We start from the raw sequence: 121,896 nt of genomic DNA on the forward strand, positions 1-121,896 counted from the left end.
GACGACGTGACCAAAATTGAAACACTTAAATATCTACATCCTTGTTCAACAAAGGCCCTTGAGACCTCATTATAACACGTATATACGCGTAAACGCTGTTTTCACTTTGTGAAGGATATTAAACGGTAAGCGTCTTTGAATAGCACATAAATATCTCGTCTTACACATGCAGACGTGATAAAAACAATAAAAGGATGATTTAGAGCCAAGTTATTCCTCTTGAACTACCTTTAAGGTGATTCCCTAGTATTGCATTGCGCATCCTTACTGCGCAGAATATTGCGCGTAATTAGCGCGCGCACATAAACAAAATGGCGGCTTTTTTCTATGCGGCTTGGCTCGTGGGAGAAATAAATCATCGTTTTCTCGTAAACGAGTTCGGTAACCTATCATTTTTTTCTCTTAGTTCGAAAGTAGCGATCAAATTCTTTCTATAAAATGAATACAGATCAATTTCTATGGCAGAATAATACATTATCAACGAAAACGTGTACTTTGCCAGTACTCGTAAAGGAAATATAAGGAATTATATGGTAAATACAAGGTCTTCCTACTCCTGAACGAATAAGGTGACCCCCCTTTTTTATTTCAAAATTTAACTTCCCATAAGGTAAACAACCAACTGGCAAAGTTTGGTTGGAAATCTATGAGCAGTTCTATATCTAGGGAATTACCTTAAAGATAGGAAGTTGTTATCAGAACAACACAAAACAGACAGGCTTTCGAACCTTAAGGGTGTACACATAGTTGAATCGTTGAACGTGCTGTTAAATGCCAATGCAAATAATAAAATGAAGTTAAGAAAGGCACAAGGCCAGCGGAGGAAATGTTGATAAAAATTTAAATAACACAGTACCGCTTTCTTATATCATTTAACACGAGGAAGAGATAGAATCGGTTCCGTGAGTATCGAAGCTAGAACAACAGTAGTCCTGAACTAATTTTGCGAGTACTTTGAAATTAAACATAAAGGCTTTACATTGCCTTTGTCACATTCTTAGGCGCCAAAGGCAGCGTCACCACAAACGATAGACGGGGGGGGGGGGGGGGATATTTTGATCCACATACGCGAGGCGCGGTGGCCCTACGTTTAACCCGCTCGACTCCGAGTCGAAAGGCCCGGGTTCGAGCCCTGGCTGGGGCGTTGCGTTATGTTCTTGAGCAAGACACTTTACTCTCACACCGGCGAATTTACCGCTGGGTGGTAACCCTGCGATGGACTAGCACCCCATCCAGGGGGGAGTAGAAATACTCCTAGTCGCTTAATGCTACGGAAACTGGGATAAGCTCTGGCTGTATAGGCCAGTTAGCTCGGACACAGACTTTACCTACAAAATAAAACAGTCAACACAATACTAGCATTCAACTGAGGCCATCCCAATAAAATGTTTCGTTTCCCATCGCCCCGTCCCTTGTGATGTTGGTCGGTCGGTCGGGCAAAAAAAAAAATGAACACTTGAAGGGTTTTGGGTTCCAGAAAAGGCCGGGCTGCTACGTAAGAAAGCCTGATTACAAAAGTCAACTCGAAAATGTGCTCTTTTCGTTCGTTATTCCTTAACCGGCAGTCTTAAAATAACGTAGTATCGATGTTTATTAAAGACAAAGACATCACATCATACCAATTGTGATAATAAAACAAGATCGTGTGCTTTTAAATTGAAGTACTTGCTTCTTCGAATAGTGAACCTGGATTTTTTTTTTTTTTTTTTTTTCACTTTTCGAAAAAAATGGGTCGGTCGGGCGATGGGAAACGAAACATTTTATTGGGATGGCCTGATGGTTCTCTGTTAGCAATTGTTACTTAGACTGACTCACCTGTTGGGACATGGGCAGCCGTCGACAATCAGCCTGCCAGCCTCTTCAGATAAAGTCAGCTGACAACAAGAAATGAAAAAAAAACATTGAAAGAAGGAAAAGAAATAAATAGACAAAACACCAACATCAATGGGCTGGTTAATGCTTCCCGTAATTAGTGACAAGGACAACCGAGAAAGCTAGGGGAACAAGAGCTAACAAGGTTGTAACTACGTCGTTAAAAAAAAAAAACATTCTCAAGAAAGGAAAACTGGCATTAAAAGACTTTTCTGCGTCTAAATGTACGCTTACGCCACGGGTTTGCGCGGGTAACAGCGGTGCAATTCGGGGGGTTTAACTTGATGTTGGGGACACTATTGTTGGTTAGCTATTGATCTGCGGTCTGGGTATTGTTTATTGTCTTTTGAATCCTTTGTTTTATGTCATTTGGTGATTGCACTAACCGCACCACCAACAAACTACCCCCCTCAGTTGCAAAGCAAAACCTCTCTAACTAATAAGAGCAAAGAGAATGTGTTGACGACCAGCCTGGTGCAAAGGTAAAACTCATTTTCCATGGAACATTTTTTGCTTCAAGGTCTTATTGATTCATTGCGATCATTGCACTAGTCATGTCTCTGATAAGTTTTTTTTGATGAAAAACGTGGTATTTTAAATCGTAGCAAATTGAATCAAGTTTACTTTACCTGGTCCTGTGCTATCCAGTGAGTAAGGAGATCTTTTCTTCCTGCAAATATGCAAAAACCAATATGACAAACAAGTATTAAGATCTAAACAATAAGAGGTTTTCTTATCAGGGAATTTATCTGTTAGTCACTCATGACAAGAGGTACCATTTTCAAAGAAAATGGCCTTTACAACATAAATTTATAGTTTACTCTCAATAGCATCTCTCTATGATGGGTTGTCGTAGGCAGGTTTATTAAATGTCGCCTGGTCCACACACGTCAGTAATTCAGAATACCACAAATACACTTTACGACTTCCCAACGCTATCAAATTTAACATAGATGGTATGATAAAAAACGTATTGACTATTTTAGGTTGAGTCATGCGAGAAAATTTTTAGTTCTCATTTCATAGAGGACATAAATCGCTGCGCAAACAGTTCCCGTCCAACCATTAAAATTAGCCCTGATAAGTACAAGTGTGAAGTTATCAGGCGAGTTGGAAAATGGCTTCGTAAAAAAGATTGCTATCCAAAGTATTTACTGGGAAAAAACGAAAATGAGAAAACACTTTTACACACCTTTGTCCAAGACACACTTGACGCACTCTATAGTTTCCCATTCTGCAGGTTTCTTGCAGCCAGTAGCAACAGTCGGAAGAAGAGCTTCCCAATACGCCACCAGAACAGAACTGAAAAATCAACGATATGCTTTGACAATCGGAACAAACCTTGCCATGAGAATAAAAGAAAGATAATATAGAAAAAGATACCCTTCCTTGCTCCGTTGTACGTTCGTATACATGCAACTGACTCACGTCCGCGTTCAGTACCCTTTGAATTTAGTAGCAATCGCTAGATATTTGAAAGGGACTGACCACATTTTTAGAGAACGAGCTTGATTAAACGAGAACTATTAAGCCCAAGGTCGCGTAATCAGCCAAGGCCAAAGCTGAAGCTAAACCGAACAAGGAACAGAGCGTCACTCTATAGCTTGCTAACAATGTTTTAGGTCGCCGTCGTTTTTGTCTTGTCTTGTTGTTGTTGTTTTGCAAACATTATATGGCCTGGTTATGCTTACAGTGACGTCATCTTTTATGAGGTGTATATTACGATCACTACAAATGAAACAAAATTTACGACATAACTAATACATGTACCTGCCGCGGTGTGTTGCATCGTATTCTTTAAACTTATCAAGAGTTTCCATTGTCCTTAAAACTCCCTTAAAATTAGATAAAAAATAATGAAGGTGAGTTGAGTGGGTAGATGAGTCGGGAAGACGGTAAGTCAGTTAGTGTAAAATAAAGACAATTTTATAAGGGAAAAGCGTATTTTTTTTATTTAACAACAACAACTTTATTACCAAAAAGTACCTACATACAATGCTTTGAAAAAGAAAAATAATATATATATAATTAAAACAGAATATGGTAACAACACAGAAAAACTAAAGCGAGGAGCGAAGTATCATAAACTAAGGAGGTGGGGCAATAAAGCAAAGGGAAAAAAAGCGGAATGAAAAACGTAAAGCAAAAACAGCAAAAAAAGAATCTCTAAAGTTAGTAGAATAACAGAATAACTAACTTTATAGTTTTGCCTAAGGCAGGGGGGGGGGGGGGGAGGGGCAGGGGTTTTGAACCTCCCGCTTCCTGTACCTTTTTCTCCCACTTCTCGCCCCTTTTCGTAGTGGTTCCCTCCTCTTTGTCCCATTTCTGTTACAAAATATAACGAAATGTTGAGAACTTTTCTCAATTTCTCCCGGTTCCCGCCACCTGGGAAATCCCGCTTCCCGCCCCTTTTCTCCCGGGCTAAAGCTGGTTAGACTTTTTCTTGAAGAAAATCTTGCCAAACCGTCTATGCGTACGCCGCACACAGGAAGAAAATAAATTTTTGTCGTGGACATGTCATGTACCAGCTTAAGACTTTACTTTAGTCAGTGTTTATTAGAGCAGTTTTCAGTTGAGTGTCGTAAAACTAAAACCAAAGTATTTACTCTGACCAATCACAGGGGACAATTACAATTCAAGTATAACTTTTTAAAAAATGAACGATGCAATTGCCGCCTCTGTGACTATTAATACTCAGGAATACTAGCCATGAATATAGTCTTTTTTATCACATAAATGGATTTACTTTTTTACCCGTTTTTATTATGTAAATAGCTCTTTTTTAACTTATTTTAACTTTCAATTATTAATTGTAATAGTTGTATTATGATAGGTTTAAGTTGTTTTTACGTTTTTTCTTAGTCAGGTGTCCACAATTAGTAGAGGGGACTTTTCCCCTCAGCTAAACATTTTTAGACACGGAAATAAAGTTTTTTATTATTATTATTATTATTATTATTATTATTATTATTATTATTATTATTATTATTATTATTATTACACCATTAATCTTCAGCAGTACAGGCGGAATGGGAACTGAATGTAAGATGTATCACAAACGCTTAGTTGAGTTGCTATCTACTAAGAAAGGAGAAAGCTATGCGAATACCATGCAATGGGTGAGAGCAAGAGTCTCCTTTGCTCTAATACGCTCGGCCTTACTGTGCCTTAGAGGATCAAGATCCATAAGAAGAACACAGGACACTAACAATGTAGACATTGCAATAGATAACGCAACCGCCCGCCTAACTTAGTTTTATCGAATTTTCATATTTTTATTTATTTTTTCTTTTTTGTTTTTCTTTTCGATTATTTTTTAGATTCATAAAAAAAAAATTATTATTATAGCTTTTCTTTTTTATATATTAGTAGAGAAACTTTTTTAGAGGAACATTTTCGTGGACTATATTTCAAGAAAAATTGAGACTTTCTTTCTAATAGTTATAAAGGTATGAATTTCGTTTTTTTAAAATTCTTTTTAACGAAGTATGGTACATAGGTCATTTTTACGAGTGTTGAATAAAGCATTATTATTATTATTATTATTATTATTATTATTATTATTATTATTATTATTATTATTATTATTATTATTATTATTATTATTATTAAACCAATCAAAATTTGAAGTAACTCACATGTAGTCGTTATTAAGCGCGCTGAAAAATGCGCCAGGAAACTCGCAATTGGTTTTGGTTTTTCTTCTAATTGGCTTAGAAAGTGGCGGGAGTTTTTTAAGCAGAACACTAAGCGTAGTAATCCAAAACCAAAGGAAACGCAAATTACTCTAAACTGCCGCTCTTTACCTTTGGTGAATGCGCAGCCATCAACACAGCGTCTTCAACTTTTCCCGCCTCAAACAACTAAAACGAAAACAGCGTTCTACTTATATTGATGACACAATATAGTAAATAAAGTGATGACTACAATAAACATCTAAAAACTCTGAAAAAGCTAGCATGACGTGCCAGTGTCACAAACTTCAATTCACACTAACCTTTCTTCGAGAACAATATTTAACTTCAAGTAAATTCACAAATTCAAGTACCAACCTCAAAGAAGTTCTCAATGTATTCAAGAATAAATTCAGCCTCTCTGTCTTTGGTTGGATCCTTAAAATAAAGGGAAAAAAAGAAATGTTGATCAAAAATTTCAAAAGTAGCTTAGCAAAATCAGCCAGTTGGCTCTCGGGGTTTCGCCCCTCGCCAACTATCAGCCGATAGAAACCTCGAGCTCGCCGTCTAATTACTTAATGATTAGAGCAGTTTTAAATTAAGTGTCGTAAAACCAAAACCAAAGTAATCACTCTAGCCAATCACAAAGAACACAGACAATCTAGTAAACCAATCAAAACTCTAAGCAAATACATGTAGCTGGCACGAAGCGCGGGAAAACGTCCGCGAGCGAGTCATGATTGGTTTTCGTTTTACTTCTGATTGGCTGAGAAAGTGGCGCGAGAGTTTTAAACCAATCACTAAACGTAGTAATGCAACACCAATGCAAACACAAATTTCTTTCGACGTTCAAGTGAAAACCGCTCTAAATACAACCAATTTACACCAAAGATGAAATCGTTTTACTTACGTCATCTTCGCCGATGATGCGGGAAGATGATTTACCGTCTCCTTCTTCAATGTAAACGTATTCTTTCTCTTGTTTTTCCTCCGGTTCCTCACTCGTCTCTTCGGACATCTCATCTGAGAAAAAAGGCAAGGCAATCATAACTTTCAGTGAAGCCCTGTGTGTAATATACTGTAGTTAATCAAGAGTGGAAGAACAAAGTAAAATGTTGCTTGCAGTTGGTGTTAGCGTGAATCCATTGGAAAAAAATGAGCAGTTTTAGAGCAGTTCTCACTAAGTGTCGAAAGTAACTTACGTTTGCTATGGTTTTGCGATCACTACGCTTACTGATTGGTTTAAAACACTCACGCCTCTTTCTTAGCCAATCAGAAATAAAACTAAAACCAATCACGATTCACAAGCGCACGTTTTCCCGCGCTTCGCGCCGGCTACAATTATTTGCTTCGAGTTTTGATTGGTTCACTGGATTGTCAGTGTCCTTTGTGATTGGCCAAAGTAATTACCTTTGGTTTGGTTTTACGACACTCAATTGAAAACTGCTCTTAGCATTTAATCAAATTTAGCCAAATTAACGATCAAGTGTAGGCTGAAAAACGGAAGTCATCGTTGCAAAACCATTATTCGCAAACGATTTATCTGTTGTAGTTGAGCGCTCTGAAAAACCAGGGAATCTGTTTCGCTGCGAGGTTACTGACTGTCAGGACTCGTTAACGATCGCACTAGACGAAAATGAAACTGACGATATTAAACAATTCATAATAGATGATGATGATGATGATGATGATGATGATGATGACGATAAGTATTTCTATAGATTTGAAATATAAAAATTTACAACATAACAAATTAAAAGCGTTTAAAATTAAGTATAAACTATCGTCAAAAAAAACTTTCTAAGACATATACATATGATGATGATGATGATGATGATAATAATAATTTTTTATGATTAATTTTTTACAACTCTCTCCTTCGCAGAGGCCCCTTTTCGTCCTTCGCACTCCCCTATTTTCCACGTTTCGTGTTTTTCGTCTTTCCCTCCCTCCACTGCCGAAGGGGCCGGCCTCTGCGAAGGACAAAGTATTTACAACTGAAAAGACAAATTAAAACTGAGAAAGTCGATTTATGCAACAACCTGCTTTCTCCATAGTCTGGTTGGTCTCCCTCATGGCAATAGCAAGCTTCCCGAAAGCGAAACCTTTCCGTTTTTTGCCCTGATAGGTAAAAAAAAAACAAAAAAAAAACGAATAAATGGTGAAATGGTGACAGAAACTACCCAAAACAGAAAACGACCAACCGACCGACCGACCGAGAACTGACTCTGAGGTAATTCAAAGTGCTGTAAGGTAACCCTGGATTTTCCTTCTGCAAGCATTATGCTCGATTTCCGCTGACGCGTAATTTTCTACGTGCGTTTACGTACGTGAAAAATAATTAGAGACAATGTATGAACGACTTGCGTAAACGTGTACGCAAGTCGCTCACACAATGTCTCTTAATTTTTTCACGCACGTAAACGTACGTAAAAAAATTACGCGTCAGTGGAAATCCAACTTTAGACCTAAAAGGAAAACGGGGAGCACACGAGGCAAAGACGAATTCTTCGACCTCGCTGGGATTCTAACCCACGACTTCCCGAGTAGATCACGGTTGCTCTTCCGATTGAGCTACGAGGCCAGACGGGAGCAGGTCACGGGTAAGTTCTTTTCCTGTTTCTAATATCAGCGCTGCATGGCAAAACATTGCATTGACAAGGAATAACCCGCACTCACCTCATTAGCGATGGACACTTTTGTGGCTATTATTTTCATTTTCAGCTCCTCGCGTTTATCCAAAAGGGCTTCTTTGATTACCTGCACTCGACAAGAACAAGACGATTAAAGAAGGCTGGACTTGGAATGATAAATAGGGACGCCTCGTCGAGAGAGTTCAGAACATTTCATTTTACAATACAATATCAATACATGATCAAATGAAGAAAATCGTCATTGTCTTCAATTGACTACCGTCCAGTACTCGTTAAAACTAACATTTAAAGGGACTGTGTCACTGTGTCACGGCTGAGTTGAGTTTATTTTATTAAGTTTTGCCAAATATTCGCTATGAATCTTGATGTTTGCAAAGAATTTACTTCTATGGATCTAAATGACAAAACCATAGCTTCATTGCAACAAAATGTATACGAGATTAATTTAAACTGTTCAGCCCAACAATATTTCAAACCCCAACTCGCAATCCGTTTCAATCCTCGTCGGTTTTGGCCATCCGTACCTTCTTTTGTATTTGCTGTGTTTTTGAAATATTCCTTCACTGTTTTGAGAGGTTATTTTTATGTTTCACCGAATTTGATGGTCATTTCCATGCCTAAATTTGGCTACAATCCGTACACAGTCCCTTTAAGAGTAGAATGTGTCAATCAGTAAGGTATCTTCTACTAGCCGGTACTAGGGACTTTAAGATACCTGGACGGCTGACCTCAAGGACGGTGCGAGGACGGTAGAATTTCGCGAGGAGGACTGAGCCGATGTCGACGTTCGTGGCGGGAACTTCCATTGTTAAGAGCCGGCGTGTGTGAACGGAGGACGGCTTCTTTAGTGGATCAATAATTCCTTAGCCCAAAACATGCGAAGAAAAACATTTGGCGCTTCTAGCCCAAAGTCGGGGACCAGAAAGCACTATTTTCATTCACAGGGTACAAATTTCAAGTGGAAGTTTTGTAGAAACACACACAAGAAAGTTCATAATTTTACGCACGTGGCTTCGCCATCAGCGTTTATGCAAAGCACATCAAGCACAGCAAATATATTCGCAACCGCAAATAAAACTTGACTTCTTAAATTTTTATCAGTACCAAACCAAGAATACCATAAAGGACCACCTAACAAAGTAACAGAATTAAAAAATAATGGCATTTTTAAACGAAATCATACAAAAAGCACTCCCGTTCACTGGTGGACGGCAAAACTCTACTTCTCACGTCCTCGACAACAGCTGGACGGAGCTGGACGGCAATGTGCGTGGAGCGGGCATGCGCAATATACGCTACACGCGAAAAATTACTTCCGGTCAGCCGTCCTCGAGGTCAGCCGTCCAGGTATCTTAAAGTCCCTACTGTCAGCTGAACAGGTACTGTACGGTGATTCCGCGTTAGCACCTACAAAGGTTTTCCTTATCGCCACACACGTTCAAATCGAGTCGCAAAAATAGCTAGAGGACATAATGAATCATGGAATAAACTGTAAAAAAAAGTTCGCTGATCAACCAAAATCGCACTACGGTTTAAGGGGGAGTCTCTTTTAAAACTACAGATCCAGAGCGGTTGCTAAGGGATCCTCAAGATTGTGGAAAAATGGTGAATTTTATTTGGGTGGCCAAGTGGTTTGAAAATATATTGCGTGTGCATAACTCGAATTTAAGCGATTACCGTTTACACAAAAGAAAGAAACGCTGCTGAAGAAAGTCTGGAAATACGATATTTATAACATTATAACTTTTATAAAAATGCGAATTTTACAAAAACGACAATTCACATTTTGCATGTGGACGTTATTTATCTATTGGCACTTAAATTTTTAAATTTTAAATTCTAATTATTTACGTAATAGAAATTTTAAATTTTTAAATTTTAGATTGTAATTTAGGTAGGGGACCTAAATAGGGATGACCTCATGGTCCTCCTTTTCAGATACAATTTGTGTGTGTTTGAATAAAGTATTATTAATTAATAGTAGTTTTTAAATCTATTCACCGTCTGAGTTTTAGGGTTTTTTTTTGTTCTGGTCACGTGACTTGTATCCGTATTAGGTCTCTGGTTTCCAAAATATGACAGTTAGAAATTCTCCTTTATAACAAATTGGTAGTTAAGAGTCACCCCGCCCCCCCCCCTCCCCCCTTAAAGCTCACCTCTTTTTCTTGAAGACGATTGAAAAGTTGGCCTTTCATTGCCTTTGGAACAAACCTGCAATCCGCAAGGGCGCATTAAAAACCGGGTATTTTATATAATTTAATCCGAGACAGTGCGTTAAAAGGACTGAAATCGGCAACGGCGCATTAAAAACCAGATATTTTATAAAATGTAATCCGAGACAGCGCGTTTATAGGACTTTATCGTTACGAGCAAGCAGGAAGAAAAGATGCCATCAGAGAGAGGTGAACGATAAAAGACTGGAGCCATAAAACAAGCCACAAACGTCACAAACCTGGTTTCATTTTCAAGTTTGACCTGAGCCACTCTGGTCTGCAGATCAGATAACTAAAAGAAAAATAAATTAAAAGTACGGTAAATAAAAAGATAACCAACATTAATTGAAAATAAATTCTGATACTTTAACGCAGACGCAGCATTTAAAAGGCCTCTTGATGCTTGTCGTTTGTTTCAAGCTGTAAAGCCGGGGCTAAACATCGCGCGAAAACTTCGCGCGATGTTATGTCACAATTCAGAAAAACCGTTTTGCTAAAATGCCCGCGCGTATTGACGCTGGGGCCCTTTTAATAAACGAGTTGTCGCGCTCCCCTTGCAGTTCTTGCACCAGCATCACAGGTAACGAAGTTTCCTTCCAAGCAAAGTTTGGTACCTTTTTTGTCAGGAACGCCGTGTCTGTCAGTTGCTCCAAAGTCAAACTCGGAAAGAAGGTTGAGCGTGAAGGATGGCTTGACTGATCCGGCACTAGAAAAGAACCTGGTAACCAGTGGGAACAGGATTACTACCATTTGCGAACCTAGACGGTTTTGTCTGTTTACGTGTCACTTTTGACCAACGAAACGTTTGCGGTCAAGTCGAGAAATTGACAACGTTTCGGTGCCATGCGATCATGTTTTCTTCACGAGCTATCAATATTTTCAAGTTTTGCCCGCTCAGTTCGATGAAAGTCTGCTCGGAAAATATGATTGCAATGGAGAGGAGAAAAGTTGACAAGTCTGGAAAGAGTTATCGCCCAGGAGTCGCTTTAGTGCAAGATTTTAAATGCTTGTTTCATTGGTCCGAAGTAACGTAACCAGATAAAACCATCACAAGCTAAACTACGCGCTAAATTCTTCACGCTTCCGACACGGATGGACGCAAATGGTAGTAAGAGGAATGTAGTCGAACTTGACGAGACGCGACGTAGAGGAAGGGCGGGGTCTGTCACTGTATTCCGTTTACTTTTGTTTAGTCAGTATAGAAAGTTTATCTTAGCCTATAAATAAAATTATGGAGCTTGGATTTTTCCACAAGGAATCCGAGCAATAATAGTTGCAATGATTAAGTGAGTGAAGTGATTAGACGACTAAGGTTTCTAAATTTCAACACGAAAGAACCCTTTTGTTGTTGAAGCTTAGGAAGTTTAGTTGTCCAACGGGGGAGTAGGCAAGGCAGCTCAGTTAGCAGGGGCTCTAACGTAGATCATATTAGAAATTTAGAAACTTTGTTTTTGTCCGGATAGACCGGATAGAGGAAAACCTGAAAACTCAAAAAAGAACACTTGGAGTAAGTTTGAGTCCTAACAATAATCCAACCAACGATAAATCTGGTCTTTAAAGTCGAGAATGCGGAACAAACAAGCATCCTAGCAAAGATGTATGGCAGGCAGGCAGGCACCGATTAAGTTCAATTTACAAGAAATCCAATTAAATTTCTGATATTTTGTCCGCCGCTTTCCATTTGATTCAATTACTTGCAAACTGTATTTTAATATTAGCAGTAGAACAAGAAGAACAACCCGGCCTAGTTGCAAGGATCGAACACGAGATTCAATGATGCGCCCCGGGCGAACGTAACGAACATATCAATCAAGCTCTTAACTTGAGAAATGTGGTAAGGCAACAATTATATTCAAAAGCTATGTTATATTTGTGATTATACATAAAATGCAATTGTTTATCTCATCAGTAAATAATCGCTACCAGCTAACTGTGTTTATTATATAAACTGCGGTTTTTTATTGGGATTTTGACCACCGAGGAAAACAGTATCTCGACGTGTGTAAAATAACGATAATTTTTACGTGTTTGATATCACCAATAACGTGCTGATAAGTTTGCCTTGTTTTAAGGGTGAATGAGCCAAAGTTTATCGATATTAAGGCGAAACATCTTCGGAATTTTCTCGGAAATATTCGGTAATCTTCGGAAAATTTGGAAAATGTTCTGAAACATTCGTATGACCTTAAGACAACGTTTTGAAAATCTTCGGAAATCTTCGGAAAATGGTCGGAAATCTTCGGAAAATCATCAAAAACCTCGTGAGATATCGAGTTGAACACTCGAAGATAAATTTCATATCTCTGCACAACCATGTATTATTCTCTATATCACTTACTGTATCTGGTGTTGGATCGTGTTGCATTAGACGTACCTGCTGATACACAGTTTGTTGAGGTGAAATTGCTGGATCTGGTCTGTTTGGATGATACCCTAACAAAGTTAAGTTAAAAAATTATGACAAAGAATCAACTTCAAAAAGTTATGCATGCTGATGTTAACGTTTCCAAGGTGAGAGGAAAACTCAGATATATACAACAGCAAATTTTCTTTGCATGTACCTGCAAGATGATTTTAACGGTGACTTCAGCCTAAAACAAAAACCAAATGAACAAACATAAGATCGTTTTTTTTTTCTGATGACGTTTATTTTTACCAGAAATTTCTCGAAAACTTAATCTGTTCCTGAGTAAATCAATCCAGACTGCAAATATAAAAAAGCGCTGCTAGTTGTTAAAATGTTTTGCCTGACGACCGTTTAAGCGTCAATGAAAATACTATAAACGCTAACGAAAACTCAAATGTGTTGACAAGTTTGTGGCGAACGAGATTCACAGGTATTGCAAACTCCTTTATCTCTGAACAGTACTGTAAGAATTTCATGTACCCTGGTCTTCAATAAGACGGCAATGTATGAGAAGTCGTCAGATTGGTGGCTTGATAAAGAATGTGATGGTTTCAAGTTTTGAAGAGTAGGATCCGTGAAACACACTTATACCGCGCAGAGATAGACGGGTTTACAACGCCGCGCGTTTGGCCCGTTCGCAATAAACGCGTCAACGCGTTGAGTCAGTTCTTTCGCGCGCCTGAAATTGATGACACAAACCTTTGATTAATAATTTTGAGTAATCCAACTTTAAGCTCAAGTTCGTCTGCACGTTTTTGGACGATTCTGTTCAAAAGAAAACAACGAAGTTGTCGCAATCGTTAACTCCATTATGATGAAACAAGGAGGTCTGTTATTCAAATTGTGTTAAGTTAACATTATTGGAATATTTCATCACCTAATTGTTTCAGGTTCCAGGATGGTTGCCGCTAGCTTTCCTGACAGATACACGGCCTCTCTCTGACCTCTCTCTATTGCCTCAATACACTCTTCATATTCTGCCTACAAGGTGGATTAAGATTTAGTGATAATCTTTTGATTTCCTGACAATAAAATGGTATTTCTGCCAAGCCTCGTGCTAATTTCTGACGAACCTCTATTAAGCGCCCCCCCCCTCTAGCCCCGCCCCAAAATAAAACGGCCACTTACCATTTTCCCAAATGTACCACTTAATCAGGGTTCTATTTCAGACAACCTGCGTCATAGGACATGAGAAACAAAATCCTCCTTTTACCAGCTCAACACTACATAGCACTCCAAATGCACTTAGACCTTGACTGCCTAAGACTGATATTACTGAGGACCAGTAACCAAAGCAGACCTTGGCAATTACTAACTTGTTATCTTATAGTAACAAGCCACACTCTTTCTGAGAAGTTGAAGCAATAATTTGTAATGTAGTTTTGTCTTAAGAGTGAGGTGCGGTAGCCTAATGGTTAGTGTTGAACTCCGGATCAAGGGGTCCAGGTTTGAGCCCTGGCCGGAGTCAATGTGTTGCGTTCTTGGCCAAGACACTTTACTCTCACAGTGCCTCTCTCCACCCAGGTGTATAAATGGGTACCAGCCAATTTAATGCTGGGGGTACAGTAACTCTGCGATGGACTAGCATTCCATCCAACAGGGAGTCAAAATACTCTTAGTTACTCTGTGCTACTGAAACCAGAAGAAGCTCCTGGCTGCAGACTGCTATCTTAGCTTGGTCCCGGACATTACCTTTATTCTGGAAAGGAGATCCCTGTATGTAGAGTGCTGGTCAATCAGTCGTTCAAAGCAAACTTTGTGTGCACAGTAACTGCCCTGTAAGACAGAAAATAACTTTGAATTTTAGAAAAGTTAACTGATCAATCAATCAATCAATCAATCAATTTATTAATGTCATGGCGCGGGATGAAGTTGCCCTCTCTATCCAAGCCGGAGGCTCACGTTAACTATTTAATTGTTATCATCATCATCTGCATCATCATCATAATTATTAATATTATTATACTTACTGTGGATGTTTTGATAGTCCAGTGCAATACCTTCACCAACATGCTTTATATTCTCAATTACACCCGCTTTCAGTGCTATGTGCATAGCTTTCTTTCTGCATCCATCTTTGGACATTGTGAAATGAGCCAATCAAAACCAATGCATATTGGCGTTGGTTTCATGCAAATGAGCCCACAAGTTAAGAAGGTCATGCTAGTGGGCTGTAATTCGCGGATTTTGATCCGTCTTGTTTGTATAGCACCTCGAAAGATGGATGTCGATAGAAAGCCACTATGCACGTGACACTGAAAGTGGGTGTAAAGCTACCCCTTAAACATTACTTCTTCTCCCATGCTCTGCAGCCCCTGCCTCCCCCCCCCCCCAAAAAAAAAAAAAATCTGAAAGCTTATTTTATGTCTGCCACACCAGCCATTCCTCCAAGTCACCAAAACGACCAAAATCATGAATATTATTGACCCATAATATTTTCTAGTTATCTTTCTGCTTAGCCACCCTGAGGGTGAATTACCCTAACCCTAACTAAAATACCATGATCAAGAGCCATAATCGATTATGGCTCCTGATGATTAATGTTTATATTTACCTGTTTTGTAGCATTTGTATTTTTATCCAATTTCGACAATTCCTAATCAAAATAGATAAGATAAATAGCTGTTAGTGATATTCAAATGTGCTTTTATCTCAAGAAATTGACAGTTTTGAATACAAGGTGACACATTTTTATTAACCTTTTATTCCTCGCGAAGCGAGGCCGAAGGCCGAGCGTAGCGGGGTGTATAATTTTGTCCCTCAAAGGGCTCAGGCGGGATGAAATCTTGTGTGGAGTTTACGGTCATTCCTCGCGAAGCGAGGCCGAAGGCCGAGCGTAGCGGGGTGTATAATTTTGTCCCTCAAAGGGCTCAGGCGGGATGAAATCTCGTGTGGAGTTTACGGTCATGTATATATATATATTTATTATTCAACAGATGCGCGCGCTGCCCATATATGGTCAAAATGTTAACGATATCTGTCATCCGTACATAACAGATATCCTGCGATATTCGTAGGTTGCGAAAATTCGTCCGAAATCTTGTAAAGCGCGGCACAATTACAGTTTTTCCATGTGAGAAATGTGTTTCGTTGACAATTTGTTGAATAATAAAACAATTATCCTGCTCAATCTTGCGGAATATCGTCTGATTTTAGCCAACTCGGCCTACGGCCTCGTCGGCTAAGTATCAGGCGATATTCCGCGCGATTTCGCAGGATAATTGTTAAATATTTGTGAGCTTGGTGTCTGGCGGAAATGACGTCACACGGCCGCCGCGCGCTGGTGGCCTAATGGTAAGGCGTCGAACTTGAAATCAGATCTTCGGGACTGAGGGCGCGGGTTCGAATCCGGCTAGGGTTTTTTTTTTTTTTTTCCTTATTTTTTTTGTGGGTTCGAATCCTGAGCCTTTCATTTTTATCGTTTTTCTTTTCGGATTAAAATAACACTGATTTCCACATAATACTCCCTCAACGCCTATTCAGGCTATAAACCTTTCATCGCCATCAGGGGCGCGCGGGCGGAGGGTTCGAATCCTCCTGCCGTTCGTTCTTCTTTTTTTTTTAATGCCCTCAAATAAATGTCCAAACTGCGACTATCCAATAATTTGTCGATGATTTTGAAAATAGCCTGCGCTTCCCAACGCTTTATACCTCTTTACGAACCTGAAAGAGCCGCCATCTTCAAAGCGGAGTAGACCCTGGGAACGAGGGTGTCGCGGCCATGCCCGTTACTAATTTTTAACAAATATATCTTCCTGCCTACTGTGGAAAATTGAATATGTACAATGTTCAACTTCAAATAATCCACTCCTTATTTATAACACCACCCCCCCCCCCCCCCACCCCCCCGCCTTCCCAACCCAGAGCTTCGCGAGGCCCTGCGAGTCACGTATTACTAGTATATATATATTTGTGAGCTTGGTGTCTGGCGGAAATGACGTCACACAGCCGCGCGCTGGTGGCCTAATGGTGTGAGCGTCGGACTTCAAATCAGATCTTCCGGACTGAGGGCAGGGGTTCGAATCCGGCTAAAGTTTTTTTTTTCTTTTTTTTTTTACTTTTTTTTTGTGGGTTTGAATCCTGAGCCTTTCATTTTTATCGTTTTTCTTTTCGGATTAAACTATACCACTGATTTCCACATAATACTCCCTCAATGCAACGCCTATTCAAGCTATAAACCTTTCATGGCCATCAGAGGCGCGCGGGCGGAGGGTTCGAATCCTCCTGCCGTTCGTTCTTCTTTTTTTTTAATGCCCTGAAATAAATGTCCAAAATGCGAATATCCAATAATTTGTCGATGATTTTGAAAATAGCCTGCGCTTCCCAACGCTTTATACCTCTTTATGAACCAGAAAGAGCCGCCATTTTTAAAGCGGAGTAGACCCTGGGAACGAGGGTGTCGCGGCCATGTCCGTTACTAGGCAACAATAACAAATCACCCGTTAAAACCGGTTATCACTCCTTATTTATAAGACCCCCCCTCCCTCCCCAACCCAGAGCTTCGCGAGGCCCTGCGAGTCACGTATTACTAGTTAAATTAATATTCTTTAATCATTTACTTGTTATAACCATGGGCCGTATTTTAAACGCCCCTCCCACTCCAGAACTTCCAAGGGTCAAGTTAGTACAAAAGCAAAGAAAGTGACAGTGATTCAAAGTTACAAAATGTAAACAAAAGAAAAATGACAACTATGTGTAATGTACCGCGTAAGGAAAGAAAATGCTGAAAATTTTTGGCGCGATCGATCGTGATCTTTCATGATTTGGACAGGAAATATCAATTCCACTTTCCTAGGTTTGTATTTTATGTATTTAAGGTCCCCCACCTACCTTATAAACGAAATCTTGAGGTTGATTTGAATGTACCGCCATTTTTATGCTCATTTCATGCGCGTCGACGAATTCGCATGTACTGATCGATCAAGATTTCAGGACGCTTTTCCCGAAAATCATCCCAATTCCTTTCCAGTCGTGCTCCAGCAGATGAAAATATTGCCTCCGTTTCAACGACCCCGAAGGAATTAAAAGTTTACAGACTATTTACGGCAAATCCTCACAGATGAAAAAGTCAAACGCCCCGCGAACAGTCTTCACTGAAAAATTTTCATTTTTCCGCGCGTTCCCATCGTTACGATTGGTTGCGTCAAATTACGCGCGCGATTTGACGTCGCAATTCAAACCCAGGTCCTACTCGAATTTCCATCATTGACGTCGACCGATCCAACATGGCGGAGATTTGGGAGTATGGCTGAGATTGTTTTGCTCGGTGAAGCGCTGCAAAAGGGATAATTTTACAGCATAGAAGCCATGAGGGCTCGAAGTAACTCGATTGTTCGTCTGGACTGGTATCACCGTCTTGTTAACCGCACTATTTTAGATTTTCAGGTAAACATAACTTATGGATTCTAACGTTTCGCTCGAGGTTTGCTATAGACTGACAGTCTTGTCGTTGCTTCGGATAATCTGTTACCCAATTAGGTTGAGATCAGCTGCTCTTTTACATAAAGAGGCGAAACACAGCTGAAAATCGTGTTTAGTTCGTTGTTTGTTGTAGTTTACCGCGAATCAGACGTTGCAACGCGCCTTGTTTTGAGAAGAATACTGTCTTGCAAAGTTGACACGAGTAAGCTTGTATATTTTACACAAACAAAGTCATGTAACATCATAACAGTCGCAATACGAACAATATCGATATTTCATCTATACTGTGTTATTATTGATGTGCTAACCAGGTAAAATATTGGTTGAAACAAAAGTTCTTTTGTATAAAAACAGTTGGAAACTTTGAATAACAAAAGGGATTGAATATGTTTGTAAATTCATGTAATCAAAAATACTCAATAAAAACTACCGGTAAAATCTTAGTTTAAGATATTTCGTCTTACCTCAGCACCAGAACAATAGCTGAGAAGTTACGTCAGCTATTGTTCTGGTGCTGAGGTAAGACGAAACATCTTAAATTAAGATTTCAATAAGCCTCTTTACAAGAAAGATTGCAAATGGTTAATCTCTAATTCAAAATTATTATTATTGTGTCTATGGTTTTCAATGTCCTTATTATTTTGAGGAGGATTATTATACAACAAAAATTCATATGCATAGCAATACATTACAAGAGGGACACAAGACTCAAAAACTCAGGCACACCACAGGTAACCAAAGCGTACTATGAGAGTTTGTATGGATGTACTAAGAAGGCTTGTATGGATTTGAAATAAAGATGAGAAAAAATATATCTTTTTACCGGTGAAAAGTTATAATGAAACTTTAAACCTTACCTGGTGTCACGTTTTTGTATTTCTAGTGCTTTAGAAAGTCATACGCGCGATTTTCGTCTTAACCGTCTGTTGCGTACTAAAAGAAAGAAAGGTAGGAAAGCAAATTCGAAAGGCGAATGCAGGCCTCTTCGAAAAACTCGCTAAAAGTACCTCAAAACCAGACCTAACTCGATCTTTTCCCTTCACGATCCAAGAGCGATAATTATTCCATCTTTCTATGTAATTGAATTGCATTCAAGTTGAAGTTTGGAGCCAAGAACTTCATTTGAATTCACAACTTCGGCACAAATCGGGCGCCATTACGGCCGTGAAATTCAAATGCGAGCACCTAGCTAACGGTCGAGCCTAGGGCGAGTACAAAATCCACCCCATCCGGGGGAGACAGAGGAGACCTCTTGTAAGCACCATCTCATGCTCACTACAACCACTATAAGTTAATTTTTGTAACGGCGGGTAAACCCAAACGTCAGCAACCCATTCAATCAACATTCAAATCTGTGCACCGTTCTGAACGTTACAAAAATTAACTTATAGTGGCTGTAGTGAGTATGAGATGGTGCTTACAAGAGATCTCCTCTGTCTCCCCCGGATGGGGTGGATTTTGTACTCGCCCTAGGCTCGACCGTTAGCTAGGTGCTCGCATTTGAATTTCACGGCCGTAATGGCGCCCATTGTGCCGAAGTTGTGAATTCAAATGAAGTTCTTGGCTCCAAACTTCAACTTGAATGCAATTCAATTACATAGAAAGATGAATAATTATCGCTCTTGGATGTGAAGGGAAAAGATCGAGTTAGGTCTGGTTTTGAGGTACTTTTAGCGAGTTTTTCGAAGAGGCCTGCATTCGCCTTTCGAATTTGCTTTCCTACCTTGTCTTTCTTTTAGTACGCAACAGACGGTTAAGACGAAAATCGCGCGTATGACTTTCTAAAGCACTAGAAATACAAAAACGTGACACCAGGTAGGTTTAAAGTTTCATTATAACTTTTCACCGTAAAAAGATATATTTTTTCTCATCTTTATTTCAAATCCATACAAGCCTTCTTAGTACATCCATACAAACTCTCATAGTACGCTTTGGTTACCTGTGGGCACACTTCACAATGATCTTCCAAAAGGCCGGGGGGGGGGGGGGGGTACTTGCAGTATACCTGACGGGGAGGTGCGACGTATTTTTTTGGGTTGAAAATTTACACCCTCGGTATTTTTTTGGGTCAAGAGATCTGTCATGTATTTTTTTAGGTCTTAAAGTCTGTTCCATTGAATAAATCAGTAACAAGGTGCTAGGTCTTGTACTTTTTGGGGTAAAAAAAATTTTGATGCCAGGTATTTTTTTGGGTGTAAAATTTCAGGCTCATGTATTTTTTTGGCTTCCCAATATGAAGCTCCGTCGGACCCCCCCCCCCCCGTTATGTATACTGCAAGTACCCCTCCCCCCTGGGCAAAAGGCTACACTGAACCAGTTTTTCATGATCATACAATGTACCCCAAACTTAGACTTGAGCAATGCCTCTTATGTGCTAATTTGCTTTTTCATTTTTTATATGGACTGAACCAGGACCCAGTAACAGGTCTGTTACCACCCAAAATAAACTGGAATACTTACAAGTCAGGATCCAGTGATTATAAAGATGGTTGGGTTCGTGACAATGTCTACAGCATACTGGCTGTGTGGGGTCTGTCGCTGGCATACAACAAGAATGCTGATATGGATGAAGACAGAGCCAGGGCACATGAACTCACACAGGCAAGACATACATAGAAAAATAACGATTAGATATAATCAAATATACTATAAAAATGTTTTTCTTAAAAAGGCTGAAATTTGTCCTTTTGTGAACCCTTTGCCATAACCCCCGGGGGGGGGTCCACCCAATCAGCACCTTTTTAAACAAAAACATTTTTATAGTACTTGAACAAAGTGCCACACAGCAACTTATTATTTTTATCTGTTTATAATTAAATATACTGTTAAATAATCGAAAAGCAATTTATTATTACATGTAGCTATTATTACCATGTAACAGAAAACCAGACAAGTGCAGCTACAACTGTACATTGTGTATTGTTAAATACATGTCTTAAAATTTCTATTTACAATAAAATGTTTAATTGTTGTTGTTGTGTCCAAGACATTCAGCAAAGTACTTATCAGGCATGTGTTCTATCTTTCAAAGAGCATACAAGTACAGTGTATGTACCGGTAGCTTAATCTAATACAATTTTTGTTACACTGAAAATCCCTAATGTGACATATTGTAATAGTACTCACTTTTTCATTGAACTCCTTTTCTGTAGGCTGTTGTGAAGTGCATGAGGGGATTGTTGTTGTGTATGATGAGACAGGTAAAAATAATTATTATAATTATTTTTTAAAAACATATTGATTTAAGCCAAATTTGTTAAATGTGATAATGTAAGACAGGTTGCAATATCCCTCTGATGGTGCTGTTGTATTAATTTTAGTATAAATTTGTCCAAAGGTTAATAAGGTTGAAAAGTTCAAGAAATCACAAGCCAAGGAGGATGCCCTACATGCCAAATACAATTTAAGTGAGTAAATCAACATTCAATACTACGAATTCATCTTTTGTTTGCAAACACGCTGAACAGTTGGGAACTATGTGACAGTGAGGTGTACAATGTCGTATTAAAGGCATCATTTACATGTCTGTATTACTTTGATATGTACCACAACTGAGGTAAAAATTTGATCTTCTTCTTCAAAGAAACCTGCAGTCCATGTGTTGGAGATCATGCCTGGGGACATCTTCAGATTGATGCTACATCTCTTTATCTGCTCATGCTGGCTGAAATGACTGCTTCAGGTACAACTTGTTTTGGGTTTGGGGGGGACAATTTGGATTGTACATTCACATCCCTAGCAGACTAATACATGTAGCAGCTATGATTACCAGTAATCCCTTTACAGTCAAAGAACGAATTCTGTTTTCCTATGTTTATCTTAGGAAACTGTTACTTAGATTATTATGCATGCAATGTTCCCTGTTTTTTTTTTCTTTCTCCTTTTTCCCCCACTGTGTTGGGCTTATTATTTATTGATTGATGTTTGTTTGTTTGTTTGATTGTTTGCTCATAAATCTGAAAATCACTTGCTTATTTCTTACTTCGACCTTCTTCAACATTTTCTCGTTTAAAAAAAAAATTATTCATTTATTTTCTCTTTATTAGGAATACAAATTATTTTTACTCTTGATGAAGTTGCCTTCATTCAAAATCTGGTGTTCTACATTGAAAAGGCATATTGCATTCCAGTAAGTTTGATTAGCTTTTGTATGTAATTTAAAAACTGTTCACGTGCCAATTATTTTGAAAAGAAGTTGTTAGTACATAATACATGCACCATGTACATGTGTACATGAAGATCTGTTTTTCCCATCTACATGAAATATAAATTAAAATAACTGTCAACTTACATGTTGTACATGTATGTGTAAGGTAAAGATTAGATGTTGTCTTTATTTAAGATCATGAACTGTGAAATTATTGAAAGATCTTCTCTTAGCCAATGCAATCAAACATTTGATACAAGTTTATGTTGCATCATTTTCAGGATTATGGTATCTGGGAAAGAGGTGACAAACTTAATCATGGTATGCCTGAGTTGAATGCAAGTTCCATCGGAATGGCAAAGGTTATAAATTTTGCAGTTTCATTCATTTAGTAATAAATATATTAACTAATGTAAACAAAACACGCAAGTGTGTTTTTTGCTTATTATTTGTCTGCTTGTGTCCTCAGGCGGCCTTAGAAGCCTTGGATGGTTTGGATTTGTTTGGTCCTGAAGGTGGACATTCCTCTGTGATCCATATACTTCCTGATGACATTCAGCAGTGCAAGGTTGGCGCAATATTATCTCCTTACTTATTAGATGACAAAACATTTTGGATGTTTACTCTTCCGGGAAAAGTACAGTCATGTCTTGTACAGTGTGTAACTAGTCTCTGTATTGTGTAGGTCTGCAGGGTCCAATTTTTTCAAATCATTGCTTGACATACACTTTACAGTATTTTGTTATTTGTTTTTATATTACATGTAGGCTATTTTACAATCAATGGTTCCCAGAGAATCTAATTCCAAGGTATGCATGTGTGTATCTCATTTTTATTAATTATAATTATTCTGAAAATATGTCAGTGAAATTGACTAATGACATGACATTTTTCTTCTAAAACATTGTCGAGTATTTCTCTTGCCCAAAAGTATTAAATTAGTATATAGCGAGATGACTTTCAAAAAGCTCTCACATACTATAGAGAGATTCTCAGATTTACAAATGGTTAAGCCTAGTACATGAAATTGTAGAGCATATAGATAGCTAGAATGTTGAAACAACTATTCTGAAACTTTTTCAGTTTCATTTAATGAACCTTTCTCCTTCTCGACAGGAAATTGCTGCTTCAGTTTTAAGTGTGATCAGTTTCCCAGCCTTTGCTGTTGAAGATGAAGATCTTGTAAAGGAATCTAGGGAAAAAATTATCACCAAACTTCAGGTATTAATTAAAACTGTTTACATCCAGCAAGGCTTGACAAATGCCCTATCTGGTTGCCTGGGACAAGAAGATTTTCCTGCAGATATTAAAACAAAAAAAGAAAACTTAGACAAGCTATGTAGTAACTTCCCCAGGCAAGCAAAATTAGAAATGCAAGGGTTTTCTTTTTGAAGCCCTGTCCAGGATATAATATCTTTTTGTTTTCCTGGTCTGTTGCAACCTAATGTCAGACATGTTGAAACACTCTTAACATAGCTTGTTGTCTTTCAGGGTCGATATGGCCTGGTTCGTTTCATCCGAGATGGTTACAAGACTCCTCTTGAGGTTTGTATAATGTTCTGTATTTAATGATAATGCCTGTTTTACCATGAGAAGATCCGGCTGATACTTTTTAACAGTCTCCCTCTTTTTCCTGGCTGTAACAGAAAAACTTGAGATACATCGTACAATCAAGGAGATTCTTTGAACTGGCGATATAGAGTTCCTCCCAGCATTTGTTCAGTACTCCTTTATAGAGATGGGCACTAAAAGTGTTATGTGCTAAAACACAACACAAAGACCCCAACCAGAACTTTGACCCAGACATCTGAAGCACAAACATTAAGGCCACGCCTCTATGTACAACTTTGTTTCCAGGAAGTACAGTACATGTTAGTAACATTAACACATCAAGCTACATTGTAAGTTTGATTGACATAATTTTATTTTACCGCAGGACCCATTCAGACTTCATTATGAACCAGCTGAACTTGAGATCTTTGAGAACATTGAGTGTGAATGGCCACTGTTTTACTGTTATCTTCTGCTGGATGCTTTGTTTAATAATGATGATGAGCAGGTATGAGTTAAATTACCTCAAACTCACTAATGAGTCATCATGTTTAAAACAAAGAAAATCATACATGTAGTATAGGTACTTGTACCTCAGTGGTCATAACATTTGAGTATACCAACTGGTAGATTTTTCCACATCATTTTAAATTGTTCTATTTTCTCTTTCGTTTATGACTTGTTTGGGAAGAGTTTTTGTAACACTTGAGGCAATGTCTCATCACCACATATACAGCTGTTTATATCTAACATCACCTTGGTTCTGTTTTAGATATCACAATAAAGAAATTCTATATACATGTAATTTTTGAACATATATTTTGATTTAATTATTATAAGAATCTCACATCTTGTATTCAACTGTAAGAATCTTAGACTCATAATATAAAATCAATGATGACACTCATGAGTTATAATGGATATCCTTCCTTGCTCATTGACATACTTGAACAAATGCAACAGAAGACGAAAATTTCGTACTTGCAGTGCACTCGCGAGAAACGAAACTCGTCTCGCAAGATGCGTCTCGTTTCTCGCGAGACGAGTCTCGTCTCTCGTGAGACGCGTCTCGTTTCTCGCGAGACGGTGGTAACTTACATTTGAGCGGTACTGTAATTATGATATTAGGATATAAAAATAGGATTTGGCTGGTAAATGATCCAAGCAATGTCAGAACTGGAAATGTACATGTATGTAAATACAGTGTATATTTATTGTAAGTAGTTCAATCAGTATTTAGTGTGGTACGTGCCATTTTGTCCAAACAGTATGTAGCTCCTACACTTGCTACTTCCTGCTGCATTAAGTGAAACACCTCTGCTTGCTCTGTAGCCATCCTCTCTATACTTCAGCTCAAAATATTATCCAAGGAACCTTCTTGTTATTACTTCTTTCGTTAAAAACAAGAGAATTGTTTTCTCCATAATATAGAATTCATTGATTGCTATGGCTTGTTAACTCCTGCATTGTTATTGGTTCTCTAATAAGGAGTCTTTTGCGGCAGCAATGGCTGCCATTACTCCCTGTATCCACTTCTCTCTTCTGGCTTGGAACCAGACCTGTTTCAAAAGAAAAAAAAAAACAGCTGTTCAATTGATTTAATTAAATAATAATAGTTTAGAATGACTGAGTTCTTTAGGAGTTAACCATGTTTGCATGAAGAGTACAACCAATATTGATCTCCTGTGCTAAACTCATTAAAATTCTGCCACTCATGTTAAGATATTGGTTAACAAGATGACATGCAAAATTAGGCAAAGCAGAGCCTACATGTCAAAAAACATGTCCTGAGTCTAAAATGTATTTACATGAATGTATAGACTGAACAAGCTCATACCTCCACATCTGTACTAAGCAAGTTGCTTTCCATCGCTATAATTATAACTGCTGTCTTATCTGGCCACTTCTGGTGTGAAAACCTGCTCTCGAGTTTGTTGATTTGTTCTGTGGAAAAGTGTTCAGGCGCTGTCGGGCTCACTGGTACACTTCTAGGAGTGGAAATTGTGCTTATATTATTCCATGGAAGAGAGACTTGTACCATTTTGTCCTCTTGCTCTCTCATGGCATGTTTTCCTTGATCAAATCAAAAGTGTTCTGTCCTTAGCTGCGATGTTATGTAGAAAACGTTGTTCCAGATGCAACACATACGAGATTCGTTGACTGTCTTGTGTTTTTAGGGAATTTCACACATCCAGGAAAGATATTAACAGGCTTTAGAACTGAAAATATTGAAATTTTTGTGGCATTTTGCATACTTCAGGTAAAAGGATTACTGATGATGCCAAATGTTTTGTAGGATGCGAGTTTAAGTAAACAGCAAAATGTATAAGTTGTAGTGTGGCTCCTTTGTTTCTTGCATTCATTTATCTTCATCCAATTAAACATTTATTTAATTGGCATTACGTTCACCACAATGATATTGCTTTTCTGTTGTTCAAATAAATGTGCTTTCACATTTTTGCTATCTCTGTAAACAATCTTACCCCCCAAAAAGTAATTATTCACAAATTCTCAAAGTTTGTATCTTTGGTTGATGCAGTTTGTGGATGCTGTTGTGAAATCAACAGAATAAGAAGTGTGATTTTTTTTTTATCACAACCTATTTGAGATCTTTTATGCAAAATGTGTTCCTAGTTATTGTTAATTAATGCCCTTGTTAATCCCTTAGGTCTGCTTAATTATGTAGCCTTTATTTAAAATTGTGTAGCCATTGTTTACACAGAAAGCCTGTTTAATGTACAGTGCATGGTTAAACCTGACTGGTGATTTAGTTTGTTCTTTACTTTGAGTACACTTCATTAATAATTGAACTGTACAATGCAATGACTGTGTATGACAGTGAATTATGTGGAATATTGAATTTTCCTTTGTTAAGTATGTGTGGAAATTTAAAGAAGCAAAATTTGTAAACAATTTTTGGGGCTGAGGCAATTTTCGCAGCTTTGTTCATATATAAGTTTATAAAGCACAAGCATAGTAAATGAGCTTTTAACAAGGTCCATGTAGACACATTTCCTAATAAATGAAATAATAAATGAAATAAAAGGTGGGCATTTTAGAAGCACAAGTAGTTATTAAAACATTCAAGTCACTTTTATGGCTGTTTCTAAATTCCTTGCTAGAAAATGAGTCTTAATATGGCCTTGTACAGTACATTTCCACTCACTCCTGGCAGTAATCTGCAGCCATAAATATTTAATTTAATCAAATGAAAGTTTAAACCTTAGAACTAATAATTCACAAATTACATTTAAACTACAATGGAGTTCAATTAGCCTTTTATTTGCCTCTTTGTTTAAAACATGATAATTACAGCAATCAGAACAACCATTGTTGGAAAAATGTTTCAACATGGAGTTTATTTCCTTTTTTCTTTGTTATTGGTTTTAAGACATTCATTTCTATTATGTTTACTATATTTTGAATTAAAACATCTTGAACTTAAGTTTTTTTGAAGCAATGGTAATATGGCTTTAAAAAGAAAGTTTTGCCTTTTTATTTTATTTTTTCATTTCACATAATTAATATAACTGAAGGTTATCTCATTAGGACATGTTAATGCCTACCTTATGTACCTTTGTGTACGTATGTGTTTAGCAATGCAATGTAAGGTCCCCATGAGAGGGGGGGGGGGGTGAGGAGGTGCTGTAGTTTCTGTTTAATCACATCTCCACAAAAAAATAACAGAGGAGAACTCCAAAACAATTTTTTATTAACTTTTTTTCCTTGGTAAAAAACTATTTTCTGTCAAGATAGTTTTTTTCTAGAAATAATCCTGTCCTTGATTCGGCTTTTAATATATTATAATAATAACAGCTACTACACTGTGAAGGTAATAAGAAGTGACGATTTAATTCAATAACGCCTGAATTCAATAACGCCTGATTTACATGATAGTAAAATGCAGTGGTTTAGCGAGTGGTAGCAAATCGAGAAAAATGGTATCACACATGTGTGGATAAAAATGATATCCACACATGTGTGATATCATTTTTGACCAATCAGCTCACAGAGTTTGCCATGTTTCAATGCTCAATGAGCCAAGGTAAACCGATATTAAGTCGAAACATCTTCGGCTCTTCCTCGGCAATCTTCGGAAATTTTCGGAAAACATATATTTTTCGGAAATATTCGGAAAATCCTCAAAAACATTGAAATTAGTAGGTTTATATAATAAACAGAATAATACATGGTTGCTTGGAGATATGAAATTTATATTCTTGTGTTCAAATCCGACATCTCACTCGTTTGCTGCGCTCACTCGTGAGCTATCGATTGAACACTCGAAGATAAATATCATATCTCCGCGCAACCATGTATTATCCTATATGTATTACTTCTGTTTATTACAGGTAAAGATCTACACAGAATTACTGGATCCTCTGTTAGTGAGGGATGAAGCAGGTCTCCCTTTGGTTCCAGAATTCTTTTATGTGCCCAGGGACAAGGTATGGTATTTTTAGTTACGTTATAATTAAATTTTTATTTATTTTTTTAATTTTTAATTTATTAATAATTTTTTTGCAGTCCCTGGTTAGAAATATTTAATGATGGGTAATTTTTGAGAGTGATAGGAACACAGTGACATTTTATTAAAAGCTTGAAACAAATTAACCAACTTAGAACTTCACCTTTTTTTCACTTGAAAGGACATATGTCCTTCTAAGACACCATCTTGGTCAGACAAAACAGATTTTTATAAATTCATCATTGCCATAAAATGATTAACAAAAACAAAAAATTGTCTGGACATCATGTCCAACCAAACTTGGGATTGTGTCAGACAGCAAAATTTGGTCAGCCAATTTCTGATGACCGACTGTTATTTGCAGCCCTGTTATAATATAACTATGTAAAGCGAACAGCACGCCATGGAAATATTGTGTTTCAATCTTCTAAGTAAATACATGTATAACATAACTCCATTGTATTTTAATGGTCAAGTACATGTAAATAAAACTGCTGGAGCGATCTGTAGTCATAGCTTAAAATATAAAAATGTTTAATTTAACAGATCTAAAAATATAAAACGATACTCTAAATTTTTGATCATCTTCTGCGGTCTTCTTCAGAGAATGATGGATTTTTGCAAGGTTCGCAGAATTCTAATAAGCTACATCGAGGTTATTGTTCGTTGTCCCCCTGGGGAGCAACTAGTGATGCGTAAACCGCGTGATGCAAAAAGAAAAACAACATTGAACTGTCTTTTAACAGGTTGATATTGAGAAAGCCAATCCACACAGTGTGGAGAGAAAATGTGGTGAATATGTGCTGCACTTGTGGTCCCACTCACTCTATGTCCTGGCATGTTTACTCAAGGAGGTACAGTATGAAGCAACTGAAATTAGTTGTGCTTAATCCTTTGTAAGTGCCAATTCAAGACTGTTGGTTGAATGCTTTACAGGTACATCATATCAAATTTCTGCCTACACCCAAGTTTTGATACCATCTGAAGTTTACAGCAACATTTTTGTGACCTTTTTGCTTGTTGTTTAATTTCATAGAAATATACTGACTAGCTGATTTATTAATATCTTTGAAACAGAACTTTATTGCTGTTGGAGAGATTGATCCTCTGAATCGGAGACACTCCACCGACAAGAGACCAGATGTAGTGGTGCAAGGTACATGCTGCATTTCCTGGGCAATTTTATAAATCTAGACACAAATGCATACAGTATAACCTAGCAAATTTACCTATTTCCTGACATGCCTTGTCACTAAATCAGATAAATTGTTAAGTAGTTACATGTAAATATATATTACTTCTTTATAGAATTAATTTAGAGAGGGAAATCGCAAACAAGCTAAGAAGCATAGCAAAACAGATTACATGTATTAGTCTAAGATTATTTTCTCCTGTTTTTCATAGTCTTGCTTAGTTACTATTATTATATAACTTACAATTCCCAATTAAAGCTTGCTTTCTCACTTTTTTTACACACCAGTCTCCCTTCTTGCGGAAGATGAGTTGGTAAGAACACAGCTTAGAAGCCTTGATGTTCCTGTCCAAGTGACACAGCATGTTAACCCAATCCAAGTTCTTCCAGCTCGCACCCTCAGCTCCATGTACCAACAGCTTGGTAAGAACAAGTGGCTTAATTTTTTGTTTGAGTAGTCTGCATCAGCAGCTACAGTGTATACTAAAGGCAAGAGGAGGAAAATGCCGAAAACAGTCTTCCAGATAAGACAAGGTCCATTTCCTGACTTGACAAAATATTGACATGGTGCAATTCCTCATTGACAATTTGCCTTTTCAAACTTATCTGAAACCCAGACCAACAATAATTGAAAACATTAATCCTTACTAGTACCTCACTCTAACACTTTGCCCCAAATGACAAATTTCAAGTCAAAATAAATGATAATATAATTTTGATTTTCTTTTTTCAGGAAAAAATGCCAAGCTAAAACTTACTGGCAGGTAATGTTTCGTAAAAAGAAAAACAGGCTTAAAAAAAAGTTCAAAATAATGTATAAAGTTTGTTTTTTAATTCTTTGATCACTTCACATGCATACCACATTTCAAGTGGTCAAAAGCGAGTACTTCTGACTTGCTTAATATGCTCTTTTCAGACCTAACTATCACATTGGGGTGTTAGGAACAAGCATGTTGTACAATGTGGGAAACTCCATTCTGGCCTTTACACCTCAGGTGAGCTCACAAAAATTATTATAATCACATCTAGCGATGTTAGTAATTTGATATCAAGTAAGTCTGTTGGAGTAATAACCATGAGATGTTTTCTTCTCAATCTCATCATGATTCATTGTGCTAAATAAAAAAAGAAGGTTGTAAAGAAAAATAATATGCTTAACAATTGCCTTAAAAATCTTATTAAAAAAACTGTCTTATGAAACCAGGCCCGTAGGGTGGATTATCTGGAGAAGGGTTCTTTTTTTTTGGGAGTTATTTTTTAGCACCAAAGGCGCTAACACGAGCGCCGAAGGCGCGTGCCTCTAGGGGGTCTACAGACATTTCCCCCCCCCCCCCCCCCACAGGAAATTTTGCAAATTTAGGTTCTCTCAAGTGTCATTTCCTGCATTTTGACATCATTTCTGAGGTGGGGTGCATTTTCCTTCAATATAAGCTCTTCGAAAAGTAATTTTCATTCTAAAAAAAATTCTGAAATGTTCAGAAATGAGTGTGTGCATTTAGACAGTATTCAAAACACGATTATTAAAATAACAAACTGGGTGAATGAATGGACAAGAAATTGAAAGAATGTTAATTATCTGACATGTTATACAATTATGTATTTTAGAAACAACAACTGAACATGTTCTATGTCTTGGCAAGTAGTTTCTTTCCGGGAGTAATTCTATAACTTTCAGAAATTTTGGTTAGGATTATTTTACAATGCTCGCACATTGTCTTAGACTAAGAGCTTTGTCCAGAAATCCACAAAACAACAAATGCGCATGCTTGACCAATCCAAAAGATTAAAACTTCTCATTATAGTGCCAAAATGTTGCGGCTTCCTCCGATAATCCTGGCAAAGAAGGTAGTCGTCCGTGTAAGGCGACCAGTCACAGTCTTTTGATTGTTTTGTGTACAATTTTTTATCTTTTTAAACCCCCAAAAATGCCGACTTCAAAAATTTTAGGGGGTTCGTTCGAACCCCTCGAATCCCCCCACCCTACGGGCCTGCTTATGAAACATTGTCTATGTAGTTTGCTACAAATAATCACCATACCATCTTACAGACCCTCTGATGCATTTCTATAGAAACCATTATACTTACTGATTTCAAGTGGGTTATAAACTTTTCCCATGCCAGTGCTCACATCATGTTTTTTTTTTTTCGGCAACCCAAAGTGTTTGTTTGTTCTTTATACATGTACTTTCTTGTACATCAACATGACACAAGCAGGGTGGTGGAACCATATGATTTTTTTCTCTTTGACATCGCTCAACAAATTTCTGTATTAAGAGTGTGTCCATAAGAGGACCAGGCAACAGGTGGTACACCTCATATCACCGATTTCGCCCAAACTTAGCATAAATGCTGGGTGTGGTGAGCTATTTACTGTGACAAAACATCAGCTTAAAATATTTTATTCCCTTCAAGTTATGGCACCTTTTGCAAAAATGGCCATTTTTCACTAATTTATGCATATTTAATTAGCTGACTTTGATTGACCAGTTCCACAAGAAAAAAAGACTAATGAAAATAAAATTCACTGCATTATATTCTGTGGTTATTAGGCTTTAAGTACAATAATTCACTTCAACCGTCTGATTTGATTTCTTCTCCTCAAACGGTCTTTTGGAAGGTACACATTTCGTACTGTTGGAAATAGCCTTTAACTAGTGCCCAATATCTCCCATGAGCAACAACTTATATACATTATTCTTACATGGGTAATGAAATCCATCTCTAAACTTCACAAAAATGCCACAAAATGTCTGGGGACTTCAATATTTTATTAGTATTGAGGAACTAAACACACGTGACTTAACGATTTCTTGCTATTTCATCAAAATTCACCGAAACACAGAAGCCATTTATTTGCCTCAATTTGGCATAAAATCGGTACGAAATAGCTAATCAAGCATAAATCTATAGATAACAATCAAAATATTGGCGAAGAAAAGGCAGTTAGGACATTTTTCGGAGCGTTTTCAGAGCCGATATAATTCGGCAATGTTGTGATAGCAAATGTAAAAATAGCAGCGAAAGATTTTCTTCAAAAGCTCGCTCAATTCAACATTAAGGCACATCAAAGTTAAGAAACAAGAAAGTAATACTACATACATGCAACTTATCGACACACAGATGCTTTCTTTTGAAGAATTTGTTCTTCCTTGCTGCACTTCGATCCTTCGATCGATCTCAATTGACATGTACTGTTGCTTTGAGGCGCGATGAACTTAGCCAATACATCGTGGTTCATTCTTCGTGAAAGGTGTAAACAGGTTGTCAATAAAGTCATTCAAAGAGATGTTCAAAGTTCACGGAAGGACACTTCTCTCAGCCAGTTTGCATGAAATAAATTTAACTGGAAAATAAACAGCCGCCATGTTGTATTTCTACCTTTGAGCCTGCGGTTTCAGTCAGCGGTACGGTCGTTCACTGGGGCAAGTACGTAGTGTAGTCATCGTATAGTTGTTTGACTAAATCCTATATAGGGATATTCATAGAAGGGATACATAGCCTAGCCCTACACAGCTATACACACCTATACATAGCTTAACACACGCGTGTTCATTTGCTTTTCCTCCATAAATGTTTGTTTTCGTTGGAATAAGTAGCGGATGGCGTTATCTACCCTCTGAACAACCGGGGCTTGATCTTAGCCTTATAAGTAGTGTGCGTTTCTTGTAAAAGTGAGAATTTTTTTCAACTTCTCCCTTGAATTTTTTTGATAAATAGTTGATGAGAAATACACTGGATGCAGTGTAATGTATGCGATGCAATCGGTTTTGATGCTCTGAAATTGAGCTCTGAAATGTCGGAAACCATTAAATGATCAGAGCAAGTTTTTTCCATCTTATATCAGGTTAAAACTAGTATGTTTATTGTTTTTTTTGTTGTTTCTGTCTTTTTGGGAGGTGGGGGAGGGGGTGAATATGGACATTCGAAGAAATGGCGGTCAGGTTGTCAGCCTGGCCTGTGTACATCTATTCCCTCTGTTCAAATCGTCTATATTATATTACACTTTGGCAGCTAGGAGACTGAATTTGTCCCCACTCTCTTTTTCGGGATCCCACAAAGTTCTCCATCTGTCCATTTACCGATAAACGTCATTACTGCAGTTTTGTTTTAGAAAAGGGCATTTATGGGGACAAATTTTTCCTCCTGAATGCCCACATTGCAAGTGACGAATTGTGGCTTCAAATGATAATTTTCTTCATCACCGACTCAATTTAAGTGGCTATGTGAGTTACAAAGACGCGAATGCAGACTTTTGTAAAGAGCTTAAACCCCGCATTAACACTAAACAAATTTATTGCAAGACTAGGACTACGTAAGACGGCAAAACTTATTAGCTAATGTTTCAACCGGCACAGGTAGTCTTCTGTCTTCTTCGAGGTCAACGCGAGGGAAACCCGTTTTATTTTTTGTTGTTTTCTCTCTCTACATTCACACCTTTATATTTGCTGCGCCATATAGACTGCGTCGCTAAAGGCATTTCGTTCGTGAATACTTTGTTCAGTTCAGCACAGACGCTCCCCCAACTAAAGCACTTGCGCAAGAAAGACCACCTGCTACGATTACAAAACCTACCTCGCTATCAACCGGATAGTGATTTATCCCGTGGTAAACGTTATTCTCCAATTTTGCTGAGTTATTCATTTTTTTCCCATTTATACCCCGGGGGTAGGGGGAATTTGGTCAAAAAATGTAATCGTTATGCGCGGTATTAATCACTATTTCCGCCAGGGGAGGGGAATTTGAGCAAGCCATAAAAAATACAAATGTCTGGAAAGTAACTGGGAGACGTTGACATTTTGATTTGTTTAACTCAGTTGTTCATCCAGTTATAAAACGATTAACTGAAGGTGGCAGAACTTTTACCGTGACTGCTTGTAAAGAATGGAACAGCCTACCCCTATTTATGCGAAAATTATCAACGATTAAAGCTTTTAGGAACTCTCTTTGGAAGAGAATTTTTAAAGAACAGCAGCTTTTAAATCATTTTATTCTGTAATTTAGTTACACTTTTACTCTTTTTACCTTTTTAATATTTTATCTCGTATTTCTTGTATTTTTATTCGTAATATTTCATAGTTTATCCATAGTTTTAATATTCGTATTGTTCCGTGTATTTTTATATTTTATTGTAAATAATTATTGAGGGCCACTGGTTTGTTAGTGTTTTTATGCTATTTTAGTGCTACCCTCGTTAAATAAAGACTTTACTTACTTACTTACTTACTAACTGTGTAGCGTCTTTTATGCTAAAAATAATTGTTTATGTTCCAAAATGACGCTAAATGGCGGTATAAAACTGCTCCGACGTTTCGGCAATACTGCCTTCTTCAGGGTGCCACCCCAAAAAAGGCAGTATTGCCGAGACGTCGGAGCAGTTTTATACCGCCATTTAGCGTCATTTTGGAACATTAACAATTATTTTGATTTGGTTGCCGTGTATGCCGACCGTTGAACATAAAAATCAAGAACTCTGTTTCGGTGAAAGTCAAATGGAACAGAATTTTTTCTGGAAAATCTCTTCGGAAATTGACGGAACGTCAGAAATTTTCTTACCATTTGTAAGGTTTCCCAGTTCTAGTCTCCCATCCTTAGGAAAGAAATAACAGGAAACTGAGCTACAAATGGTAAGCGACATCTATTTCGGTTAGTTTGCTAATTTTGGAAAGAAACCTTTCAATTCCAACCGGTTCTCTCCAACAAATGGTAAGCACCCTAGAGTTTGTTCAGCATCACATTGCGGTGAACACGTCAAGCTGTAGCGGAGGGAATAGTTTTCCCTACGATAATTTGAAAATATTCTCATTTTCATCACAAACGCATCCAACGAACACTCGCAGAGGAAAAGCAAATGATCGCGCATGTGGTCACGCGTGATGGACGCGTGATGCCCAGTGAACGACCGTACCGCTGACTGAAACCGCAGGCTCAAAGGTAGAAATTCAACATGGCGGCTGTTTATTTTCCAGTTAAATTTATTTCATGCAAACTGGCTGAGAAAAGTGTCCTTCCGTGAACTTTGAACAGCTCTTTGAATGACTTTATTGACAACCTGTTTACACCTTTCACGAAGAATGAACCACGATGTATTGGCTAAGTTCATCGCGCCTCAAAGCAACAGTACATGTCAATTGAGATCGATCGAAGGATCGAAGTGCAGCAAGGAAGAACAAATTCTTCAAAAGAAAGCATCTGTGTGTCGATAAGTTGCATGTATGTAGTATTACTTTCTTGTTTCTTAACTTTGATGTGCCTAAATGTTGAATTGAGCGAGCTTTTGAAGAAAATCTTTCGCTGCTATTTTTACATTTGCTATCACAACATTGCCAAATTATATCGGCTCTGAAAACGCTCCGAAAAATGTCCTAACTGCCTTTTCTTCGCCAATATTTTGATTGTTATCTATAGATTTATGCTTGATTAGCTATTTCGTACCGATTTTATGCCAAATTGAGGCAAATAAATGGCTTCTGTGTTTCGGTGAATTTTGATGAAATAGCAAGAAATCGTTAAGTCACGTGTGTTTAGTTCCTCAATACTAATAAAATATTGAAGTCCCCAGACATTTTGTGGCATTTTTGTGAAGTTTAGAGATGGATTTCATTACCCATGTAAGAATAATGTATATAAGTTGTTGCTCATGGGAGATATTGGGCACTAGTTAAAGGCTATTTCCAACAGTACGAAATGTGTACCTTCCAAAAGACCGTTTGAGGAGAAGAAATCAAATCAGACGGTTGAAGTGAATTATTGTACTTAAAGCCTAATAACCACAGAATGTAGTGCAGTGAATTTTATTTTCAGAAGTCTTTTTTTCTTGTGGAACTGGTCAATCAAAGTCATCTAATTAAATATGCATAAATTAGTGAAAAATGGCCATTTTTGCAAAAGGTGCCATAACTTGAAGGGAATGAAATATTTTAAGCTGATGTTTTGTCACAGTAAATAGCTCACCATACCCAACATTTATGCTAAGTTTGGGCGAAATCGGTGATATGAGCTGTATCACCTGTTACCTGGTTCTGCCCTGTTCTCTCACGGGCACACTCTTAATGACATTTTCATGTTGCAGATTCTGGACTATCATCAGTTTTACCTGGCACTTGATAACGAGTTCCTTGCTGACAGGATCAAGTCTCTTGTGGGCTTTCTGGGAGCTAACTGGAGACGCCTTGGAAGACCAATCCTTACAATGATAATCACTCACTCCATGCTTGGTAGGTTATCATGGCACTCTATACAGCCCAGACTACATCAGGGCCCAGTTGTTCAAAAGGTGGATAACGCTATCCACCGGATAAGTCGCTATTCAGTGGATAAGTGTTAACAAAGCATACTGCGCTATCCACCAAATAGTTTTTTATTCGGTGGATAGCGTTATCCACCTTTTGAACAACTGGGGCCAGAAGGAAATAGTTTGGTGCACTAATGTCTGTAGTGTCAAATTAATTAGCTTCTGTTAACCTGACATTATCTGAAAAATCTATCCACCAAGGCTGTGCAGGACTGTCCCTAATTTAGTACGGCCATTTTTCCACTCGTACTTGGGCTCTTCTTTTGCTTCATGTTCTGTCAACAGACTAAGAAAAAAGTGACTGCTTGTAGTTGTAACTTGTTTTAATTATGCATTTACCAGAAGACATGTTTTTTCAAGGTCACTTAGGAACATTGTTGTTTGTGCTGTACAGAGAGTGTTTAACTGTAAAACAATGTGTATGCAACTCTTTCTAGCCTTCTCACTAGGAAAATAGCACCCAGTCTGTGTCGATTAGCAGAACTTAAATTTTGCCAACTTTATCAGTCATTGATTGTGGTCCCTTTTCTGCCTCATATGAAAGATGTTGTGTCTAGAAATTAAAGATGAGCGTCAAAACAGTATTAGACTTTTGCTGTAACTGTTTGTTTTTTTCTTTCTGTAGAGGACTCCATTTCTTCATCTATTGCCAAGATGATTGTGCAGTTAAGAAGTGGTTACATATCTGGAGTAAGGTGCGGTTTAATCGGGTTCTGACAATGTTAGAACCTTGGAACCTTGACTTCATGATGATCAAACAAAATGAATATTAAATAAATGGGAAATAAAATGCAGCTACACTGTATGAAACTGAGAGTAAGAAATATTATACCTTTATTGGTTGACAGATCCCACTCAAAAGCAGTAGTAACAGTAATATCGAATAATAGTAACACGTGTAGACTGTATAATGTGGCATGTTAAATAGCATTTTTTTCTGTTTCAGAGTTCGGCTGGGGTACCTTTCTGACTTCTTAAGTACATCTTGCATAACCAGTCTGCACTTTATTCCAGACAGTGATGAAGGTTAGTCTTGAATAGCAAACAAAGATTAAAGATTCAAGGTCAATCTAAAAGAGAAATATATTTTGATGTTGTTTTAATATGCAGTGGATGCCTATAGGCACAGTAATACAGTATCATTTTCTTTCAACTTGTCTCGCAACATTGTTGCATTGCAAGTTGTAAAGTGTTGTTGCACATATTACCACCCGGATTGCAAGTTGCAGCAACATGTTGCACAAAGTTGAACTCATGTCTATTAACATGGGAGATAATACATGCAAACACTTTACAACTTGCAGTGCAGTGCAATGTTGCGAGACAAGTTGACAAAGAATGTTTCCCGTATTACTAGGCCTTATAGGGGTCATAAATGGTCCCTCAAAATGTCGCAGTGCTCGCAAAATTAAGCTTTTGCTCGGAATGCTCACAAAATTTTTGTGGGTGCTCGTTTGCTCGTGCTCGCACGTTCTTACAAGTGCTCGCATGCTTGGTTTTTAGTGGGGTAGCTTTTTGAAAAGTGCTTGTTGCTCGCAAAGCTAATTTTTGTCAATGCTCGTGCTCGCAAAGAAAAACGCTGTGCTCGCATGCTCGCAAATGCTCGCAAAGACCATTTGATACCCCTCCTTATATCAGGGTTATACTGTTAAAATTCCATATTTATTCTCCTTGTACACTGTAGAACTCAGGAGACATAGAAGAAATCCAGAATCAAGTGAGATACTTAGGCGTACTGATTCTGATGCTGGCAGGGTAAGTTCTTTAGTACTTATTTAGACAGATCCTTTTTGCTTGTCAATTATTCTGTTTGAGATAAGACAAATTTTAAAGGTCCACTTGGCATCTTGCATGTTTGCAGCCATGTGTTTCTTATTTGAATTAGGAAATTTCATGCTTTTATTGGCAAATTTATCAAAAAGGAAATTGACTGAATCTTTGTTTCAGAATCGATCTGGAAGCAATCCTGGCCACAGTCCAGTTAAAAGAAAGGCCAGTTACAAGGGAATGGTGAGAAGAAGCAGAAGCATCTCCGTGTATTGTGATACGTCAAGTGGCACATCACGTATGTACTCGTTATTTTTTAGATATTATAACAGTGTTAAGTTACCACAGCTCAGTTGATCCACAGAGCGCTGGGTTGCAAAGTAAGAGGTTGTGAATTCCAACTAGCTGATAACATTATGCTGGCTATGACTGTTATGCCCTTGGGCAGAAATGTCATTCCCATGTCTTTTCTTCCACACTGATTTTATACAAAACAGTAAAGGGAGGTTAAAGAACTAGGGCCTCTCTCATTCACTGAGGCATGGTGGGAGTCTGGGAAGAAGTAAATTCATTGAGAGGACGCAAAGCTGTTAGCCTCTGCTGGAGTGAGGGACGCAAAGCTGTTAGCCTCTGCTGGAGTGAGGGACGCAAAGCTGGGTGCTGCTGGAATGAGGGACACAAAGCTGTTAGCCTCTGCTGGAGTGAGGGACGCAAAGCTGTTAGCCTCTGCTGGAGTGCCGAGGGACGCAAAGCTGGGTGCTGGTGGAGTGAGGGACGCAAAGCTGGGTGCTGGTGGTGTACCGTCTGGCAGATCATACATAAAAAAGGGAAATCAGTGGTGTCTCATGACCTTTAGCCCAATCTTATGCACAGCGACAAATTATGTCACAGCATTGATTAACATGTGTTAGGACACATCATTCATTCATTCATATTGAGTTGAGAACTAGTCATCAACTAAGTAAAGGGAATACCGTTAAGTGTTATACTCTTGGAACGTAAAGCTAATTTTGCAGGTGTTAGTCAACTGTGTGCTGTTTCTATGTTAGTCTTCTTTGCTGTCCTTGTATGGATTGTCACACAGTCTCCTTTGTAGCTGCCGTTGAATCGTCACGTAATGCGTTTCCCCAATATAGATAGCAAGGAGGAGTGCTTTTTTGATATCCCACAAAACGGACTTTGAAGGACATGTTTTCTCTCTCCTCTGATTTAAATCACTGTATATAGACAAATATTCTTAGGGTGTTTTTCTTATGACTGTCAGAAAACAGAAAAAAAAAACATTACTTTGGTCGCAGACAGTTTAAAAGCTGATGTAAACTTAGAGCAAGCACTTATACATGTGACAGGCACTGGAAAACTTGCATGCATATAACTTTATTTTCACCTGTTTGGAAAAGAAATTTTATTTGTTCGTATTTATAATAGTTAGAGTATGTTGAACCTTGAAAACCTAGCAAACTGCAAAACCAAAAAAAACGCACAGCCAGTACCTTGAACAAGCAACATTTTAGGTTTTGGTAAAGTTCATCACTGATGTTAGACTCCAAAAGCCGCTTAGAACCTTTTTTTTGTAGTTATTTTGTCTGTTGACTGCTGACAACTTTGTCTTACATTCGGCTAAGGGCGTCCATATTCACGTAAAAAAAGGAACATCGATTGTTTTTGTTAGAGGGTTAAAAAAAAAAGTCAGCAGTGGTGTTTGTGAATAATTATAGATCTTGTCTATACTTTATACTGTATTTTGGTCCCTGTAGTTATTTTGTGGAGTACAACTGCATGTATTAACTGAAAAGATAACTTAACTGAGGAAAGTTAAAGTAACAATAAAGTAATAACTTTAAAAATGTAAACCTGGCAATGTAACCTTTAATGCATGTTATAACATTAAACTTTAACTCTTCTTGTAGCTGTGTGTTGAAACATACATGCTGTAAATAGGACATATATACTTGCTGTATGTGACTGCATCTGTGTTGTGTAGATCACCTGCAATATTAGTATGAGCACAACGTTGTTGTAACGTTGTGCTCTTTGTGTAGAGTGGTCACAGTAAGCACTTCGTAAAAAATTAAGTCATGTGCTGATAAAGGGAGTGAATGCACGCGGAGGAGCATGCATAACTTCAAGGCAAGGTTGTTCATATTGTAATCCATTTCCATCCTCGCCTTCGTTAGTCCTTCTCACTTCCTAATGGGTCCCTGTCATTTGTCGAGTACTGATCTACAAAATCAAACCATTATTGATGGGTTTCCTACATGTAAGCCTTGCGTTTTCAAGTGTATCTAAGTATATTGCAATCCATTTCTATCCTTAGTCGTTCTCACTTTGTAGTGACTTACTGTCATCATCTACAAAATCAAACTCTTATTGTTTGGTTTACAGCGATCTGGGTAGCATTTCTAACTGGGATTTTAACTTAGGATTTTTATTGACGGTTTCCCATACACTAATCACGTGGGTTTCAGCCACACGCAGGTTATTCCACTCTACATCATCCGACACTGATGAGACTGACTCAACAACACGCAGCCTTCCTTCACCAACCTGGAGTACCGGATCAGGTACTTTGGCACGGCTGGCTTGTTTTGTGTTTTGTGTGTTTTTTTCTGTTTGTTTTTATTTTTTGTGTGCACGTGTTTTATTGTGATTTCAGCCAACTTCGTAAACTGATTATTTAACTTTGTTTGATGCAAATTCAGAATCATATGTACTTTCATAAAAACTCCTTTAAACAGGACGTATATTTGTCAAAGGGAGATGAGTACCAAGAGAGCGTTACATTGAGTCGTTCAGCAGGTTACAATAAAAACCAATGGGATTTTCAGGAATTAAAACATAAAAAAAAAAATTTAAAAAAAAGCAAACATACAAAGGAGGAGAGAAAACAGTGCACCGATGCACTCAACACTGAATAGTGCAAGATGCCATGATGAATTGATTCCTACACTGTAACCAGTTCTCTTCTTATCTCGGATTGTTTGATGATCAACAGGGGAGTTAACATGCTAATTTGTACCAAGACAGTGACAGTAAACTGATCTTGCTTGAGAAGTGATGTGCATAAATTAAATCAAGCATGAGAATAAAACACGGGTTCCAGTGTGAATTTAACGAACGATCATCGCTGATGTGTTTTAATTTAAGTAGTTGGAAAGAAACCTGTAGATTATTGAATGCTTTAAAAGGATTGCGTTGAATACCTGCATAACACGAGTTTTTGTTTCGAGAAGAAGATCAAAACATTTCCAATTCCAACTCACAACCTCAATTTGCACCATTAGCCAGCCTAGACTAACTAGATTGGAAGAAGACATATTAAAATTTAAGTTACAATGCACAATATACTTTAAACAATTAAACACCTTTTAAGTAATTATCACTCAGCTCATTCTTAAACGTGGTTCTCATATAGGTTCAATAAACCTGCATTTTTAAAAACAAGAAGTTCTGATGTAAAAGGGTCTGGCGATTCTCACTCCAACCAATATTATTTTATAAGAATGAACATTCTGTTTAAAACAAGTTAGAAACTTGTGCCTGTTATTATTTTTTGTTCTTTCAAAACACTTTTCAATGCTGCGTTTAGGTTAACAGTTTTCAATTTAACAATTACTGATAATTTATGAAAGAAAACTGAAATTCGCGCTTGGACATCAGATGTTATGTTTTCGTTTTATGAGATTTGATGTATTTTACTTTTTTTGTATTTTTTTTAGAAATTACAATGACAATAATACATACAAGAACCTAATTACAATACTACAGACACAAACGAATTACAATATGAAACAAGCCTTGCACAACATGACTAAACTAAGTACAAATTGAAAGGAAAAAAAAAACAAATGAAGGAACTGACATCTCTTTTACATTGGAGCTTCTGTTATACTTCATATGATAACGACTAAAAATTATAAAATATTCCATAGTTTACTCAAAACTAAATTAATGATATCTTTGAAACACCTAAATGATAACAATGTAATGTAGGGTGATTAAATAATATTTTACGGATAGGTAAACATAAATTTAACTCTTTTAAAGCACATATAAAATAAAGAGTTAACCACGACTGAAGAAGTAATAATATTATAAATTAAAAATATAAAATTACATATACACACTTGGTTTTGGTGTTTGCGCCTGGGAGGTCGAAACAGCAACCGGTCTTCTATTTTTTCAATGCATGCATAACAAAAACTGAGCTCAGAAATCGCAATAAAGACAAATGAATACTAACATGAGTTGAGAGTCGTTGGAAAAGCACTCTAAGTAAAAATAAGTATAGAAATCAGTCCAGGATAAAAAACGATTCATTTCGGGATATGATAGTTTTATCATGCGGCGCTATCTTCTGCTCGTGTAACAAACTTGGAGATAACAGGTTTCGTCACTTAATAATCTCCAAGGTTTTCAATTCTTCTTGTTTGCTTTTGTGTTGATGTAATTTTGTCCATCTTTGCTATCCCTAGTTCCCGGATGTAACGATTTTGAAGATAGAGCAGCCAATGGCTGGACGCCAGCCAGGTCACGTGCAATGTCAGCTGACATGGAGACGAGAGAATATCTGAATCAGTTGGAAGAAGCAGGGACAATCGATGCACAAGCTGATATACTACACTTCTTGTACAATACAAAGTAAAGAAATATGGATTTATATTTTTACTTGTGCTAAATGGGAAAAAAGAATCTAGAATCTAGTAGGACTTATCACTGGCGGCATTTAAATCCGGTTGCCGTAGCATGAAGCGACTGGGACTGTGTAAATTGTAACACAATGACCCCGGCTAGGGCTTGAAGACAGACATTACGTTTCGAACCAGAGTCCAGCGCGCTAATTGTTAAGCCACTGTGCTAACCTAGTGTGCCTCTTACCGCGAATTGTGTTCGTAGATGTTATTGAATGAGTGTGAGGTCCGTATTGGGGAAATATTGGTCTTGTTTTTTTATTTTGTTATTTGTAAACTTTATAGACTGGACTGGAGGCGAGACCAATTTGCCTCAATACTAATCAAACAAGCTTCCGAAATGAAGTTGTTGTTGTTGTTGTTTTCGGGTGGGGTATGTACTTTAACAATTTCGCCCACACATAAATACATTCACACCCGACAAATGCAGGAGACAAATTTAACCCCAATACATTGTTTTTGTTTAAATGCCACCTTCACAGTATTGATGACGTTTTGTTTTTCGTTGTGATCCTTCAGAGGTCCCGACTTTGACACGCACCTGTTTGGTGAACGAGGAATTACAGTCGAGAAACTTCTAGAAGAACTTTATGAGAAGGTACCTTAATGTATTCTAATGTTTTAGTTTGACATGAAACTGTGTTAAATTTAGAACATCACGTTGTTGTCTAGCTTTTTAGTAGCTTATTTCCTTGTTTGTTAAATGAAATCGCTTTGTAACCGTTGCGACATGCAGGATTTTTTTTTAGTTATTTGTAGTGACTTCACAGCTTAAAATTGTAAACGTGACTTTGTGTTGTTTGGTTTGTAGGCTTGTCAAATTAAAATGTGGTCTTTAGTCAGACACACGGCTGGGCTTCTGAAGAAACGAGTAGAAGATCTGGCGGAGGTAAATTAAATATTTATTTTGCTCTGTTTGCTTTCTTCAAGTTATTTTGGGAGATTCAACTATCACAAGCCCAAGGGGGTCCAGAATAAAACATAGCCATTTTGTCCTGGAAGACAGCTTGCCGTTTTTAGCATGGCTTATGCTACTTCTACACAATCGCCTTCAGGAAACAGAATCTTGATACCTCTGATGGCTTTCCTCATTCTTGCCTGAATACTTTTCTTGTGAAAAAATAAAGAGATGGCATGGAAGATTGCAAGAGTTTAGTTCAGTAAAATCTGAACCTTTCCCGAATCTTTTAAACACACCTTCACTTTGTAAATATGTTGAATGTTTTTTTCCTAAAAGTACTTTTCTGACATATAGTTTTGCGATAATTTTACTTTGTTCATTCTTCACCAGGCTGCAACGGATCTGTTAGTTCACCAGAAGCAATTGACTGTGGGCATCCCGCAGGGGGGACATGAAGAGGTTATAACAAGGTGAGTCACGTTAGGTTGCATTTTTCTCAGTTCTCTTTTCCTGTTTGTTGTGACAGCTAGTCAGTTTTTGGTTCTTGTTGCAGACCTCTTCCACAAGAAGAGATGAAGAACATAATCTTCAATGTGTTTGGTGAGGATATGAGCACTGGTGTAGTGACACAGGTAATGTACAGAATAATATTTATTGGTGATTCTTCCAGTGAATTAGCTATTAGATTTTACTCTTATTTCAAATATCATATTTTAATCATTTTCTTTGTCGATCTCCAAGATTGACATTTTTTTCTGTATTGCTTCAGCATTGAGTAGCTAACATAAAGTGTGTTTTCATTACCAGGAGCTCCTTGTTTACCTTGGAATCTTTGTTCGAACCGAGCCGTCCTTGTTTAACGAGATGCTGAGGCTTCGTGTTGGTCTGATTATAGAAGTTATGGTGGCTGAACTGGCTAGGTCACTGGATTGTTCTGGTAAGACACATTCGGGTCCTTCAGGTTTTTAAACGTTTTTAAACAGGGTAAGAGTTGTACGGTTTGAAATGTTCTTGCATTGTAAGGCTTTAGCCAGCTCTCGGATTGTAGAAAAAACGCGGGGAAAGTGGGCGAGCGTTCTCTCTCCCATTTTGTCCAACGCTTTCCTTTCTCCGGTTTAACGTTAACAGGCCAACAGGAGGAACTCACGCTAAAAGACGTGTTCATTGGGAAAATAGAAAAAAGTGATTTGTTGAATTATTTTTTTAATTCTAGCAAAATTGCATATCTGGTTGAGTCGGAAACATTCAAAAATCCCAAACATTGATGTATTTAAAGAACTAGTTGATCTAAAATATAGAACTGAGAAGTATATAGCAGTAAAAAATAATATGCAGAGCAAATTTCAGACTAGATGGCATTTATATATAAGTAATAATAGCTAAATCATAAGTTCTTACGAGTAAGATAATGGTAAATAGATAAGATAGTACATAGGTATATTGTAACGGTGTCATTGGTATATATGCACCGCAAATTTGTATAAGTCTGTAAAATTGTAAAATTTCTGTTTGCAATTTAACAATGGCAATAAATATGTGGAAAAAAAAAAAAAAAAAAAAAGGTTTTTAAACGTTTTTAAACAGGGTAAGAGTTGTACGGTTTAAAATGTCCTTGCATTGTAAGGCTTTAGCCAGCTCTCGGATTGTAGAAAAAACGCGGGGAAAGTGGGCGAGCGTTCTCTCTCCCATTTTGTCCAACGCTTTCCTTTCTCCGGTTTTCTTTTTGCATTTTATCCATGAACTAAGAGAACGGAACAGGCTAGCAGGCTTATCGCATGGTTGCAATGGAAGTTCAAAAAAAAAATAAACAAGTTGAAAAAAATACTTCTCTTCACTGATGGCCATACAACTTCTATTTATAAATGTTCTAAGAATTTGCTGTTACATCAAGACAGCATCTCTAGTTGATGATTGTCTATATTCTCCTCACCTGTCTGCTTGACAATGTATTGATATTGTAAGGAGAAAGTAGATCTCAATCACAATTTAAGCGTAAGTGTTGTTATCTTCTAGGTGAGGATGCTGCTGAGTACTTCATGAACTTGAGTCCTTTTGAGATGAAAACTCTCCTGTATCACATCCTGAGTGGCAAAGAGTTGGTTGTTACAACTGGTGAGTTCGTGTCACACTGCAAAGTGTCGATTTTTTTAAACATTGCTGTAGTTATTTAACACATTATGATCCCCGGGTTGTGCTCTTCAGTTTGTGCATGTCTGAGAGAAGAGCTCTGGAGAAGATTTATGATTATGATTAACGTTTCAATCGCTGTCAATGGTTTTTATATTTAGTAAGATATAATTTATCTGATGAAGCTAAAAGCATTTCTGACATTTTACATACATACATTCTTTATTCAAGACGCAAAATTACAAGTAAGAACAAAAAGAAAAAAGGCATATAGAAAAGGAAATTACGGGGCTATCCCTATATAAGAACTCCCTAAAATAATACAAAAATACAGAAAATATATAAAAACTTAAGTCCTTAATAAAATTTTAACCTTTAAAAGACGTATTAGGGGTATTTCTTGAGATGTTGATTCTTTGTGCTCATTTCTTAAATTTTTAGATTTTACAGTCTTCAAATTTTTAGCTTTCGCTTTTTAGGCATTTTTATTACATTCTGTAGTTTATTTCATGCAGGGCCCCACTGAAATCCACATTAGTGACGTGGGCTCCCTGTTAAAACGAATTGGTTGTGTGGGTTTCCTGTGCTTACATTATTTCTTCTTGTCACTGTTCAGATTTGATGTCAGACAAGCCATCTCCAGAGCACCAGATCTCCTTAGTTAATATCGATCTTCCCAAGAGAGTTGGAATCAAAAAGCTATCAAGTGCTTTACGGGTCAGTTACCTTTTACCCTGTTAACAAAATCCCCTTGCCATCCAAACTTCCCTTTTTTCTTCAACCTTTTGAGTTCAACCCCGTGGGTTTTTGTTCTAGTGTGGATGCACCAATGTACTTTCTTTTAACCAAAATTGACAGTTCGTTCACTTTTGTAGTATTTCACAAAAAAATTGTTTGCACGATTTTACAGACTTACTGTTTAACATCACATCATTGTTTGTCAATAGAAAGTTAGCTGTTCTAAAGCACGTTGTTGCACGATTTTGACTCTTTATTTTTCAGTTTAATAGCACGCTTTCAGAAAGTTAGCTGTTCTAAAGCACGTAGTTGCACGATTTTGACTCTTTATTTTACAGTTTAATAGCCTTTTCAGAAAGGTAGCTGTTCTAAAGCACGTTGTTGCACGATTTTGACTCTTTATTTTTCAGTTTAATAGCACGCTTTCAGAAAGTTAGCTGTTCTAAAGCACGTAGTTGCACGATTTTGACTCTTTATTTTTCAGAAAGGTAGCTGTTCTAAAGCACGTTGTTGCACGATTTTGACTCTTTATTTCAGAAAGTTAGCTGTTCTAAAGCGCGTTGTTGTACGATTTTGACTCTTTATTTTTCAGTTTAATAGCACGCTTTCAGAAAGTTAGCTGTTCTGAAGCACTTAGTTGCACGATTTTAACTCTATTTTACAGTTTAATAGCACGCTTTCAGAAAGTTAGCTGTTCTAAAGCACGTAGTTGCACAATTTTGACTCTTTATTTTACAGTATAATAGCACGCTTTCAGAAAGTTAGTTGTTCAGTGCTAAAGCACGTAGTTGCACGATTTTGACTCTTTATTTGACGGTTTAACAGCACGCTTTCATATTTATTAACAGAAAATAAGTGCTGCTAAAGCCTTTACGGGGACGCACATGGTATGTTAAAAAGCAAAGCACTTTATTTTATAACGTAATCTGTTAAGCTTGTCTTATGGTGAAGGAAATAACTTCTAAGCACGTTAAACTGTGGGTTCTTTTTTTCTGCACTTGCTATTAGAAGCATTTTAGATGTTTGTTCGCTAATGAGTAAAGTTCTCGTGGTTTTGCACAAAGAAAATGTGATACGAGGCACCTCAACTTAATCTTAAAGAACTGGCAATAAGCAAAACCATCAAGCGATGGAAACGTAAACTGCCGTATTTAGATAAGCTACAGGAAGCGCTTTTCGACGTTTCTTTTTTTTCGACGCATATCAGTTAGTCTTTGTTTTGGGAGGATTCGTGGATGACATAGTGCTGTGTACTGCGACTTAATTGAATGTAAAGGGTGCAAATAAAGTTGTTGTTGTTGTTGTTGGTTTCGAGGACTGGCCAGGGTCATTCACTTCACAGTGCTTCTCCAGAAATATAATTGGGCAACAGCAAATTAATGTTATGACTTAACAAAAATTTTGCGGCTAACTTTCACTAGACAATCGTCCCCATCATGGATTGTAGAAATATTCTCAACCGCGTCATGCTGCAAAAACTGGAAATACATCGCCGAATGCATGAGGTATGAGGCTTCTCCTGCTTCCCAGGACTGGAGCGGACATGAACCGGTTTGCAATCAAACAGCTGTGACGATGTATTGTAGTCGCTTGAGTCAGCAAATGCCTCTCGTCGAACCGAGGCACACCATAGTATTAATGTGTCTTGTGTGATTGGTTCTAGCTCAGTCGATTAACTGCACGGATTTCTGTAGTATTACGTCATCAGTAACGCATTTTGCGCGAGGGGGGAAGGTGAAAATGATCGTGCAGCGCAAGACATTTGTTTAGTCATGCTAGACAGTTTACAACCTTCTTGTTTTTAAAAGTCATTTTTTGACAGATCTTGTGGGCGCAGCGTCACACTAAGAATTGTTATTTAATTTAGCATATGAGTGGGAGAGGATTGCTTCCGTTACACGACCGTAACAAACAGGAATATGAAAGCGCCAAACATGAGGAGGAAGAGGATCCTCATTCAGGAGATGACCGCCTTGGCCAGTGGATCAGGAGGAGGTGCCTTGATGGAGCCCTCAACCGAGCCCCTGAGGATTTTTACCCCAAATTCTGGAAAGTTCTCGAAAAGGTTCGTTGTGTGAAAGTGAAGGTTTGGGTCTTGTGTTGTTCGGGCCCCGGTCGTTGTAAGGACGGGTAATGCTATCCGCAGGATGTTTTTCTACCCCGCATTTAGTTTTGTCCAGCATTTCCTGTGGTGTTTTCGGTGTGTGTGTTCTACGACCCACTAGAGCTTCTAGGCCTGTAATGTTTTTCTTTTTTTTCTTTGATTAACTATTGTGTATTACGTGACTGAAGCGCATTTATCCTTTTAGTGCCGAGGCCTCAAAATTTACAACAGCGAATTACCAAATGCTAAGGTCCAAGAGGTATGTAATTAGTAAAATTTCATTTTCAACTTAATATTCACTGTGTCATTGTTCTTCAGTTCCTATGGTGATTTCCCGCCGAAACTATAAAAAACTGTGGCGGGAAAATGGAGACGACGCGCGCTCTTTTCACTCGTATTATGGAAACGAGGCTTAGCAGACACACGGGTCTGGCCGCGAATATTTATTTTTCTTAACAGACCTCCGATTCGCTGTTTTGCAGATGACCCCAGGAGAGCTGAAGTTCGCGCTGTGTGTTGAAGCTGCGCTGAATCGCATCCCTGAGCCTGAGTACCGCCAACTGGTTGTGGAGATGTTAATGGTGTTGTCTCTTGTAGTGGAGTATCATCCAGAACAATCCCTTGGAGACTGGATTGATGTTGATGAACTGGTGCGGGAAGGACATAAGTTGTACCTTCAAGATCAGGTGATTTCTGCTGGCAGTACTATGTACATTATTATCTGATTAGCATAATTCAAAATTCACCTGACTCTCAAACGGTATCGTTAGTGAAAAATCGTTAGTAAAAAATTTCCCGTTCCATTTAATATAGATAAAGCAATCTTAGATTGCAATCTGAGCGATCTCCAAAGGTGGATTGCTCAGATTTAAGTAAACAGAACCAAGGTTCCAATGGTTTGTTCCACTTAGCAAACTTTAGGACAAAATCCAAGTTGACTAAGTAAACAAGCCATACTAATGTTTCTAGTATGGGTAAACCTATTTTCAGATTTCTGTTTCAGCAGGCATCAAAATTCATGCATTTCTTTTCTGGGGCAACCGTACCTATATCTAGTTACCATGTCAGGTTCCAAACGTATTGAACAATGCATTCAAGGTTCCAATACGTACAGACGCTTGTGTTTGTGTGTGTGGCCGGCGTGTAACTTCAGCCATATGTACAGCTGTATAAATGCTTGCAAATTTAACGTTGTAAAAAAGAAATATCTCGTTTAGTATTCAACGTTTTCCTCTCAGACTTTCCGCAATGACTATTTTTCATGGTGGCCGTCACTTTATTGTATATGTACGCTTTGCAGGCTAAGTTTATTTTCCGACAAGTTATGTGTAGATTAAATATAATAAGATACTGCAATATCACAGAATTAAGGTAGCAAGAGTAAACATAGGGTAGGGTGTGAGTTGCTTGGTTTGGACGCGCGAGGGAAAGTTCCCATCCCACGCGCGCGCTCAAAATTCTCGCCGCCGACACGGACTGAGGAAGCAAAACTAGCTGTTTTATGGTTGCCGCTTCTAATTTTCAATTTTTAAGACGTTTTATTGTGTTTCATGGCGAGTTTTAAGGGCAGAAAAAGGAAAAGGTTATTGGTTTTAGTTGGTAATCGTATCGTCGTCTTGTTATTTCAGATGAGCATCAAAGGTGATTCCACGACATGTTGCGCTCGTCCTGCTCACGAGAAAATCAGTTGTGGTGGAGCGGCAGGAATCTGTCGGTATTTCTACGACACCGCACCAAGTGGACGATTTGGTACCATGACTTACTTCTCAAGAGTTGTTGCCAAGAGAGTCAGCTTCCTGCCTCACCAGAATGAATGCGTGGTGGCCTAGCAACGCACTTGTATCTGGAAAAAAGAAAAAGAACTGTTGCAGTTTAAATAGACGTTCTGGTAATGGAACCTAACTGAGTACCTTGAAGTTTCCTGAATTGCCAACATGGCTGCATATCAGATACGACGCGCTCAGTTCTCACCCCCCTGCCGCCCTTCCCCCTCCCCCTCCCCTCGAAGGACGTACTGAAGACGTAACATTACAGAGATCCCTGTACTGTCTCTGATTCGTTGTTGCCCGCTTTTAAATTTTCGCTCGTTATAAAACAACCAATTGGAGACACTAAACGAAACTCTGAAAAGCTACGTCATTAGTATGGAATTGTGGCTCTCAAACGTTTCTCTTGAGCGGGGGGGGGGGGCGCAATTAAGCTTGCTAAGGAACCGAAGTGTCCGCAAGGCGGGTTTTATTAGTTTTGCAAGCATTGCAGGACATTTATTAGAAGCTTAGTTTTACAAGCTAGCGAAAACAATTAGTCATCAGATATGTACAGCAGTAAGAATTTTATCTCAATATTTCTCGAGGTTGTTTCCTTGTTTTTGTTGTGCGTCCCTCGATTGAAGTCTTTTAACCCAAATATCAATAAAACACTAGATTTGTGCTCTTCTGCCTTCAATTAAACACTAGGGCTCAGTTGTTCAAAGGGTAGATAACGCTATCCACCGGATAAATAGCTATCCGGTGGATAAATCTCAACACAACTAACTACCTGCTACCCACTGGATACCCTTTCACCACCCATTGAACAACTGGAGCTGATCTTTCTTCTTCGAAATTGAGGAGTTTATGTAAAAATATCACAGAAGCTGTTAAGTTAGAAAAGTTTTTTTTATTATTTTTTTAGTTGTATAAAATTAAAATCAACTGATATATATATATATAATGTAAGGTATTTTCGCTATAAATATGGCATGGAAATTAACCACATGGTGTTCTGAAATGATAAACATTTAAAGTGTTAAATTATGCTTTTAAAGAGTTGCTATTAAATTATACCTGCGTGTGGAGGAAGTAGAATAAACACATATTGTACTTAAATCCGTTGTTTGCTCGTTGTCTCCACTGCTGCATACTGGGTGATACTTGCCTTTATCAAAACTGGTGGATGCCGAGGAGGCGACGGCCCACCCCCCAACCGCGCGGGAATAATTGTTAAATCCGTGCGTCATAGGTTTTCAAAAACGTGGGTGGTACTCGCGCCCACAACATTAAGGTATTTCGGTCACAAAACGTGCAACGTAGGACGAAAAACCAAAAAAATGAAAATACACTATCAATGCAAGGAAAAGAAAGTAAGAAAAATGTACATTGTTTATATATAAGCCATAGCAGAGATGCTTGACCACCTGCTTGAGAATTAAAACACTTATGATAACGATTATCAAATCTATTCCAACAGGGACATTGAAGGCACCACTGTCTTTTCACACTTAATTGTCTTTCAGTAAATAAGGTGGTTTTGTCTCGAACTTCCGAGAGGAAGTTGTGTGATTGTTTTGCAAGGGCGTTATGTCACATCGCTTTCACGCGAAACAAAGGCCAATCGTGACGTGGGGCACGAGACTTCCACAGACTGACTGTTTTCTGGATTCGACTTCAGTTTGGTTTACGCTCGATTTGCGGCAGATTTTGCTCCTTTGCTTGTCAAAACTTACGTAATTTATAATCCTATGTCTCTTGTACTTGTCACTAGGATTTTAATTTCAAGAAGGCTTTCGAGCAAATCAAAATATTAAAACCACCCTTGAAAATAGCAGAGGAGCTTCTGAAATGTCTGTTATAAATTGTGACAATCGCATTTATGAATCGGCAAACGCATTGTTTTTCAAAACATTAAAATGTTTAGCTTTGTGTCGGCTCTGAATAGTGAAGTTTTTGACGATACAGCTTGCGATCCTAGCTAGAACCAGACGCAATTTTTTTATAGTTTTAAATTAAAACAGCTCTACTCGTGAACTGATTTGGTTTTGCCCTGGAAAACCGTTTTGCCCGGTTTTGCCTTCGCATTAACCGTCAAAATCTAAATAAACTTTTTCAAGTTTAAGTGCAAAGCTGTTTTTTTTTGCATATTCTAAACTCGCTGAAAGTAATGTTATGCAAATTATCATTGCTTTGTCTTCAAGGATTAGAGGCGTTAAATCATTTCTCCGTGTGCATTCTCAATTAACACGAAAAGCAATATTTCTTTAATTTTCACATATAGTTCCGCAAAGCGAAAAAAAATCGATAGCAAAATGTCAAACGCTTAATGTTCCAAAGAGAGGTACTGTATTTCGGAGAAAAAATTTCTTTTACCAGAAGGTGTTGATGAACAAATCAACATGCTTCATAAGTTGATATACCACGTATTAGTGAATTGATTAAAAAACCAACAAATTGTAATATATGCAATAAATAACCAACTTTTAGCGACAAGTAACAACACCGTTCTAAACTTTGGACGTATATATGTTATGTTCTGGCAGCCATAAACTCAATATTTTTTTCTGTTTATGGAAGAAGACATATTGGACATAGCTTTATTTACCCACGAAGAGCTCAGGAACCGAAGCTCGTTAAAACGCTCTCTTGGTTCGTATTGATCCTCACGGCTAATATTTGGCGGAAATTTCAATCATTCGATCACGTGCTGGAATGATAAGGAAACAGCACGGAACACGGACACGATCACGATCACGAATTTTACCGGATATTTCACTGATTAATTAATGCGTGATGCAGGTGTAACTGGATGATGTTAATTCTGTTAACCGAGTGATAGTAGATGAGAATATCTATACAGCCAAAGACATGGACGGCTTCCAATACATCTAATTATTTCAGAAATCGGATTCCCGATTCCATAAAAAAAACATTCCGCGCCATGTTGATCGACGCGCCTATTACAAAGGAAATACAGCGCAAGTTATTTAGGGTTACGTAGGCACCAACTCCATTAAAATTCAGAAGCTATCTATTTAAGTCGATACTATTGTGATTCTGTGGTTATTTTATTATTATTATTATTAATGTTCCAGTTACAAGTCAGGGTTGAACCATTCCCAAATGTTTTCGTGACAGCTCATGAACTGATTATGTCTTTTGATAAAGTAGGTAAGCTTTATCACATTCGTAATCCTTATCAACAAATTTACTGGCGTCGGTGGAATTAGTTTAGCCGCGGGGTGATCCGAACTTCGTGGAAACCGTAACTGATAAATATAGCAGAAATAAAGAAGTGTGCATTTCAGACAAGGAATCGATTCGGTCAAGCGAATTCCCACCCTAGGGAATTCACCAACCCCAGCTCCCGCCCCATGTGAGTCATGTGACTTCCCTTGTTTGTATAAAGGCTTTTCAACTACTACTATTTTTTTACAGGAGCATGCACTCCGCCGCTCACCACCCCCACCCCCCCCCCCCACCCAAAAAGAAACCCTGCAGATTCACGCCTTTGCCAAGAGTCAATTGTATAACCCCTTCCTCCTCCACTCCTCCTCCACTTCCCTTCCCCCACTTTATCCATTTTATGAAATCCGGAATCCGCCCCTACACGGATCATTTAGCAGACAACAGATTTCTATTTAAAGAGTAGAGTAACTGGGTAAACATCAGCTAATTATAATGAAGGAGAAATGAGTAATGTTAAATATAACCACTGAATAATCTATTGCACAACCCAGTAAACTCGTGTTTATTTCAGCTATTATGTAAATTGCAACTGTATGACAATAACAAAATAAATATTGAAAAAACCAATGTAACAAATATCATTTGGCAGAAATGGACTGTAAATAATTATACCAGGGTATTTTTACGAATAATTTCCCTAAAGAAAAAAAGCAAAAGTTGACTTCTTAGAAAGGTCCACAAAAACCTTCTTGATGTTTATTATCCGTTGTGCACAAAAATTTCTTTGCTTTGAATAGCATGTTCCGTAGCAAGCTCTCGTAATTTGTACGCTGTAAAATGTTATTCATAACCCAGTATTTGAGCAGTTATCTTGTATCAATTGTTTTGGATGAATTGCTAAGTCCATCCAGTGTGAAAAGCTAAGAAAAGAATATACTCAACACAATTTTTACACTTCTAATAAGCTTCCATTCTCATGAAAAATTAAGCGACTTGTATAATTTTACATATTTAAGAGAATATGGGAAGTCTCGATTAGGCAAGGCGTCAAAATTCAAAAACACATAAAAAACCATCCCACATCCAAACATATCTAGTGTAGCGTTATTCTGCCAAAAATGGCTTTTTCATTTGGAGTTTACTTTTTTAAATTAACTAATTTTATTTTCGTAAGAGACTCCAATATATGGTTATTCTATGTCTAAAAATAATGAGATTCATGCAGCCCTAAAATAACGAATTAGCGTAAAAGTTGTTATTAATTTATGAGCCCAGGAGCTTATTTCTTATCAAGACCTGTTGGAGGAACGGCTATTAGAAGGAAAGTCTTATTAGAGATAGCGGGCTTTAATAAAAAATAAAAGCTTTTAAATAAGAGACAGGGAGCTTGATAGAGCTCTTTACGGCATACACCTGATTAGAATACCTAATTCCAACATACCTCTTCGGAAAATAACACAAAGGCGCGAAATAACCTCGCGCGTGTGACATGTTAAACCCGCGTAAAAATTACCATGGTAACCTTCAATCACCTTCCCATGGTGGGTGGCAAAGAAGCCGCAATTTTTATCAATCACAAGCTCTTGTATTACAGTTTCTTTCGCGTATTTTTAGCGTATATTAAATATTGTTAAAGCCTTTGTTAAAATGAGAAAGAGTTTTCATACAGTTCAAACCTCACAATAAACTGCGCTGCTTGAGTGCGCGTTGCCTTGCGTTGCCCACGTGCTTTGATCTTTACCCCCGCGAATCACGAACTTTCTTCTCATTGGTTTACGTGATGAAATGCGTTACGTCATCTAATCACACATTCAGTGTTTCGGGTGACGTTTTGATATCAACCGTACGTAGCGAGAATTCACTCAAAAGTGTACAACTGGCCAAAGAAGATCTAGTCAGTTTTGGCAGCCATCCTTGAAATTTATTCTGATTTTCAACTCGTTTTCTCTTCGTTCAGTAAATCTCCCTTCTGCACGATAACTGATCGAGTCGCTGTTGAAGAAAGATAACCGCTTTTGGGCAAACTTTGACTTGTCGATTCGATGCAACTTGGCGAGGTCCGAGCTGCCAAGGCAGACGATTTTGAGCATTTTCGTCGGCTGGCGGAGAGCGTCGATGGCTGGAATCTACAATACGATAAACAAGACACGAAAGTGTATTCTAAAACTAAAGAAGGCTCTACAGTTAGACTTATAAAGGTAAGAGGAATTGATCTGAAAAGTTCGACAGTAAAAGCTAATTTAAACACCGTAACCTCGGGAGTGTTAATTTGACTATTTACCGACGGATGAGTTGAGTTATTGAAAGCTATGGAGTTTACTGGAAATCGCCCCGTCTGTCGGCGAGACTTGGGAGAGAAGTTATCGTAGAAGCTGACCTGTGTTCCTTTTGTGGTTGCGATAACCGATAGCGGAAGTGTTCCCCTGGATAACACGAACGCGTAACGGAACACGGCAAGTAACTCGAGCTTACTTTCGCTCGACGAGTCTCGGCCGGCGAAATTAATTCTCTTTGCTTTGTTCAAGTTAATATCTTTGAAATGATCACTGTTAAATAAGCTTAAGCTTACCCTTTTATGATGACCGTTAGGTTTTCTTTAGAAAGACTTTCGTGTTTTTAACTTGTGTTATCATTGAGTGGTCGATTGAGTTTTGATGTGGCATACGGACTATGGCTTACATTTCTAAAGCTTCGAAAACAACCTATTGGTGGCGAAATAATGGCCGATAAAATTATTTATTTTCTTAAATAGTGGCAGGCATTTATCAACATATATTCGTCTTAAACGTTTTTGAAAAGAAAAAGGAATTTAAGTCATAAAATGTCGAAATTCAATTCCGTTATGCTCAGTCGTTTGTAATTCTTTTCTATTGAGAAATAGGCCAAAAGTCATGCCGCGCATATTACACAATAAAATTGCTGATATATCATTTTTTATGCAGTAAGTTAAACCGCTTTTTATAAAAACATTGCAAGGAATCAAGCCGTCTTCATTGTTAATCTCGACTCATTTTGCAAAAGGATATCGAAGTTTCTTTCCTTCGTATGACAAAAGCTCGAGGTTTGCATATGGAAGCAATGTACATGGATACCCTACATAATAAATTTCTGTTAATTTTCTGACATTCGATTTGAGCAGCTTTAGAGTTTTTTACTCTTAAAAATTGTATTATTTTCAAATGCATGGCTTTTTTTATCGATAGTTAAATGTAACTGAAAGAGTCCAAAAGCAACAGACTTTTATCGATCGTATTGGTCAATATTTATTTTGTCAATTACTAGGACGGGCATTACCATTCAGAAATCTTTTCATGTTTTATTGTCCACGATCAGACGTTTGTGGTATTTTCATGCAAGTTTGATTTTTATCAATACCATTTTTGGGAAGAATTTGTAGTTTTCTGATAATGGTTTTCGTTCAGACCACAACATATTTATTTTCAGCCAATTATTCAACAGAGTTAAAATTCCAATGCAACTGGGCAAGGATTATGAGTATAAATATGGCAATATTATTTTTACCAAGTTGGAGTTGGTTTGGACAGTTTAACTGTTTTTTGTTACATATTTAAGGAGATCTTTAGAACCATATAAAGAGTTTACTAAGTGAAAAGTTGTGCAATATAATGGGTATTTTTAATGCTGATCAGGTTTTATTTTTTAACCTCTTATTAGGCAACAAAATGAAAAAGAAAAACAACGACAATTAAGGGTGAAGCATGCACTTTTAACATGCATTATTATGTGTAACTTTATCACTGTCAATTATGCTCATGCTTGATTCTCCAAGAATTTTCTCTATTATGCTCACCAAAATCTAGGAGAGTGGCAATTTTGCCTAAAGATAACCCTATATTCCTAGCTAGTGGGGAATTCACCTGCCCAGAATCTATAGAGGTCTTTACAAGGACAAGAACAGTCTGTCTCCCAGTAGATGGCCAGAAATTCTGATTCACTAAGAATGCTAAATCCCTCAATTATTTTTTTTTAATGTTATGCTTACATAAAACTGTGATTTCCAGTTGAGTAAGACGCGAACAAAGTTTGGTGATGAGGTTTCAACGTTACAACGGCATTGTTGTCAAGGGCAACTTTCTCTGTTTCCATTGGTAAAAAATTTGCGTTTGTAACTGTCTTGCTCGACAATCTCGATGCTTAAATAAATACAAACACTACAAATATATCCCTAGCGTCAGACCTTAACCCTAACCCTTGGGGTTAGGTTTAAGCTTTTGCTAGGGTTAAGCTTTTGCGTTCGGGTTAAGCTTTTGTGTTAGGGCTAGGCCTGTAATCCCAAAACTTTAGCTGGTTTCATTGTTTTGAGGAACAAAAGGTTTCCTTTGTTTATCGTTTGTGGAGGACTCAGTGAGCTTCCACTAAGCTAAGGGCTGTTGAGCTGCAAAACAATACAGATACAAAGTTCCTGCCAAAGAAGTAGCAACAACAACAACAAAAAAATACTTGAGGAGCTCCTACAGGTCACAAAAGGCTGTTACCAAAACAATGCTAAGTGGGCATCACCAAAATTTTGAAAGGAATATTGGAATATTTTAATGAATATTTGGAATTTTTTAATGGTTTTTTTCTTCATAGTGGGAATATTTTCCTGGCAACTATCAAATTATATTCTCTTAGGCTCTCTCAGACCCACTTTCTTGTTGTCAGTAACTACAGGGCTAATCATTGTATTTTAATAACAGAATTATGTTATGTGTATTACAACTGCCATCATTTGTACATGTTCTTCTTATTATCTATTATTCATCTTGTCCTGCCTACTTAATATTACTTGTGTCACCTATACCACAATTTCATTTTATACCCTGCACTGTAGAATATTTTCTTATTGCCTGATGTTGCCGTGGGTCTGCGAAAGCTCAGAATAAAATATGCAAAATATGCTTAAGGCCTCACCTGACTCATTCAATCGTTTCTGTCCCGAGGCAAACAGGTGTTTTTCTGTTAAGCAGTGGAAATGTCAGAGCATAGGATAAATGGTTTAAAATTTCTTAAGATGTATTTCTTTGTTTAGGTGGTCACTAACTTTAAGGATGTGTCCCCCTCACTGATGTATGATGTGCTTCATGACGGCGACTACAGGAGAAGTTGGGATGACAATATGTTAGAATGCTTTGAGATATGTCAGCTAGACAGATGCAATGATATAGGATATTATTCAAGTAAGTTACATGTACATCTTTTTTTGTCCTGTTATCCATTATCATTAGTTAAAAATGCAATTGGTTAAAATTCTTTAATCTGTACAATAAGCCAGTGCATTTGTAAACTAATTCTTTTTTGAGCTCTGGCTGTGGGCAAGACACTTTAAATTCACAGTACATTTGTACCTCTCTCCACCCATGGGTAATTTAAATGGGTACTAGCTGGTAACTTGACAGTATACTGGATGTAAGCTTTCTTTTTTGGTACAAAGAAAATTGATATAATTGTCATCAACTGTTGTTGTTGTTGTTGTTGTCAGTAGTTGTTGTAAACCTGCAATTGACTATCATCTAAACCAGGGGCCCGGTGAAGCAATACTCAATAACTTTGTACACTTATGATTGACACTTCACTCTTTCCTGTTACATGTCGTGTTTGCAATAAGCAAGTTCAATGGTTGTTTTCTTTTTCAGTCAAGTGTCCATCACCAATGAAAAACAGAGATTTTGTGACCCAGAGATCATGGAATTGGGAGGAGGATAACTTTATTATCTTTAACCACACAGTGCATCACAAGGTACATAGCCTGCAAATACAGCCGCCTCTCATTTGCGTCCCGCGACGAAGAGCGAAACGTGAAGAGAGACGTCTGCGATTCGCGACCAGAAATTCCATACTGATGATGTTAACCACTAATTAGATTTTCCCACACCACACGCAGTTGGTCTTGCATAATTATATTTTTGTTTTCAGCCGCTCATTACTTGCTTGATCACAAACACTTTTAAGGCAGTCAAGGACACATTTACAGGTCATTTACACCAGACAACTTCATCACGAAAATTAGGAATCCCTATACGAGTTGCACATTAGTAAGATTTCGAAAAATAAGCTGTGAAATCACTACTAAGATGACATTGTTTTGGAACTTGAGCACAACTCTCGGAGGTGTTGGGCCATAAATACCGATACTGCAATGATCATAACAATTCTTCTGCTGTTCGTCAAATTAATATTCTGTTTTTCTGTAGCATTTATTCTTTGGTTGTGGTTGGTTCAGGTCGTTCATGATCAGGTTATCCGTATTTCACATTTTTGTTGCTTGTTTGTTCTGCTGGCTGCCTTTATGTCAACAATAAAAGTTAGGTGTCAAAATTGATCTATTTTTAAACTGGCAGTGGCGCGTCCTTTCTGTACATCTTTGAGGTCGTTCATCTGGTTATAAAGCAGTTTCTTTTTGTTTCCCAATTACATATGAATTATAGAAATTATAGAAATTCTAAGGTATAGCTTCAGTGTAGTTTCGCGGGACTTAATTCTCGCGATTTTCAAAAAAAAATCGCGAAATAAAAGACCCATGAAATAAGGTTCTCGCGAAAAATAACAACGCGAACTTAAATACCCTTCTATATAATTCGTTATAATTAATCAACGTTGCCGTTAGTTTACTATATAATTATCTTGGTACAGTCGTCAAACTAGCTCTACTTTGTTACAAAGGAACATGACAAACTGTTTTAAGTTTTGTTTTGTTATATGGTTTTGTTCAGTGTCATTGGAAGCTATTGCTGTGGAAAATTAAAATCAGTTGTGCCAATTTTGAGACTTACTGTTTGTTAATGAAGACCAGTATTTTGACAATTTTCACGAAATTTAGTTCCTTTAATCATATTTTTTCGGCCAAATCGCGAAATTTAAGTACCGCGAAATATGACCGTTCCATTTTCATGCCCGCGAAAATAAGTAACAATAAGGTACCGGTAGTAGGCATTTGGTCAAAATAACAGTCCTATAATATTGTTTTTTTTATTCTAGTTTATCCTTACATAGCACTTCCAATTTAGTTCTTTGATTCCTTTTAAATCACTTTTCCTGTTATTGTTTTAGGATGTTCCTTTAAAGAAAGGTTTAATCCGTGGTAATTCAGTTCTTAGTGGATATTATGTACAAAGAAAAGGAGATGGTTGTTCTCTTACATATGTTTCCCAAGTGGATCTAAAAGGTATTGTTACAGTATTTTGTTTGTTTAACAAATTTGTTTTGCGAGTTAGTACACAATATATTAAAAGTTGTAACAGTCAAACCTTTTCTCAAATTGACACCATGAAGGTGTCTGCAGGGCAAAGGTAGTGTTTATAAATATATGAAATTTGGTCTCTTTCAGACTAGCCTGTGTACAGCCGCCCCCTCCCCTCAATAAAAATCGGGAAGGAGCGTCTGTGATTTACCGTTGATAATCGTGTTCCGGAATAATTTTGCATAAATTATGAAAAACGATTTACGCTGACCAAAATTTCCGTGGCGCACATTGTTATGTCTCAAATTTTCAAAATGGCGGTCGATGCGAGTAATTTACAACGTGCTTTCGAGAGGGTCTGCGACACTTTTAAAATTCCTTCGCTTTACGACGAGCAAAAGGAATGCTTAGAAGCACTTTTCAATGGAAAGGATGTCTATGCAAGTCTTCCAACTGGATACGGGAAGTCCTTAATCTTTTATGCAGCCCCAATCGTTGCCGATGAGCTGTTTTGTCGACGCGGCAGCAAAATAATTATTATCTCACCTTTGAAAACGCTTATGGAAGACCAAGTGGCATTCTTACGATCTTTGGGCCTATCGGCAATTGCTCTTCACGATGAGCAATCAGAAGAACGACTCAAGCAAGTTGAAAAAGGAGCGTTCACGTACTTGTTCGCTTCTCCTGAAAAAATGTTAAGCGTGGAGCGATGGCGCAAGCTTCTTTCAAGCGAGCATTATCGCAAGTTTCTGGTCGCGATAACTGTGGACGAAGCCCACTGCATAAGCCAGTGGGGTCTCCCTGGAGTAACACAGGCTAGAAAGCAAGCAGCTGTCCCTTTTAGAATTTGGTACGGGAACCTTGGAGAACTCAAGTCGTTAACCGCAAGTGATGTCCCTTCGATAATTTTGACTGCCACTGTAAACCCCGCGAAAATTATAACCAATCGAAACGCGTTCTTTCGATGATGTAATGATCCACTGGTGATAGCCAATCAGATCATTTTCCAAACATTCCAGAAAAAGTCACGTGGTCCGGAACACGATTATCAACGGTAAATCACAGACGCTCCTTCCCGATTTTTATTGAGGGGAGGGGGCGGCTGTACACAGGCTATTTCAGACCAACTGTACTGTCTATATTAGGGAGGTGTCCATAGTATAGACTTTGTGGGTAAGGAGAGGTTGGGCAGTACATGACATTGGTTTGGGGTACTTCTTATGTATACATTTGTAAATGCATGTACAAGGGTGCAGTTGTGAAGAATAAACATTGCTGTGTCGGACAAAAAAAACTAGGTTCCCAACATACATGTAGTTTGTAAATCTACTAGCTCGCACCTCTCACTGTGGTGTACTTGGCAAAGTATCAAGAAGCAATCATTGTCAAGTGCCCTTTGCTTAAGTCTGTAATTAACTGTTCACAGACAATTATTCTGTTAGATAATATGTACAATAAGAACGTACATGTATAAATGTGAGCAATTGTTCACCAAGGAGTGTCATTCAGTGACAGTAACTGGACATTTTCACATATCTTTGTAGGAAACATCCCAAAGTGGTTAGTAAACAAGGCTTCAACAAAGATCGCTCCAAAGGTAAGCGTTTTTAAGTAATAACTGCATTGGAAAGAATGACTGCATGCCGGCAAACTGGGAACTCTAGAGACCAACATACCAATCAAAAGTTCATTGCACCCTCCCCCTTTGCCATTTTGATGATGTTTCAGGGGTAACAAATTTGTTAAAACACTCTATCTTTTGTACTTCTCACCTAGGTTATATTAAAAGTTCACAAGGCTGCTCTTGGGTACCAAGCATGGAAAGCTTTACACGCACCGAGCTATAAACCCTGGATCTGGCCTGAGCAGAGCATTCTTCCAAAACTTCGCGCTGATGATGTGGAGTCTTTAAGCAGTGAGTCGCCCAGTGGATCAGACCAAGAACAGGAAGTCATTGGCGACGAACCCAACGGTTACTCCAGTGATGACAATTTAGATGAAATAATGCTTTGACACTATGTGTCAAGAAATTTCTAGTGAGAGAAATCGCTGTGACTTTCATGCAGTGTTATTTTTGCTTAGTGGTGTAGATCTTAAAAGAAAATATTTGAAACAAAACTTCAAAGTTGTAAATGTGTAGCTAGAAAAAAAGGATGCTTATTGGTAAGAATTATAATTAATATGTAGTTTGTATTGTGGTGTTAGTCTCACATAAGCCCATTTCAATCTTGCAAGAATGCAAGCAGTGTACATTGTTTGGTATAAAATAATATATTGACTCCATTGCTTGGAGATTGAAGAGGTGTAGTTCTAAACTTGTGAGGGATTGTTCACTGTTTACTAGTTAGTGATAACCACTTATGGTTCTTAAGTTATTGCAATTAGTACGACATTTGCAGTCCTGCAGGCAGTACTGTGTGATATGCGTACTAAAAACTCAGTAATCAACTTAGAAGTTTCATTACAAGTAAGAAATGTAGTGTTCTAGAAGTAAAAAATTAAAATAATGCTTTTCAGACACTAGGATTTCATTCAGAGATGAAAAAAATTGCCTGGAACTTCCTTGTACAGCACAATAAACAGGACCAGATAAAAGGACTGTTCAGTAGTAACTTTTATTTTAATACCAGCCTGGGATTTTTTGGACCTATTGACACAGTGAGGTAACTGGAACAGTTAAATTCTCATGACTAAATTTGCATTGTTTGATATCTGTGGTAGGATAGTAGATTGTGACTGTTCTTTGGGCTGGAAGGGTTACAATGTTATCAGTTCAAGAATCTTGGTATATCATTTAGTCACCATGGCAACTGCCATTTCCTTAACTGGCAACTAGTGTTAATGTAATGAATAATTTTCAATTAAATGATGAACAATGTTAGTTGTGAAACTGACAGACAGTCAGAGAGTGTGATAAGTTCAAACATGATTTATTTATCGTTTTATCTTTGATCCTTGGATAATTAAGTTATTCTTTACTTCATGTATGTACATAGTAATCTGTGTATAAGTTTCTGATCAGGTTTCCAGACAAATCAGTTAGGTAATGTTCTCTATTCTCACAGAAGTATATTCTACAGGGTGCAAGAAATTAATTGTTTGAATTTGATTAGCATATTCCATGTTCTTTTCAGTTAACAGTAACAGACCTTTTTTTGTTTTAGTTTTACATCGAAATTAGATAAAGCGACTTGAATTGGAAAATTATTTATTGTGATTCTGCTTGTAAAACAGTAATATTTGTGGTGACCAAAATTTCCTTTAAGGACACTGTTTGGCAACTGTGGGTCACTGGTAGGTTACTGAGAATAGGTGTTTGAACCAAGACATATTGACTAGGACACATGACTTTCTTGTGTCGTGTAAAATGTATTTACAATAACCAGATTATTGGTGATTACTAATAAGTGCAACTATTTAATATTTTTAATATATTTGCTAAATTTCCAATTTGAGTAAGCTCCACTTTCTTTCCTACACTTTCTTTTGTGTTCTTTAATGATCTGTAATAAAAAAATGCTTTCAGCAGTTTGTGTCTTGTATTGCAAAGATTCAATTATCGAGTTAAATGTGGAAAATTTTCCCCACTTGGATGGTTATGAAACCCTCAAGCCATCTTTTATTGAGCCTTTGGGTTGTGGTTCACTTTTACCCTTAGTTCAATCTGGTATTTTCCTTTATTTTATATTTATTGTCATATATAACCATACAACAGAACAAGGGAAGTTCACCCAATTTGACCAAGGATAAAGAACCACAATAACATACTAACAAATCTTTCAGCCTGCTCTGGTATTCAAAAACTTCCACATCCCACCTCTCCCAGGCATACCCGCGGCATTTGACTTGTTAACATGCTCCCGACAGCAAATCATGGTGGATATTGAGAAGCTACAGTTGAAGTCTTTAGGTTCAATCATTTTCTACTGTGACCATGGCTGCAAAAGAAGGGCCTGCACAAGCTTTGTTCTGTGTTTAATTAAACATAAACATACTGTTTAGTTATAAAATAGATTTTTGCACATAAATCACACTCTGGAAAGAAATACACTACTGTTCTGTTGCTCATTTTTCCCAATTTATGAATTATATCCTGGGGATAGAAGAATTTGATTGCCAAATGTGACCATCTACATGGGGCATTTGAACACCATTTTTGGTCTGGGGAAAGGCAATTTGAACAACCAAAAGTTCAAAGGCATGATTAGTGTAGTCGAAAAACATCCTAACGAGACAAGTCACTGTTGATATTTGTAAATATTCTACCAGATGTAAGGTATCAGTACAGCAGTGTTCTGGCGGTACTTTTGGTATTCTGTTAGATGCCCCCATCTCTTTAAACCTTGCCTCTCCAGGATTGGAATGCCGCTTACTCGTGTCAGCAAATAAGCCACAAACATGGGAGAGATCACACTCCAGTACTGACCACCAGACATGACTGAAGAAGCTGGCAGGAACAAGCTGGACCACATCAGAATCTCACCAAGATAGTTTGGATGTCGACAAAGACTCCACAGCCCAGATGAAATCCACTTGCCCTTGTTACCAGGATCTGCACGGAACTGCGACTTCTGGTGATCGCCAAGTGACTCTAGTATAAACCCAGTAAGCCAAAGCGACCATCCCAGGTAATCCTTCAAAGTTAGCTTCTCATCTTTGGTAGATGTGTTCAATATTAGAGTAGGTAGCAGGGTCAACCACACCCAAACTCCTTGTAGAGTCCAGTAGATCCAGAATACACCAGGATTACCTCGGACCTTGTCGAAGCGACTATCCTTTCCATCATGTAGGACTCGCTTGAATAGGTGGAGTCCTAAACGAAGTCCCCACAGAGTAACACAGCCGGACTGAATGAGTTGACGAAGGTGGAATCTCCTTCCCCATCGCAGCGTCTGCCATGTCAGCAGGATGAATGTTGAGGATCCAGCGAGATCGTAGAACTTTTCTGTTTGCAAAAAGGAGGCTACTAACCACAAACCCCACTGAATACCAAAGTCTAACACTGCAGCAGTGAAAAGAGGGCTAGATAATATCTTATCCATGGCAAAAACTAAACCACAAATGTCCACAAATCGATTGAGCTCGAAAATTGTGATTACGTAACTGACCCTTTACTGGCAAGTAACGCTTGTTTAGAGGGATACGCTGTGTAAAACCAAATAAAGTGTCTCAAAATTTTGCGATTAGTGATTTTGGAAGAAAACGATCAGTGCTTTGTTCTGTCTCATTTTTGCTTAAAATATAAAGGTAACGGAGCAACCTCAAATCAGTCTGATAAAATAATGGGTTAAAAAGTGAAAATATATATTAGCGTTACATTTCAAACTGCACACTTGACGTAAAACTAATTATCGCGGGCTCAAGCAACTTCACACAACGTCACGCGATCTTACCCGGCCGAGCCGATAAGCGGAGCAAAAGGTTATTATTTTCCAAGCTTTACACAATGGGTAATGTTCTGTCTGGCGTCCCAAGAAAACCTTTGTTAGCTGCAGCAGCATTAGATTTTGGCATTCAGTGGGCTCTCTGGGCCGTTGCGTCCATTTTACAGACAGAAAAATTCTACGACTTGGCTGGGTCGTCCACGTTTATCTTTCTCACATTGCAATCACTTCGATGGCAGAGGAAAGTTAATCTGCGTCAACTTGTTCAGTCTGGCTGCGTTACAGTCTGGGCACTTCGCTTGGGGTTGTTTCTTTTCCACCGGGTCATCCATGAGGGGAAGGATAGCCGCTTCGACAAGGTCCGCGGGAATCCCCGTTTGTTCTGGATCTACTGGACAATGCAAGGCGTTTGGGTGTTGGTGACACTGCTACCTACTCTAATATTGAACACATCTACCAAAGATGAGAAGCTAACCTGGAAAGATTACCTGGGATGGTCGCTTTGGCTAATTGGGTTCATACTTGAGTCAGTTGCAGATCGACAGAAGTCGCAGTTCCGTGCGGATCCCACGAACAAGGGCAAGTGGATTTCATCTGGGCTGTGGAGTCTTTGTCGGTATCCAAACTACCTTGGTGAGATTCTGATGTGGTCCAGCTTGTTCCTACCAGCTTCTTCAGTCATGTCTGGTGGTCAATACTGGAGTGTGATCTCTCCCATGTTTGTGGCCTATTTGCTGACACGAGTGAGCGGCATTCCAATCCAGGAGAGGCAAGGTTTAAAGAGATGGGGGCATCTAACAGAATACCAAAAGTACCGTCAAAACACAGCCACGCTGATACCTTACATCTGGTAGAAAATTCACAGATACCAACAGTCAATTAACAATGCACTTTGTAACATGCCTTTCTATAAAGTTATTGAACCTGGACGATATTTTCCCAATCCCATGTTTGATCTGTCCAGTTATTTTTTTCACTTATAGTTATATAAATTAGACGGAAGTCGGGTTTTCGTTGTTGGGGGGGGGGCGGTTTTTTTTACCCTGAAAAAGGGTATGAAATTATGGCTATGTAATGTGTACTCTAATTGGTCAGCTAATATTTCATTGTTAAAATACGTCCAGAAACATTATACTACTAACAGTTTTACACTTTATTTTGAGTCCAACAAAAAATAGTCCATAAGCAGGCTGCTTAGTTGGGCACAATAAAAATGATGAGTGGAGCTAGCCATGAGTTCTCCCCTAGGAGATCTTCCTCCACAAACTGTCCTCAGCTTGCTCAGCGCACCTATTTTTCCCCTTTCTTTTGTGCTTTATTTCCCACTAGGAAGCCTGTTCACAGGATATACGATAAAAAGACTTAGTATTGTGCATGAGACTGAATTGTTATATGCAAACAATTCAGGGGATCACAAAAGAATAAAAGTCTGAAAAATTAACCTTTAATTTGTCTGTAAACAAAGTTCCCTGTCATCCCTTCCAGCTGCTAAAGCTCACTTACTTGCATCTTTTAGACGGGTAGTGGATTGAGGGGGTTAAGGGGTTTATATCTTCGTCTCCCCTACTTTCATCCCCTCCACATCCCTGAGTCAACCCATCCTACCAAGTGGAGCGAAGAAAGGAGGTATGGAGCTGAGGTAACTGCTGGCAGGTAGAGAAACGGGAAATAAACATTGGCAGGAGAGCGTAAGTTAGGGGGCTAATAATAGCTGTTATTACAGTTCTCTTTGGATTGACATACAAGCAAGGAGAAAGGACCGTCATTCTGCATTGTTTTAACTGATGTGTGGCCTCGTTCGCATACCTCTGCATACCGAATACATTATCACAGGCTCAACTGTACTGATAACAGCTAAGTTGTTTTGGATTACCAGTGCTAACCGTAGGAGGGGCCCAATATTAATTTGGGATTATTTAATAAATTCAGAAGGGTAAAGAAAGAAGAAGGAACAACAAGGCTTTCACTGTTAACATGTTTACTTAGTGTCTCCTCATCCTCGGAGACCCAGGGGCAGTGAGTGGGGCGAAACGAAGGAAAACCGAGCAGAAATCGTAGCGACGAAAGTTTTCAAGAATGGCACGAAGTGCACTTCGTGCCGTTCTTGAAAACTTTCGTCGGTACGATTTCTGCCTGGTTTTCCTTCGTTTCGCCCCACTAACTGCCCCTGGGTCTCCGAGGATGGTGTCTCCTGGGCAAGTATTCATAAAAAAAGCTGCAGTCTTTGGGTTTGTGACACTCAACAATAAATCCAGAATTCAACATTGGTTTACCACAAATTAAAGTGCCTATGAAGTAAAAAATAATTGCTGTTTTTTTAAAGGCTTTTCAAAGTCAAGAAGATGGCGTTTTCCTTTGCATTCTTCGTTTTAGAGATTTTACGTATGCAATGAGGGATGACGCATTAATTGTTCCACAAAAAGATGAAGGAATCAAGAATTCTCTTGGATTTGAGCTTTCCAACTGCACGATACACCACAAAAGACAAATGACACCTCTGCCGTGCCAGCCGTGCTCAATCCTTTATACTGATATCCCCAGTTGCTAATCAAAGATGCTCCACACCACAAGAAGAGAAGAGTTAGGGTAATAGGGATATGTGTGTTCCAAGCTGACCCTCTGTCCCACTTTAAAGGGGAGAATTTTGGTTTATGTAGAAGAGCCTGGAACCAAAGTGTTGCCAGACGTATGAGCCCACCGGAAGGCACCGATCCAAGTCACTTTTTTAGAGATTCGATTTTCACAGTAGAACAATATGACGTCATCACTTTCCCATGCATAACAAAAGTGAAATCTCCAAACGAAAGAAGATATTAAACGGTAACGCCATTCTTCTTATTTGTAAAAGTCTTTCAAATGAGCATTAATTAATTTTTACTTCATAGGCACTTTAAACTGTTAAAACCTTTAATTACAATTTTTACTATACATCCAAAATTCATTTCCAACAATCCAAACACCTACAGAGATAGGAGATAAGGTGGCAGTTTGCCAGTTGGTGTTATGAAGAGAAATTTAAACAGCATCAAAACACATTTCTTTCTGCCATATCTGATCGTCGCACACTCCTCTTTGGCAGAATAAATTCAAGGTGCTCCTGACGTTACAAGTTTCTCCATGGCCTGAAGGACTCCATCACCATTCATGTTGTTAAGTTGTACAGAACTTTCTTTTCCATGATCTGAAAGGAATGAAAAAAGTTGCCATAAGCAGCTGAAAGCAAATGCACACCAGTTTCAGTAAAACTGAATCACTCGCTTTCTGTGGAAAAATGGTACATGCAAGTTATACCGAAAATAGGGCTGCAGCGTGAGACTATCATTCCCAAACCCAAAATTTTTAATAAAATAGAATCATTTTATCTGGCGACACAGAAGACACAAGATATGTGAAAATTAAAAGATACATGTAAGTGAAAATATTTATTTTGTGTGATTTCTTCCATAATGATAAATCATTTAGAATTATATCATTCCCTAGCAAAACCCGTGAAGTACTAGATGAGGTACAAATCAGTCTGCAAGGAGATGTGTATGTTTGTTCCTTTATTATGGGCAGATTTTAACTCTTACCATATCGAGCATACATCTTTGGTTGAATTCCACTGCATTCTCGAACCAAGATAGGAATTTTAGGGTTCTCTTTCTTGATGCCAATGTAATATTTCTCCAAAAAGTCCCTGAGAAGAAAATCAACAAATATATAGTCACACCTTGCATTACAGCAGAAATGCTGTATGAAACCAAGGCAAGGCTGTGCTCTAAGAAAAATTACAAGGAGCCCAGAGGTTCCAAACTATGAGATCTAGGGTGCCCAGCATAGAGCTTATATGAAAGAAATAAGATTATCTAGTCGCCCAAAGACAAAAGTTAGTCGCCTGAGGCACCCGGGCACCCTTAGAGCACAGCCCTGCAAGGCAGACACTCTTTTTTCACCCTTCAATGGCACCTGCACTACCCGCAGCTTGCATCTTCACTGCTCTTTTATAGCACTCACATGCTTTTGAATTTCATCCCCACAGATTTGAGAGCAAAAGAGAGACTGTTTGACACAACTACTCTGAGGCTTTTGACACAAGTGAATGTAAACAAGAAGCAGCTGTTTCCTATTTCTTTTGTTAAATAAATCCAACAAAATGGCAATAAATTTTGATATGACACAACTGTGTTAAACAACTGCACAGCCAATCAAGGCATGCATTGTGTGATCAAAATTTTATAGGACAAATTACTCACCCTGCTTTTAGATGGTTTGATTTTGTAATCTAACATTAGTCGATGATTTTGACTTTTTTAGCACCATTTTACAGACTCGTTGCTGCTGTGGTGTCATTTTATGCTTGCCTTGACTGATAAGTTCAAGTGAAAAAATATATTTGATGTCAAGGCTCAGTTTAATACTGTTAGTCGCATTTCACATCACAAAAAACACGGTACGAAGTGATCCAAGCATAGAACACTAGCAACATAAATAACGTTTAATTGATTTTGTAATCAATTACCTTGCGCCTTGACTACTTTGAGACTTCTGACACAAGTGAATACGGATTTCTCTCACATATTTACCAAGGTTTGAACGCCACGCAGCCGCCATCTTGATTTTCCAACCTAGTACCCAGTTCTCCACGGTTTGCTGGGATGGACCTCGTTCCCGGCCAGGAAAAGGGCAGGGCTTGCTCCCAGAAAATAATACGCTATCTGCTTAAAATCACGGGTTAAACATAACCAAATACCTTTTTGCCAAGTAACTCAGTTGGAGAAAGCGAATAAAAGCAATAGGACGAGATGCAACCCCACTTTGACTGCCCACCTGCGGTGTTGTAACAATCATGGCGAAAAAGAGATCAAGTTATCGAATTATTCTTTCAGAACAGAGTCCTTTCCTTGAAAAGCTCCTAAACAGTGGCAAAAAGAGAAATCGCAAAGTTGCCTCCGATGGCAGGGAGACCCCTAGGGGGAGGGGGGAGGAGAGCCAACTTTTTTCTATGGGCGCGTAAGTAGGGACAACTTTCTTCATGCAAACGTTCGGTAAAAGATGGCTCGGTGGTAGAGTAACTCTCCCACCAGGGACAACGTTTCTTTATATAAAATACCCCAAGAATCAAACGTCTCCCCCCCCCTCCTTATTTTCATTTATCCTTAAAAATTTTTTCCTGGTTTCGCTGTTTTGTTTTCTATTAGTGAAGAAAAAAACGTCTGCATAACTGAAATGTTACGCGGTTTTTACGGATTATCAGTAGATTAAAAAAACACGTAGCACATGTCTTTAAAGTCCTAACATAACGTATCATCCTGACCCAGCCTGACCTTAACACCTTTCTGATTTTCGCCGTTTAAACGGACTGTTCTTACGACATCCGGTTGGTAGAAAAATAAGGGAAGTTCTGGATGGAAAAAATATCTTTAGTTGAAGCCACCAGATCAAAACAACGGAAATCACTTCTATGAAATTAAACTATCAGGCAGATTCTAGCAAAAAAATACTTCACTTTTGGAGTCCTACATTTCTCTGTAAGCCATTTTCCAACTTACGGCCTTAGCGGTTGTTATTGTTGTTGTTGAAACTCCTATACGTTAACTAGTTTTATCATAAAAACTCTAAAAGTAGAAACAATTAATAAGAAAAAAGCAACTGAAAACTGTAGAATATACTGAAACAAAGTAACATGTTTTTTGGTTCGATGCAACATAGTAAACAGTAGTAAACAAACTTTCAGAAAGAATTTGCTGGTGTGTACACGCCCTAAACCACAAGCGGGAAATTCTTGATTTGTCGATAAATGTAGTGAGGCAGGGTCGTGCGGTAAATTAAATTATCTGTACCAGAAGTATAAACTTCTGTCCGTTCTGATTGTCATCTAGCCTGGAAACTTGTGGGAATGTTAGCTATAGCCTGTTGCATCGACTTATTCATTAAAGTAACATTGCAAAGCTTCGCTGTTACTTCTGACGAGTTTCTGTTTGCCAAGGTCGGACTATTTGGATACTTATATTTTAGTTGTTATTTTCTATTTTACGTCTTGACTCAAACTGAACAGAGCTGAATCGAGCTCTGGCAGAAGTTTGGTGTGTATTCCACCAGCGGATATCGTTAAGAAGTATGATCTTCTGATACAGCTTATAAGATTTTATCTGCACTTAGCCGTTAATTCTGTTAATTTAGAGCAGCGAAAAGCCTGATTTTAAGGATCTTTAAGGTAAAAAACATTTGACGTTTGACTGGGTTGCCCCCTATAATAGTTGCATAAATCAATCGATAGCCAAACAGCAGCGGGCCATGCCCTTGTGCTCACATATTCGGACACGCATTTTAATAATTACAATTTTTAAGCCTGTTAGGTCATGAAATTTAGTGCTTGTTCGTGTCCCACAGAAATAAGCATTAGTTAAAAGAAATTGGTGATTGCTAGTCGTTTGAGTGGTAAAAAATAAGGGCGATTTCTTTGAAATTTAGATAACAAGGCTAAACGCAAACGGTTATCAAACAGTAATTACTGCCCCCACAACATAACTACGCCCACACCTTCGCCTTCGAAATTCCATGAAAAATATGATGATGCTCCAAATACCACAAATCGTATAGCGTTGAACCTTCTCTATAAACCACATACAAAAGAAACATGTACATTGGCTCTTCCCAGAGACGAACGATCCGAGCAAAAGCTCCATGTTGGTGCACAGTGCCATTCAAGTCAGTTTTTACTGACGAGAAAAATAGAGATTGAAAACACCAGGGCTTTGTGGGGTGTAAAAATTTATGCTCTCCTGTGAAATTGGATTAAAAATATAGTTCAAATGATATCATTCCCGTAGAGGATGTGGTGTTATAAAAAGAGGGAAGCCCGAAAACACACTGGGTTTTTTGCGGTGTATAAATGCTGCTCTCCAGTGAAATTGGATTAAATAATTTGAGTATTAACATCCTTATAAGCTCTTGTGGAGGCACTGTGTTACAGGAAAAAAGCCCGAACTGAATACACCACCTGGGACTAGCTTCGTAGCGGTGTAAACTTTTGCTCTCCAATAAAATTGGATTAATATAAGCGTATACATTTGTAGACTGAAAAGAAAAGAGGTACACCAAATTTTATGTGGTGAAAACTCTAGCGGATCTTTTTTGCAATCGAAAATTAAGCGAAGTTGACGCTTTTATGATGTGTAGCACGAATTTTTTGAGTTGAATTTTAAAATAGAGGAGGGATTGATTTATAAGTTCGTGCTTCCATGAAAAGCTACCACTGTCTTTTTTCAGAATAATATTTATCAGATTAAGATAAAACTGAAGAAAGCAGAACCTCTTACTGTTATAACTGAGGCTGATAAAGCATGAATATTTTGGTTTCAAGCCAATAGATTGTTGATGACGAGGGGTTTGCTGCCAGAATTTTAGGCATGCAAAACAACGCACGTACACTTTCACCGAATGGAAAAATATCGTGATTAAAACTGAGAATTGAGTTATTTCAAGAGAGGATACCTTATCCTCTCTTGGTTATTTTCCTTGCGGCAAAAATATCAAGTTGCCGTTTTTGCCGTAATCTACAACATTTGATTGTTTTCCTCTTTTAATTTCCTCGTGTGTCATATTAATTACAGGCCAGCTTTGTTTCTTTCAACGATAAGGTCTCATCGACATGTAAGGATACACGATACAGTCGCATGCGAATTAAATTGAATTAAATGTTCAACAAAATATAACTTAGCTTATAGGCTTAAATAAGAAGCAATGGGCTTAAACAGTTAAAGGAAAAAGAGTTGCAAGTCACAGCGGAAAAGCAGTGATATTGAAAAGTAACTAAAAATAAAAGCCATGCAATATAACAACTTATCACGCCAAACAGCGTAAAGGTCAGTATTTGTATTTATTAAGGTCAGTTTTGTACGTGGTTTACAGTTCTCAGAAGGTATCCACAATGTTTGTCTTGAAGCAAAGATTTCATCATTAAATAATGGGTTTAGAGTTCAAAGTAATTAGCGCTTGATTCGCCAAAAATAGCGATAGCCATCCTCTTGATCAACGCCCACGGAAATGAAAAAATACGCCTTTGATCGCAAGATTTGATTGGCTGGTTAAAATGACGCTTGATGCCAGAAATACACAGTTCTTGCAACTATTTAAGAACTTTCACAACTTTTGCTTGCCACAGAGAACTCAACGTTCAGCAGTAAAGTTGCCAAGATGCCATCACGGTATTTCGAAAGAGAATCACACATGTTCGAAGAGGAATTCGAGATTCAAGAGCCAATCGGCGAGGGATCCTTCGCTAAGGTTTACAAATGCATAGAGAAAGAGAGCGGGAAGACTTTTGCAGTGAAAGAATTACAAATTGGTCAGAACTTTTCAGACATGGAAGCTATTAGAGAGGAAATGGAGATTTGGAGAGGTTTGGAACACGAAAACATTGTATCGCTGTACAGAACCTTTACGGATAATTCGTGTTTGTATCTCGTTTGTGAATATATGGATGGTGGGAGTTTATTCGACGAGATTGTGGGACAAAAGGTTTACAGTGAGGAACAAGCACGCTCCATTATGAAACAAGTAAGAACATTATATTTCTCAATAACCTTTCTTGTTATTATATTCAACATATTACACTTAATTAGAATTTTGTACCTCTAAATACTTAACCGATTTTCATGAGACAAAGACGTTTCTCGGAAAAATCGACAAAAAAACTAAAACGGAAAAGGAAATTGTACATTTAAATATTTTGAATAATCAAGAATCAACAGCCAGATTTATTTCGCGTTTCCTGCAGACCAAATTAAATAATTATTATTGGATATTAGAGCATCTTTTCTTAGATTTCGAGGAAATGCAGAATAACAAAGCGGCGGCGATGACGACATGACCCTCCTTGTCTAAGGCATACGTCACTAGAATTATCATGTGACCGTCACGCATGACCTTAGCTTATCTGCCTTATATTATCATTTCTTTACCACCGCATCACGAGCAGTTGCGCCACATCTGTAGTGGAACGTTTTTATACAAAACAAACGTTATTTTGCACAACTCTCAATTCTGAACAGACTTGCTATTCTCGAATAACTCGCTTCAAAATAACCGTGCTGAAAATCGGAGTATTTGTAATACACCTACACACTATTTTTATAGCCCAGAGCTGCAAAAATTGATGGATGTCGAAAGACAATGAGAATACATTTCATTTATAGATATCTGCACCCGATTTAGTTATATTGCTTTAAAAACAGAGAGTGCATAGTGCAGGAGTCGAGTTTCAGTTTTTGAGAGCTGTCATTTTATTACATTTTCCCTTTGGAAGCCACCTCTGCTATGCGGCAGCTTATAACAACAGCCTTTTAAAACAAAACTTTAAATAGCTACAGTTGCTGTCTGACTTTATGCATGTAACACAAGTAAATTTAACTTGACCTTTGAGCAGTAATGCTACTTAATTTGTTCATCTGCTCTCTCAAGCAAAGAAACTATTTTTTGTACGCGAATGTTCAACATTTTCTTTGATTCTCATTTCTTTCTACAGCTTTTGCAAGCCCTGGAATACCTTCATGGAAAACGAATTGTTCATCGCGATGTCAAAGCCGATAACCTTCTTCTCAGTCGTTCAAGACACTCAGACCATGTGACAGTAAAACTTGCTGATTTCGGGCTAGCGCGAAGGCTACCAACATGACTCTGACGTCATCAGTTGTGACGCAAGTGGTGCGCCCCTATTTCTCGCGCCAGAAACAATATTGGAAGATCTGATTGGTCGGCCAGTTGATATGTGGGCGTGTGGCGTCATATTGTTCATTCTTCTGGCGGGCTATCCACCATTTTGGAGCAGCAACGACGAGAAATTATTACTGTCTATTCTACAAGGGCATTACAGTATGCCTTCACCATATTGGGACAATGTGTCCGATGAAGCCAAAGGTCTCGTACGGCGATTAATAGTCGTGGAACCCAGTGAGAGATTGACAGTTTCTGAGGCTTTGAACCATCCGTGGATTCAAATGGAAGCGCTGCAACGGACACCACAAAAACACGGTCAGCGGAGAAACTTCGCGGCGGTGATTTGCGGTGTTCGAGCCATGCTGAAGTTCAGAAAAATGAACATCAAAGACTCGTGTCACAGACAAAAGTCAGAAAAAGAAGTCCTAAGCTAAAAAGTTTTCGCTGTTTTTATTACTCTATACACGTATGTACACAAGACATCATACCATCCGCGTTAAAATTAAGGAACTTTAAAGTGTTAAATCATAATGAGCTGACTGCCCTGACTTTTTAAAACGTTTTACAAGTTGACATTGATAAAGAAACGTCTAGAGTTGTAAACAATATGTGATGGGAGCATTTGTTAACGGAAATATTCTGTAACGCCCCTTCATTGATACTTTTCTGCTCATTGCTAAAAATAATAACACATGCAAACGGAATTTGTCTAGCTTGTACTCAACGTTTAGTATTATTTTGTCTTTGATATTGTATCAGAATCGTGTTATTTATCTAAAACAAGTGATAAAGTTCAATACAAATATTTCACTTTGTAGTCAAGACGACGTTATGTATTTGTTACCCGCACAGCGCTAGCTTGGGCCAGATGCAACAACTTTCAATTTGCCATATCTCCAGGTATAATTTCCTTGTAGATTATTGGATCAATTTCCTTCTAAGCTCTATGGCATGGAAAAAGCGAAGCTAGTGTGCGAAAAAATCGAGAGGCAAGCGGCGAAGTTGCGAGAATTGCTTTTATTTTACCGTTCATTTGTGCATTATTAAATTTCCGCTCGGAATTGGGATTTGAGGAAAAGAAGGCGACTTCTTGCATTCTAGGAGTTTCTGAGCACTCGAAGGTCAATTTATCAAATAATTTTTATGAGCCGGAGAATGATAAAGACAAACCAAATAAAAATTCCAGCTTTTCCGACCACTGTCAATGGCTTGGAGACCAAGTCCCCTCCCGTCTTCCCCTCCCCTTACTGATTGTCAGCCTTTTGTATGTTTCCGTTTAGTCACTTCAGTAACATTTCGCCATTTTACCATTATATGTTTAAGTCGACTGGAATTCCTGCATAGCCTTTTGTCCCGCTTTTCCCGAAGTTGTCAGTAAAGATGCGGAGGTCAAGAGAGTCAAGAGACTGTGATTTTAAATAAAAATTTCAAATTATTTTGCAGCTTATGTTATCCATCCAAAGACCCTCCAAGAGCGCTCTGACAAAGAATTTTGTTGTTTTATAATTCTCCTTTCCTAAATCGCGGTGACTTGAGCAAAACAGCAAGCAGCGTAATGATGATAGTAATGAGATAAATCCAAGCAAAGAGACGATTGATAATCATGGCGGCCATTCTCCATTCCTCCCTCATGGTGTCTGCTTCTTCCTTTTTGAAGATGTTGTCTGTCAGAATCGTCATGTTTGATTGTTCCCTGCCCCGGTTTTCACGCAATTTAACTGGAATGAAAACAAATAAGACCATAGCATATTACATTACTGCACTGACAAACGATGACCTATGAAAATGTTTGAAATATAGGATCCTTAAAAGACACAAGTGGCAAAGACAAAGAGCCTTCAAAGGGCTCACCACCTGTAGCTCCTTGTTTGTGGAGTTGGCATAAAATTATTTTTCACTGCCTAGATCCCTGACTGCAAACTGTTTTGCACCGCTGCGCTATATAAAACCGATAGAATTGAGACCATGTTTAGCTAATAGTTGACGGGAAAAAAGAGTTCTTCAGTTGTCGTAAAGACTCTGGCTACAAGAAAATTTGGATTGCCCTTCCTGCAAGTCTTCGTGAGGAAATTTGTCTAATCCGAGTATAGCTGCGTTTTCAGGTCGTGCTAATTTTAATATGGTTTATAAAAAGGTATATCAAGATGATATCCCTACTTAATGACCTTGATGATCTTACAGTTATTTTCCAATTTCAAAAAGAAAAGACACTTTGATCACTACTGGGAGCTACATAAGTACTAGGTGCCTAACCTTGGCGTCATTCTTGGACGATCTGTGCCTGACGAACTCGGCCAGCGGATGTGCTCAAACGCACCAGTCGTGCGCAGTAGTTAAGCACACAAACCTACCGTGGAGAAAACGTGAAGTCAATTTCAATTTCTTCTTATTAATTGCGATACTTCTCTTTTAATATTAGTCTGGAGAATTACGTAGTTCATCAAGACGATGTGATTCTCAGTTACGATGATTTTCTTTATCTTCGGTAACCGTCAGTTTAACTAAATTTTCACTTGTCCTGATTTTTTTTTATAGTTTGACTTTTTTTCAGTTTGCTAAAACGTTTAGAAATTTATGTTCCTTCCTACGTTCGTCACTTCTTACTCCACCGATGTTGTATTTCACCTAGCCTGTGTGCAGCCACTATCATTGTGGCTATTAAGACGTCTCTAAAAACCCTAAATGTTATCCCAAACTGTTAACAATTGTTCTTGAGTTACCCTGATCCAGGCGGGGATTGGAGCCGAGGAATTGTCAGGATGGTAAAAACGAAGCATCAGACAAGCCATGCCCATTGCCGCTGACACCTCAATGAAAGTGCAGGCGTAGTAGACGGCGATCAAAGGAATAACCTTAGAAGTGGCAGGTAACTTATCCTACAGAAGAAAAGAAGATGAATACAGTCATAGGCAAATTTATGGATACTAATATCATATCCTCGTGACAAGAAACAAAACTCGGGGGAAAAAGTCTAAGGAGGCAACATGTCCTTAAAAAGTTTATCAGTTTTCATCCTGTCAGGGTTTCATAACCTTTGCGGCACACGCCTATCCTAAATTGACAGGAGTGCCCCCTCCGGATGATATAGCAATCGGAGACGTTTTACATATAGCACTGACAACGACCAAATTTTAAACTTACCATTAACATTAACAGCAAAATGGTAAACGACAGCAACACTGTTACTCCAAATGACATTCTCTCGCCAGACTCCGGCGGCAACAGAAAGACGAGCAGGGTTAGGACTGCAATCAACACGCATGGTAAAATGAAGTTCATCATGTAAAACAGCGTGCGCCTGCGCAACTCCAGATGATACGTCACATCCGGGAACTCTCCTTCACAGCAGTCGTACGTTAGAAGTCTGCGTTCTGATTTGACGCCGAGCAGGATCCACTCACCATTCTCTACGTACCTGAATGTCAAAAAGAGTTCTTAGAGATCTTGGATGGTGCTCAAATTTCCCTTTCTTCGGTAACGATAATGATGATGATGATGATGATGATGAGACTACGACGACGATAATGATGATGATGAGGTGAGTAGTGATGATGGAGATAATGAGAATAAATAATGCTGGTCACGAAACTTGTACATGTTATTGCGTTTTATTATCGTCAATTCTCTATCTTTTCGGCGCCTTCCGTCCGTAAAACCCTCTTCTAAAAAGTTGTCCATTGCAGGCATTTCCGTTTTACAACTATATTGTAGCCGTCAGGACAACACGGAAACAAAGCCAGAAAAGTACTGTTAAGGTATCATCCAGCAGTGTGGAGTGAAAAAGAAGAAAATGCCATACTTACGAGCTTAAATCTGCACTGTCTTTTCGCGGATGAACATCCAGGAATTTGCTACTGTAAGACCACGAGCCAAATTTGAGCTTACAAGTTTGATCATCCAATGGGAAGAAGGTGATGTCGATTTCACACGAGCTCGTGAATATCACTGGGTTCAACCAAGATACGTTCCCATCATGCTTTACAACCAGGCGCGCTGCGGTACTGCGTCCGTCTGTCATAGCTTCAGCACTGAAAACAGAATAAGATTTGATAAGATTAGGACAAAAGTTAGTATAATCCTGAGAGCCTCTTTCCTATTCGTGTTCTCAAGTCAAAATATAGCGTAAACACTCGGAAACACTCGGAAAGTAAAGAAGGTCCAATACTTTATGATGGCTTGCAAAGAAGCTACTGGTAATTTCGAGCTTAGTCACGTTGGTGAAGGATTACAACCGAAAGTAGTGTCTAGCTTTGAGAGGCTAAGTCAGTTGGGACAAGAGCTTTAACGATAGTATTATATGCAAAAGAAAGAAAATTTCTGTTACTTTTAATAAGCAATGATAACAATGCAAGGCAAAGACTCACTCACCTATTTAGCAAGACAACATCCGGTAACCAAGCTTTCTCTGGGTTGATGATGACCTGTGAGATTTCCTCATACTCTGTCTTGTTCCAAGAAAATCTGGGATCATTCCAGTACTGAAAAAACGTAAGAAATTGAAAAGAAACAGTTGAGAGCCCACGTAGCAATTGTAGTCATCGTATGATAAAGTTGTAACCAGACTTGTGGTAACTCTTCTCCTCTATGGATAGCCGGTGCATAGCAAGTGTTCTCCCCATGCAGCATTTTGTAAAAATAGGCATTAGTTACATTCTAAATTGGAGAGGCACTGTTAAAATTCGGTTCAACAATACAATACGTAAACAATAATTGCCTTTGCTCAAATTATAGATCACTAAATGCCAAGTCCGACCGGGTAAGGAGGGAGGCGATGATCGTTAGTGGAGGGATCGTTGAACAGAGGTTCTTTCGTGCGTTTGTTGTGATTCGTTCGACGAGCTCTCCCCCCCCCTCCCCCCCCCCGCATCTCTCTGTTTTCTTTCGTTGTTGGCACTCAGGTTTTCACCATGCTATGTCTATCTTTTTTATTTTTATAAAATTTTTTTTTTTGGGTTTTTTTTTTTTTTTTTTTTCACTCTTAGATTCTAATTGGATAATTAAAAAGAAACCTGGCCTTGTCCAGGCATGAGGAAAAAATGAATAAGGTATAGTTCTACTTGACCAACAGAGACGACAATGTTTTCCATCTTACCTGCCTCACCCAGACGTTTGTAGTAATGACTTCTTCTTTTTCATCCTTTGTAAAAGAAAAGAATGGCGTAAAACGTTTCTGTAAACACGGATTACCACCACAACCACCCCCCGATTATAATGCAAAACTTTAAGCCAGCAAAATGTTACGGCAAAAAGAGCAAGAGAAAACTGAATAAAGTGGTGAAGAGTACACATGACCTCACTTGGTTTGACACAATACCTTCCAACAACAATTATTTTCCCGTTATATCCCATTTTCTCAGAACTTGGAAGTTAGGGCTGGCGGCTGTTAGAGCACATCTATTGGCGGTGAAGTATTTTCCTTATTAAAGCTCAAATATTTGTGTAACACAGAATGTTCGGATCAGTTCTTCTTTAAACTGCGTGTCAAACAGTTTATTTGCACACATCTTCATTGCTAACAAAATTTAATGAACGCTACGAACTTTGCACCTGAAGCCAGGTCGACGACAGGTTATGCCACATGTTTTCCCATCATTAAATGGGGCCGTTTAGTAGGAATCACGGAATGAAGTGTAACGCAGCACATTTCTTCTCAACTTGTTTTGTAATTGTACGTTGCTAGGCGTCAAAATTGCAGTCCGGCCGTTTTCCCTTCTCGCTTCTTACATTTCTCACTTGACGATCTTTATGGGGGAAAGAAAGGGCTACTTATAGTCTTCATGCAACCTAGTTCACAGGCGTTCTCTCTTGTTTTGGTGACCGCGCAAAGTCTGGGGCAGGGGCAGGCGAGTGCTTTTCAATGACGTCACCCCTCACGATAGAGCTCAGACTCCATTGAGCCAAGAAACGCCCAGGAATTGGGCTGGTCTATATGGTCTATGCTGGCATTCAGTGGACCAGGTTTTTAAATTAATGATCTGTGGAAGAGTCAGTGAAGGTTGGACAAACTACCGTAAAATTCCGGTTATAGCCCCCCCTTTTTTCCCCCCCCCGTTTTCCCCCCTCCCTTGTAAAAAAAAATTTTCCCCCCCCTTTCCCCCCTTTTTTTTTTTTTTTTTTTTTTTTTTTTTTTTTTAAATATTTTTTTCTCCCCCCCCCCCTCTTTTTTTTCTTTTTTTTTTTTTCTTCTCTTTCTCCCCCCCTTTCCCCCCCCTCCCCCCCCCTTTTCCCTACTATGCTCGTACACAAAGATGAAGTCAACAACAATAACAACAATCATTTTATTTGCAAGCCTTGTGAGAATTTTTTTCACTTGCATCTCAGGCATCTCTCTTGCAATGGAAGAAATAAAATAACATAAATACAGTACCCTCCTCTCTGCCATTAGCTGGATTTGTGTTCGGTGGTGCCAAATTCATCTTCTATCACAATATTGACAGCTGTAAATAGGCAGCTGGTCAGCCTCCAGCCAGTTGGGATTTTTAACAAGTTTTTGTTCTGCTTTTCTATAACTTTCGTTCTATTTCCCCAAATTACACAGCAGTGCTAAATGCATCTTGTATTATTTAACTCCATGTTCTAACTGCTGTCTCCTATATTTCTCAAAACAATTTAATATGTATATTCCACTGGCAGTTGTAACAATGAAGCCTGAAGACAAGATCGCTTTTCTGGCATGATACCAACTGGGTGCCACTTATCTTCCTGGACAGCATAAAACTCCACACTATCAAGTTAGTATTGTTCCCAGTTAGCATCTTCGCCTCCAAACAGATAGACACAATTTCCAGCGCTGACAATACCACATGCAGGACGTGGGACAATGGGACTAGACACAAGGCTCCACTGATTCAAACTTTTGTCAAACATTTCACAACTTGTTTCAATATTCTTGAAATTCATGTCACAATAACCACAAACAACAATTATTTTTTCACCAGTGGTGGCTGCGGCAGCAAATCTTCTTGGATTGTTCATATCTGGAATCTGACTCCACTTATCATTGGATGGGTCATAGCACTCTACAGTCTTACAACAGGCATTGCCATCATGACCTGCCATGACATAGATGAACTCATCAAGAGCAACAACACAGTGGGCAGCCCGAGGAAATCTCATTGGTGACAGCTCCTTCCATTTATTAAGTTTGTAGTTATACTTTGTAACCTTGCGCCAATGACCTTCCTCACCACCAATCATGTAAAGCTCATCGTTGTGTGTAACCAAAGAACTGTGTGGACTGGCAGGCAAGCTCTCGTCACTAGCAAACCACTTGTTTTGCCCAGGGTTGAAGTAATATAATGGGGCATCTGAGTTGCCTCCCATCACATACAGCTGACCAGCACAAACTGCAGCAGCATGTCGTGTGCGAGGGCATGGCATCACGGGTAGGTTAAACCACTTCTTAGTGGCAAGAACCAATCCAAGGGTATCAGCAATTGGGCTTGAAGACACTGTGTGACCGCCAGTGAGGATCACTACTGGCTCCTTGTGTTTGAGACACAAACGCGGCATTTTCATTAAAGCTTGAATGCCATCTGGAAACAGAAAGGCGTCCAGACCTTGGAGTAGGATGCTGGTACATACAGGACTATTCACCACTAACTCTTCTTTACCAAGAATCCTCCTCAAGGTGTACTTTGACATGAAAGAAGTCCTGACGCATTTTAGGAGCTCAGGGAAAAAACCTTCTCTTGCTGAAAGGTCGTGTTTCACCCACAGAATAACTGCTTCATAAACATCTTCCTCTTTGGACACAATTATGTCGTCTCGGGAAACCAGGGCCTTAACCTTCTCAAAGTCCAGAGACTTGAAATCATCCGAGTTCGTCACGGCGACGAAATTTCTCACTTTGTAGGTGACTGCAGCTTCCTTTAATGACTCGCAGTTAAACTGCGAAGCAAAACATTCCAGCGAAAGACAATTCGAAGAATTGATTGTTACTTCTAGGAATTCCAAAACTTTCGATCTTAAACTCGGCAAGATCAAATAGTCGGCCAACATAATCAAATCTTGAGCATTAGAAGAGTCAGCTCTTGCTTCTCCTGTGTACATAAATTGAAGAACTTCACTCAGAGCAGCACATTTAACCTCTTTTAGTTCCACGAGATTGCTTTCGTTTTCTTTGAAGTCCGTGGTAAACAGAGCTCGGAAGTAAGGACTGGCGGCAGTTAAAACACATTTGTGAGCGGCGAAGTCTTTTCCTTCAGCTCGAAGAATTGTGTCGCACAGAATGCTCGACTTTCTTAACACGTTTAGGTTTCGGATCAATTCTTCTGTAAACTCCTTGTCAAGTAGTTTCTTTGCGAACAACTCCATTGTTTTTTGCTTGCGTCGAGACGAACTTGGTCACGCCACGTGTTTTCCCATCATGCAACGAGAACGCGCGCGCAGAAATCACGCTTAGAAAAGTAACGCAATTCATTTCGCGAGCCTTACCTTGAACTTCTTGAGGCGAAGATAAGGCTGTTTGTTTTCAAACTAAATTTTAGATTGAAAACTGAATGTCCATATCCTTAGAAGTGCAAACAAAGGTGACACTGATGATGGGTAATATCCGAAACGTCTGTGTTCAAGTAACATTTTTTGACACTTACTGAAATTGTTATACACAGGTATCAAGTGTCACGCATCGCTAGAGACATTTTCGTCCAAAGGTACAAGTAGTCCGGGAAGTCATTGTCATTTAATGCGCATTGGAACATTTTTTTTGTTAAAAAGCGCACTATAAATTAATAAATTATTATTATTATTATTAGTTATTGAACTGAGGATTTTAGTTGTCTCTTGGCTATTTTTCTCTTTCAGCTTCAAAGTGGCCGATGATTTCTTTTCTTATATTTGTTGGCTATGCAGTCAAGTTTCCAGAACTAGTTTAAATTAAGTAAAAGCTAAGGGGATTAGTCTAAATTATAATTTATATGATAAAAACGTACCCGTAAAACTACGAACTACCGGCAATAAAAGATAAGTAAAGTCTTGGGCGCAACCATTAAAAACTTTGCTCACACACAAAATCGAGTTCAAGTAATAACAATACGCTTGTCATATCTTAGAAATAGTCATGAAATGCATTGGCCATATCTTAGGTATATTCATGAAATGCACTGCATCGATTCATTCATATATCGATTTTTTTTCGCTGAGGGAAAGGGGGCGGCTGTGCACGGCTAAAGACAGCGGAGTATGGGAGTGAGCTTATACTTGATTAATAATTTTTTGAAAAAAAGAGAGAAACGATCCTTCTTTCGAGAGCTTTGTGGTGTGATGCGTTATGCAAACCATTTTCCACCTGAGACATCCGGTCGTTAACATTCTAATAAGAATACCTGGTATCCTAGAAATATCTCATTACTACTAATAGATGTGAGTGATGGCTCACGTTCGATAAATTCGACTGAAGACTAAAATAAGCTTGTGCTGCTTGTTTGAACAAATTAAAAGTTCCTGTTGGTACATTGATACCTTTATTATTTATACAATTAATCCAGTTTGTTTTTCAATTTTATTTATTTGATCAATCAAAACGAAATATGAGTGGCGAGGAAGCCTAAAAATAAACCATAATGCTAATGATAACTACTTAGCGATTAACAACCTGTTAGGCTAACTGTTTTTGTTCAAATTGCAGTTATTTAGATATAATTTCATGAATATTTTATATAAACAATAGACCGCATCAATGTTCTACCAGCAACTTCCCCTTTTTTCGTAAAACAATACCGTTTAAGAACCTAAACGCAGGCTAATTTATAACATGTTATTAGTTATCACCAATTATACAGGAACCATTTTAGGCTAACCTGGAAAACTGCAGGTTCTCATATGTCAGACCTGCTTGTTACAGAACTACCACCAAAACAAAAGGCGCTATCAACTCGTCAATTCGTCAAGTAAGTCAAGCGAGGTAAGTTCTAATCGTTTGTAACTTATAAAGGCGCATAGAAAATTCATCGCCTCTTCCCGATAAAGGACTATAGTTACTTATAAAAATAGAGTGTGTCCCTGATTAGAACGCTTTTTCAAGCGAAAAGCGCAACATCGGCTGTTACTGACTTTCGCTCAGGTTTGTCAAAACGTGTTTCACCACCCGGACGACATACTAGAAGTACTATCTACCGGTACTTAAATACACATGCAGTATGTTCTAATGAGGGGAAAATACATAGTCAAACCAAATTGCTGCCATGATATACTTACAAATGCGAAAATGTTCAAAGAGGTTAAAGCAAAACTTTCTTTTTTCAACTCACCACTTTCATTAACTGTGGCAATGCAATGTCCATGACAATATGAACCACATCGGTTTCCCTCTGAACAGGACGAGCTTTCCTGTTGTAATCTTTTAGAATATTATTCAGTAGTTTCTCTTCTACAACACTGGCATGACACACTGCAAGACACGCAATAGTTTCAAGTTACCCGCTGATTACAACATAATACAATGCGACTGTACTACCAAGGACAAACAAATTGCGAGAGAATTTTATAAATGAATTTACATTTGAACTATTTGCAGAAAAATTTGTCATCACCCGATTAAAATCATCCAAAGTTCCTTCCATATTATAGAAGTGATATGGCTTAAATTTTATAGGTCGCATTAGGGATATATCGTAAAACAAAAATTTACGTTGGAGGTAGCATTTTGATATAAATATAAAACCCCGGCTATGCGGCCAAACATACTCGTCCAACATAATGTTGGACGAAAGTGCTTGGTCGTTTAGCCGGGGCTTAAATGTCAAGACTATTGCAAGTAAAAGAGTTGCAAAAAATGCCATTCTGAAAAAGGAAGTTTTTTACATGGCTTTATTATAGGGTAAATGCGATTACATTTGCATATGCAGAGAGAGCAGGATAGGCAATGGCTTTATTAGTTTGTACTGGCATGATAAGGAAAAGGGAAATTTGCACCGTTTCTTCAACAATAGTCTTTTAGAATTTATGATTCATTACGTCACAGAATTGAAAATCCATTTATCCTGAGGTATCTCAATAGTTATCAAATTTATATGACGTGTATAATAAAGGCATGCATGTTTCTGGTTGCCATCGCGTGTGAAATATGACGTCACATCGCGCCAAAATGATATCATACATTATCAAAGTCCGCCATCTTGGATTTTTAAAAAATCCCCAAAAATTGATTTGTAAAATCTCTTATGCAAAAACTGTAAATATTTTGACGAGAAAACTGTCTCCCACTAAAATAGAACTGAATAGCAACAACATTTTGGTAAAATATAATTTAAAAATATGGTTGCCATGGAAACGTTACTACGATTCACACGCCAAAATATTCCTGATACATTTTAATAAGTTTAGCTATAATGCTTTAATGATTTTAAAATAAAGCTACGCCAACTACCCAATTTTCCCAGGTTTCGGGGAAAGGGGTGGGGAACTCAGTTGCTCAATTTATATATCTAGCCTTCATTTAACTGACGGCATAGAATACCACAGAACCGCAACCTTAGATGCCAAACAAGTATTCAAGACAGAAGAATATGTTTTTACAATTTACCTGCTTGAATGTTTTATAAATACCATATTCATCTACTCTTTCCAAAATGGATACATTACAGGTGCTTTTCAAGCCTTATTTCAAATTTATGAAGTCTTTCTAGACCAAAGAAAACATTTTTCAAAGGAATTGATCGTGGGAGAGCGTATGTTATCATATGAACCCATCTTCAACTTTTATCAACCTGAATATCATTACAAAATTGGAACGAACTTGGAAATGTTGTTGACCTTTACTTTGTTTTCTTATGACGTTCAAATTTACAATTAAACACCTCCTTACCTGAGCTGTTTAAGGCAAAAACTAAGAAGAACATTAGCACCAGCATGATCTCGCCGTTTTGAAACTTTCAATTTCGTACCAGTTTGCTTGGCCGAAAAAGGAAGTTAATATATTCACACTTTGACAAAACTACGTCGCTCATCTGAAAACCACATAACAGGTGGCCAATTGACAACTAAGACAAGACTTTTGAAAAGTTATTTGCATGCAAATGAGTCTGAAAATGACATTTGTCGAGAGATACAGTTTCAAAACAGGGGTAAAGAGAAAACAGCATTTGCAATTTCAACCTAATTTGCAACCTTGGTCGTTGCCAAGAGCCTCAGGGAATTGAGAAGCGGATTTGCAACATAAAGCAGTGTAATTGCTTGTCATTAAGATGACGTACCTATCACGCATGTCTAACTGCGTCCATAACTTTCAGATAGTAGGCGATAGGAATCCGTCGGACAATTTCCATGATTAGCGCACTATAGGTTAGCCGTGCTAGGTGCTAGATGCGTGTTAGGTGCAGTGCTATTTGCTCTGACTAGAAAGTCTTATTAGAGATTTGCAGACGAACTGTTCCTCGTTTAGGGTTTTTGAGAGCTCTTAACTGGCCTTCCTCTTCCCTCTTTTCACCTCCTTGCTAGAGTGTTGTGCTGTTCTCAAACTTGGAGTGCTTTACGCCTCTCTGCTCTCTAGATCTCTCTGTTACTAGCTAGTACCTTCCGCGTCTTTCAGACGTGGGTGGCTTTCGGATGTCAGATAAAACACTGAATACTTGTGGATAAAGCAGCTTTCTGTAATGTCATGATCATATTAGATATTTATGTTATTGAACAGAAATATGTCGAGTAAGTCACTTTTATTTGAAGCAGCAAATATCAACTGAAACTGTCAGGTTTTGGGAAAAGAGTTACCACACCGTAAGCTTAAGAAAAACATTAGAAAAGCACAAGTTTTTTCATACGTACGGAATGCACGGTCAGAGGTCAACTTGAAATTTATCAGTTGCCTAATGAAAACTACAGGGACCGAACAAGAACAAAGAAACATGTGAGTTGATTGAAAAAAGAACGCCATAGACTCCCAGGCTTAATATTTCCCAAAACGAACCAAGTCAGGCAAAAATTAGCATCCTACGTACGAAGACGCTAATTGACAAAAATGGACAGTATCCCAAATTTTATTACAAAAAATGTCCATGCTTAATAACTTTAATTTGGAAGGTCATCCACAGACTTCCTGAGTTAGAGCCACGATATGAATCAGTTCGATCCGATCAAATCCACCGCAGGGTAAACTTTGCAACTATGGTGCAATCAGTGTATTGACCAACTGTGTGTGGCTTCATAACTTAAAAGAGCATTGGGCTGTTAACAGTCGGACGTTATGGATTTAAATACCGGCCTGTCAAGCTTCTTTGCTAAAATGGCTTTAACTTCAAACATAATATTGTAATGATTATTTCTTTTAAGTTGTAACTACAAAACATCTGAAGAGCGGTCAAATGTCAAAAATTTATGATATTGGGAAATGTCTCGAATGTTTTCGAAAGCGAAAAATATTAAGGTTTTCATAAGGATTGCTCAAAAAAAATTTCCTTCAAATATATTTGAACTGAGACAATTCAGGAAGCCCATGGAACCTTTTTGGGAAAATAGATACGGTAGTGCTGGCTGTATATTTATAGATATCGTGACCCGCGAGTTGTGTGATATCGATTCCACAAGTGGTTTATTGTCTTCAAATTAAACACCTGTTTTATGGGAGTTGTCATATCATTGTTATAAGTTTTCATTATCAATACCTTTTGCAATTTGCATAGCACTTTCTTTAGGATTCCTTTTAAGCTATTGTCAAACAGGCAGTCATTCCATCAAAACAAGAGAAAATACGTAAATAACTATCTTTTCTCCTGCTGGTCTAATTAAAAGAAATATACAATTGTGTATCTAAGTGTTTTAACTGTCTGTTTTTATGTTCCATCCAAAATAAAATCGACAAGAACCAGCAACAAAATCACAATATATCTATTCACAAAACAAGGTGGAACATGGGTGAAACCATTAACCACGTTCGAACACAAAACTGAACATTTAGGACAATCTGTCGTTAAAATTTAATGCTTATTACAACAATCAACACACGCTGTTTTTGCTTCAAGATGCGGATGACTCTACTTTTTGTAGTCGCCGTTCCGAGGTAGCCTTAAAATTTATCCGCAAATGTGTGTCAAGGCAGAACTGTGCAAGACATCCCAACTGAAGTTCTATCATAAATTGTCCTATCTACTTCAGCTGGGCATCTTAATTTTGAATGAAGAAATTGCATACGCGATGGCGTCCAGCTGTGTTACGGCTAACCATTGTTCTTGTCCTTGAACTCAAACAGTAAAATACTTTAAACATATCAAAGCCACGCTTGTTTCAGTAAACAACAACTACATGTTTTCATTTTTATCGAACAATCGGCGAACAAAGATACAACAACCTGCCGGCGGGTCGTGCACCTAACTGAAGGGCTCTTATTGATTCGGATAAGAAACTTTCATTAATTTCACTGGCACTATGACAATTCTATAAAATAGTAAAGAAGAAAGGCACAGAGTTGTACATGTCTTATCATAATTATTTTATTCGTCAATTAGTTCGAATACAAGCTCATTACGTAAATGAAACATCTGCTCAGCATTGCTGCATATTTACTCTTTAAAACCGAGCACGTAACTTGTGGTGAAAAAGGACTCTTGTGGCTAGCAAAATATTTTCAAAGCAGGAGTTGTTAGCTATAGCGACAAAAGCAATATTTGCCCACAGCAACTTTAAACCCTGCTTCATTCAGTGCGACTAAGTTAAAGATAAGGAAAACTCTCGCCAATCGCATTACAAGGATTTGACCGTCAACTGTCTTCACGTCATTGATTTGTACTGCGCAACAGTGCTATATATAAACTGACTCTGTAGCTCAGTTGCGAAACGTTTTACAGTCATTTTGAACGCCGTCCTACATTGCAGAAAGTAGTTTAAGGTTAGTAACAAATCCATCTTTCCTCTATAAACAAGGAATTATTGTTTCAGTAGTTAACTAGCGTTTAATGAGTTATTTCATGTATTACATATGATGCTCGTTTAACCACTGAGATGTTTCGGCAATCGTCACTTTCGATTCATTCATCACTGTTAACAACGTTTAGCCGATAATACTTCCTCATATATTAGTTACATATGACTTAAGCATTGAAAAACCGTATGTTCATAGCGAGCTAGTTAAAGCGAATTGCTGTGCACTCTGTAATAATGCTTCTAAACGGCGTTAAAATATTGACTCTTCCTTAAGTGCTATGAAAATGTCTGGCATAAATTACCATATTTGTTCACGTTCTATCAACTAAAATATACCGTCCTGTATAATTGTTGATAACGCCAGAGTTAAATAAACGACTATTGTTTAAATTTGCCACCCTACTGCAAGCTAGTCGGAACAACAGACTCCAGCATTGGAGAGAGATTTCAAGTGTTGCGGCGCGCGCGCGAAGTGCGTGTACAAAAGAAAGTACACTACAGCCAGCTACTGGAGGGAAAAGAGAACGAGGATTGCGCCAAGATGCGGATTACAGGACGTGTTAAAATTGACCAATCGAAATCGAGTGTTTCCTCTGTACAGAAGCCTTGCTTATTCAAAATACAGAAGACGACAGTCCCGCTTTCCTTTTTCTTCGCGCGCGCGTGTCATAGGTCTCAGTTACACAATGGCTTCTGAAAAAAATCGGACTGATTTGTAGTCAAACTGTCGGACTTTTCAGCTAAAATAACGCAGAAATAAGGTTCCTATTTCCATTTTCACTTATGTGAAATTTAAATAACATTTTTTTTTTAAAAAACAGCTTAACAAAATGGTCTCTGTTGTATATTTGAACGATTTTCAAAGAGAGTTTTCGGTTTTGAGCATGGTGTTGACTTTTTTCGAAGGTTTTAGAGTGTCTTCAATTGAAAAACATTAAAAACCGTGTTGATTAAAAGAGAGAACATCACGGCAGCCGAGATAGTCAGTTATGCTCATACGCCTGCAAATGCAATATTGAACTCTGCTATTATGATATACTTGATGTGACCAGATGTGCGATATAACAAAATTAACCTTGCATCCTCACTAAGCTCTGAATAAACACAAAGAAGTTAATTTGAAGATTATTCTTTCAATAAGTGCATGTTTTCTTTTTCATTAAATTTGTTATCATTACCCTCGATCTCACATCAGTGAAAACCATTTGGCGCAAAGTTAGCACTGATTTACGTGCTTTAATAAATTTGTGGATTCTTTGTGCTAAAATATAAAAATTGTCTTTTTAGAATTAAGGCATAATTTATTTTGTTAATCCAGTGTTCTGATTCTCAACTCCAAGCCTAATTAGAAAACATTTTTGTAAACTTACTACCCATGTCGCTATATTAGTGAAATTGTACCCTTTCTCTACCGACTTGTTTTATCACAGTTTATAAATTTTTCGTTGTTGTTGTTGTTGCCATCTCCAATTTCCAGTATTTTCTTTTGTTCCAAATATACTTAACGCTTCCTGTAAGGTCAACTCATTTGGTGCTAAAAGGGAATGAAAGTACATATGGAAAATCGGGCATTCCTAGTACCTAAGTTGTTTAACTTGGTTCGATGACAAAGATTGTTATCCGCTGCTTCAGCGGGAATGGTTTCACGCAAAGGCTAGTGTAACGAACAGATCAGTGAATATTACCTGATATATTTAAAACAATTTCGCGCGTTCAGGCTCAGGCTGACTGTGAGTAAAACTTCAATGGTGTATGGTAACCAAACTCTTTAATGTTAAAGTGCAATTACCGGAGAACCAGTTGTTTACATTGTGACCCCAAAAGACTAACAATTTCAATAAAGATAAAAATATGCCATATATAAAATAAGATGGTATAAAGAACTACATCTTATTCGTCAATGTAATAGCACAAAAGTTGTTCTTGCGGCTGTAAAATGCTCATGTTCGGAAAGGTTCTTTAGAAACTGGTTAATCGGGTGTTTTTCGAAGTTCATTTCGTAACAAATAAGGACCACTCTGACAAACAGGAGCAAATTGTAGCCTGATCTTGGTCGCTTATAGAATTCCACGGACGCATGTCACTCTCTTGTGTTAGAGCGGTTTTTACTTGAGTGTCGAAAGTGAATTGCGTTTGCTTTGATTTTGCATTACTATGCTTAGTGATTGGTTAAAAAATCTTGCGCCACTTTCTCAGCCAATCAGAACTAAAACCAAAACCAATCGTGACTCGCTCGCGCACGTTTTCCCGCGCTTCGTGCCAGCTACATGTATTTGGTTCGAGTTTTGATTGGTTCACTGGGTTGTCTGGGTCCTTTGTGATTGGCCAGAGTAATTACTTTGGTTTTGGTTTTACGACACTCAATTGAAAACTGCTCTATCTTTGTGAGTGTTTCTTACAAATGTTGTGAAAAAATTTAAAGTATTGTGGACTTCCTCATTTATTATTGTAAGCGTCTTTCTTTTTATTGGGAGATTGTAGTAATACACGGTGATAAAAAGGTGTGGTGGGAAATGACGTAAAAATATCAAAATAGGGACAAATAACGTTTTCTCTTTAAAAGCTTTAGGGACATATTGTTCACCCCCTGGTTCACTCATAAAAAACTTGACATTTGTAGTAGTCTTATTAAATGCTTTTTATTTCTTTTTTCAGTATTTTTAAGGGAGTTTTCGCGATATTCGATTTCTTTCCTGGCGAGCGCAAGTTCCTTTTTATTTGATCAGATAGTTTGTTCAAATAAGGGCCATATAAGTGTAGCTGACATACGCTAAAATTGAAAGGATAAAACAACAAAAAATGAATTAAAACGAAAACGTGAGGGTAGATTCCTGAAGCGAAACGTTCCTGTTATTGAAGGGTCGGGTCTCAATTTCCGTTATATGATGTTAGCTTTCAGCACCATCAGTCGCCAAAATGTTTTGGGATTACATGACGTTTGTATGTAATGTTTCACGTCCGAGCACACCTCTTTGATCCGAGGGTCAAACCCGTGACTTCCTTGTATCCGCCGCAAAACGTCACAATATCTGTTTTAAAGAGCGATGAAGAAATTCAACAAATATTTACTTCTTGATCGAGTTTGAGGATCAAATTGGCCAGGCTGAAATCTCTAAGAACGGTATAAATGAGTCTCTTGTATTTTAAACGCGATTTGGACTTCTTTCTGTTAAATGCATTATTTAAATGTTGTTAAGGGCTTACTAAGTTCATATGTTGAACTAATTTAAAAAACTCGTAATCAATCAGCTAATTGGCCTTGATAAAAAATATTTACTTTTTTACACTTTGGTTATTAGACATATTTCCATAAAAATAATTTTATTTTAGCCTGAGTGTTAATTTACAGATTCACTACTGGATATTTTATTAAAGGTTGCTTAATTAGAAATTCATTAGCTATTTTAGGAACAATACACAGAAATAACCCCAAGATGAGGGCGATAAGAACAAATGATAATTATATTTCGATCGAACGCGATTCAGAAACAAAAATATCATCACTTATTTCTAGTTTAGTTTAGTTTAACTTCACTAAAGTTAATAATTGCCAGTATCTCGTTTGAAACAATTCAAACAACTGTAAAGTTTACTTTACAACACCTCAAAACAAAAACCAATTATCTGCGACAGAGAAACAACATCACTTCGAACATTTCAGGATGTTTTTCTTTGCACAATAGTCCGGCGGCTTAGCTCCTGAATTGTGGTTTTTTGTTACAAGCACAAACTTTGAGGTTAAATTCCTATAATCATTTTTTTTTTCGGATTTTTTTTTTTTTTTTAAAAAATATTTTCGGGGGCCCCCCCCCCCCTCCCCTTTTTTTTTTTTTTTTTTTTTTTTTTTTTTTTTTTTTTTTTTTTTTTTTTTTTTAAATAATTTTTTATATTTCCCCCCCCCCCCTTTTTCCAAAAAAAAAAAAAAAAAAAAAAAAAAAAAAACAATACTCGAACATCTCTGACAAAAAGATCTTGTGACGTCACACCACCAAACGCTGCTAACACAAAGGAAATAATTAAGGACACTTAGCTTGTGTGAAGTCGTGATTCATACTCCTTTGTAACAGAATAATTTATTCAAACGATGCGTAGGGCCATAAACAGTGTAGAAACTGGTAATCGAGGCGTAAAATTACTCGGCAAATTTCTCACAAGTGTGCGAATTTTGTCGTCATCTGATCTCGTCTGTTCTTCTCACTCACACAGGGCTGCCAGAAACTTGTGTCGCTCAAAATGTCGCAGAAGAAAGAAGCTATGAGGGAATTGTTTGAGTGCACCTGGAGACCGGATTTGAAGGTAATGATACTTATAAAACCACACAGCTGTATTTCATCACAATCTTGCACACTCTCGAGAAACGGCAAAGGATTTCATTCGTGTTTTACCGACATTTGTTTGTGTAAGCATGACCCGTGAAAAACCCAGTCACGCAGGCTCTATGGGACGATCGAAGTTTGTGTTAAATCGACGCTTGGCAAAATTGTTGTTCGAACATATTCTCAAGCCACATTATTATTGTTAAATTAATGACGGTTTTTACCAACTTTTTCGCGTTATTATGTGATGGAATGCGTTTGTAAGATGTCGTGTAATTCAGTGTCGACTACTTGTTGACTGATCGTTTGCGGCTGACCAGTTGCTAGTTCAAATACAAATCGTGGGTTGTTTAAATTCTGGCAATACCGTGTTGTTAGCGTTCGCTTTAGCGAGAAACTAAACACGACCGGCAATTTTACCTCAGAGGTAAGCTTGAGAACTCCATTTCGTTTATAACAAAACCTTGATGTCAAAAACCGCTTTTGTATTGATGTTTATTCTTCTAAATGCTTGTCAGTTCAGCTGAATGTAGTTAGCTAAGCAAACTCGTAGTCAGATGTCGTTATCAGCTAAGATAAGAGGCACGCAAGATAATCCCTTACGCTTGACCGATTTGCTTTAATCAAGGTTTACACAGGAATCAGTTTTAACAGAGCGGTACTCTTGTTTACCCCTCAACTTTTGCCGCGTAAGCAGCCTGGCTGGTTTGTTTAGATTTAAAATGTTAACTTTAGTCAGTTTCTATTTGAATTGTTTATATTCAATATGCTCTGATAACCTTTCCCACCGTCACACGGTGATTGAATTCCCGAGTATCAAAATGCCCCATAACAGTTTTGATGTCGTTGTTCATTTGAAGTTGCATTGTCTTTACCTTTGTTCTTGATACAAAAGTAAACAATACGAGAAAGGTACAATCATCCTTTAATATAACTTCAATGGGAACGTAATACTATTCAACAACAAATTTCATAAAAGTTTTTGCATTTCACAAAGGGAATTTAAACAGGATTGACTTTCCCACTTGATTGTGTTTTTATCTCGCCGTCACTGCCTTACAATTTATCTGTCTGTTTCTTTTGACAGTTTACCAGAAAAAAACATTCTTTTATTATCTATAATTTTATACAAACAGTTATCGTAAATTGTATTATTTTGAAATGTCTGTGCCTTGAAACTGTCTGTGGTATATGCACTATTACATCCAGTACGGTCATTTGCATTCATTTTAAGCAGACCAAGATAGCGGGAGCAGGCATGTCTTTTGAATTCGGTAGTGACGGTAGCACACCCATAAGGTAAGCTTCAGTGGGGTAACCTTGTTCGATTTGTCAATGTTATTTAGTAGTAAGGCACCTGTGAGCATCGTACGGTGAAGACCAAGCTCTGTGACATCCTTGAATCAACATAACTTTTTACTAACATTTTCTTATCAAAGTATCGACTCTGCTTCAGGTCTCGTATCGGATGACAGAGAAATATTGTCCCAGCTGATGAGATTATTGTATTACTGATTATCAAACCATTGTAAGCAAAAGTAGAGGAAGTTTTTCCAAGGTATTTGTTCAGTAAATGCAGAGAATGAACTCCCCATGTTGCCACTGCTATAAATTTGCAACCTATTGGAACATCTATCCTGAATGCTTTTCAACAACTGTCTCCTCCCCTCTCCTCCTCGTCAGCACATCCTTTATTTATTTTTTAATTTATTTCTATAAACATTTAATCTCATTCGAACATTTTTAAACTATCCATTATTAAACTATATTAACGCTACTTATGCACTTATGTTTTCCGTTATAATACTTTTCTTTTGCTTGCAAAACAGTACTTTGTTACTTGCTACATTACATTACTTCCTCAGTTGGTATTACAAGTTAAAGTACTTAATTAAAAACCAGAAACACAGTAATTAACAAAAGTGTAGATTTTATTTTTCTAATCCCTTTATATTGATCCACAAATCCAACTTTTTTTATCTACTCCTCTTGGCATGGGTGCACCTAAGGCCTCAACCAGATAGCGCCATTGGCTACGGTCGGCCGCTGCTCGTTCGAGGTGGCCCCATGTCTATTCGTTGTCTCTCGTTTCTCTTTCCACCATCCTTCTCCAAGTTTTTTGGGCGACCTCTCTTTCTGCGGCTATCGGGGTCCATCTGAGGGCGACTTTCGGTAGGGCTGTAGGCGTCATACGAAGAACATGACCAATCCATCTCCATCTCCTTCGCTGCACTTGCTGTGTGGTGGTTTCTGTTCTTGTTATTCTTGTGTTTGGCCAAAATATGCGGAGAATCCTTCGCAGACACCTGTTCTGAAAGTCCTCTAGCTTGTGGCTAATGGTCTTGGTCATCTTCCGGGATTCTGCACCAAAAGAATGCTTTTAAGATGCGTTAGCTCAATATTATAAATTTATTTGTATAATTTCCTGCTACAGTTTGTATTGTTCAAGTTTCTGTCGTAAAGGGTTGTTTCTTGATCATGATATTTATAAAATCAACCAGAAGTGAGAAGAACGTGCTTATTCTCAGCATATTCAGGGCTGTCCCGCAACGAGTTTATAAAATTTTAATTTACAAAAACATATTAAAAAATTAATTAAAAATAAGAAGAAAATACAGAGAAAGCAGAATTGTCTTTACTTATTAAGAAGAACGCGCAATGGCCAATACTAAGAGGTCTCAAAAATCCAACGAAACGGGGTAACATAATTTAGAGATATACATGGGCGAAAAAATGGATAAGTACTGTTAAGAAATTCGGTGCCCAATATCGATATTTATTGATTAAATTCCAAATGGTCAACTTATACAAAACGTTATGAAATTGATTGTGATCGGTTTAATTTCTTTCTAGATTAAAACCAATTGTGCAACAACTATACTCAATTAACCCATATCTCACGTTATCTTCGTTTAAAGAATGACAAATAATTGATCGTCGGCATTTAGGGTCGAGTTCCTTTGTGCTGTGGAATGCTCTTTTATTTGCATTTCTTTGTGTTGTTTAGAGTATTATAACCACAGGCGGGCGTATGTTTTTTCGGAGCTGAGTTCTTTGACGCAGATCCGCATTTGCTAATATTACTCCTGGTCTTATCCTTAACTGCTTGACGCGGAATGACGGTGCAAATAGCAGATTGGAGTCAACTCAAATGAGAACAGTTGTCCACAGTTGTAGATCGTTTTATCTTTTGGTCACGGAGACGTGCACAAGCACGGCGGTGTTTTATCCAGATTCTTCCAAGATCTTCCAAGCCTGAAAATGAAAGGGTACATAGAGGTATGTGTCTCGAAACTGCCAAAAGCCTTGTGCAGTTTTCAACTCAAGGAATAGCTAATGGTCTTTTGTTGGATCGTGGTGCTTTCCTATTCTACACAATTCTGGAAAACGCCCCAAAGCTTTAAAATGGGGTTAATCAAGGAATATGCTCGCCGTTCGCATTGCACTTGATTATTGTAAATTTGTCGTATAATAGTTGTGCACTCTTGAAATGTTAGAAGTACTTGTCTGATTTCTTTTAGAGGCTCGGAATGACTATTCCTCTAGTCGTGACTCATATACACCGTGTATATGTGAATGTTTATCTTGTTGTGTTTACATTTTACATACTAAATTAAAGACCACTCAGTGGTATTGTTAAGGAAATGACATCTGTCAATATTTACTGGTTTACTCGCGACTTCTGTTCTGTTCTTGCCTCATTTATAACTTGTTGAAAGTGTGCTAAGTTTTGTTGTTTTAATTTGATCGTCTGACATTTTCAGAATCTGTTGTCCTTTAAGACCAGACATGAACCAAGTGTTTCTTGTCCGCCCACGTATAAATCTTCTTTAAAACTGAAAGAAGTGGAACTTCTAGACCTACTTCGAAACACTTCGTGAATTTGTGCTATCATGTTAATCTCCTGTGAGTGGTGCGTTAGCCTATAATCGTTGGACGCCAGATCTGTCGGTCGAAAAACTTCTAACTGGTCCAAAATACTGAGGTTTATGTCAGTAAAAGCCGGACTCCCAGGAGGCAGTAGCAATACTTTATTAACTTCATGCTATAAGAGCATTGCCACTGAGATGACTGATTTGCGCCAAAGCAATATGACGGCCGAAAAGTTGTTGTTTTTTGTCAGCTATATTGACTGAAGCGCTAAGTTGGTTTATGATGTGGTCAATAAAAAGTCGGCGTTGAGGGCCTCATTTAAGTTCCTCTTGTATCTCTGTTGGCTATTTTTTGAAAAAAAAAAAAAAATGAAGTGAAGAATGAAGAAAAAGAAGAATAGAATGAAGAAAATGAAGAATAGTTAAGTGTTTTAACACTTCTAAGAACGTTACTGGCGTTTAAATACCACATTATATTACTGAGCAGGGCGCTTGTATAATCCTCATTTGGGACATCTTGATTGTGTGCTTTCACCATACACAATTACAATATCTCGATAGAATGTTACAATTGCCAAAGCTAATACAAGCTCGTTCAAATCTGAACGGGAAATAGTATGTAAAATATTAAGTGTTACTATGTATTTGAGTGGTAATTAAAAAAAAATCAAGCAAAAAAAATTTAAAATGAAAATCAAAACACTGTGTTTTATTTTCTTGAAGCTAGTTTTGACTAGGTTATGCGTGAGATACGTTTTGTTTATGGCTATGATGAGTATTTTTGATTTAAGCTTTAAGTAATGAGTAGCAGCTATCCTCTTGTTTATCTGCTATCCTTAAATGAATGAAAAACTTGAATACGTTTTGGAGTGTTAGTTGTCGAACTGATTGCGGACACTGTTCCTCACGTTACAACATGCAATTTAATTAAGATATCAATACACTCCTGTAATAAATCTTAACAAATATTCATCACATAAAAAGTAAAAATCTTTAAAAGACTACAACGATAAAAAGACGGTAAATCTGTTTATTACAAAAACAGTATTTCCTGAATATGTTATATGAATCTTGCACCATGCATATATCTCTCAAGCTGTCAATCGTGGATTCTTGCAAATTTTAGCTATATTCAGCCAGTCCTGGGAGAGAAATTTTTTATTTAACTAACGAGCTTGCTGTTCATTCTGGCAATTAGTTGACAGGATAGTCGTTATTGTGCATGTTACAAATTCTCCTTTGAGGTCACTTAGTAGCTAAATAAAGGTGTTACATCTTACAAAGTTTTGTTAACTTCATTTTAAGGTTTATCTTTCATTTTACCACGATTTTTGATTCACCCATTCGCCGAGATTTTTTGACGAAAAACTTTTAATAACCCCTAACGAGCGCGGTTCACGAATGAACAAAAACGATAAAATCTCGTCACATTTACTCGTCCAGCTATAGCCTGGCTTGACTGATCTGAACTGTAGAAGTGTCAATTGAAGCTTGAATAAAACGTGCTATTCGTTCAAGTATCTTTTAAGGTGTTAATACATGTGTTGCACTGCTGCGATTTTTCATTCTTAATGGAAATTCAATTATTCTTTTGTCAGTGGCCATTCACTCCATGATCAGCTAATGATCTCTTGTTATTTTCCATTGACTAGAGCAGCCTCATTAGGGACATGTCTCAATAATTTATGATTTAAAGCGCTTTCCAACTACGAGCATAAGAGGCGAATATTCAATAGCTCCTGAAGCACTGGTCTTTAATGTCAAAATGTGAAAGGCTGTAACCTTTCGCTCATGGCTTCGTGTGTTCTTCCCCGAAGAGAAAATGGCGGTTGGGTTTTATAACCGCTCGCTAGCAGAAAATGTCCTTCAGGTTGGTGCAGTGTTTGTTGTGTTGTTTCTAATTGATTCCAATCGAAATATTCCCTGCATTGTGTGATTTCTTGTTAAAAATATCAGTTGAAAGCCAAATTTATTCGAAAGCTGGTGTCATTAGCGCAGCAAACATTTGGGTTATAATCTGTATTAGGGAACATACTCGCTTGCAAAACAAGTAACACATGGAGAGAATTTCATTGATTGCAATAAAAGCGAGTGAAAAACAACCCATCTCTTTCTTTTCTTTCCAAAGGACAACGGCGTATTGGCTTTTGAATAAATTTGTCTTCTTTTTGTATTTACGAAATCTTTGCGAAAACCTTTTAATCTCCGATGCTGATTAAGCTTTGCTTTCGCAGAATGCAGTTCCCTTCAGTTCCCTTCATCTAATTAACATACATTCATTTTTTGAAAAAAAATCTTTCAGAGTTTTAAATCTAAAAATACCAGCTCGGAAGCGGTGTTTCAAGTAATATGTATTAGTTTTTATTAGTAGCTTTTGAGTAGCAGTGCTTTGTAAAACGAACACAAACACAAATCATAAACGTTGCTTAGCGTCTAGCGTGTGTACTTGGATATTTGTTTGAAAAAATAGCAAAAATTAAACCGAGTGCTTTGTCACCTTTTCATGTACTAATGCAAGCAATAGCAATAGTTGTATCTAACTCACCGGTTAAGATTTACCTGTTTGCAGTGAGAAAATAACATACAGCACTCAATCCAAACGTCATTCTACACACAGTGGTCTTTATCCATGCAGAAAACCATGTCGTATTGAAATTCGTAACTGTCGTTCTTATACACGACTGAACTTTTTCATCTAACTTTGCAACGCAACTTTTTCTTTTATTCAGAAGTCTCGATCTGAGGTTTTTCTGAATACCTATTCACGTCAGTGAACAGAATCAAGAATTCATTTCACCGCTAGGGGTTAATGTCTGTGTAAATGCTTTGTACGTACAGTAAACGCACCAACGTCATCATCATCATCATCATCATCATCATCATCATCATCATCATCATCATCATCATCATCATCATTAAGCTAGGCTGCAACACGGAACTAACACAGCTATCATGAAAATGCATACGCAGAGAAAGGTATCTGCACTTTTAACCTTGTTAAACGTTTTGTTGCTGACTGCACAGTTACAGCAAGTATTTGCTATTAATTGTAAAAATAGCCAATTAAGCCATTATTATCGAAAGTTCTATTATCTTGGTACGTTAAACTATAAAAAGAGTAGACGGCGTTGTACCTTTTAAAATCCTGATCTGTCCCTTTACTGGTCGACTTTTTAGCCAAGAAAGCACAAATAACGTAGATTTAAAAACTGAAGAAGACTAAGATAAATTTTAGAATAGAGCTTTTGACGTTGTGTCTTCTACTGTACGAAAAGTACTTTTCCGATAATTTCGTCATGTCTGGCGTTGTGGCACCCAATTTTTCCAAGTATTTTAATTTTCTATTCCTACAATAACTAATAATTGGTTTTGCTTTGAAAGCAAGAAAAATTGCTAACGCCACTGCAGGTAAACTATATCACTATGGATATTATTGAATAGCAACAGTTTGACATTGTATTGTATTGTCAGTATTGTATTGCCAAATTTCCGAATGTAGATACAAGTTATCATAGAAAATGGCTAGACGTCGTGATACAGAACCATTCTGAACATGTGGCACATGAAAGGGGAAAGAACTTGCTTCCTGGGATCTTTTCCTCTGAAAACACATCATAAGTACCCGTATGTTGGAGTACCCTAACAAACCCCTAACCCATGGACTCTGTAAAAATATACCATTTATGGCTGCCAACAAATACCTTGATTATTAATCCACCGTATTGAAGAGGTGTATTTTGACTATACCAACCCATATTAAGCGTATCTGATCCCGTTTCAGTTTCTTTGTTTTTCCCGACACAATGGAGAACAACCGCCAGAATTTTCCGTTATCAATTAGTGGCTGTCAGTTGATTGTAAACTGAAAGGCAAATTTGCATGTTTTCGGAAATTATGCCAAAATTAATTGATTGTCGTGTGTGTTTTCCGCCCCGGTGTCTAGGCTAAAATTTGACAAGCAGTCAGTGCAATTGTAAAATTTAAACTTAAGTATCACACAGAGTTCAAACAATTTCCAGGACACTGTATTTCTGTGTGAGGGACGGCTGGTATGAAAGTTAAGAAATCGTTTGACCGTTTGGCATTTATAGTGATACCTCAGGGATACCTCAAAAACGAGCTGTAGATCAATGAAAATGTATCCTTTAGGAAAAATGCACCAAAAAAACTGTGTTATCTTCACAAACCCGTTATTTCCGAACAGCTTTTTCTCCGGATTAAAACGCTAACAACGGGCAACGCGGGTCAACGTCGCGTGGGATTGGCAGACGGTGAGCGTAGAAAATAGTCCATACCCTAAAAACAAATTCTTGCTATCCCGCATCATTGTCCCTGGTAATAACAGGATGGGAGAATGCTTATGAGAAGATAAAGGTTCTAGCTGGTTCTAGTTTTTATGTTTAACCGGCAATTTTTTTCTAGAAAGGTCGCTTAATGGTCGATTCCTTGGGACAACTGGTACAGATTTTGCCGTTAGCGTATTTGAAATATCGTTCTCGATCACCCGCTGCGTATCTAAAGTTAAAATGTAAATTAGGGATTTCTTTGTGATCAATATTTCTCTTGTAATGATATGTGCTGGTTCGTGAATTGCCAACTTGGTCGGTCTGGAAGAAGAGAATTTCATGATTAGGTACCCACGTAACGAATCAGTCTTGCTTTGCGTCCATTACAACTCCTCGTTTGTGTAAAATGGCGGCCTCGGACTGGAAGATGTCGTCTGAATCACTGTTAGTCTACAATGAAGAAGGAGGAGTATTTCAGTTTCTACTACGGGTATGTTTAAATTTGTGACCATATTGTCACAGAGTTTATATTGCATCGTTAACTCTTCTTGTTGAATTCAGTTTGTCTGAGGCTGTTTGTACGATTAATAGCTCGCCGTTTTGATATCGTTTTAATCAGTATCAGAGTCGCTTATTTTTAATTTTCATTTAAAGTGAAACACAACTGATACAAGCCTTATGTAAAGATAATGACCGTTTTATGTCGACCCAACGACAACTTTCAACGTCACAAATTTTTCCGCCGAGTTTTTTCTACTTGTTTCCAATTCCACATTTTTTTAACCTTCAAACTTTACGTAAAGGGAAATTTTACGTACTTTCTGATGTACCATAAGCCATAAAATCATTTAAATCCACAATGTTTATACTGATTCAATCGTTAGTAGTAGAAGTGACAGCATCTTAAAAATTCCACCGTGTTTTGCTATTTATTATTCTCTGTTACTCCCACTTACTGTATGGATGTTATTCTATTTCTTCAGTTTACTTAACCGTTAGTTTACTGAATTGAAGATACAATTGCATAGAAAAACAAAAATATTTTCGAGCAGGTCCAAAAATATACCAATATTTAAACACGCTCGGAATAATTGGCTGCGTTTTCACGTTTTCACGCCTCAAGGTGCATAACTGCTTATTTGTTTACTTGTGAAGTGAAAGCTGTTACGTAGTATTTCTAGCTCAACTCACATACACTCTGATAACAAGAAAGCAGTCAAAAGGCAAAAATTCTTAATATTTCATTTTTGATATTATCTTATTTTACACTCATTTATGTGTTCAGTGTTCAGTGTCACATGCACGAGCAGTCTCTTGCATCGGTTGTCTTATTTTTAGTCCACTGTAAACATATTTCCAAGTATTTCTATACACGCTATGAATAATCTAAAACTTAACATTTCGGTTTCCATGAGTTATCTTAACCCCCAACAAGAAGCGAAATGCTGGCTTAAAGAACACATTTTTTCTCTAAACGATTTCAGTTTGCGACTGCCGATACCGGTAAAACTCAAAACGCTTGTTATGTTAATCGGGTAAAACGACCTTCTTGCTGCATACAATTAAAACAGCGACGGCGCGAAAAGACGATAATTCATCAAAGAAAAAGAAAATCCCCATTCCCAAACAAAGTGGTAGAACGGCATTTGTGATGGTTTGAATCAGTTTTTTGTAACAGCTGTTTTCTAATGCACCTGTAATGTATAGCTCCAATACAATGATTCACAGCATGTCACTCTCCTTCCTCCCTCATTGCTTTATATTTTACATTTGTGATGATCGGCACTCGGGCGATAACAACGGAATAGAAAAAAACAAAATGCTTTTAGTTTTCCTCTAGACAATGGACTACCTTTGAGCATTTGTTTTTTCGATTTTTTCGGGCGAATTGTAACTTTATTTTTGCGTATGCTACCCTGACGATCAAAAACGCCACGGCATGTTGCCTTGAAAAATGTTTATGTCTTAGTTCTGCGCCTGCTCAGGATAAAAGGCAGGTTTCTGATGTCACGTACAGATCGTCTCTAAGGAAAGGCCAAACAGGCGCTGTAATTACAAGCCTGACCTAAAGCCGGGCAGAGTGTTGCTTCAAATCATCCATGATGACGGAACGAAGCGAGCTCACGTGCAACATCGTCCCGGCATTGACGTGAAACTTCATCGTCGCGTGTTTCCTGCTTCCTACCTTGTCACTTCTGTTTCACGGTTTTGTAAAAAAAAAATCGTAAAATTTTAGTAGCTCCATTACAGACATACTGAACAATTCATTCAAGTACAACATAAATATATTAGGGTTACTAGCTGCAGCAGAAATAAAATTCAAGATATCTCCCATATTTCTTAAAACATTTTTGCGAAGGGTAGTCTAGTTTACAGGACCTTCGCACCAACATGGCGGGCGCGTTCGAAAGCTCGTCTCATTTTCGACGTCATTAGGCGATAATTAATATTACTTAAATTTGCTGTTAAAGGTAGCAAGAACTGATAAATTTAATTCAAATTTGCTTTTAAAGGTAGCGAGAGTACTAAGTAACTTAATTTTAAAAAGTGCTTATTAATTTAAATCAGACTTTGTCGACTAACTTCAAGTGGTCAGGTCAAACACTGACTACAGGAAACCTGTATCCACGGTATCTTTTCTATACGTGTATATTTTCAAAAATATTTTACTTCTTTAAGATTAGAAGTCGAGTTTTTTGCCAGCCCTTTAAAAGGCCGCGGTGATTTAAAAGGTTTCAGTTTTCCCAGTTTAATCATCTAGGATTTTCTGCAGATAACCTCCGTAATTTAATTCTTTTTCATTTGTCAATTTCCATCTTGTAGTTAGTGACCGTTATCTACAGGGTGGGATACTTTATCAATAGTATATACCACACAAGTGAACAGTTTTCGCGCAATCTTATTGGTAAATATCCACCACTGTTGACTTCCACTTTGGTGAATAATTGTTAATTATTCATAGCCTGCAGTTATCATGAGTATTCAGTCGCCATTGGCCCTATAAATGCATTATTACGACAGTTCCTTTTATACCTGAAATTTTCTCAAACCTCTGTCATCTTCATACGGTTTTCACGTGTGTATTGTTTTCATGTTTGCTTCTTTGAGAATTCGTCCATGATAAAATTTAGGGTGAAATTGAAGCTTGAAGGTGAAATTAGCTAGTCAGACGTAAATATGACTGGCAATTTAGGATTGATATTTGTTATTCTAGATGTATTGAACTGTAAGGGTTGTGAGAAGGGCAATACATTGCAGAACAATTATTCGCTGGGCACTTTTAAAGAAAAAAACGAGTTTCGTTTTATCTTTGAATTCTTTTTGAAATTTTTCCACTGATGTCTAAAAGGGTTTTTGATCAGTGTTATCGTGACATAGTGATTAAGTTTTTAAAATATTTACATTGATGGACACTGATGGATATGTGCATAGTGCAAGCTAGTTTTACTGAACTGATATGATATGCAAATTTAGCGTTGGTCTACATGCCATCCGCCTGGGTATTTGACACCTGTTCAAGAAATGTGAACTTACAAGACAGATCCGGAACCAATAAAATGCCAAAACAATTGTTAGAACTTCAAGTTATGCGCGGTCATCAACTTTGCAATTTACTTGACAATATTAATTTTCGTCCGTGTTGTTGGCGCGGCTTCGCTTTCCAAGTTATTGGATTAAACGGCCGATGAGAACGAGTCAATAACTGAAGGTAACTTGCTTTTGCCTCCAGCGAGATCATATTTCATTTCAGGTGTGCGAAATTCCTTCAAGTGCTAAAACAAGATGTATTTCAATTTAGCTGGGGGCGGTAATCAGGCAGCTCACACGCTACGATGTTTACCGTACCGGTCATTTCGCTTAGACTGCGGGTTGTGTGGCAATGTTGACAAAGTAGTTTCTTTAAGATGAAATCGGCCTGGTTGGATCAAAATCTATTACATTTCACGTATTTTATGTATCAAGCAGTAGTGTATTGTTAAAATTTTCATTTCATGCCCTAGAGCCGTTAAATAAGCCGCAATTACCTTTAAAATAGCCTTTTAGCAGCCTTCGCAACGTCTTTCAATAGACGCCAACTTCATCTGTGCTAGTCTTTGCAGATATTCAGTTTTTATGGGGTGAAAATGAGGGCGGCAACATTTGAAAAAAAAAACATATTTGAAAGCTTATTTTGGCGTTACGAGTAAAAATTTATCCGCGTTTAGGAAAATGTTTTTATATAACCGAACTCCGGCCGCGGAAAATGTTGAAATTAACTTTGTAAATTGTCGCTTGTAGATTTTCTAATATTTTAATTCGAAACTCCCGTACAGAGTTTGGCCACAAAACTTTGAATATCAGACTCCTTCTCGGTGAATTTAACAAAATCGTGGAGAACACCTGTTTTGCAGGGTGTTTTGTTTTCGCATGCGGTTTCATTTTATTTATTTTCAAACTCATCTATACGGGGCTCATGTTATACATCTTATTACCAAGCAGTTTGATTGCCAAGCGAGTGCAAATGAGATCTCTACGTGTTTTGGAGAGACACACGCTCGTGAACAACAGAAAAGCATATTAGTTTATTTTGGCCTGTACCGCCTCAAACCACTGCACCCGCAGTAGTTATAAAACAAAACCACAAGTTAAATTTAGCTTTGGTTGGAGGATACGAACTTTTATTACTCTCTATTTTTTCAAATCGCAGAGTTTTTTCTGCAAACGCGATCTCTTTTGTCGTTTACTTGATAAATGTCAGATGAATTTTAATTTTGTATTTTTCTGTTTTGACGTAGTCCTCTTTACAAAAATGAAACTTTTATCACAACACTCAACTCATTCACCTAATTGGATAGCATCCACTGTAAGTGTTTACTCGTTATTCCCAAAGATTGACCAGAGTCTGATTTCTCCTTACAATTTCAACACATTGTCAAACAAAAAGGTGATGAGAATAATGAAAAACATCAACTGAGAGATAATGATGTACGCCAAATTCAACACGATAGAGGCTTGTCAGTAGCTTAGTTTATCAATATAATGTTCAATTTTACTCCATAGAAAATATAATTGTATGTAAATAAGAATATTGTTAACTGACACACAGGAAACTGATCCAAGACACTTCACTCACAAATAATCAAATTAAATACAAACAGTGATCAAAATTAAGGATCTTTTCGCTGAATATACCTAATAAGGATATTATTATTATTATTAGCGACAACTACACTCGGTGAATGTATTTAATCCACGTAATGAAAATCATTTATTTTTTCCACGCCCTAAATTTACAAGTCGCTTAGAAGCGCTTTAAATTAAAAACCAAAACTCTAATTATCGTCCAATCGCTTAAATAAATAGTTGCTAGGTCTTGTTAAGGGAACGTGCTGTTTAATCAAAGCAGCGAAACAGAGAGGTTTTAAAGGTAGTGTTATCTTAGTTACAACGTTGACGGCATGGAAGATTTTTGTTTCATTGTATTGGTGCTCATTACGCGTAGCATTAATCTTGTCGGTAGGCCATACGAGTTTATGTTGCACGATTTCACGGGTGCCAAGATTTTACCAAGAGTATATTTTAAGGAGGCGCGGTGGCCTAATGGTTAGCGCGTTCGCCTCCGAGTCGAACGGCCCGGGTTCGAGGCCTGGCCGGGGCGCTGCGTTGTGTTCTTGGGCAAGACACTTTACTCTCACAGTGCCTCTCTCCACCCAGGTGTACAAATGGGTACCGGCGATTTTACTGCTGGGGGTAACCCTGCGATGGACTAGCATCCCATCCAGGGGGGAGTAGCAATACTCCTAGTCGCTTAATGCTACGTAAACCGGGATAAGCTGCGGCTGTATGAGCCTCATGGCTCGGACACAGACTTTACCTTTTTTACCATATTTTAAGGAGGAAATGCATGTTCTTGTTTAACTTTCGTTCCACTTATTGATTAATGTAGATATTTTCCCTTTATTGTTAAACATCTTTTGTCCACTTTATGTTTGCAATTTCGAAGCTTAAAAATGCATTGCCTGTGTATATCGTAGAACCACAATTACTCCTCCTTCCTTTTGAAAGCTTAACAACAAGAATACATAAATTAAATACATAAATTAGAAATTACATTTTAAGCTTAAAGGATTTGTTTTTTTACTAAAAAATACTGTCGACTCGCTCGTGGAATACAATTGCTAGTGACGCGGAAGTTGTTTCATGCAGCATCCACAAAACACCATCAAGTGAAAACGGTGCTGTTTTGAAAAGCTTTTTCCACGTTCCTCGTCAGAGTGTCGCCATACGAAAAGAGTTCCTGTCTGACAAAACCGCAGGCAGTAAATTATTTTGGAAATTGGGCGTTCGATTAACATTGCATTCTAAAAACGGAAAAGGCAAAGATGTAATGTTTTTCAATCAGTGCGAGAGTAAAGAAGATAAAAGATTGTTACAGGTTTATAAACGTCTTCGGTGACCAGACCTCTTTGGAGGAGGGGGGGGGGGGGGGGGTGAAAAACATGTATTTGCTGCGAGAAAGCATAGCATACCATTCTAGAATACTTTTGCGAAAACCTTTTAACGGATAATCAATTGTCACAATTGAGTGCATTCTGAGTGCATTCTGCTAAAGGTTGTGTCTTTAAAAAAGGTATCAAACACTTTGTAGATATCAATATCATCTTTGGCACGGGCTATCAGTTAAGTGGCTGTTTGGATAGACAATGTGAAGAAACTTTTAGATTCATTTGCTATTATTTTTTACTAATTGGCCTTAAATCATTAGCACCAGTTGAACTGTCGGCAAATACTTTATGCAATTAGGTGTCAAGTTTCTAACACAGTATCAACCAATGTTGAAGTTACAAACGCAAACATTGGATTTGGGGCTTGTCCTGCGGTCCCAATTTGGAAATGCAGCTGCCTTAAATGCATCTTAGATAGGTTTGCTGGCCAAATTACCAAATCATGTGTCTGTAATTACACCTTATCTCAACTGCACGCGATGTAAGTTTGAATTTCACAACAACGATAACAACATCACCAAGACTTGATGTCCTAAAGTTAGTATAGTTGTTTGGCTCTGGCAGAACTTGGTTAAGACAAGCTCTTCTCAACTCATTCGCTGTATGCCATGCCTGCCCCTGTTTCAATCACTGAGTCCCCTTCAAGTGCGGTAAGTGTCTTTATTCCTAGTGAAATCCTAAAACCACTGTATGTATTCTGGAGAAGAAGCAGAGCTGTCAAGTGTTTGCCTTTTATCGTGATGCGATTTAACGAGGGCAGCGTTTATTGCTTCATTCATTTTCTTCACTTAAGCGTAAATGAACGGCGTGTGATTAAGCATTTCAGTGTTCGGAAACTGCTGTTAAATAGTAGTGTAATTGTCCTTGTAAAGTACTTGACCTTTTCTAAACTTTTTTGAAGAACCTTGATACCACCTATAATTTTATGGTCAAATAGAAGAGCACAGGTTTGGAGAACAGTGCGGCGATTGAAAATTAGGGAAATGCATCTCAACTAAGAAATTTCATGCTTCTTGAAAAAATACTTTTCGTTTCGTTTTTTCGTTAACAATACTCATGTGATGACTTAGTTTTTTCTATACCCAACAACAATGATGTTGAGAGTATTTTTTGAACAGATCCTTCAAAATAGCGAATCATGGTCGTTACAGCTAGTACCTTACGCTTCATGGGAAACTCACCAAAAATTCACGTATCGCCTACTCACGAATCATGCAACCAAACACGAATAGCGCTTCCATGTCAGAACACTCGACACACCACACACTTCATAGTTCTCTTGCGACGTTTATCAATCTTCTCAAACAACACCAAGTGTTAACTCGAAGCTTAGAAAGCCTCTTGGCGTCGATTTTAGACACGAAAACCTGGAGGTATGTCGCTTAATTTGGATGATTCACAAATCGCGCTGTCACTGCGTCAAAGCACTGAAGCACGCGCTGACACTGCGTCAGAGCACTGAAGCACGCACTTCACGATGCTCTCTTGAAGTGTAATTTATATGGTAACTTTCTTCTCGTTATAAAAACCCTCTGGCGTTGATATTTAGACCTGAAGTGCCCGGTAGTTTGTCAGTTAATCTATATGCTTTACGAAGCGCCCTATCATGTTATGCAAATTAAGTGTTCTAAAATGACATTTCTATTATCTTCTAGGAAGGATATACCTTTTTTGATCCCGTTTATAGCGGGAGAATCGTTACTGATATAATAATACCTTAACACAGATCCAGAGACAAAAATATTATAATTTGAACAGTGTTTTCATCGGTCTTTAATGTAATAGTTCACAAAACAATTTGTGTTGCGTGACTGTTTAAAAACAAAGTAAGGCAAATAGCTTTTCCGTCGAGTGCTATTTGCCTTAAATGGACTTCCTTTCAAGTGAAAACTGTCGATACCTAAAACATAAACAGAAGTGTGCATTAACCTTTAGCTTAGTCATCGGTCAAAAATAACCAGTGAGGATGTGTTTAACTATGGCAACTGTCATTTCTAAAGAAAGGTTCATATCGTCCGCGTGTCACCGACGGGCAAACGTTTTGGAAGGCTCTAAATTTAAAGCAACACCAGGTCGACCGCGAGGCGATAAATATATTATTTTTAGCAAAAAATGCGCGGAATTGTTCTGACTCGCTATTTTGTACTTGGTGTGAGTTTTGTTTTTCTTTTGTATTTTTCAATGCAAAACAAAATTTTTACAATCGAATTAGAATGAAGTTATTAATTATTCACATACTCACGACAGATGGTGGCGTGTTGTTACTGAGCTCCATATCGGCTCCATATCTAGGATACAAAACTAATTATTGTTTGAAACGTTCGCCTCATTGTCCTTGTATCATCTAAAGATCACGTCTCCAACTGCTCTAACATAATCGAACCTTGTCATCGTACCGAATGCGAAAACCGCACTTGCATCGTGTAGACCAACATCAGCTTAAGATCGTGAGACAGGACATGTAATCCGTGACATTTAGCTCGATAAAAACAGTTTCTATCGACGAGTGAACAGTTCGTCGCCCGCAGTGTTGTTAGATCGCGCCGAGCCGAGTACACGTAACTGTAGTACAAACACAAATTAGTTCCAAGATGCTGAAGATGGTAAGAGCAGTGTAAACATTTGCGAAACATTTCCGCTACATGTGCTGGCAAACCTCATATTTGCGTAATAGATTTGCAGAAGAAATTCAAGCTTAGTTTGTATTCTATGGTCTTCTATGTGAATGAAACTCGGCGTTCGGGCTACAACGGAGTAGTCACGCGTGAGCTGCGTTTGTCGTCCCCCCCTTTTCGGTGACATGCATCTAACACCTGACATTACCTTTCTCAAACAGTTTGCCCGTATCGCCCGGGCGTACAGCCAACAAGCGGCTGATAACATAGTTCTTTTTGTTTCCGTTTTAGATCATGGCGGCGTTCAAGAGATGGCGGTCGAAGTACAAGCGCTACAAAAATCAAATTCCCGATCAAATGAGGAACAGAATCATCTTGCACTATGGACTCTTCAAAATAACATGGGATTGGATGATTCTCATACTAGTCCTTTATACAGCAATTGAAGTACCATTCGTATCCGCCTTTATAATCGCGCGTGACGACGAAGGAAAAAACGCCAGTAAGTATAATATTGACAAAATAATGTGCCGCTAAGATTGTACTCAGCTAATGTGCGCGCGCGTTGTGAGTGTGTCCGTTTTATAAACCTCCTTGTTGTAGTTATCAGCATTATCAGTGTGCTAAATTCCAGCCTGCGGAGTGTCGTAATTAGGCCGTACAGGTCATTTCAAATTTTTGCGCTTAGGTCATCTAATTGGTATTTTTTTTTCTCCTTCGTTTATCAGATGGAAATGTCTTTGAACTTTATTTATATTGTCTTTCTCGTGACCTGTAAGGAACTTCGAACGTTTTTTTTTAAGTCGACGCTGAAATAATTGAAGTTTACCCAGTTGATGTGTATTTAGTTGATGTGTGATTAGGGTCAGCTATAACTCGTTCCCTAGTGTTGACAAACTTAGCTTCATTTGGACCTTTCTTTGAATTCTTTCTTAGTTTCGTTTACAATATAAATAGTTCTTGGAAACTCGTATTTTTTAAAGGATGTGTTAACGAAGTAAATATTTCTAGAACAAAATAAATATTATTTTCTTTTCAGCAGATATAAAATAGCATATGTTAATATATCATTACTGGCTGAAAAGCACTAATTTTGCCCTTCATAAACTGGCAAAAAATGTGCATATTAATACGTTTGTCTTCTACTGTCGATGAAATTTTCAATAATGCTTAGACAGTCTTGGCTTAATGCTCATCACACAACACTTCACAAGCACTTATCAGAAATATTCAAACATCTCCTCTTCACTATATCTTCACTATACATCTTTGCGATCATTTAACCTCCTTCATTTCAAGCTATCCTCATACATTTATGGTAGAAACAGATGGCTCCGCATTTTTAAGGGATTTCGCTCACTAATATCACTCGCTGTTATATCGCGGTTTTTTGCGCGGAAGCATGTCGTGTGATACGCAATTAGGAGAGCCTGTTTGCATTGTGGTTGTAATTGTTAGGACAAAACCTCGTTCGTTTTGTTAGGACAAAATAGCCAGTCCTTATTTGTATGCAAATCGACAGTATTTGAGTTAGGGTGCAAGTCAGTGGGAAAGGTGGGAATTGTAAATGATTGTTTATAGCAATGATTCTTTATATACCTTTGTGCTGAATATATCTTTTTACTTGAAACTGTTTACACTGATATTACAACGAACCCGCGTAAGAGTACTGTGAGAGTTCCATATTTTTTTCACATATAATTATCCCTCTATTAAAAAATGCCCATCAATAATTCATCCTTGCTTCACATCATATTAGCAGGACTGCTCTTTGAAAAAGTCTTTATTCCATATGCACAAGTATGATCTCGAACTTGACCGGTAAAATTCGTTTTCTATGATCACTTTCGAGAAGTAAACACAGTCCCTCTTAGTGACGAGGAAGTCGCCAAAGCATTTCTTTTGTTGCAACACTGACAGCCTCTTCGCCGGCCGTTCAAGAAATCGATTTGCGTCTTACTTATAAGTGAAAATGTAAGCTAAAGCAATAAAGTCAGAAAGGAATTCAAACGGGCCATGGATGGACACAGGTCGCACACGATTCATTATCAGTTGGCATTTAATCATTTTAGCTGTCATCACGTACCAAGCTCAACACCTGTTCTTGGCGGGAAATCCGCTTTGAGCCACAGTCTAATAACTTCAAACAAACTGCCGGTGTCTTTTGTTTTCAATACTGCATTTAAAATTTCCCGTCAAATAAAAAATTCCCGCCAGACTTGTATATACAGTAATTACACCTTTCACCATATTGACATTATCTTGTCATTTAAATGTCTCTCAACCAAGCCTATTGATATAGTAATATTTGCAGCCTAACTTATTAAGGGCAAGGGAGGTGGAGAGAAAATAGCCTTTTTTACATAGTTAGTAACCTTTTTATAACAGCGAATATCGATTATTTTGGGTGCAATTGAACAGGGGATACTCTTTCCAGGTACTGTATCTTCCAGATACAAACCCCGGTGGGGCTGAAGGGGGTGGGGAACTGCCATTTAAAGGTGGCGGAGATTTTCGACCCCCGTGAAAGGCCTAATGTTAAAGCCTACTACTAGAAAAAAGTAAAACAAAAAGTAATTGTAAACTAATGTTTTTGCTCCACTGCCAGTGTTAAAATAGCTGGTAGTTTGTCTACATCTACATTTTATTAAGTCGGTAAAAGTCCATTCGGATATCACACCAACGTCTTAACATAATTACAGTGATTGTTCGATAAAAAAATACAATGTAGAGACTAATTTATTCCTGAGAGGCCCATCTTGCATGCGCCATCCATCATCAAAATTGGGATTGCTAAGGAAATCCAATCAGAATGCACTTTTTATCGCGGTCCAGTTTGCGATTAATTGTGCCTTTTACATTTCATAAGACTGTGATCATTGACTGCGTCGCGTGTTTTCTTCACAGCTGAAGATGGTTCATTAGATTTCTTCGAGACGTTAAGACGTCGATACCCAGAAGCTTATCCTCTACTCTACACTGATCTGATCATAGACTTTCTTTTCATGATCGATATTCTGATGAATTTCCGCACCACTTATGTGAAGGAAGGCGAGGTCCTTATAACCAATCCGTGGAAGATTGCAGTTCATTATTTAAAGACGTACTTTGTAGTGGATTTTGTAGCTGCCATTCCCTGGGACTTACTAGCCAGCTTCAACTCTGGAACGGAAGAGGTTAGTGCCTAGAATGCGAAACTTACCTAACAGAGGAAAACAGTTGTTAAGCCAAACAAAAACGTGAACCGATGAAAATGCACGAGAGCTCAAATAGTCGAGTTCAACATTTATCTTAGCCTGCAAATACAGCCGCCTCTCATTCGCCCTCGCATGTAGTAGCTAGACTACTCTTATCTTATCACGTCGAATTTGAACCTGCTTAATTTTCCTTGAGATTCACTAGTTTGCCAGGCCGATGATGTAAACTAGCGGTGTATTCCAGCACGTCTGAACGCGCGATGTAGTCTTTCATTCACAGTCATTCATTGACTTTTGTCTGCCACTGTTCTCGTTTAATACCGCCATTCTTTATAAATTTTCAAACGTATCTTATTTTTGTCTTTCCTTTCTAGAACACGATGTTATTTAGCCTTCTAAAGACTGCTCGCTTATTACGACTGTTTCGCGCCGCGCGTAAACTGGATCGAAACTACGAGTACATGACATCGCTGCTGTTCCTAATGATCATGTTCTTTATGCTAGTCGCTCATTGGCTGGCTTGTATCTGGTATGCAATCGGGCAGCAAGAAGGCGTGAAATACGACGGCTTATCCTGGCTTAGTATTTTGGGTTATCAAATGGAGTTACCCATTGATCAGACCAGTGGGCCCACCCTAGAGACGCGGTACTTGACGTCACTTTACTACGTCATGACTCTGTGTACTACTGTAGGGTTTGGAAATGTTTCAGCGAATACAGACGGCGAGAGAATTTTCTCCATATGCTGTATGCTGATGGGAGGTAAGCCGTATTTGTTTGCTCTTGTGTATGTGTTCTTTCAGGAGGATTTTGTTAAAAAAGTGCGGCCATTTTCTTTTCAAGACGCGCCATGATTGATTTAGCTCACTTACAGCAAGAAGTTCAACGACTTATTTAGTTCTATTTCCAATAGCAAACATATATCAAACGTGACATCGAAGTTTTTGGTTTTTTGTTGTCATAAAATTTAATATTTTTAATTGGTAATAGGTTTAACAGTGATTCCCCGGCCATTTAGAATGTTTGATCGATTTTTTTTGTAAGTTGTGTAACAAGATTGCTTTGCTTTGCAGCTGTGATGCACGCTGCCATATTTGGCAATGTGACAGCCATCATTCACGGACAGTATTCAAGTAACTTCCGGTATCGTAAGGAATCTCTGCAGATCAACGAATTCGTTCGATATTTTAAGATTAAGAATCCGCTGGCCAGGAGGCTCAGGGATTATTCGCGTCACACTTGGTCACAAACAAAAGGAACAGACATGGCCAAGGTTAGTATCACGTGATCACGCGGCCTTGCTCTTCTAACGTTATTGTAGAAAGAAAATCCAAAGCGAATGCACTAAACGTCCGTGTAGCGAATCAGATCATATCATATTTTCTCGAGCATTTTAATGTATTGAAATGATTAGTAAATCAACTGTAAAAGATTGCTTTCCAAAAATAGAGATAAAATTACGAGAAAAAAAAAACTGCTCAATGGCTTTTATTGAAATGGTCATAAATAAGGGTAAAAAAAATAAAACCACCTTGCACAGCGGATTTTCCCGCAAAGTTTTAAGTTAGAGCCACTTTGTCATAACGAGTAGTACACATAAAAGTACTTCTCCATAGTTTTTATTGCAAGAGTCAATCACAAGGGTTTAATTAAACCAGAAACTTTAAAGGACATGTTTTTAGAGTTCCCAATGATTCCGGCACTTGGTAGAAATTAAATAATGGCGATGGACTACCCGTGCATCTTTGTGGGACCTGTCGAGATTATCTGCTAATGGTATATTGAATTTCAGGTTCTCCAAAAGTTCCCAGATGGCCTTCAGTACGAAATCCATCTTCATATGCACCTCACTGTTCTGTCGCATTCATTTCTGTTCCATGATTTTGAAGATAGCTGCTTGAGAGCGCTAGCAAAGAAAATGCATCGACACCATCACCTCCCTGGCCACCAGATTCTACACGATGGTGATGATATTGACTCTGTGCATCTCGTGAGACGAGGAAAAATAGACATAATGATGTACAATGAGCCACGAGGAAGAATCAGTAAGTTTGTTGTCAATAATTTCTGTGAATTATAGGTCTAATATTCCTGTATCGGAAAAATTGAAGAATTATATCTTTTTAGATATTTTAACTGCAGCGTCGCTGTGTATATCTTAGCTAGTCTTGATATATTTTGGGGAGCCCGTACGGCGGCTCAAAACACAAATGACGAGTAGAAGTGGTTTGGGATACTACACACTAAAATATCTCGTTAGAGATGTATTATCAGACACTTTTAACCGTATGTAGTGTTGCACGGCGTCATGAGGATGGACTGTAAATGCCTATTAACCTTGTCTCCTATAGTACAGATATCGTCCTCGTTTCGCGAGTTCTTACTGACCCGTTGTTGCAAGAAAAAAAAAACATGTTCTGTTTTCTTGTTGTGAAAGCCGCAAGGGTGAGGTTGTGCACAGGATGCGTGTCTCAGACCAAAAGGAAGCGCAGTCCCCTCACTCTTAGAATATAGTCAACATTATTCTTTTGGCAAGCAGACACTGAAATATTTTTTTTGCCTGAGTTTATTTTGTAAGGGGGTAAAAATTGCACGTGCGAATTAACAGGGAACAGTTTTGGAACATTATTAGATGTTTCTGCCGTTTACCATTGCCTTAAAACAGCTTTTATTCGTGTGTTTTCTAGGGGAAGGAGATGCTTATGGTGCCAGCTTGAGGCAAATTTCGTCAAGACCACGAGCAGTAGTCACCTTACGAGCCTCCACTTGTGTGGACTGTCACGTGATCAAGTTAAGAGATCTTGAAGATGTCATGTCGTCATTCCCTAATCTGCGCGCGCAGCTGTTAAGTATGATGGATGCCGCTGATCACAATGATTTGTATGATGAGGTAATATAGAGACCTGGCTCTTCGTTTTTATTAGAGCACTGTACGAGTAGTCACTCTCTTACCTCGGTCCAGTGTTTTCACGGTGACTAAAGAATATCTTCAGCGTGAGAAACGAAAACCCAGACAGACAGCCCTTTGTGAATCCAACAAGAGAAAATATTTGTTTAGTTTTAAGGGTTTTTTTAAGGGGGGGGGGGGGATTAGGGCTGGGGGTGGAGTTAAGGAGGAGGGGGCATTTTACTACCTCATTAAAACCTGCCGACAGATATTGATCAATTTCATTGTTGCTACCATAATTATGAGCGATGTCTCTGAAGTAGAATGGAGTTCTGTTTTCGTTCGCAACATCAGTTTTATTTTTTGTACTCACTGGTACTTACACGTAATTCCTGCTGCAGCACATCACTACAGAATGAGTTTTTCTCTCTTTTTTCCTCTCGTAGGGTGTTACAAACGGAAATGGTAACGGAGACGTCTATGGAACTGACAAGAATGGCTCAGGATTGCATGCAAAGCTTGGGTCAGACCGAAAACACTCGTGTACGCACAAGAAAAACCGGTTACTCGTGGACCAAGAGTATGAAATGAAACCAATGCTCGGTGTTCGCAGCAGTAAGTTATTAGAACCCAAACCTTCTCACAGCTCGAAAGAAAGACTGGGCAATGGAGACCTGAAGAAATATAAAAGCGTAACTTCCATGGAGGACAACACATCTGCTGAACCAAGTGGACGGTTTATTAATGTAACACAGTTGTTAACTGATATTGAAATTGAATCTCCTGATGATATTAATGAAAATATTAGAACTATTAACGAGGTTATTGAAGACGGTGGGGTCTGTGAAGGAGATTTTTCAGAAGAAGCTCCTCAGCATAAGATAAGCACGGCTAAGTCAACATGTTCTGACTGTAAGACGGAATTTCGACCCACAAAAAGCACGGACTTGGAGGAACGTTTTCAAGAAATGACATCTAATATGCAGAGATTAGAAAGCAGGATGGAAACTCTTATATCTCTTTTAGAAAGAAGTGGAATTGGCGCGACACCTCCAACCCAGGTGAGAGGAACATTAGAGGAAAGAGATCTCAATTGTACCGTGACGTCGGTTTGAGACTTGTACTGCTATTTTGAATATGCATGTATTTGATACCAAGAAGTTAAAACTTCACACGCATGCTGCGTCCAGTATTCGATTATTCACCCGGTCACTAGGTGACCCGTGCGAATATTGTCCTGCGGGCAAAGGCTGAGAAGGTTTTCAGAGCTACTGTATTTCCCGAGTGATACAAATCCATGTGACTGCAAATGAGATAAATCTTTTGACAAGTAAATGCGAAAAGAGGGATATTTTTCCATCGAATCCGAATGACTCGACGTGAGAAGTCGAGAAAACTCTAGAAATTATTTACGTTTTACAATTTTCGTGTACAATTTAAGTTTGAACGGCAAGATTTCCACAGAAACACGAAATAGTTTCACGTCGAAACGTTAGCCGCTTTGCTATAACTAGTAGCACTAAAATCAATCTAAGTTACGTATTAAGATTTCCGTGCGTTTTTTCCACATATACAATCAAGATAAAAGTATGTTGGTTGGTTTATATTATAAATTACAAAATGTGCTTTCGGAACGAAAGCTGAGAACGACAAATAGTAGAAGAAAGTTCAACGTTATTTGAAAAAAAAGTTCAACGCTCTTACATGTCTGAAGTTTCATACTTCAATACTACACTGTCCTTTCCAGCACACATTTTTCTAAACTTGTACAGGAATATTTCGAATTTTTAATATATTCAAATTTTGAGCACAACTCGATCCCAAACTAAAATTTTACTTGAGAAATTCTTGTTACTCATGGTTTTCACTTTTTTAGAAATTGAATTGAAATCCAAACAAATAAAACTAAGAAGCTGAACAAAAAAAAGAGTTATCTACCTTAGGATGGTTCGGGGCAAGGTCTATTTCATCGAGGTTTTTATACAAGGAGTAAGGATTAATTAACAGTTAATCAATTGGCTTAAAAACCGTGCCATCTCTTCTCTGTCTTGGAACGACTTTGGTCAAATTTACAGCTCCAACTAGATTATCTATTTTCAACACATCACGTTTTAGTAAAGAATTGCTCTGAGTCGTTCTTAAAAATTTTTTTCCTGCAAAGTTGAAATATAATCTTTAAATAACTACACCGTTATTTGTCAAGAAAAGCATAATTTCTAATGAGAAATGTTAGTTTTCATAAAAATTTGTAGCAGTTTTTAAAAGGAACGTACTAATTTGTAGAATTTGTAAATATGAATTTTTATACCGTTGTAATGTTTTTGGAAATATCTGTGGGCCAATGACTATTTATTACCACAGACAGGAAATTTCTATTGTAATATCTTCAGATAAATATGTGCAATAAAGATTGTGTTGGATACATTGTGCCTTGCTTTTTATGATGTATCAGTAATCATTTTTTTGGATACTGAATAAATGAACCACTTATGAAATTTAGCATGGCTCACTGAAACAAACGAAAACAAAATCTGAGTAAAAGGTCGTGGCTCGGAGCTCCTTAAAGGCACGGGTTTTAGCCAACTTAAGGCATGGGAAATGGCCATCAAATTCGGTAAAATATAAAAAATAGCCCCTTGAAACAGTGAAGGAACATTTCAAAAACACAACAAAAGAAGGTACGGATGGCCAAAAGCTACGAAGATTGAAACGGATTGCGATTTGGGTTTTTGAAATATTGTTGGGCTGAACAGTTTTCAAAGTTTTAAATCTCGTTTGCTTGTAACTTTAATTTATAACGCCTGGGAGACACATTTGGTTGCAATGAAGCTATGGTTTTGTCATTTAGATCCATAGAAGTAATACAAAAGAAACTTGTCTCAGCCGTGACACAGTCCCTTTAATGTGCTTAAATCTAAACTGACCTCATGCAGTAAGAGTCCTGCATAGTAGGGACGGATCCAG

General features: G+C 37.9%; 10 protein-coding genes and 1 pseudogene across 28 annotated transcripts in view; 5 read left to right on the forward strand and 6 right to left on the reverse strand.

Moving 5' to 3' along the window:
- LOC144653749 (clathrin heavy chain linker domain-containing protein 1-like) overlaps nt 1–17,939 on the reverse strand; it is a 31,826-nt gene extending 13,887 nt beyond the window's left edge. For 3 of the 4 annotated variants that reach the window (XR_013570818.1, XM_078513841.1, XM_078513843.1), the window contains exons 1-19: nt 17,651–17,939; nt 15,375–15,416; nt 14,513–14,596; nt 13,698–13,801; nt 13,520–13,585; nt 12,975–13,004; nt 12,788–12,846; nt 11,028–11,131; nt 10,653–10,705; nt 10,357–10,411; nt 8,226–8,306; nt 7,589–7,667; nt 6,457–6,569; nt 5,925–5,984; nt 5,679–5,735; nt 3,643–3,707; nt 3,065–3,174; nt 2,502–2,542; nt 1,816–1,874 (exon numbers count right to left, since the gene is read on the reverse strand). Coding sequence is in view for 3 of the 4 variants with exons in the window: in XM_078513841.1 (XP_078369967.1) it covers nt 1,816–1,874; nt 2,502–2,542; nt 3,065–3,174; nt 3,643–3,707; nt 5,679–5,735; nt 5,925–5,984; nt 6,457–6,569; nt 7,589–7,667; nt 8,226–8,306; nt 10,357–10,411; nt 10,653–10,705; nt 11,028–11,131; nt 12,788–12,846; nt 12,975–13,004; nt 13,520–13,585; nt 13,698–13,801; nt 14,513–14,596; nt 15,375–15,416; nt 17,651–17,704 (1,316 nt within the window). In the remaining variant the exon portion in view is untranslated. The remainder of the gene's footprint in view (nt 1–1,815; nt 1,875–2,501; nt 2,543–3,064; nt 3,175–3,642; nt 3,708–5,678; nt 5,736–5,924; nt 5,985–6,456; nt 6,570–7,588; nt 7,668–8,225; nt 8,307–10,356; nt 10,412–10,652; nt 10,706–11,027; nt 11,132–12,787; nt 12,847–12,974; nt 13,005–13,519; nt 13,586–13,697; nt 13,802–14,512; nt 14,597–15,374; nt 15,417–17,650) is intronic. The other variant, XM_078513842.1, reaches the window with a different exon arrangement.
- Nucleotides 17,940–18,019: 80 nt separating this feature from the next.
- LOC144653725 (phosphorylase b kinase regulatory subunit alpha, liver isoform-like) lies at nt 18,020–51,524 on the forward strand. Of its 3 annotated transcripts, XM_078513792.1 has the most exons (37): nt 18,020–18,205; nt 20,654–20,842; nt 21,394–21,441; nt 21,579–21,648; nt 21,825–21,923; nt 22,288–22,370; nt 22,670–22,750; nt 22,858–22,956; nt 23,156–23,197; nt 23,505–23,609; nt 23,880–23,933; nt 24,325–24,447; nt 28,292–28,387; nt 29,154–29,261; nt 29,485–29,563; nt 29,888–30,022; nt 30,333–30,363; nt 30,516–30,594; nt 36,669–36,813; nt 37,516–37,585; nt 37,837–37,916; nt 38,575–38,645; nt 38,838–38,955; nt 41,126–41,221; nt 43,133–43,298; nt 43,868–43,946; nt 44,160–44,237; nt 44,640–44,719; nt 44,803–44,881; nt 45,057–45,186; nt 46,263–46,361; nt 46,993–47,093; nt 47,963–48,001; nt 48,982–49,179; nt 49,424–49,477; nt 49,701–49,904; nt 50,847–51,524. In XM_078513792.1, exons 1-37 carry the CDS (start codon nt 18,128–18,130, stop codon nt 51,045–51,047), a joined length of 3,687 nt encoding a protein of 1,228 aa, XP_078369918.1. In that variant the 5' UTR covers nt 18,020–18,127; the 3' UTR covers nt 51,048–51,524. The 3 variants fall into 3 exon arrangements, with proteins under 3 accessions (XP_078369918.1, XP_078369919.1, XP_078369921.1); XM_078513793.1 differs by lacking the exon at nt 47,963–48,001; XM_078513795.1 differs by lacking the exon at nt 41,126–41,221.
- Nucleotides 24,292–26,298, reverse strand: LOC144653801 (pituitary homeobox homolog Ptx1-like). 2 transcript variants are annotated; one of them, XR_013570825.1, is made up of 3 exons: nt 25,777–26,298; nt 25,034–25,498; nt 24,292–24,991 (listed from the first exon to the last, which is right to left on the reverse strand). XR_013570825.1 is itself a non-coding variant. In XM_078513904.1 (2 exons), exons 1-2 carry the CDS (start codon nt 25,999–26,001, stop codon nt 25,409–25,411), a joined length of 315 nt encoding a protein of 104 aa, XP_078370030.1. In that variant the 5' UTR covers nt 26,002–26,298; the 3' UTR covers nt 24,292–25,408. The 2 variants fall into 2 exon arrangements, 1 of the variants encoding a protein (XP_078370030.1); XM_078513904.1 differs by having other exon boundaries at nt 24,292–25,498.
- A 4,457-nt stretch (nt 51,525–55,981) lies between the features above and the next one.
- On the forward strand, nt 55,982–64,866 carry LOC144653782 (START domain-containing protein 10-like). The gene is made up of 6 exons (XM_078513882.1): nt 55,982–56,356; nt 59,191–59,338; nt 59,795–59,898; nt 61,209–61,323; nt 62,883–62,935; nt 63,115–64,866. Exons 1-6 carry the CDS (start codon nt 56,201–56,203, stop codon nt 63,349–63,351), a joined length of 813 nt encoding a protein of 270 aa, XP_078370008.1. The 5' UTR covers nt 55,982–56,200; the 3' UTR covers nt 63,352–64,866.
- Nucleotides 63,935–66,442, reverse strand: LOC144653785 (uncharacterized). The gene has a single exon (XM_078513885.1). The coding sequence runs from the start codon at nt 66,378–66,380 to the stop codon at nt 65,601–65,603; it is 780 nt and encodes a 259-aa protein (XP_078370011.1). The 5' UTR covers nt 66,381–66,442; the 3' UTR covers nt 63,935–65,600.
- Nucleotides 66,443–66,726: 284 nt separating this feature from the next.
- LOC144653783 (uncharacterized) lies at nt 66,727–67,705 on the forward strand. The gene has a single exon (XM_078513883.1). The coding sequence runs from the start codon at nt 66,785–66,787 to the stop codon at nt 67,574–67,576; it is 792 nt and encodes a 263-aa protein (XP_078370009.1). The 5' UTR covers nt 66,727–66,784; the 3' UTR covers nt 67,577–67,705.
- A 1,906-nt stretch (nt 67,706–69,611) lies between these two features.
- LOC144653802 (NADH dehydrogenase [ubiquinone] 1 alpha subcomplex subunit 2-like) lies at nt 69,612–71,334 on the reverse strand. Its single transcript, XM_078513905.1, has 3 exons — nt 71,224–71,334; nt 70,295–70,401; nt 69,612–69,903 (listed from the first exon to the last, which is right to left on the reverse strand). The coding sequence occupies exons 1-3, from the start codon at nt 71,313–71,315 to the stop codon at nt 69,809–69,811; spliced, it is 294 nt and encodes a 97-aa protein (XP_078370031.1). The 5' UTR covers nt 71,316–71,334; the 3' UTR covers nt 69,612–69,808.
- Nucleotides 71,335–74,781: 3,447 nt separating this feature from the next.
- LOC144653766 (calcium/calmodulin-dependent protein kinase type II subunit delta-like) lies at nt 74,782–77,238 on the forward strand (annotated as a pseudogene). The gene is made up of 2 exons (XR_013570821.1): nt 74,782–75,263; nt 76,231–77,238. The product of XR_013570821.1 is annotated as a calcium/calmodulin-dependent protein kinase type II subunit delta-like (transcript).
- A 118-nt stretch (nt 77,239–77,356) lies between these two features.
- Nucleotides 77,357–88,328, reverse strand: LOC144653762 (neuronal acetylcholine receptor subunit alpha-7-like). The gene is made up of 9 exons (XM_078513862.1): nt 88,228–88,328; nt 86,672–86,811; nt 81,514–81,558; nt 80,790–80,899; nt 80,225–80,449; nt 79,563–79,836; nt 79,142–79,297; nt 78,675–78,768; nt 77,357–78,139 (listed from the first exon to the last, which is right to left on the reverse strand). Exons 1-8 carry the CDS (start codon nt 88,271–88,273, stop codon nt 78,682–78,684), a joined length of 1,083 nt encoding a protein of 360 aa, XP_078369988.1. The 5' UTR covers nt 88,274–88,328; the 3' UTR covers nt 77,357–78,139; nt 78,675–78,681.
- LOC144653750 (kelch-like protein 25) lies at nt 82,684–84,922 on the reverse strand. The gene has a single exon (XM_078513844.1). It carries the CDS (start codon nt 84,735–84,737, stop codon nt 83,154–83,156), a length of 1,584 nt encoding a protein of 527 aa, XP_078369970.1. The 5' UTR covers nt 84,738–84,922; the 3' UTR covers nt 82,684–83,153.
- LOC144653741 (voltage-gated inwardly rectifying potassium channel KCNH2-like) lies at nt 86,109–121,356 on the forward strand. Of its 12 annotated transcripts, none has more exons than XM_078513826.1 (9): nt 86,109–86,325; nt 95,490–95,570; nt 113,140–113,350; nt 115,756–116,024; nt 116,420–116,807; nt 117,119–117,318; nt 117,838–118,090; nt 118,733–118,935; nt 119,379–121,356. In XM_078513826.1, exons 2-9 carry the CDS (start codon nt 95,508–95,510, stop codon nt 120,045–120,047), a joined length of 2,256 nt encoding a protein of 751 aa, XP_078369952.1. In that variant the 5' UTR covers nt 86,109–86,325; nt 95,490–95,507; the 3' UTR covers nt 120,048–121,356. The 12 variants fall into 12 exon arrangements, with proteins under 12 accessions (XP_078369952.1, XP_078369951.1, XP_078369950.1 ...); XM_078513825.1 differs by lacking the exon at nt 86,109–86,325 and adding an exon at nt 90,980–91,239 and having other exon boundaries at nt 95,481–95,570; XM_078513824.1 differs by lacking the exon at nt 86,109–86,325 and adding an exon at nt 95,249–95,389 and having other exon boundaries at nt 95,481–95,570.
- The last annotated feature ends 540 nt before the right edge of the window (nt 121,357–121,896 follow it).

Source organism: Oculina patagonica, chromosome 5 (assembly GCF_052425735.1).
Source record: "Oculina patagonica isolate OP01 chromosome 5, crgOcupat, whole genome shotgun sequence".
NCBI classification, from domain to species: Eukaryota; Metazoa; Cnidaria; class Anthozoa; order Scleractinia; family Oculinidae; genus Oculina; species Oculina patagonica.

Coding starts and splice junctions, on each gene's coding strand:
- LOC144653725 (XM_078513792.1), top strand. CDS start 18,128: ATGAGGGCTCGAAGTAACTCGATTGTTCGTCTGGACTGGTATCACCGT. Junction 21,649..21,824: donor ACATGCCAAATACAATTTAA/GTGAGTAAATCA, acceptor TCTTCTTCAAAG/AAACCTGCAGTCCATGTGTT. Junction 41,222..43,132: donor AACCTGGAGTACCGGATCAG/GTACTTTGGCAC, acceptor TGCTATCCCTAG/TTCCCGGATGTAACGATTTT.
- LOC144653801 (XM_078513904.1), bottom strand. CDS start 26,001: ATGAGAGAGCAAGAGGACAAAATGGTACAAGTCTCTCTTCCATGGAAT. Junction 25,499..25,776: donor TGCTTAGTACAGATGTGGAG/GTATGAGCTTGT, acceptor CTTTTGAAACAG/GTCTGGTTCCAAGCCAGAAG.
- LOC144653782 (XM_078513882.1), top strand. CDS start 56,201: ATGCAACTTGGCGAGGTCCGAGCTGCCAAGGCAGACGATTTTGAGCAT. Junction 59,339..59,794: donor TGATATAGGATATTATTCAA/GTAAGTTACATG, acceptor TTTCTTTTTCAG/TCAAGTGTCCATCACCAATG. Junction 61,324..62,882: donor TTCCCAAGTGGATCTAAAAG/GTATTGTTACAG, acceptor ATATCTTTGTAG/GAAACATCCCAAAGTGGTTA.
- LOC144653785 (XM_078513885.1), bottom strand. CDS start 66,380: ATGGATAAGATATTATCTAGCCCTCTTTTCACTGCTGCAGTGTTAGAC.
- LOC144653783 (XM_078513883.1), top strand. CDS start 66,785: ATGGGTAATGTTCTGTCTGGCGTCCCAAGAAAACCTTTGTTAGCTGCA.
- LOC144653802 (XM_078513905.1), bottom strand. CDS start 71,315: ATGGCGGCTGCGTGGCGTTCAAACCTTGGTAAATATGTGAGAGAAATC. Junction 70,402..71,223: donor CAAAGTAGTCAAGGCGCAAG/GTAATTGATTAC, acceptor TTTTCTTCTCAG/GGACTTTTTGGAGAAATATT. Junction 69,904..70,294: donor AAAGATGTATGCTCGATATG/GTAAGAGTTAAA, acceptor CATTCCTTTCAG/ATCATGGAAAAGAAAGTTCT.
- LOC144653750 (XM_078513844.1), bottom strand. CDS start 84,737: ATGGAGTTGTTCGCAAAGAAACTACTTGACAAGGAGTTTACAGAAGAA.
- LOC144653762 (XM_078513862.1), bottom strand. CDS start 88,273: ATGCTGGTGCTAATGTTCTTCTTAGTTTTTGCCTTAAACAGCTCAG. Junction 81,559..86,671: donor TGCCACAGTTAATGAAAGTG/GTGAGTTGAAAA, acceptor TCTTTTACAAAG/GATGAAAAAGAAGAAGTCAT. Junction 80,900..81,513: donor CAAACGTCTGGGTGAGGCAG/GTAAGATGGAAA, acceptor ACGTTTTTTCAG/TACTGGAATGATCCCAGATT.
- LOC144653741 (XM_078513823.1), top strand. CDS start 104,155: ATGGCGGCCTCGGACTGGAAGATGTCGTCTGAATCACTGTTAGTCTAC. Junction 104,239..113,139: donor TATTTCAGTTTCTACTACGG/GTATGTTTAAAT, acceptor TTTCCGTTTTAG/ATCATGGCGGCGTTCAAGAG. Junction 118,936..119,378: donor ACAATGATTTGTATGATGAG/GTAATATAGAGA, acceptor TTCCTCTCGTAG/GGTGTTACAAACGGAAATGG.